Raw genomic sequence first — 142,801 nt, 5'->3', positions numbered from 1 at the left:
CAACTGCTAATTATGCGCTGACAACAGTGCTCCATAAATCAGCAGCCCGCTAATTAATTCCCACCAACTGTGTGTGTGTGTGTCTGTTTATGTGTGTGTGTGAGAGTGAGGTGGCAGAAATGGAGAAAGACTTTTTGGGTGTTTCCATTTATTACCAGCACACCATCAGCGGCTGCAAGCAAGAAAGCAGAATAAAGTCCATGAACTAGAGATCATTGCGCTTTGAAAGAAGTATTAATGTTTGGTGTTCAACGGCGTTGTTAAACAAGATTGAACATCTCGATTTATATTTAGTCGAAGTGAAACTCTCCTGAATTAACTGTAAAACGATCAGTAAAACCATGACTGGTTTCAAGGTAATATGAATATCCAATATAATCATAATTATATCATAATGCCCTTTTCTACGGCCCCAAGTTGTTCTCGGGGAGAAGGGATTAGCATTAAGCCGGAATGGGAGAAATAAGGAGTCAAGTGATGCAGTTCAACCTTTTCTCGCCAGAGTCATCGGGGAGAGCCGTGACCGAAATAACAAACAAGTAAAAAAGGAAATGTCAAAACCCACCAAACTGCCCCCCGAAACTAATCGCTGGCCTCCCTCGTTATCGCCACAGGAAAAGCAAAAAGTGAAGCGACGGAAAACAAAAATGGGCACCTGGCAGGAAGGTGGATGAATCCGGTGACCGACCGGCGCGATGGGCGGTACGTCACAAAAAGGCTATTTTCAATACCCCCCCCCCCCCCCCCCCCCCCCCCCCGGGACGGTTCGGAAACGCTCGCTTCCGGGTCGCGCGTCGCCGCCACCAGTGAACGCGCCGCGACCCCGTGACATTTCTTCAAATGTCGTCGACCCAATGTGCCCCCCCCCCCCCCCCTCCCCCCCCCTCCCTCCCGATCGACTTGCGTCTTTGTCTTTCTGGATATCACTTCCAATGTGTGTGCTGGTCTATCCTGCTTTCCTTCCTCCTTCATTCACCATCGCCCCCTCCCACTCTCTGACCAATAGTCTCTCTCTCTCTCTCTCTCTCTCTCGCCCTTCCTCTCCATCTCTTGAAATGAGGGGAGAGGCCCGCTGAGATAAAGCACAATGTCAGAGCACGCCTCAGCTCTCTCCGCCGAGTGGGAAAATTGACTGGGATTGTCTGTGGCAGCCCCCATTCGCAGCAGTCTGTGGCCCGTGATGCTTAAAGTGCTGCGCTAATTTTTTTTTTTCTTCTCATTCTCTCACACAGACACACACACACACACACACACACACACAATAGTCTCCCTCCCCCTTTGTGCTGCCGTAGCCGTATCCCATCTATTATGCAACATTCTTTTGGAGAGTGCGGATGCACCTTCTCGGGGGAGTTTTCTGTGTGGCTTTGCGTGTCACCCGTGTTTGCCTAAGCAGCAAGCGAAGGCAGCAGTGTGTGTGTGTGTGTGTGTGTGTGTGTGTATGTGGGGGGGGGCAGAGGCCAGCACAGCAGAACCACACAAGGAGATAGCATATGACAGGGCGCGGCGCTTGTTGGGGGGCGGTAAGCCGAAGAAAGTGTGAGCGTGCCATTGGTTGCCGCTTGGTGACCCAAATAGTGCGGCTTAATTGCACGGAAATGGTATTAAAAATGAGTGTCATTAGGAAGACAGAAAAGCTTTGTGATACGAGTTGTTTTTTGACGCATGCTAATATACACGTTCTATTCATTTACATCTTTAAAGTTGCATTGAGGCTTTCCCCACAACACAAATATATAATCATATTTATTTACCAGAGCCGGAGGCATAAAGGGTGGTGTTTTTTAACTGTTTATTCAGGGGACAGGTTTAGTCCTCAGCATTAACAAAAGGCCCCGAAGGCATCGATTTAAAGCTGACAAACACACTTCAATGTAGTCCTTAAGCAGCAGAATCAGGGCTCCATGCCAGCTCTCTGGTAAACAGATTGCTCCGTCATTGTGCTTTCATTGTGAGCCATTAGTTAGTCAGCAGCATTGTTCGCAAAGGAGGAGACGCCGCGCGAAGCGGCGGCCGCAGTCTGAGCGGGCCGCCGCACACACGCTGCGCTCTGCCAACCGTGTTAGCAACGACGCTACTGGCTACGGGGGCTGTTGGAGGATTCACAAGTGTTAATGAATGTGCGGCATCTGTTACGGATTTTCGTGAATGCGGTTCGCCGTTTCGCCGGACCGCCGGCACATCGATCAGGAGGAATCGGTGAAAGACTGGAGCAAAGTCAAATAATTATGGCTCATTTTAAAGTGACAGTTTTACTGTATTGTCGAGAGGAGAAGATTGAAAATATTTTCAAAGACGGTTAACTTTGCTTTTAATAAACATTGTCTAAAAGGTAATAAAGTTGTTAAATGTTACCGTTACATTAATCTTACGCTAAGCTAGCAAGCTTCATTAACAGAAGAATGAGAGCGGCATGCACCTGCAAATCAATAGAACACTAAAATGTCCTCCCGGGTTGTGTTTTTTGCAAAAATGTCCCGATAAGAGACGCAACTGAATTAGTTATGCGGGCACAACGCTAGTAACAAATAGCACTGCATGAATGTGTAAGAAGCTAACGTTTAGTTCCTTGGTCCACAGTCACTTCTGTCTGACTTTTTTTCTTTCCCGTTTCCAAGCTTTTCTTCAATCATCTGACACAATCCGTTTTTTAAAATCTCCCCGCTTGTCCTTCCAAGAGTCAACTGTGTGGGAGCCGCTCAACTAAGAGGAAATCAATTGATAATGAAATATCATATCATATCATCATATCCGCTCAACGCAGATATTCTGTCTCCTGCCGACGCTTTTGACGCTGTGACGTTAAACGTCAAGCGGCCCTCTCGTTAGCGACAAAGCGGATATTATCAGCGTGGAAGTGGGTTTTTTTCCCCCGCTGTGTGGCTTCAAGTCACCGATCACCGAGGCTGATGTGATCGCAAGAGGGAATAGTAACGAGAAACGAATGAAAATGACCTCAAAACACGCGAACCGCATCATTTAAAAGCACAACAACGGCAACTCGACCCAAGTAGATTCGGGTTCCATCACACTTGGTGGTCCTACACATTAAAATGCAAATGTGTGCTTAGGATCAATATAGGAATAATGCCTGTAAGCCCATCACGGCGCTGTAATGTACTCCAAGTTGACACTGCTGCTGCTCTCGGAGGGACGGCGGTGAAGGAGCTGCTCAGACAACATAGCAACACGTCTGAACGCTTGACGAATCCTTTCACTCACTCCGGCAGCTGACAAAAACATTGATCATTAGTGTCTGTTTGCATTGGCGTCATCTGATTTCGATGGATTTGTGTTTGTGTAAATGCCACTCTGACTGTAACCAGTGGGAAGGAGCTTCAGTTGGGTAGAAACACATGAGCACTGTTCACATCTCTGAGCAACATTGTCCTGTCGGTGCTTTTACGGCGTAGCTGCTAGCTTAGATTTTTTTTTTAAAGCTTCTTTGCGGAGCAAGTTCTGCACAAAATGTGAGGAAATAGGACATTTTCCATTCAGTCGTTGTCATTGACGAAGATTTGGCAATGAAGTAAAACGGATTCTTGGGATTGAAATGCTGCTTCGACTCAATAGGCTAATCACATTTCTGACTTAGCATTCTTAGCATCCCTTCAGAAGGACCCGTCGAGGCAACGGCTGCTGCTTCAAGGCTTTGGTGGAAGGTGTGATTTCACCTTTAGGTGGTTGGAAATACGTCAGAGGCTCCTCACGTTAGCACGTTAGCAGTTAGCTCGTCCTGTACAACTTTCATTCGCGGCGGTAATCTCACCTTGTGAGCACTTTGTTCAATTAACGAAATAGGCAATACGGCAATTTCTCACCAGTAACCCCCCTCCCCCCCCAACCCCCTGAACATCCTCAGAAAGCGTACTACTGTACTCACACACAAACCTCCAAAGAGCAAGCTGACACGTTCTCCCTCACACTCACCCCCTCTCTTCTGCTTTTCTGTCTTTTGCTGCGCACACACTTGCCTCTGCGTCAAAGCACTCGGCGTGTGCAGGCAGATTGCTGAGAGCTAATGAATTGTGCTGTCAGGGAAGTAACAGATTTATTTACATCTAGAAGTGGACATCTCCCCCCCCAGCCAGTCACGGGGATCTGAGCCGGTGGGGCTTTACACCACGGGTCTGCTAATGGATCAGGAGAAAAACAAAACAAAACATGGGTAAATATCCAGGAAACAGCATTGTTGGGTGGGGGGGGGCGGCTGGTTCTGCAACACTGGAAACTAATAAGCCAGTGGGAGGGGGAATTAAGTTGGACTGTATTGGTGTTAAAACCCACTTTAATAAGAGGGATCGCGCCTTAAAAATACACACGTTCATGCACACGCAGAACCCTCCTGAGGCTCAGGGACAGAACACATCGGTTGGTTGTGAAAGGGGAAAAATAACATAGAAACGCGCGCTGCCCGTGTGCTGTAACGAGGTAATTAACTGGGCCTATTTGTAGAAGGGGAAATCTTAATATAAGAGCAAAAACGTACTATATTTAATCCACCCAAAGAGAGAAATATTAGGCAATACGGCGTGCATGTTGAATATTCTTCATCAGGGATGATGCAGAGACCTGTCACAAGGGTTTATGTCATGCAAACTAATGCTGGTACCCCCCCAGAAAAACAGCCAGCCATGCAGACTTGGAGAGCGAAGAGGTAAAAATGAAATGCCAGTCAGAGAGATAATCAGTTTTTTATCTGTCAATCCTTCTTATTTTTTTCTACATCCCTGTCTCATCCTCTTAGGAGGTATCTGTGTAGTGCTGTGTGTGTGTGTGTGCTGTTGTATTTGTTATTTGATGAAAATGGAGAATTACTGCACACTGTGGGCACAATGCAGGAACACAATTCCCACATTTTCCTTTTTGTTTTGTTTTAAATCCGAGGAAGGTACAAGCTCACCGCTAACCAGGGTGCGATCTAGCATGGTGTAAAATTAAACCCAGTGAGAACAATGTTGGAGAGGGCAGGAAAGGACAAGCCCCCGGCGGTGTTTGTGTGTGTGTGTGTGTGTGTGTGTGCACGTTCTCAGATGTTATCAGTCATGTCGGCTGCTGGCCACAGATGAGGTCATCAGGCCCTTTAGCAAGGCAGATTTTCCCCCTCCTGTCGGCCTCTGTTAATAAATCTCCTCAGATGCTCGCATGTTGCGGCCAGTTGTGCGTTCATTTTGTGTGCTGTTTGTGTGTGTGTGTGTGAGCAAGCGACTCTCTGTGTGCTGTTTGTGTGTGTCTGGGGAATCCCTCCCTTGGCTTGTGTAGATGTGTGCGCACTGTCTGACTCCGTGGGACTTTGTCTGGTCGCATTTCGGGTGAAGCGGCCTCGGGATTCGGTGCAGCCCAATCTGTCTCGCCGCGGTGATTTGTATGCGCGCGCGTGTGGGCGCACTTGTGTAAACCAGCACGGAGCCTCGCATTGTTTGCAAATGGCATAAAACACTCAGTAGGCATCCGCGCCGCAAACGGATTAACATGAGGTTCTTTATTGCTAGCTGCTCTGTAAAAACAAGGAATTATGAACGCAGACAAAGAGGAGCGGGATTTATTTGAAACCCAGACTGTGAGCGTGTTCCCAACGCAGCATTTCTGTGTCTTATATTGTGTACATTCATAATAATATACAGAATGAATAAGAGTTTGCTTGCTTTAGGTGGTTTCTCGAATGGATTATGTCTTTCATGACATTTCAATGGAATAAACATTTAAGTCTCAGTGTGTAAAACTTGAGCCCAACTTGAGTCCCAGTCATAAGATCAATCATTGTTTCTTCTTTTTGCATATTATTATTATATTCCCGTGATGCATGCATACTTGTCATCTCAAGACGACATGAAACAATCAAAAATGGCCCAATTGAAACTTGGCAGATGAGCCAAAAGCAACAACTTTTCTGCCACATTTCAAAAGTTTGCCTAAAATTTGCTCGACATTTGAATGCAGACAAATGATTCTGACCCCCACAGTGTCAAACCTTTCTGTTAATCAAGCATTGTCCCACCCAAACAGTTGAAAGACAACGCGGCCAATCACACGATCCGTGTGCAGCCACGCAGTGAAAAGCCTTTAATCAAAGTGAAAAGAAAACGGAGAACCACGTGTACCGAGAGATTGCACCATTCAGGAGGCTTGCAGGGTTTGGGAGCATTAAACATGGAAAACCTCCTCAATAAGGACTAAGTGCTGTGTCTACCCAAAAGCTGTCAGGCAAAATGAATGAACTGCAAAGACGAGGCAGCAGAAAGGGAGAGGAAAGGGAGGGAGGGAAAGGCGCTGATAAGAGGGGGGGAATGAAAGAATGAGATGAAGAATGAGAGAGAGCACATGGAGGCACTCAGCCTCTTTCACTCCTTGTTAATATGGCACCTCGCCTCCACCCCCCCCCTCTCACGTTTTTTTGGGGGGGGCTTTCATCCTTCCTTCGCTCGCTTCCCTCGCTTTGCTCTTTTTTTGTCTCCGCTACTTGTCTTTAGAAAAGCGGTGGTCACGCGTCTGCGCTTATAAAAAATAACGTCTTCCAAGATGTGAGTTTTTGGACCGAAACGTTGCTTCGCTTTAAAACAGCGGCACAGATAGTCTGACATCAAAGAGGGAATAATAACTGTGGGTGAGAGAGAGAGAGACAGAGGCAATGACGGGGGGGTTAAAGGGAACTAGAGAGCGGGAAAGAGATTAGTGGATTCAGGTTGATGGGAAGGAAGGAAGCAAGGAAGGAAACCAGGCGTTTATGTTGACTGTGTGTGTGTCCTTCAACAGCAGATGGCTGCACTGCCAGAAAGAAAGAGAGAGAGAGAAATAGCTTAATTCACATTAGGAAATGTCCGATTGATGAATTCCTGAGGCTGCATCCTGGATGTTCGGAGCTCGTTATTGAAATGATGACGTTCTACGTTGTGCTCACTTGTACAAACGAGTCGTCAGAGAAGCTGCGTGACGCGCCGGCCAATCGGGAGCCGACGCTGAAGAGCAGCGCGAGTTCAGCACCAAGGCCAGCGACAGCTGAGGAGGGAGAAGTCTGTGTTATTCTGCTTCATCGGTTCCACTACTGTGCAATATGTGTCAGCTCATGTCAGATCCTACAAGTGATAGCGGCAGAAAAGCAGCCGACGCCAATATAAAAAAAACAACTCCAAGATCGACTGGCAGTGTTTTCACAGAAAAACAAGTCCATTTGAAAAGGATTCAATGACCATAGAGGGAATTCTGCAGGTGGTAATGCCCATTGTAGTAGGCAGCTCACAGATCAAGGAAATAGTTGACGTGGTTTATTTACCAATTTCCCTATTAAGGCATCTGTTGTTCTGGTTAATCAAAGCTGAACCCATCATTGTTTTTTGAACTGCATGTCAGTCGGAGGGGAAGGTTGTATTGACACGGACACAGAGAGAACTATCACTTCATGACATGCAGTTCCTCTCTGAACAGTTTTGGTTGTGTGGTCAGTTGTAGCTACTTGGATGGGTTTTAGGAAGAGATCATGGTTTGGGTTCCAAGTAGTGCAGTATGTGACGTACTAAGGTAGTTATGTGTACTTTGTCCCTCTTCACACTATGTCTCCTGACTTGAAAAACCTCCTTTTTGTCCAGTCTAACTATTAAGTAGAAATCGCTGTTTGACAACTAACGTTAAATGGGGTTACAAAGAGCTGCTTGCACTGACAACCGATAATTGGTGCAACCCTTGAGGTATCTATGGAATTAAGCACAACCTAAAGTCCACGTGTCACAAGGTCACAACGTTTCCCCCCATTTCCTCCAATCCCAGCTTTCTAACGCCGTTTTGATCCGTACTACAATTGCAAAACCATTTGAGTCAGCCCGGAAAAAAGCCAAACCTGTGTGTCCTCCCTCCATCACTTGTCCTCCGACATCGAGCATCCATCCATCTTTAATAGTAACGACGCTGTGTTCTCTTCCTTTCTTTGGCCACTAGCAACGAGCAGGAAGTCAGCGGCTTGATAATCACCTCTAACGGCCCACACCTTCGTTGTGCCATTTTGCACAGCTGCCACTGAGCTATTGTCTAGAGTAGAAGGACAGTCCAAGGTGAACATCTGTGAAGTCTGGGTTGTTCTCCCACACTTTGCAGAATTGTCCCTGCAGGACGCATGAATATCTCAAAATCTCTGACGCTATATACCTCCGAGGCACTCAAATCCTTTCTCATGTTTCTTAAAATTTGTTTGAACGGAGCCAATAAAACCGCACCGACCAGCGCCCAAGTCTGCCCTTGGGGAGCAGTTGGCCTGTAATCACAATGAGCTAAAGCATCGATTGTGATCTTCAGTTCTGAATAGATGGAAACAAAGATTAATGGCCTTTCTGCAGTTCATCCAGAGGCCAAACGATAAGCCAGCAAAAAAAGTTGATACAAATTGGAGATGCAAAACCTACACAGAGTCCCGATGTGGCGTCATTTCTCACGCTGTGTAAGCAGTTTCTCCCCTGGAACCTTGTCTGTCCGTCACACTCACGTTGATGGAGGTTTAATTATTCTGTGATAAGAATAAGCAGGTGTGATTAAATCAAATAATGACTAAAATACACTGTTGGGATTTGGTCCCAAATTCATATCATATCAATAATGTTCATAATATAGCTCTGACAACAATAGATGGTGCAAATAGGCTGATCATGATTCTTTAGAAAGAAATGTTTTGTTGCTAATGCTAATGAAGTACTTATGGACAAATGGTGCGTATTTCTAGCAGCAGGTAAAAATCTCATGAACAAGAGTGATAGAGAACTGCTTCTTATTATTTCCCTGCCTTATTCCTTTTTTTTTTAAATGCCCCTTCCACAGAAACTAAACTGCAAGGCAAACAAAACTAAAACCATATTTGATTTACAACATCCACTTAGCAAGATAAATGGGAGCAAACTAAATATATCGGGTGTATACAACGGGGGCAACATGATTTTCCCTTCAAATATATCCATACAGCAACTTCCTGAATCCCAGCACTCCGTTTGAAACATATATTTAAATGTCCCAGTGGTTCATAAAGACACTCATAAACAACACAAAGTGTAGACTCTGGAGTTTCTGGACAATGACACACTTCTTTATTGATTCCAATAGATTCCATAGAACAAAGCATAGATTTGTTCAACCAAACCAATTAGCGAGGTTTAGGAGCACAGATTCGGATCAAAGTGAAACCAAAAAGACAGTTTTAGCTCACTGTTTATTATGTTTGTCGCTGTCCATTGACTGCGGTTCTGGATTAATGTTCTCCACAATGCCGCTGTCCCCCGTGCCCAAAGTGGTTCCATCTATCAATAAATCCATCTATTTGCTTACTATTAAATAGAATTTCCTTAAAGATAAAACAAACGTGAAGTGGATGGACATGTTTGTCTTTGCTCACTCACGTGTACGTGCTTCCCTGGGAACCTCAACAACAATGAGGGCACTCGTAAGCGTGCGTTACTATGAGCTAGAAGCCTGCTGTTTTGGGGCCAATGGTCCATTGTGTCCCCTTCTACATGTTTCAGTACAGCGCAGCAGACCAATACAATTAGCCAGCAGGGTCTCCTCCAACTGAATGCCGTCAGAACCTTCCTAAAAGTGGAAGCAGCCACGTTTCTCAACTCGTAGGGCTGCACAAGTCTTCACACCTCTTTGACTGTGCCACTTGTGGGTTCCTTTGAAATCGCTTATTGCATGTGGCTGTGGCACGGACAAAAAAAACGCACCCTCTTGCATTGATGGCCCTTTTTTTGGGGGGGGGGGGGGGGGACCATTGGAGAGGCTCTTGTCAAGATTATTTCCAATCGTGGCGAAGCATTTATTATCAGAGACCCCTTATCTCTCCCTCGCTGTCAGATAATGCCAGTAGAGAAACAACGGGTGACCTTCATCTTAAGGGTCTGACAGCCTTTGTCTTATGCATTCGTGTCACGCTCGTGTCACTGCGATGGACGTTGTTTGTAACATTGGAGAAATCCCAGCGTTCATTCCAAACATTTCCCTTTCCGCGTCATTACTTTTCACTCCTTTTTGTCCCTCATCTTTTCATTTTTCTCTTTAGACGATTCTCAGTCAGGCTTTAGATTAACTGCTTGCATTCATTGACAAATCCAACATTTTATGCTGAGTGGATTCCCATTATTTTTCTGCCGAAGACTGAACTCTGCCATGCATTCATTTAATCCCCCCCATGTATGAAATAATATCCCGCCTAGCACAGCAGAGCCATTAAGGCCAGTTTTGCCGTGGCGCGATAAGTGGATGTATGAGGATTAAATGGTTTCGGCGGCCTTCCTCCCACTCCCTCATTCAGGGTTTCGCCTCCAACACAATCACACCAAAGACCTTTTTACTACAGCGTGTTAATTGAGATTGTCTATGGATTTAAGAAAACACATCTAAAGTATGAATAAAAGGACAGTGTGGTTTTATTTTTAACAAAGAGACACCACCATTCAGTTTGACAATAAACCTGTTTTTGTTCTGAAAATCCTTCCACTTATTTGCAGTTTATGGAAAATTGGTAGTCACCACATCCATTAAAACGTTTGCGGCACAATATAAATTTGGCTTTCAAGCAAATACATAAATATTGCTACTGTTTCAATTGCTTAATGATCACACTGGCTTGGTGAGTCAGTGTCTGCAAGAAATGGGATGTGATTGCTGAGAGAAGCTCCACTCGTCCCAGAGTCCCTCTTCTTGCTCGCGAATTTGTCATTAACCTTTTGCTCCAAACATTCAATCTTACGAGGCTCGAGGCAAAGTAAGGCGAACCCCGAGAAGGGGATCCGTCTCTCAGAGATGCTGATTCGCTCCGTAGATGCTTTTAACCATTGATTTCTAAAGGGTCGTTTACATTATCGCCTCAATTAGCAAATGAGGATCAAATCAGCTGCATTTTCCCCATCACATTCTTTCCTGACAGCGTTCCCCTGAGTTGGTTAATAATGTATAGGGCTAAGGCTAGTGCGTGTTTCTTTAAATTTTTTATATGTTTTTAATCGCTATTGATTTTTTTCTGCCTATTAGCTTGGGTTTGGATTCAGGGGATTTTCCCTGCATGAGATGCTAATACATCAGTGTCAGACCGGCAGACATTTTATCTCTGGCCTCTGAATGGAAAAAGTAAATAATGAGCCGTCTGCTGAGGCCTATCGGGAGAAAAGCACCCATCAATAGGTCTTTCTCCCCCCCTCCCAGCAGGCAACTCCCTGAGGAGAGTCTCAAGAAAAATGCCCTTCCAAATAAAACCCAAAGCTCTTTTCTCAAACTTTTACTCTTTCACACATCATGTTGTCAACTACAACTCTCAAATGTCGCTGACATTGACAAATGACAATTCAAACAAACCACAAAAGCTTTCACACTGCTCGTAAAGTCCAACAACCCAATGTGCAGACGTATATTTCAGTGGGTGTAAAGGAAGTTAGCTGCTTGCTGGTAAGCAGTAGTAGTCCACTTAGCGGGTAAAGATACAAATACCTCCCTTTGGAGTTGGTGGAGACCAAAAACTGAGTATGAAGGAAATGAATATTGACTAACCATCATCAGGGGTCCTGAAGCGTGACTTTAGAAGAATGCTAAAGAGTAGGATCACGACATGTAAACCTACACGTAAAAGATGATTCATATATTGTGTCGACAGTACTGTACTTCAGTTGCTGAACTGAGGAGCAACCCTCAAATTGTGGGGCCAGGATTTAAAAAAACACCCGTGTTTTGTGCTGCTATTTTTTTTCATAGAATTAAAACTTGATAAAGTTATTATATTGATTTTATCTATTGAAGTTATTGTTGGTCATCAAGCTGCAACACCTCTGTCTCACCTAATTATGTGTGGGAGGGACAGCTGTCCACCTGAATAACAGGCAGCAACATCATACCGATGCCAACAGAGGTGCGAGTTGACAGAAGGAGAGAATATACGAGAGAAGGGGGGGGGGAGGATGCCGTGGCACGATGGGGACATCAACGCGCCGTTGTTGACACACCAGGAAACAGGGGATCTTCCGGAATTCTCTACTCAACCAGGACGCCTCTCTTTTATTAGCTCTTGCAGTTTCACTTCCCCGAGCCAATTTGTGTTTAGTGGAGCAAACTTCCTTTTTTTTTTTCACTCTTTGCACAGAATGAGCAAATTTGAAATGGCTCCAGAACACATTTAGAACACAACAACAGCGAGGCAACACTCACAGGGGTTTGTTTCTGTGAAATATTCATGGCCCCCGGAGACTCCCGTGGCTGTGCGCGGCGCCTGACTGGTTGATAAATGTGTGGAGTTGAGGTACGGCGCGCTGAGGTTAGACGTCTCCGACTCGCCAGGACAACCCGCTCGCTAACGAGCAGCCGGGCGCGGCCGACTCCATCGTCTCCTCTGCCGCCTGACTGGATGTCCGCGCTATTTACAAGAATAGCCCGGCAATCGCGGAGGAATGTCTAGCTTTTTTTTTTTTTGTGCTGTAAAAGTCAACCGGGAAGAATTCAACGAGATATCGAAGGTCACCAAAATTGGACACCCAATTACAAAAAACACGTGTAACACATCTGTGAACTTTCCGCTTAGATATCTACTAGCATCCTTAGAAGTCAATGTTACACAATGGAGCCGTCTCTGGTTGCACACATTCAATTCTGTTTGCTTGTTGTGCTTCTCAACAGGGTTGATTGATTACGCTAATGCGATGATTCATAGCAGGTTTCGTGCCTCTTGGGTCTCTGTTGTGACAGTCCGTCTTTGGGGTGAATTTACCTGCGTGCTTCCAGTCTCCCTGACCCACTATTGATCTGTCCGTAATATATCTTCGCTGCTTTGGTGGAACATTTATTGCGGAGCATGATTTGCCATTTGTCATGTTTATTCACAAAGGAATAAACGAGGACTGAAGCAATAAGGAAATGAAAGGTTTTTGGCCGCGCCACGGCAGCCACGCGGCTTTGGGAATGCAAATGTACGTCTATTGGCTGGTCCCTCACTTTGGTAAAGGGTTACCATCGTTTTTTTGAAGGTGGCCATTGCTATGACATTCTCCTGAATGTTTTGACTAGTCCACTGTACGTTAGCGTGCCATAGTTTGAAGGAAGCAATGCACAATCCCGCCTGTGACTATCGCGACTATATCTTCACCGTGTGTTGATAAAAGTAAATACGGTCAAACGCATGAGAAACCAACTCTCTGAAAGGTGGACCCACTGCTACCAGAAGCCTGCTTAGCTTAGCTTGGCCTAGCCTAGCTTAGCAGATGGACTGGAAATGGGTAAACAGCTCCATCAAAAACCTGCCCAGGGGAAATCCTTCACGACAGACACACAAAAAGCAGTTGATGGATATTTGACCGTTGCACTGAGCTGCCGTTAACGTTACTCACACATGTCTGTACGCACCAGGAGCAAAGCCCACTGACATCAAGCAGGGATATCTCAGGGGAGAATATAAATAACCACCCTTATTTAATTTCATATTTTAATTTGAGATTTATTTGAGAAGTTGCTGAACATTTTTGACGAATTACAAAAGTGGGAGATTTGAATCTAAAAAGGAATTTGGGAGCAGTGAATTCCGAATATGAAGGGTGATTAAAAATGCATTTACCTTGATTGAACCGTCAGGCTGAGCTTCCTGATAATATAATATTGATAGGGTGACCATGAACCCATTTTGAGAAGTTCTTCTCTGCTCTGTTCATGTTTAGTCTTTGTTGTGTGAGTTTGTGTGAACGAGGGAGGACACGCCGCCCGTTTATATCAGGAAAATCCTTATTGTGTCTCAACAAGACTGATTCCATCTTCGTGACATTACATTTAAATGCAACATTTCAGCTCGCGCTCTCCATGCTCTCATGTTATGCTCACATGTCATTCTCACATTCGCACAGCACAAGTGTACTAAATTCAACAGCCATCTAGGTTGGATATTAAAATATCATAGAGGCATCAAGGGCTCCGCCGGCCTCATCTGGATACATTTGCAGGTAATCCCATCTCATACTTTCACCCTGATGCGTAGTTATGTTCCTATACTATGTTCCTGTACCGCTCGACCATCCGAAAAATCCAAAATGTTTCATTCAGTGAAGTCTAGAGGGAATTTAGAAAAAGTTCTTCACTCCCAGTTTGGACCCGAACGATGCACGCTCTCCTCTTACCGTTCACACACACACACACACACACACACACACACACACACACACACACACACACACACACACACACACACTTGACCTGTCCCCGTTCCACCGCCCGTCTGGGCTGCACCAGACGCTTAGGAGCGCTGCACCGCTGTGCTTGGCGTCGTCCTCCGCGGCCCGGCGTCCGCGGCCCGACGCCGCAGAGAGAGCCGGAGCGGAGATGGCAGGTGTTGACAGAGTTCCACCTGAAGGGGTTTCATCGCTGCCGCTCCCCAGCTGCTCGCCGCCGCTGCCACAGAGCAGAAGAGCAAAGAGAGAACGCACGTGCGCGCGCGCGTTACTTGATGAAAGACGACACGGCTTCCTTCCCAAAATAAACACAAATGTAATTAGCCATCGGTAGGCTCATTAGCCGGAACCGAGATTGTAAACAACACGTCTGGCAAATTCACAAGCCCGTACATCACATTAAAACCACAAGGCCATACGGCATAAGACGGGGAGTTATGTTAACTCCGGGAAAAACAAGGGAATTAGTGAAGGACTGCCGTCATGGCTGACCAACAGTCGTAACTACATGCTACAAGGCTAATTAGCCCAGCGGCAGCCACTTGCTGAGTTAATTGGCGGGGGGCTGAGCGGGAGGCATGGGTGTATTTTAAGGCGCTGCGATGCAAGAGCTGCGCTTCTTTTGACGCGTGAAAAGGCCGAGGGAAAGGGGGACTCGCCACTGCAGCGTTATTGACCGATGGATTGACCAAATGAGAACGCCACGGAAAGTGAGGCGGAGGCAGAAAGAGAGAGGAGCGATGGAGGAAGGAAGACAAAATGGCTTCAGATTTGTCTAATTTGAAATGTTTACTCTTTCCCCATCTTCAATATGTCACTTTTGTTGAAACACATTTGTCCAATGGTGCCCGGCCCGAGACGGTTTAGTAAGTACTTGTCCAAAAATGCACACAGTGCCATTACCAGGGAAAGCGGTACCAAATGACAAAGCAACCAGCTAGCTATTGTAGAAAGTGTACTATTTGACAGCAAAAGAGTTGGTGGAGAACAAAGCCTGAGCGAGAAGAGAAACACAACGCTAACAAAGCATCAGCTTTGTGAGATGATAATATGTCAAAGCCGCGTAGATACAAAGGAATTTGTCAATGGGAATACAGGTTGGTTACCGTGATGTCTTCAGCCATGTAACAGAGCTATTCCATATGCAGATATATATACGTAGCCTGCATGCACACCTACGAAAGCCTGTTACGCGGCGTTTTACACTTTAAAGGAGCCTTTAACGTGGGCACCACATTAGCGTGATGGGTTTATTTGGCGTACGGAGCGGTGGGGTTTTTCACCGCTAGGCACCTTTTTATCTTACTGCTTCTCTCCACCGTGGTTATTTATTTGTCCCCTGCTTCAGAGTCGCGTACACCCCCAATCGGTCACAGCGACTGTCGCCCGCCTGCAGAGCTTTCTCTAAAGAAGGGCCTTGTAAAGGTTGTAGTCTGTGTGTGTAAATGAGACAGAGGGATACAGTTTCATTACATGATGTGCGTGTGTGTGCGTGTGCGTGTGTGTGCGTGTGGACATGCTTGTTTGAACAGTCATACTCAGAGAGGAGCGTCACTGTGACTAGCTTTGTAATTGTAGCAGTTTTCCTCTCCTTCCCCGAGCGGGTGTAATGTGTTTATCTCAGAGCGCTGCTGCCAGAGGAGCTACATCCTGCAACCCAAATGCATGCTGGGACACTGTTTCCAAGTAGCCTGCATGACAGCTAATTCCCCCCCCACACACACACACACACTATGCGTTGCGTATTGCATTCATCTCTAAATTAGGCTTTAGCGTGTGTGTGTGTGTGTGTGTGTGTGTGTGTGTGTGTGTTTGCCTGCTTCTCCTGCCAGCAACTCTAAAGGACTGAGCAATGAAAAGGATGGCGAGGAATGTCCTGATTGACAAGCTGTCTAACTCGTTCTGTCGTTCATGTATGTGCACACAGCGTCACCGCGCCCGACGCGCATAGTGAATATCCAAAAGCTAATTGCTCTCTACAGACTACCGCTGGAATTCTGTTGTAATATCTTTAGAAAGCCTAATGACCGTGACCCTGTCGTGGCTGCGCTCCAGCCCTCTTTGTTCCTCTCGTTACGCTCAGAGAAGCATTCAGAATAAATTGATCGCATGTGAAGAGCAAGATGAACGAGAGACAAATAATCCGGGTGCAGCCGGAAGCCGAAAGGTGTTCCGCCGCGCAAGAGACGGAGAAAATAGGGCTAATTTAACCTGCAGTCGGGTTCTACTGTGTGCGGTCCGGGTTGGTTGGCCCCACGGCCGGCAGTAAAAGCAGAAGCAGGAGGAAGGTTGAGCGTGATGGAGCGAGGCGGAGAGAAACGCTTCTGAATTGGACTTGATCGCTGGGGATTCTTCTCGCTGAAATGTGACTTTCCACGTGCATACGCATCCTCACAGGGATCTAATTATATATATAAAGTACCCACACACATTTAATACGGGTAATCACACACATCCTCTCGGTATCCCCAAGTTGATCATCTCAGAGAGCCGTGCACAGCGAGCAGAGGCGGAGCATATGCACAGATCTCATTTGTCACAATATGTCAGACCAACTGGCATCCGATCAAATCGAGTTGTCTCTATGTGCTCTGTTTTGGGGATGAAACGGTTAAACGACACTCACTTCCAAGCTCACTTGAGGCTGTTTCCGTCGACGGGGACATTATGTCGAGTTGCCTCGCTTCGTTCAAAGGATTTTATGGTCAATTTGTAGCCAGTGAAAAGCCAGAGTTTGGACCAAGTCATTATTTTCCAAAACACAAGCGAGTCTCGAGTGTTTGCCCTGAAGTCCCAGGTCCTCACTTCTGAGTTCCATAATCTTTTGAAAGTCATAATGCTCCGAACACCTAAAGACGTCTCGTCTTTGACCTGCACTGTTTTTCCATTTTATACCATTTGTTTTTGCCCAAAAGTGAAATCCTCTGTAACATCATCAGCTCTAATGTTAGTAAAATGAGAGAAAATATGTCAAGAAAAATACTTTAGCAATTTCAATCTTTTTTATTTCCTGCTGGGAAATAGTCAAGTATTTCCAAGTCAAATGGCTCAAGGTCAAGTGAAGTTTTTCATTATTTGACGGTGGAGTTTTTAACATGGAACCCACCGGTTTGCAGTTCCAATGAGGGGAAGCCGAGACGACTTCGTGCTGTTACCGAGCAGGACGTGGTGTAAGACTCCCCCCCTCTGTCATCGTCCCTCACCCACTCCCTCTCCCTCTACATGTTTTCAACGGAGCATCACTTTTCCACTTTGAACACACGTCTCTAATGGCTCCCATCTGCCATCTCAACAATCATTATCAATTTATTTTTTTGTCGGAATCCCCCAGCTCAGCTGTCACGCGTGTGGTGATGAAAACATGATGAAAAACGGCATCGTGGGAAGGAATCAAAGGGATGAGAGTTTTACCAATAGAACATGACACCCATTGAGTAAGCGCAGCTAGTTATTTAATTTCTTTGACTGGTGGTAAAGGACGTCAGAACTAATTGTGATGACCGAAGCACTAAATCTGCTTGTGCTTATTTCATGTGTTATTACAAATTCATATTGTCAAATGTGCAATAACTAAATAAAAACAGTCGAGTGATGCATAGTAATATTATTCATTGCTGCTTCAACCGTTGAGGTGGCAGATGTGAAAAAGCTGTAGCCGTGGCCATCTTGCTTTTTTTCCCCGCAAAACGAACATCATGTTGCCTTGAAGCTTGAATGTTTACAATGAATCACTGAGCTAATATATTGGGTGGGAAGTCATGGCCACTTTCTTGGAGACTTCTATGCACCCGGAAATTATTTTGCAGAGGAATTTCCCTGCGGAGGTCATCAGAAATAATGCACCAGTGCCCCAGGATGCCTCCTGGTTTTCACTGCAATGTCCACACAGTACACATGAAAATCCCACGTGTATTCCCACAATATTGATAATTGCAACCCATTTGGGTTTCAACCATGTATAAAAAATGAACGGCAATATACATTATATATATATATATATATATATATATATATATATATATATATATATATATATATATATATATTTATATGTATATTGCCGTTCATTATATGTTTTTATATATACATTTTACATATATATATATATGTGTACATATCTGTCTTGGCCATGCCAGAGCTTTCAGTCCCTTGATAGGCTGCCACACCGGAGGCTGCTGCCTCTGGCATGTGCCAATCTCACTTGTTTACACCTGTTAATTGCTTAAGGGCACTTCCCTCCAGACGCGGTGCACCCTTCACGGCACCGGGGCGCCGCGATTAGCTGTTTCCATGTTTGTGCTGCTGGAGAAAACACACAGTTCAGAGGGGGAGAAAGTCACCGCAGCGCTCGCTAATCGTGCCCGTTTGTGAATTCATGGCCGTTTGCCCGCAAACCACAGGCGTGTGCGCGAAGAGCGGCACGCGCCGACTGCAGCGACGGCCATGCGTGCTCACGGGTCACGGGGGACTGCGCAGAAAGCGATGGCTGTGAAGGGTTCGTCGCTAATGTTAGAGCCTGGTTTAAAAACCGACGCTTTTGGGGGGAATCTATAACTTTCGTGCTCGCTGTTTGCCCGGAATCCTCTGGGGAAATACAGAGACCGAGAGCCTGGAAGCCTCTAGTCTGAGAGGGTCCCTGGGTTTAGTGAAACGCACATTAAGGTTTCCAAATGACGCCCCGGCGGTACAAAATCTCATTCTAACCACAGTAAGGTGATATATTTCCAATAATAAACAAAAAGCTTTTGGCTTTTTCTGTAATTACAACAGTATAAGTGTCTAGAGTGTATGCAGCATCATCATCTGAAAGGCAACCATTTACAATGCAGTCAGAAGGATTGCATTGGCTTATTATGAACCTGAATAATCATGTGAGGATGCCTGGCTGCAATATGCCGTCGTACTGACTGTTATTGAATGTCTGGTGAGCGCGCTTCATTTGGAAACGAATGGCCGCCCAGCAGTTGTGTTAATTACTTCTTGAACTGTTTTCCAGGCAACTTAATGCTCCCCAATCATGCCACACGCAGCACATTGTTGTGTCTAATAGCGCAACGCCTCACTGGCTGTTTGCTAATCGGCTCATACCAGAAAGCACTGAGTAGGTACTTTGTCCGATTGGAGGAATGAAGTCAGGGATTTTAAGAAAGAAAGTCTAACTGGACTTAAATTCCACAGTGATGAGTCGCGTCACAAGCTGCTCATGCTGGCGACTAAATGCTAAATCAGGGAGAGAATGTAAAACAAGTTATTGCTGAGTGTAAAAAAAAAAGGCAAGTGTGGAAAGTTCTCGACCAAAATGTGTGTTTGTCACTGAGTATATTTTCTGCAATCATCCAGAATTGAATGGGGGAAGTCCCATTGGCTTTTTTGCGGGGGAGGGACCCGTGGGGAGTAATTTCTCAGTCAGCCCAATCCGGCCTCGGCTCTACTTCCTTCACTAAAGCGAACGCATTGTCTTTGTCCGATTCCTTTATTTCCGAAAACCGGCTCCACTAATTGCTTTTAGAAGTTGAAACCCCAGTGACTTCCGTATTAAAACTTTTCCCACTGCTGACTTCTGTGGGCCCTTTAACATCAGCAGTCTTCATAAGCACCATCGGTTATTTATGTGGCAAAAAAAAATTACACTGATTCATTTTTACATTATTAAACAAAGCCCATAACTCCGAGAGGACACATTTAAAAAGCTATCTTTTCTGACAATCCTTTTCATTCAGTGCCATCAAAACAAGAAGACTAATTAATCTTAATTAATTAAACTCCACAGAAGAAATGACAGAAAACAGCGCACATTTCTTCATTTGAACAATTAGAACACAAAGGCAGAGCCTACATTCGCAGCAGTACAGCCTTCTCTCACGTGGGTCGGACCCCACGGGCAGAAAAATATATGCGTGTGCCTTGTCGTCATAAAATCCTAAATCATGTGCTAATCTGGGAGGTGGTGGTGGTGGTGGTGGTGGTGGGGGGGGGGCAGTATATTTGTGCCTCTCGTCCACATTAGGATGCAAAGCTGCGATGGAAGGCGCCTATGAGCCTCTCTAGGTGACGCGGGAGCTTTCCTGTTTGACACGGGATTAAAAACAACAATACAGAGATTTATGTGCTTCCGTACAGCCCGAGCTCTCTCCCGCTTCCCCCCCCCCCCACCCCCGTCTCCCACCGCGCTCCCTTTGGTGGCTTCGGCATTGGACTCATTCTTAAAGCGTGGCGGGAGCAGAATGCCACGTCAAACGCACGGAAATGAGCGTCCCTCCGGTGGCCAGCGTCCCCCCGTTCGCTCACACGGCAGCGCTTGCTCCCGTCGCAGCTCAAGAGCAGGCCGCCATGTTTTCTGCTTTGCCCGTGCACCACTTAATTGAATTTGATGGGGGAAAAAATAAAACAGATGAAAGCTGGTCTGAGGCATTTCCTTCACGTGTGTGCGTAGCTCTGCTTCTCTTTCATTCTGCGTGTGTGTGTGCGTGTTCGTTCGTGCGTCTGCATCAATTCATCCCGTCTCCGAGGCGACCGGCCTCTTCTTGAAGTGCAGCGCCGGCTCAATTAGCAAAGCAGCCGGCAAATTAGGCTGCCTTTTTCTCCCCTTCTCTTGCCGCGTCCATTTCTTCCTCCTAATACGCAGTTTGTCGGCCGCGGTGAAGGCAGGAAATGGGCTCGTAGGAGGGAAAGTCACACATGTGGATGCGCTCGAGCCTCCACACACACACACACTCATAAGAGGAGGAACGGACCCACAGGCACAGAGCGTACAGACTACCGACATCGCCTCCTGACCTCCGCCATCCACACCCCTGTACTCTGTGCTCGCACTCGACGGCCTGTGAAGGTGAAAGCCAGAGGAGCCAATTAAAGCGCACACAGAAAAGAGAATCCGAGGGCCAAACATCCACCGCCCGACACGGCACCTTCTCTCGCGAGTACGGGATCGCGACCTGCAGCCGGAGGAGTCGTGATTGGCTACGGTCCGGGGGCCAACGTTGGCCGACCTTTTTTGGGCCCGGTGACGTAGGGGGCTTCCGGTGGTGTCCGTAGGGGGGGTAATCGCTTCGGTGGAGACAATTAGTCTTGAGTGCCTGGTGGGGGAGCTGAGGCGGAAGCTGTGTGACGGCGCCCTGTTTGTCGAAAGCCACCAACTGGCTATTTGCAACCTTCTTTGTTCAGGTTGTTGGAGGTGATGCGGAAGTTTCTGCTTCTTTTGCTGCAGTTGTTTGGGGAGATTAGAAAAATTCAAAGCCATCGAAATGCCATTATTATCTTTTCGGGGGAATGTAATTAAGGATGGTGTTTGACATTATGGGTATCAAGTCGCATCTGTGAGAATAATAAAAGGTTTTCAATCCACACGTGCTCAAAAGGAACATCCAAGTCTTTGTGTTTTACAATGAGAATCTCAGCCTTGCATTTTTCATTGTTCTTCTTTGAAGTTGCAGTTGTTGCTCATTTGAAGGCGAGCAGCTCGTTGTTTCACTGCTCAGGGGATAAGCGGCTATTTAGCGACCACCGAGAAAGAACCTAGGAAAGCTTTTCTCGCTCCAACAAAATGAATTGCATTCACATTTATTAAAAGGGGATTGGCCAAAGAAAAGGAAACACTGCTGGGCGTAATCTTCTGCCTGTCACTCGCCCCGCGACCTCTCACGTCGCCTGGCGGCCCGAACCCGCCCGCAGCTGCAGGCCTCGTGTCGCCGCGGATTTTGGAGTTCACCTGTAGGTTTCATGTTTACTCAATGTGATTCCTTTTTTTGTTTGCCTTTTCTTCTTCTACCGATCGCAGCACCTCCCGGCCCCCCCCCCCCGATTGGTATCATGGCCGACCGGTGTGGGTCCCCGAAGGTAAACGCTGTAGCGTGGAGCCAAATAATGAAACGGGAGATTGGGGAGATTGTATTTCGGCGCAATCGTCGTTCATCGCAAGGGAGGTGGGGGCAACGATATGATGCTGAGGTTATTGCATACCCCCCTCCCTCACTAACCCCCCTCCCCCCAAAGAAGAGCAGCTGCCACAGAGAGAGACAGATATACGAGCTGATGGGAGAGATTGGAGGTACAGGAAAAAAATAATTGGGCAGGGTAATGGAAGCGGACGGGACAAAGATAGATCTGTGACAGGACAGGAGGGGAATACAGGAGCGGAGGGAGGGGGGGTAGATGGATGTTTGTGTCTTTTTGCTTTACCCCACCTCTGCAGAGTGTAGCTCCAACCACGCGGCTGTTCTTTGCTGGCGATGCAGCACTAAGGTAGCTGGAATAAACAAATTAGCGGGGACGGGGAGGGTGGTGGTAGTGGTGGTGGTGGAGGGGGTGGGGAGCGGGGTGGACTGTTTCTGCCTGGACACCCCCGGGGGGTCAGCGGCAGCATCAGAAGAGCAAGAGATAGGGATCAAACTGAACTCCATCTCAGCCAGCACCACCCACTCTCTCTCTCTCTCTCTCTAGTGGGCCTCAAAGCTCTGCAGCCACCGCCTGGTTCCTCCAAACAGCGAGTATGACATCACCATGACATCAACCACAGAAGAGCCAGATGTACGGAGGGTTCGAGAGGGTACGTCATGAAGGTAGGGCCCAGTGGGGTTCAACTACATCACTGAGAGGGGATGCACCCTCTCCATCCATTCACTAATCTGATTAAACAGTACGATAAGGATATATTATAATATTCTGATGTAAGTAACAAAGGAATTCACTACTCATTATACAGTATCATCATCCATTCGCTTTGAGAGGCCTTGGACGAGGGGCTTGTCATGTATTTGTAGCTCGTGACGGCGATATTTATGTGTTGTGATGTCGCAACAAGTTCTGCACAGATAGAAAATGACCAAAATATACGTCTTCCTTCCATTTGAGCCAAGATATTGGACTGCTAGCTTCTATCTGCATCTGTTTTACTGGATGGAGGATGTCGCTAATTGCCCCAGATCATATGTAGTGGGTACATACGCGGGACGTCGGGTTCAATACGGGTTATCACAGACGTTTTCATTGTTTGGCAGCCAGAGAGAAGACAGGAATCTGGATGCATGACTCCATTTTTATTAACAACGTCTACTTGGCACGTAGCCAAAGAAGCGATAACGGAACAATGAGAGAGATAACTATCTCCTTATCTCCCCGTTTACAGACTGCAAACAATGTCCAACTATGCAATATCAACTTCAACTACATTTGTTGGAAGAAATTCATTTGGCAAGATCCCCGTGAATCACATGGTGACCTTTCTACCACGTCTGAGTCATGACGTTGGGCGAAAGCTCGGAGGAAAAATGACATCATCATCATCATCATCATCGGAGAGGCCTAAAAGCCTCCCCCCCCCCCGCCGCCGGGGACATCACCGCATCCCCGAGTGATGTCACGCGAGCGAGGGCACGCGGCCGTCTTGTTCTACGCTTGGGAGAGTCCGCCGGCTCCCCCGTCCATCCCTCCCTTCCTCCCTCCTTTCCTTCCTTACTCACCGCCTTCTGTCATTCCCTCCCCTCCTCATTCGTCCCCTTCGCTGGACGTTACAGCACATTTTATCTCCCTCTCCCCCCTATTTGTCTTCCTCTCTTGCTTCTCCGCCCTCCCGTTCTACCATGTCTTTAAGTCTTTTAGCGAAGGGGGGAGGGAAGGGGGGTAAAGCGGGGAGCCCGGCCACATCTCAGGCTCTTTGCTAGATTAATTTGCGGGGGGGGGGGGGGGGGGGGGGGGGCCCGGCCTGCTCTGCACTGCTTACTGTACGCAGTGAAAGTCACTCGGGGATTAACGGCAAAGCGGGGAGGCGACGGCCCCCACCCACTTGCTGCCTCTGCAGAAAAGAAATCCCCCCCCCCCGCCTCCCCCGCCTCCCCCGCCCTCCTCCTCCTCCCACCCAAACCTTGCCTCCAACTCTCTCTCTCTTCTCTCATTCGAAAGCACTCTCTCTATCTCTCGTGTACCTCCCTTCTTTCCTCCCTCCCTCTTCCACCCCCCCCCCCTCTCTCTCCCTCCCCGGTTAATTACTGTAATGGGCTGGCCGTCCTTGGGGGGTAGTTGGAGGGCGCGGGGTGGGAGACGCTGCGTGGTTCAGCTCCGTCATGCTTTTCGCCTGCAGTAGGATCACGCACGCACACGTGCACGCTCTCTCGGAGGCCCAAATGCGGGGTCGTGTGAACTGTGGACTCATGAGCACACGCGGTTGAAGTCACGGCTCCACTGGCTGGACATTGGACACGTCGCAGACTTGCCACCAGAAACTTGAAATTGAAACAACCTTTTCCCCCCTTATTGGGCCCAGAATCAACGCTTTAGTCTAATAAACTTGTCAAATACAGACGTTTGGCACTGTGGCCCTAAGCTTCAAACTATGACGTTGCAACTCCCCTTTTCATTTTCTGTCTTTTTCAAAATAAAAGTCTGTTGAGTTACGGCCACAAAACCACAACCAAGAGCTGCGAACATTGACATATGGTCCCGTTAAGTTTAAATGTCAAAACAGTTTCTAATCTACACGTCCAACAACTGTTGTGTCTCTGGCACAAATCCAAACCTGACACTTAAGAGCAACGTTCCCTCTCTTCTAGCTCCATTTTGGGTCCTTATACAAACTCCTGAGGGAAATATCTGAATCTTTACATTCTAAATAATTAAAAATGATAACACTGGATTACAAGCATTCCTCCTTTCACGTGAATCTGTCTTGTGAGATAAGGCAATTTGCATTCAGCGCGAGGATGGCAGGCTTCTCAGTCGACAATGAAACCCCCGTGCTGCATAGAGAGGTAATTTGCTTTTGCGATAACTAGGGGGAAAAAAACGGTTTGATGTCAGCAAAATCTACATGAAAAATGTCATGTATTCGTAGCAGCCGAGAAGCAAAATACAAAGTGGGAGTAGATAGAGAGGTAGACAAGGTTGTAAGCAATAGAGTGGGGGAGGGAGCGGCTGGTTAGAGAGAGTAATGGATGGAGAGTGATGTGTCTGGCTGCAGCAATATACCCAAAGTGTCCACAGCGCAGGGAATGTGAGGTTCTGCGTGGGGACTTATTGGCCCAGTTTAAAGATCCGTCAGCTGAAACGCTTCGGCTGAAGCTGACAGCTGCCTGAGAGGCGCCAAGTGGTGCCGGCGTAATGCACGCACAGACACACGTACGCATAGTCAACAGGAAAACGCACAGAATAAGGACTCCCGGACGCAGTCTGTGTGATTACAAAAGCATTATTCGCAAGTACTGTTCAGTGCACATGAGCAAACAACCCCCCCCCATAAACTAGTGACACACTCGTGCAAACACGCATTGGATGGTAACCGCTGCGAGTCGCAGACGAGGGAGCATATGTCGGTGCTTATAGGAGACGCTGAGCAGACATGACTTTTTCTTGATCAAGCCAGTTAAATTTGATCATCCGTCTGGCTGACTTCAGGAGGAAATCCCCTTTAACTCTTTACTCGCTGTCTGGGTTATCCGCGGTTTTACGTCCGTGAGGCACAGATACACTGAATTCCCATCAGCTCTGTCTGGGCTTTGGTGTATTTTGCTTGTGCTTTGCTCAAGCACATAGGAGGGAAGTCATGGTAGACGTTTCTTGGAGGCGTTGGACAGTAAGAAGGTATTTAATTCATTCTGGTGTCAACCAGTCAGCCAAAAAAAGAACATTTCTGAAGGGTGGCTGGTTCATTTTCCTAGAAAAGGTCTGCAATTTTATGTGTTTGGAACTATTAGTGACTCGAGACTGTCAAGCTTGAGAAGTATTCTGTTCTTTTATTGATGATTCCACAGTTGTTGAAGCTAATATAGATAATATCGAAGGTAAAGAGTTGAAACAAATAGAGACAGTGAAAGTCAAACAAATGCAAAAGCCACATCTCACATGCATCAGCCACTATTTATAAAATAGAAAATGAAGCAAAAAACAAATTAAATACAAATTACATACAAAAAGAAACTCTTTTGTGGCCACAATTTCCTTGTACAGCAAGGTCCCAGCTCTGACAGTTAAACTTGATAATTTCAATAATGAATTATTCGACTGAGCGAGGAGACAGGAAACAACAGGACAAAGATACAAGGGAGCTAAATCTTTGCACTTTACGGTGACCGACTTCACCCGTCACCCTCACGTCACCTGACTGCATGTGGTGATTGAACTTCTCTGGTTCGCCGGTGAAGGTGCGGCAGTCCAATGATCTCAACAGTTTCTTTGGTGCGTTTCTATTGCTGCTGATAGAAACGGCCACAAAAAAAGATCAGCGCTGTAATTCCTCATCGTGGTCGGGCAGGATGTGTGCAGCAGTGTCTCTCTGTCTGTGGGTGTCCTCGCCTCGTTTTAAAGACCTGTGCAACTACTTTTAAGCTCTTAATAAGAGTAGAGAAATGACAGCTGTGGGAATTGGCAGGGAGGGAATGAGACACACACACACACACACGCGCACGGAAATGAAAACCCAAATTGCTCTGGTGCCACCGCTCATTAAGCTGATTATGATGTGAATATTTACTGTTCCTACTACTACGCTTGCTGTGCAGCAGCCCGCGGCTGTTAACATCTCAACTGTGGCATTTAGTCTCTCACACACGCGCACACTCACAAGGACACACAATGCTGCAACCCATAGACACTATGAGCACACGCAGCCTCACATAAATCCCTTTTCCCCTCCGAGCATGAGGACCATTACCATCACCGCAACAGCCAGGCATCATCTTCCAATCTTCATTTCAAAATAATTGAAGGAATAGTTTCCCTGAGCTTTAGCTAGATGCGTGGTACAGCTGTGGACGGGCTAGCTCCTCGCGCTAAACTATGCTAACAGGCGTTTTCCTCTAGCTTAAAATCTTCAAATTGTGATTTTACGACAGCAAGTTTTTGTATGTTATCTTTCTGTAGGGTAGGGAAGGTTTTTCTACCAGTTATTCCCCCTTTTGAAGCCCCAACTTATTGGTTTCATTGTAATAAACAGAATTTGGTCTGGCATGAATGCTAGTGGCCTTCAGTCACTCATCAGTTTTTCATGGTTTCGGTTCATTTCCAAATCCCTTCATTCAAGCCATACTGCAGCCGGCATCACTAGCTTGAGCTGTAGACGTGTCCGTCAGCCAGTTACTGTGGGCGTTTGCAGGCTTGTTTCATCCCCAACGGGGGTAAAGATCATTTCCCGGGGAGAGGTCGGCCAAGCAGACGGACTGTTGTTTTTCAGCCGAGAGACGAGCAAGATGCTCATGTAATGTAGATGAGCATATGAAACCAGAGTGAACCCGGGATGAACCCAGGATGGTGCTAAAATATTATAAGCCGCACTACATGCATCTCCACAGAGCCACCGATCAGGGAAAAAATAATTATGAAGAATTGAAAAATGTAATTGTTTCGGTAGCGGATGTTGGCTTGAATCTGACGGTTGAGTGACGGCAAACTGGACCGTTACTTTATGGACCTGAAGTCCCTGAGCTGAGGAAGAAGGCCGTCACGCAGGATTGGCTCTGGCGACGCGTTCGAAGCCTCTCAGTCGAGAAATGAGAGACGGACTTACTCGCAGAAACCAGAGAGACATCGAGGACACTGTCAAACTCATCACAAACCCCCTTTTCTTCCCACTGACATAGGCAATGCATCTGTGGTCAAACCAATGTTGATTTTTGTTTTCTATATAAAAATACCAGGAATCCACATTGTTGCCTCTGGTTGTTTGAGAGGGAAAGGGGGAAATAATGAAAAAATTGTCCGCCGGGACATGTTTGTCTCGCATCGGGAAGTGTTGGCATCCTTTGTTATTTTCTCTTTACCCTCCTGTCACAGTAGGATGTGCATCAGAGTGCATTCCAGCCAACAGCTACACAATAACAGTAGACATGCTCTCTGCCTACACAGCGCACTAAAACATCAGTGTGCGCATTTGTAAATCTAAACTGAAGGGGATAAATTTGAGATTGAGATCGCACATCCAAATTAAGATGGATCAATAAAATCCCAACGGGAAGACGCATGAAAAATCCTGTCTTTTTTGGACTCTTAACCAGAATGCTTTTTTCCACGCGGGCCACATGTCGGAAGAATTATTCTGCATTGCTGCCTCTAAAGAGGATGATTGGAATTAGTCAGGAGAGAAGGCAGCTGGTTGTTTAACACAAGAGAGACTTGTGAGAGCTCACACTGCAAAAAGAGATCTCCTCTCCTCTCCTCTCGCTGCGAGGCGTTCACATCTTGTGCTGTGACTTTCCTCCACCTCGGTGGTGGTTATCCAGAAGAATAAAGTATTGTTGCCAATAGTTTCTTACTATTAGAATTCCCCCAAAAATCCAATTATGGGACTAAAGACCTAGAGGTTGTTTTTTTTCTCAGCACATAGCCAGCTTTTGCTCATGAGACATAACCCAGACATTTCTAATGATGGAGACATTGAGAAAAGGCTGCATTTTCAGACAGAGCGGGAGTCACAACCAAACGTTGTCTTTGTCTTTCAGACGACCTTCTCGTTGGGCTAAAATCCCTCCGGCTACTTTCGTTCTCTCAAAAGAAGTAATGTGGAAATCCTTCCGCATTCCGTACATGTATAAACCAGAGGCATAAATAATTAGCAACGTACAGTGTGAACACAGTGTAGATGCTCCAAAAGCCGTTTCGGGGCACATCATTAATTTCCCTCTAACGCAGATGGCAGTGGAATCAACGACTTGTCGGAAATGTCGGCAGCGGAGCCATTTTTCCAACCAGAAATCACCAAAACAATCCTCGAGTCAATTTTACATGCGGCGAAAGTGAAAGATTTCGATAAATGTCACTTTTCCGAAACCGGCAGTCTAAAGGTTACATCAAATGAGGTATTGAGTTAAACCAGAGCGAGCGGCCTTCTGTCAGCCCGGACGCCGGAGCATTAGCGCGGCGGCGCTAAATGACATCTGCCCCTTTTGAGTGGAAAGAACATCCTGACAGGGCTGTTTTTTTCTAAACGGAGCAATTTGATGATTGACAACACAAAAAAAAAACAATTGGGCATATAAACCGCCGGCATTCTGCGGCTCAAGTGCTGTGTTTGTGCGGGTCGCCATACCTCTTTGTACGTGAAATACAGCCAGAAGTGTGTTTGGGTGAAAGAGAAATGGAGCCTGTATAAATACCCACGCAACCCCCCCTCTCCATCCCTTCCTCCCTCCCCCCCCCCCCCCCCCCCCCCCCTTCCCCCGCAGAATCCAGATGTCAGGCCGGTTTCTCAGTGGACGCACTGTTGCCACACCTCCCCCTCCCGTCCCTGTCGCATGCCCTTGTCCGCTCGCCGCCTTCTCTCATCCCCTCGCTCCTGTTTACTCGGCCTTCCATCACTCTTCTCACACCCGTTCACCCCCCGTCGCCGCCGCCGCTCTCTCTCTCTCTCTCGGTTTTTCTCTCTCCATCATCCCGACCTCTTTTCACCTCTTTTCTCTGCCTCCGTCTGACGACATCACACACAATCTTGGAGGATTTCCAGAGTAAACAAAACCAATTTAATCGGAAAATGGTCGGTGAGCATGCTGCTGGGATGGCATCGGTTTTTTAGATTTGTGTGGTTGTGCATGCACATGCATGTGCGTTTTAAAACCCTGGGCCAATGCAAAGAGGCAGCGTGCATGTGTGGGGGGGGGGGGGGGGGGGGCTTTTGATGTGTGAGTGAATATCGATGCGGCGTTGCCAGCAGCTCCTTTTCAGTCTGAAAACCCTCCTGCTCTGTCTGGCGCTGAGACGAAGGACAAATGAAGAGTTTGTCACGCCCCACCGAGCAATACACCTGAGAGGTCTCTCTCTCTCTCTGTCATCCCCCCCCCCCCTATCGGACAGGGGGCTGGAGTGAGGCCCAGCCGCGAGTTGGAGAATCACCGCCCGAGACTCCATCCATCCGTTTTTTTCTTCTTCTTTTTTTCCCCGCTGTGAATGGGCCGCCACACCGGAGCTGTCTCCATTAATCACTCACCGCGGGGTTCCTGGCCGCGCAGCGACCCGGATCGCCCGCCGGACCGGAGGCTGCTCCAACGCTGGTTCTTTTTAAGTGGACGTTTTGCAGATTTTTTTTTTTTCACTGCAAATGAGCTGTTGGTGCGGGTAGTTTTCGATGGGAAACCCTTTTTTTGAATATGCCCTTTACTCTCGCAATTTCCCCCAAAGCGTTGACCTTTTCCTCTCAGTCACTTTAGAAGAACAGGAGCTTCAGGAAATTCATGTGTGGACACACATTAAAATGCAATCAACAAACGTCGTAAACAGGCTTTTTTCTTGCATCTCAACAGTTCGTCTTTTCGAGAACTTCATTCGCTTCATTCTCGATTACTGTGTGTGATTACTCGAACGAGGAAACAAGAGCCCGGGTAATCAAAGCCGCCTTGAATCTAAAAGATAAGACTCTCAAAACTAAATTGGCCATCCACTTTCTCCCCTCTCACGCTAACAGACAATTAAACGGCACATCTCTGGTTGTCACGCGAAAGACAAAGACTCACGGCCCACTTTTTCGTGCGTCTCCATCTCCTCACGCCGCTTTGCCTCGCCGGCTCCGAGGTGTGTGGACGTGGGACAACGGCAAAAAAAAAAACGAGACGTCCAAAGCTTTCTGGTTGAAGACGACGAAGCTCAGTGAGGGTGAGCCAGGTTCTCCTCATGCCTGCGCTCCGTGGGGGGTTCTTCACCTCATCCGCCCTTCGTACCCCCACCCCCTTCCCCACACACCCCACACGGGCGCAAACTCCCAGAGTGCCTTGCCTTTTGGCCTTTTCAATAATGTAGAGAGGGGAGCGAAGGGAGACAGAAAGGAGGCGGAACTGTTGCCCAGCGCTGTGGGAGACCCCTCAGTGACATTTATTTTTGTGTGTGTGTGTGTGTGTACGCGTGTGCATGTGTGTGTTTGACGGCCTGGTGCCAGACTAATGATGCCCCCCCCCCCCCCCCCCCCCCCCCCGCTCAAGGCACAAGACTCCCCTGCCAGTGATGCCACACAGGAGGAGTAAGCAGGGCGGGGCGATGAGGGACTTTTGAAATATAAAGGTGAGGTCAAAGTGTGTCGCAGAGGAACAACGGAAGGGCGAGAAAGTAAAGTGAAGAAGTGGGGGGCGGGGGGGGGGCTTGAGCCCATCATCCTGTTTAATGCATCAGCTCCACCTGTTACCATCTCATACTCCATTAACCGCGCCCTCCCCCGCTTAAAAAGATTGAATAGTGAATACATCATTATTTCTCCCATGTGGTCTCCACGGGGAGTCCCCTACCCCCTACCTGGAACCATGGCATCTATCATTACACCCCCCCCCCCCCCCCCCCCCCGCTTCCGCTCAGGGGCTGCAGAATGTCACACAGCTGGAGCGTGAGGCTCTGAAGACCGATGAAAAGGGAAACCCTGGCGGATGTTCTAAAAATGTTTTTTTAGAGCCTTGAAAGGCTCGAAAGGTTTAAAGTGTATAGAAGTTGACACTTTTTTTTGTATCTTAGATTTTAAGACACAGCGACGTCCCCTTTAATTAATAATAATCAATAACAAGGTAACTACGCCCCAAAATATGTTATTTTATTATTTAAAGTTTGCACACATAAACACATACAGAGGATTTGTTTGCATATATATAAAATCATAGTTAAACTCAAAGGAAACACAAATCACGCCTATACCTTCATTTTCCATGTTTTTCCATCTTATATCAAAACCATGAATGCACTTTTGTGCTGATAAAAAAACGGTCAGCTACCATAAACCGACGCTGTCAAGTCTTAAAGACGACATGTCAGGGAGCTAAGAGGAGGTCAGAGGTCAGAGGTCAGAGCTCAGTGTCAGCGTTTGTTCACACAGAGAGCTGATGGCTGACTGGTCGTCTAAGTCCCAAACCTGTCTGTGGAGACAAAGTATAAACTAAAGTGAGGATGCTGTGAATGAATTGAGTGTAAACATAAAAACGAACCCGAGGAAACTTTTGAGTCGGACAGTTTAGGTATTTTAATACACATTAACATTAAAAATAAGACTATACTTTATTTAACACGCTTGTGTCTCTAGTCTAGACAGAGCTCTATTGCATTATAACACAGAACATGAGGTGAGGTGTCCATTACACGTGACTAAACTAAACATACTCTTTGTCTACAGATTTTTTTATATCTAATGTTTCACAAGAAACATCACAGAACCCTGCTGGTTCACAGCCTACTGTTCGGGGCCTTTCCAAGGGGTCAAAACAAAAATATAAGAGGTCATGAGACAGGAAAGAATATGCCCCATATTGATTTATTTCGACTTGGTAGACGTCGGCTGGAGGAGATCACTCAATCCAACAGTCCAATGCTGACCTCTTGTGGCTCAAACTAAGAACTGCAACCGCAGGCACATTTAAAAACCCAGTGTGCTCTTATGTCAGAGACGGCGGCCCGGTGTGAGCGGCCTGCCGCAGCAGCAGCTCTCTGGCCAGGTCCGGCCGGCCGCTCTTGGCTAGGCAGCGAGCGAGCTGAGAGGCCCTGGGGTGGTGGCCGGCGGCGGGCAGCCCCCTCCTCCACGTGGTCAGGACTTGGAAGGCCTGGGCCGGCAGGCTGTCCCCGGAACGCAGCTTCGCCAGCTGAGCGGCGCTCCGCCGGAGGCGCAGGGAGTGCACCAGCAGCGCCACCTCCTCCTCCGAAAGCTCCCCGGACAGCCAGAGGAGCAGAGAGTCCGACAGGGAGTCTGGGAGGGAAGATGGAGGAAGGGGTGCACCGGATATCAGCCTCGTACGAATCGTCACGTGCGCTGCAAGGTGACGTACGCGACCCACCTGTCTCCTCGCATGGCTTCACCCTAACTGCGATGGGCCGATGGACGGTCCTCTCTCTCTGAGATGAAACAGAACAACACGTCAGAGCGAGTCGTCCCAAACACGACCCGGGGGCGTCTCTTGAGCGTCAAAGCACCTTCGGCAAGGTCAGAGACAGCTTACACACGGGGTCCCCCAGAAGCTTCGGGTCCATCAGGACCGGCCCGTCTCCTCGCCACTCCAGCTGACCTCTGGTGACCTTGTAAAACACGGCCGTGCCCTTGTAATGGGGCGAGCTGTGGTTGCCGAAGGGGTCCACTTCGGTCAGACGCACCAACAGGTGACTCCTCTGCTGATAGTGGAAGGGGATCCGCTCCAGCGGGACGCCACGCCGGTCGCCTTGGATACCGGCTGTGAAAAAAACCCAAAACACCCACGTTAAAGATCTCATCACTTCCACCGACTGATCCATGATCTTCCGCTGTGTCTGTCTTTTCCAGCACCAGGACAAATGTGTTCAGACCCGGTGGTACCCCTAACCCCTAACCCTGAACCCTAACCCCTAACCCTGACCCGGTGGTAGCTATGTGTTATTTTTCCACAACTTTTCTTCCCGTAGCCAAAAGACTGGGAGGACTGGCGTTTCCAAAACCTCAGTGTTACGCTCATCTGTGTTTTCCTCACTCAAACTTTCCAATAGTTAAGATCCTGTCATCTTTAACCATCATTCCGACTTAAAGGAGCAGTGTGTAGGAATTAGTGGCATCCAGTGGTGACCCAACTGAATACATTCACTGTTCCCATCCATCATGTTCGCTTCCAGGTCTCTGAAGCGAGCTAAAAAGATGGTAGCCGACCCCTCTCACCCCGGACAAAACCTGTTTGTGCCCCTTCCATCTGGCAGGAGGCTGAGGTCCATCAGGACTAAGACCTCCCGCCACACCAACAGTTTCTTCCCGTCGGCAGTCGGGCTCATCAACAGAGCCGGTCCCCCACTGACTGACTATAACATCCCACCGGTCACTCTTTCATTTTACTTTATTTTATTACTTGTGCACTGCTGTCTTGTTGTCTATTGTTACACTGTCTACTGTCACGCACCAACCGCCAAGACAGATTTATTGTATGTTTTGGCATATTTTGGCAATAAATGTTTCCTGATTCCTGATTCCTGATCATCACCAATCACATGTATTAACAGCAATGGCCCGTAGGGGAAAAGTAGGATGCGTTTTTTGGACAACCATCCCCGGTCACCCTACCCTCGGAGGCGATGTTGCCGCCGAAACGGAGGAGAAGCTGGTCCCCCTCGCACATGGAGATCTCGGACGAGGCCTCCGATAGGCCTCCGTAGCCCCGGGCCCGCAGCCTGGACAGCTCCCAGCCGAGCTCCCTGCTGGGCAGCGCGGCCGCCAGGACGGCGCGGGGCTCGTCCCGCCGCCGCTGGAGCACGACGGTGACGGCGTGGCAGCGGGCCGACTCCTCCAGCTCCTCCGCCAGGGAGGCGAGGCGGCAGGGCCGCAGCGGGGAGAGGAGGCGCACCGCCAGCAGCCTGGGAGGTGCGCACAGGTGAGCACAGGGGAGAGATGGGTCCGTTATCAGGGGAGGGAGGGGGGGCACCGGATACAGACTTAATGCACTTAGTTTGAGATGAAGAATTCATGTTACATATATTACTCCCCGGGGAAGCCGCTTTAGATAAGAGAACTAAAGCACATGGGAGAAATAATAATGTATTCACTATTCAATCTTTTTACGCGGAGCTAAAAAACAGAAAGGCAATCTGGAAACCTTTTCTTTCCTATTATCTGTGACTTTTATACCCTTTGTACCACGTCCCCGGGTGCTGACACAGAAACGCTGAAGCTCGGAATTCAAAGCTTTACTCCCTTCATCCACTCGGCCTTTTTTGCTTTAAGTCCTTTTGTAAAGAAAAGCTCACTCTGAGTCTGGTTAATTGTAGCCTCTTATCGTGCCGAGTTTACGGGTGTTTTAAGTGAAAGGCATTCAATCCCAGAGAGGTGGAGGAGCGCTCCTCTCTTTGTTTGACTCCAGATCACACGAGACAACAAAACCACTTACTAAAAAGAGCTTTTCTTCCAAATCAGTAGAGTTAAGGGGATTATCAATAGTTATGTGAAAGGAAATACGTATCCACTCCAGTACTGCTTTACTTCTTGCTTTTTGGTTATTGTAAGGGAATATTAGGTAATATCTTTGTCATTTTGTGTGAGATCACTGTGAGGTCAATACTGCTACAACTGTGTAGTTCCAGGAGGAAACCACGAAAACATGCATGTGACTGCCCTCTCCTGCTGAAACACTGAAACACATTTTATTTAACGGAGCCAAAGACGGCACCGTTTTGAAGTCCTCTTGTTCCGGATAACTCATCATTTCCAGGTTGCAGGCTGCATCTCGGATAAAAGAAGGTGCACACGACCGGACGGAAACGGTCCCGCTTTCCTTTCGATGAAGGCTGAGAGTGTTTTCCCCGTCTTGTGCTCAGGCGCAGGATTTATTACGTCCCCGTCTGAGCCAAGGGCACCACTGCATCACCCTGCGCCCGTGTATTCCCACAGTACCGTTGAAGGTCGTCTTTTCGTGCAATATTTTGGGGGGTTTCTGTGTGTGCTTTTTCCGTTTTTTCCTGCGTTACATCGGCACAGGATGCGACACAGATGATGCTCCAGATGAGCGTCGGCCTGCCGCCCTGACCCTGACCCTGACCCTGACCCTGACCCTGACCCCGACCCCGACCCTGACCCTGGGCTCGTCTGCACTGTCTCTGGTGGACCGTCGGGCTTTCATGTCGGTACCGGCTCCAGAGGTCTGCAGCACGGCTTAACGAGATAAGAATTCCCTTTGCTCCGGCCTGCAGTTGCTCCCAATCTTGCGTTATAATATTACTACTGTAGTAAGATTATGCATCGTGTGTATGCCTTCCCTTCCAATGTGTATTTCTTTTCAGTCCTTTAAATCCCTTCGATCGAAGTATCTATATTCGATGTTTTTTATTTTCTGCAAACCTGTCAAAGTTCTCCGTCAGCTCGAAGGACACTAGTCCGTTTTGCTGGTTCCGGACCACCACTTCGTCCAGGACCCTCCACTGCTGGTCCCTCGAGCCCAGAACACTCAGCACCTCGTTGGACATCTCTTTCACAGAGGCCCCCGGGACTCTTAAGACACACGTCCAAAAACAAAAACAAAAAAACGCATCAGGCGGTTGCCGCGAGGCCAGATCGTTAAAGCCTGACTCCGCTCACCTCCTCCCGTGGTGCTCCCGCTCCTCCTCCTCCTCCTCCTGCACTCCCGCGGGCCTCTTCTTTTCCGGGTTCGGGGCGCAGGGCAGGGTGACCGTGAGGGGTCTTCTGAGGTGCTGGGAGGACGGGTGGGCGAGGTGGAGCAGCGGACTGGTGGACACCACCGGGTGGTAGGCGTCGCCGCGGCACTTGGCGGCCGCCAGGAAGCCGGCATCGAGCGGCTGGATCTGAGGCAGATGAGGCGACAGCTGTTTGGACAGAGATGCTGCGGCACGCTGCGTCGCCAGAGAGCGGGAGAACAGACCATCTCAGATCGAGCGCAGTGGAGTTAGTTTACGGCAGAGGTCGAACGGAACGTCGGCCCCGGATGTTCGCCCTTCCGCTCGCGTCTGTGAGAAGTCGAGTTACGAGCTCATCTGCTTCTCCCGCGGTTTTCGTCTCATTCTTTTGGAGCAATTTCCATTTTTTGCAACGTGGAATTGGATTTTAAAGGCATGGATTTTCATTTATTTACTCACAACACGTTATTAACCAGTGAAGTGAAAGTTTAAAGAGGCGGATGGACGGTGATGGAACCCTCGTCTCCGTACCACGGTCTGGGCCATCACCGGGGCGCTGAAGGATCCCGGGAGGTAGCTGAGGCAGACCCGGGGGTCCGCGGTCAGCTTGAGCGACAGACCCCTCGTGGGAACCGTGAAGTTTTCCTTTTTCAAACAGGAAACCACGGCGAAAAGGCCCAGGGAGTACACCTTCGCCTCGGCAAACGAGCCCTGACAACAGACACGCACGCAACATATTCCAAAATCATCCATTTTTGAAGAAGTGCGTGAGTTATTTATGACGAGAGGAAACACCGCTCCGGCCAGCTGGTACCGCCTCCGTCAGCCTTCAGCGTCAGTTGTACAAAAAACATCTTTACGGAGATGAAAGCGGAAAAGATGAACCAGTTTTGTTTGGACAATGTCTTTCAGACGGAACACCATGTGTCTCAGTGGATAACTGTAAATGTAACGTCTTAACGTCACAAAAGGTGCATCAAAAGGCTCTTTATTGGCACCATGTAAACCACATGGAAAGGTCGATCCACCAGAACCTTTTTACTTCAGATAACACTGTTATTTCTACCGAACGGTCTAAATAAAAGTATTACTTTTACTATATTATAGCATATTACTTCACAAACGGAAGGTATTATTTTATATATTAAAACAAAGAGTGAAATTGACAAAAACAAATAACTTTCTCAAGAAATCACATCCAATTTATATAAAATGCACTTACAAATATGCTTATAAATCAAAATGAATAAGTAACTTTTTCCGCAGTTAGACACTAATAATAATAAATAAATAGAAGCAAACTTTACCCTCTGGCCTCCATACGTCCCCTCTGTGGTCACAGGAGCGACGTAGCTGGTCCTCCTCTCCCCATCAACCACCTTCACCGCTACGTCCCTGTAGTTGCCGCGGTAACGCGCGCAGAAGGGCACCACGATCGTCACGGGGAAGCGGATGTTTGCGCCGTCGTGAACTTTGACCCGGATCACCCGGCTGACCAACTCCTCCGAGCCGGTCACCATCAGGCAGCTCAGCGCGTCGGCCACCTCGCACCTCAGGGCCTCGGCGACGCCCTCGGGTGCTCGGATGAAGCACGCGTCGGGTACGTCGCAGTGGGTCCCCTCCCGTTTACCGGTGAGCCTAGAAATCAAGTTCACACCAGACACTGGACCTGGAGCTCGGGATGGACAGATGATATTTTCATATTCATCCTGGAATTCATTAAGGGAAATATTATCATTCCCAAAAAAGTGAGAGTGACCACATTTCCAGATCGGCTTCTCCCAGACTCTTCGAATTTGCCCGATTATCCTTTGGCTTTTGGACCAATCTGGGCCTTGACCTGACATTTGACATGTGCACTTTGTGATGAGCCGCTTGCATGCATGCACACGCGTGTAAAAAGGTAATAAGTACAATGAAATGAGAATAATTCAAATATTTCTTACCCGACTTTGATCCATTCCTTGTTTTCCCTATTTGTGTCCTTTTCCCTCTCCTCCTCCGGTAAATCTGTCTCCCCCTGGAGAGAAACACAGTCCTCCTTTCCTTCCCCTTGACCTTTGACCGGTCCATCTCTCGCCGGCTCCTCCGCGTCGCCGCAGGCCGACCTCCCGCTGACAGCGACCTCTCGCGGCGCCGCATCCGCGCCCCCGCGTCCGCGTCCGCGCTCAGAGTCCGACGATCCGCCGTCGTCTTCGGGCTGCTCCGGTACGTTCGGAGCGCCGGCCTGGTGGAGCGCCGCCGCCGCCGCGTCCACAGTCGAGGCCTCCGCTGCACGTGACCTGAGGATTTCTTCGTCCAGCCGGGCTACGGTTGCGTTCATCGTGTCCACAATGTTGTCTACGTTCTTCTCGACGCTGAGGAAAGTGTCACCGAAGGAGCGTGAACGAGGTGCCACGGCGCCCTCGGCTAGAGGGGGGAAAACAAACAAAAGCAGTGTGGACTGCTGCAAAATAGAAAAATGCAAAATGGCGGTTTGTACATGTTTTCCCGCTTGAAATCCATTTCACACGCGACACTTAAAGTGACTTCTGCTGATTCAAATTCCCGTGCAACCTGAACTTCTTCCTTTTATTTCATCACGAACCCCCTCAATTTGAACTTTAAGACCCTTTAAAATGCTTCCGGTCCTTCCTTCACTTCTATGTCTTTCTCAGACAAGGCTCGGAAAGACCTTCATGGGTCCCGTACCTGTTGTGGGCGGACGTTGCTGATCACGCCCCCCCGCTGAGGACCTGTGGGCACCTTCTCTGAGGACTCCTCTCCACGCCGCCACTCGGTCTGCGTGCAAAACACTCAGCTCCCTCAACGCTCCCAGAACCCTCCGCTGGCACTCTCTTTCCTCAACGTCCTCCTCGCCTTCCGCGGGACTGAGCGTCCCTTCGTTGCCGCCCACCTGCCCCCGTCCTCCCACGCGTCCCCTCCCTCCCGCCGCCCCGTCGTGATGATGACCCCTGCGGCCCCTGACAGCTTGAAGCCGCCGAAGAGTTTCGGTCAAAGCGCCGAGGAGGCCGCTTTCCCTCGTCCCGCCGCGAGGAGACCGGGCTCCGTCCATCGGGGATTCGCGTCAATTTGCTGGGCTGGAAAAACACAACTGATTGAAGTCACACATAAAACCAATTAACTCGATGATGGTGAGTAGTCGATAGTCAAATTTTCAGCAAAGATCCACGGCGTTCCCTCGCGTAGCGCCTTCTACCTCCGAAGCTGAAGCCCCCTCGTTCGCTGCGTCCTCGGCATCGAGTGTTACCGAGGACAGCTTTCCCAGTTTACAAGAGCCAATGCCTTATTTATGTGGCTGCCAGTGGTAAAACATGTTGCCAGGACGACCCCTGGAGGCGTGACTGGGGGGGGGTGGGGGGGTGGGGGGCAAACCACAGAGCAAAAGGCTCAAAAGAAGACAGAGTGCTGTCCTCCAGACCTCTCATCCGTCTCTTCTGTTCGCCCGTCACTCCGTCCAGCCAGTGAAAGACACCAAGTTCCTTGAGTTCAGTCACACAAAGAAAAGGGGGATGACTTGGTCATATATCTTTCATTTTATGTAGCAGCAACCTAAGTTGTTTTGGGGGGGGAGAAGTATTCATGTATACCTCAATACAAAAGGGCTGTATTACCAGCAAAGTACATTTACCGTTTATTGTTTGCACTCAAAGTAACATCACTTTCAGAGTGCTGTTGACTAATTGAAATCCCCCAAGATAATGAAAAAGTAACGATTTTTCTAGTCTTAATATATACGGTTGCAAGTTGCAATTGCAGTGAGTTACTCGCGACACTGTTGACACGAACACCCTGCAATGTGTTTTATAAATTAAATAAAAATGTCAATTTTGAGGGAGAGAACAGAAGTATGAAAAGAGCGAGTTGCCTGCAAGCTGCTGCGGCGCTTTGTCACCATCAAGTGGCCGGAGCCGTACCCATTTCATCACTGTTGAAGCAGCGATGGTCTCCATCCAAGGGCACGGAGAGACAAACGATTCACATACAACGACACGTTTAACATGTTCAAGTTGAATTAAAAAAATGTGTATTCATCATAGTGCAGTTTAAACATGCTGTTTGTCTTAAAGTAACTAGGCCCCGCCGCCCAGAAATGGTACTGACCATTCAACTTGACCCTGAAATTCAGTTGTATTTGTCATGGATTGTACATCAAGTAGGCTTGTAGTCCCATAAAGTAATAACAGCCATTAAACTGCCAGTTATGTTTCACATATGCAATCTTTAAAAAAAGTGTCTGTTCATCATTTAAATGGTCTGTTCAGGAATGTCGTCCGCAGTCTTCGATATAACACATCCGCCACCCGAAGCGATTCTTCTTCTGTGTTGTCGTGTTCCTCTCGGAGTCGCTCCGTCAGGTGCGCCGGGCATCCTGCCGCATTCCTGCCCGTTATGAGTGCGTCGCCATGGGGGAAAAGAATGGCGGGGGGTCGGGGGGCGGGGGGCGGGGGGAGGCTTTGGGGCTTCAAGCCGGCACATGCAAATCTTCGCTTCTTCGCCCGCTTGCCGATGACGTTGCAGGAGCGTTTGAGGTACTTCTCTCCTGTCGGGACAGGCTCGCGCTTACTTAACAAATTGCAGGTAGGAGGCCAGGAAAGGCGCGGGAATGGGCGTGGCCAACCACGCGGAACGAAAAGACCGCAGCACGAAAAAAACAAAAGAAAGGAAGAAAGAAAGAAAGAAAGAAAGAAAAAAGAGAAAAGCGGACGCAGGGGAGCGCGCGAAGCAGCGTGCGGAGAGCGCGTGAGGTGCCCTCTCGCGTCTTAAGCCGCAGGTAAGCCTTTTTAAAAAACACACACACACACACACACACACACACACACACACACACCTGACACGCTACAACGTGTGACGTAAACACCCCGGATTTAGTGTCGCAGAACGGGAACTAATGTTAAGCTCGAGTTAAATAAGCGTCGTTTGGATTTTGTGTTGAGCGTTAATTTACCAGGTGGGGGGGAGTCAAACTGCGTCACTCACACTTAAGCTTGTATACTAGTGGCGTTTTTACCTTGTTTTATTAAACATTAACGGACGCACACCGCACGTGCTGTCAACACGGTTAACCTTTGACACTCCTAACAAACGTGCTTTATTATGTTTTCGTGAATAAACGTCATGCATATTGAAGGGGTTATTAATCAAGCAGGACAAGCGTGCCCAGGTGTTGCTTTGCGCCAAACTAGGAAAGGAAGACAAGCCATTGCACTTTGCCCCGAGCTGGTTGGCTGAGAGGGTGTGCGTGCGCGTGTGTGTGTGCGTGCAGAAATATGATGCGCTTGGTGTGTGCGTGTGTGTGTGTGTGCGCTAGTGCGCATGCGTGGGCGTGCATGCGATGACTCATTGTTGTACCATACCTGTAGTGTGCTTAGTGGGTGGAACATCCCCCCCATTCCCCCTTTAGCCGGCACCACGCTCTCTCACGTAGTTTCTTTTTGCACAGAATCTTATATTACATATAGGCCTTGCTGTTTTAGTCACAACATAAATGTGTGTGCTGCCTTCTTGCCTTCCGTTTGAATGTTTATGTCTGCACACACACACACACACACACACACACACACACCTTACATATGTCGCCATGTAGATGTGCAACTTTTTTTGAACTCTTTCAAAGTTCTCTTTTTGCTCCTGTTAATGATCTTAACCGCCTGTGTGTGTGTGTGTGTGTGTGTGTGTGTGTGTGTGTGTGTGGGGGGGGCATATAAGCGGCAGAAGGCAGAAGTGAGGAGCAGGTCAGGTCAAATGGTGACAGAAGCCGGCGTGATGGTCCACGGCGAGGACTGAAGCGAGGAAGAAACACGTTTCAGCTAACTAAGCGACGTGGCCACGTAATAATAAGACGGTTCTGCACAGCATCCAGGAACACAACGTAACATTCTGAGAACTTACTTATCAGTCCAGAAATAGCCCCCGTGCTAAAGGGGAAGAGCTTATTCATCCTCCATAGTTTGAGGTGCCTATGTGTATATATATATATATATATATATATATATATAAAAAGTGATCTCAAGGGGGGTTTCCGGTCCTGCGTGCTCAGTGAACGGCTTGTTCACACGTTAAGCCACACGATTGTGCCCACTTGAAAGCAGAAGTAACACTTTGTGTCCCTCGAGCGCCGTGGGCTTGCAACCCAAAAGAGAAGTGCACTTGGCAAGATGTTGAAGTGTCTAACTGTGAGTGTGTGTGTGTGAGAGCGAGAGAGAGAGAGAGCGCTGTTCTGTCACACAATTAATTAGTTCTCGACTTTGAAGCGACGGACTTCTGACGATAGCTTGAAATTCCAATGGTGGTCTGTAAGTAAAGCTCTGACCCTTTTTGTTGTTGAAACTCCGCTCGTGAAGGAGACGGCGTCCGTCTGCCTTTCCGCAGGAATCCGCCTCGTGTGTCATCAAGTATCGAACCTTAAGGTGAGTGTCTTGCGCTGTAACTGCGCTGTTTCTTCACCGCTCTTGCTGCTTCCTGCTGTTTCATCTTGTGCAGTGCTGCAAATCGAGATTTGTGTAAAGGGAAAGAAAGTGTGGAGCACGAAGGTGTGAATGGAAGACGGATCAGAAAATGATATCATGAGCGAATGATTTTCACAGTGTTGATGGTTTTCAAAAACATCCCCTACTACACTGTGCGTATATCCTTGAGCAGCGTGTGATTTAGTTTTCCAAACATCACGTCCAGTTCCCGGTATTTTGGAATGACATTCGGGGCTCGGGCTTATTTCTGCTTGCCGTGATCATTTTTGAAATACTTGAATGGGAGAATCGGTGCGTTCAGGGGCTCTTCCACGAGCACCTCGCTGAGTTTTATTTACTTCCTCTGCTCTTCCTCCGGGTAGTGGCCGCGGTTCGCCGTAAAGAAGGCTGCTTTTCTTTGACGAGGTGTCGTCAGAAATGGACAGGAAGTGAAAGTCAAACCTCAAGTACATGCAGACCTGCAGATCTATCCACAAAGAAAGCAATACATATCACTTTTGAGGAACCAGATAAATTTAGAATTTTCTGTTACAGAACCTATTTTGCCCTTTTTGTCAACAGTTTGACGCCGGGCGTCCGGATCCTCCTGAGCGAGCTCCCGATGTGGCGGCGGTGAGACCAGAGCATCATGTCGGAGCCCGCGGAGCCCAGCCAGGAGATCGCCGAGTGGCTCTCCGCCCTCCGCCTGTCCCAGTACGCCGCGTACTTCCAGCGAGGAGGCTACGGAGCTCTGAAGGACTGCAAGCACCTCACCGACAATCAGCTCCTGGGGCTGAAGGTGTTTCCCACGGGCCACCGCAGGCGCGTCCTCCGCAGTCTGGAAGCACTGGGGGTGAAGGAGGCGAGCGGCGGCGGCGAGGAGGAGGGGGAGGACGAAAGGGGAGAGGAGGCGAGCGGGACGGTTCGCGGGAGGCCCGTGCCGCACCCGAGGCACATCTTCCTGAAGGACAAGAGGAGGGGCACGTCGTGTCAGCATCAGCCAAAGGAGACGAGGGGCCGCGAGGCAGAGGGGAGTCGAACCCTGCCTCCGGGAGCCGGACTGGGAGCCCGGAGCGGGGACGCCCGGCCGCCGCAACCGGCCCCGCGCGACCCCCGGAACATCCAGCGAGCCCAGCCGGAGCGACCCGGTGTCCCTGCCGCCGCCGCGTCCTTCTCCACCAGCAGCACCAGCAGCTGCGAGTCGCTCGCCATCTCCGAGTCCGCCTCCGACAGGGAGATTTCCTCGGAGGGCCCCTCGCCGCGCAGCGCCCACTCCTTCCCCGAGGACCGGTTTCTGTTTCAGGGCGACATGGTGGACAACTCCATCTACGCGGCCACCCCCATGGCTCCCGCGGGCCCGCGGATCACCCACTCCTACCGGCTGAGGCACCGGCCCGTCCCGGAAATCCCGGACCTCCCCGCCCCGCCGCTTCCGGAGAGGTAATGGCTTCGATTTTAAAAGGAGGGGGGGCGGGTTCGGGCCTTTTGAGACTGCGGCGTGGCGGCGTGTCTGGCGCCACACGATGAAAGCGGTATCAATCGTCCCGCTTACCTCTCGCGATGAAAGCAATGAAGGGTGTTTTCCCCAGAAAGTTTGAACTTTTATTCCTTCGAGTGCAAAGTTTGACTTGATGAAACGTCTTGGCGGACTTTTCAAAGAAGTTAGAGGAGCGCGGCGAGAAGCACCTGGAGAAATGGGAATGCACGCCGAATGAATATCCGATTAGCGCAAACGGAGAAGCCCAGGTTTTCATTTTCAGTTCTGCATTACGTGTACATTGATGCACCTCATCCTGACCATGAACTTTCAAACTGGGAAACCAACTTTCCTCAGTTGCACATCTCCATTCTGAAGGGCATTTGTGTGTGTGTGTGTTTTTTTTCCCTCTTTCCTCCTTCTTCTTCTAAACGGTGTCGCCGTCATCGTTTCCCACGCTCCGCTCTGCCGGTTTCTAACTCACCTCGTCTGTCGTCCTCCTCAGGAGCAGGCGAACATCCGGCCCCGAACACCTGGCCGCCGCCGCCGAAGGTCCCACCGGTGGCGACGGCACACGGGAAGGTACGCCATCTTTTTTTTTTAAATCTGAGATGCTCCGTCGTGTCTGCCATGAATATTTCATCCGGCGGTGCTGTTGTTTTCCCGGATGAAACGAGGGAGACGGAGGGAGTGGGGGTGGGGGTATCTTCACCCCCCCCCCCCCCCCCCCTCTCCCCCACATGCACTCACCCACACACTCCTCGCATTGCGTCTCCTCAGCGAGAGCCTGCTGGGTATTCCTGTCAGCCAGTTTCTTTTCTTCTCTTTTTATTTTTTTTATTAGAAGTTGTTTAACTTTGCTAACAACACACAGGCTTGTACTACAACCGGGACAAATCCGCTTTGAGCCCACCAACCTCCCCCCGTTCCCTCGCTGCCTGCGTTGGGATTGCTCGACCCCTCGGGTCTTGTCTGTGTGGAGGTAGACACGGGTTGTCTCCCGGGGTCTCTGAGAATGCTTCCACTTGTCTTCTCGCGGGTCGCCATCACTTCCTTCACTCACTCCCTCCCTTCACGTTTCTCTTTCGGCTCCTTGTTCCGTGTGCCGCAGCAGTCTCTTGGTACACGTGTGTGTGTGTGTGTGTGTTTTTCCCTGCAACTTTTTCTCCAGGAGGAACAAGACGGGGAGCGAGACTTGAGAGGAGCGGGAGCTGTGTGGGTTTGGGAGGGAGGACGAGGAGGTGGATGCAAAGCAGGCCCCTGAGCGGGGACGTGGGGAGCTCGACTGGAGCGGTTTGACATGTCATTTCAACCCCAGCACAGAGTTTACTCCCGAGATGAGATCCGGAAGCCTCCCGCTGTTCAAGCACACAAGCTCGCCGCTGAATGCTAATCGACACCTCGGCAGATCCAAGAAGCTCACGAAGAACACGGTTCCATTGGCGACTAATACCAAACGTTGCCCTTGTTAGGCTACTTTGTAAGACACACTCTAGTTCAACCCGTTCCCCAGCAGCGTTTAAGGACGTGTTGACCCTCACTGTGACCCCTGCATGCGCACTTCTTCAGGGGATGTTTTTCAGTATGGTCCAGCATATTATTCCAGGAGGAACAGCCACCATGGAAACATGCAAAACAAGCCCTCGTTGTCATCGCCATCCACAAGACGATAAAGAAAGTGGGTAAAACACGTCCCCGACAGCATAGCAGGGAAAGAGAGAGAGGGTCCGGTTAAAGAAGCAGCAGAACCGGCGAGGGAGGAAGCGAGGCGATCCGACAGGAACGGAGCACAGCGGCGTTGTGGCCCTCGGGCCCATCGGAGAGAACCCGCGAGCAGCGGCCCCAAGGTCGGGCCGATAGATGATGGCCGCCGCCGGCCAGTAAACCCGCCCCTCCCCCCTCCCTCCTCAGAGCCATTGCCCTTTTGTCCCCGCCCCCCCCTCCTTTCTCTAATGGCGTGGAAGCCTTCAGAAGTAGAACATCCACTCTGCACTTACTCCACTGTCCATCCTTTTTACGTCTGCGTTTTGTCCCGTGGGCGTCTTCACGTGTCCGAGGGTGCTTTTGATCGCGTGCTTTTCTGCTTCTCTATCTGTGTGAGTGTGTGTGTGTTGCCCCTCAGCGGCGTCTTTCGGCCCTCCCAGTCCCCAGGAGAGGGTGGTGTCATTTTTCACAGTGACAGGCTGCGGCCCACGCACGGCGGCCCCGGGTCTCCAGACTAATAGTGTCTGGACGGAGTCTCTCCGCTCTCCATCCTTTTTGTTGTGCCCGCCGCCCCCTCCGTACCCCACGCAGCAGCCGCGACTGAGAGAAATGGCCCTGGCACGCGGCGTGGCGGGGACACGCCGAAGGGGAACAGACTCCCCGCTTGCGGCGAGGGAAAGGGCCGCGGCAGAGCGAGACAGGCGCGCTGAAACCGAAATGTAATTAGTTTACGGCTCCCAGGGATCAAGTGTGTTCACGTTTATTCAGATCAATGAGTCGGTTTAATCAAATGGCGCTTTAACACCTGAGTGGTTTTCTTTTTTTTGGGGGGGGGGGGCCCGTCACTCTCATGCACCACGCTTAGGCCTCCACGCCGCGTCCCGCGAGTCTTCATTCAAGGCCAAGTAACCCCCGCCCCCACCAAAACCTGCCTGTGTCTGTTTTCAGCTCCACTGCAGAGAGCGCCGACGGTCATCGCTCCCTACGGAGAGCTGTTCCTGTACAACAACCCCGAAAGCACTCAGGTAAGAAGGCGGCGCACAAGCGGCCGCGTCGCCAAAGAGGAACCAACGCTTCTCAGATCTCCGACCACAGGCCACACGCTCACCCCGGAGCTTCCCCTTGAGTCGACGCGTTGTCACAGCAGAGTGACCAGAGTGAAACGGCGGCGGGCCACGGCCACGTGAACCCGCGCTAACCTCCCGTGTGCTCCGCAGGGCCGCGGCGCCACAGACCAGCGGCAGAGGGGCTTCAAGGACAAGATGAAACAGAGGAAACTGAGGTGTGGTGCAAACCGATGCGTGAGCTTATTCCATAAAAAATGAAGGGTCGGCACAAAGTACACGGCATTGTAAATGGCATGAACACATTTTGGGCTGTCGGTATACATTTCACACGACTGTTTCATCATATCATTCGGCCATTTACTTTCATGTCGTTTCACGAGATGAAGATGTGATCGTAACCACCGTGTCTAGTTATACTAGAGTCGAAGGGAATTAGCTTAGCTTAGCATGAATACTGGAAGCCATGTTGAAATGGTTAACATGTCTCAAACAATAATAACCACTTCTAGATTTAATCAATTCATTGATTTTACCATGTTGTACAAGTTGTTTATTGGCTGTGTGAGTTGTTGTTGTTGTTGTTGTTGTTCAGTAAGTAGTTAGAGCACATAATAAAAAAACAACTAAACTTCTGTTCTGTTTAAAAAGAAAAAGAAATGTATACATCACGTTGTCAGGCCAGTCGTTTGTCATCTCTGCTCCTCCAGAAAGAAGATGCCTGAGCGGAAACAATCCAAGGAAAAATTTCTCCCCCCCGCCCCCAAACCGGCGGACTCGGACACCGACGAATACTCAACCGTGAAGCCGGCGTGTGAAACCGGCGCCGCCGGCCAAGGCCCCGAGGGTCCCGCCGTGGGGCCGGCTGCCCCCGACGCCGGCTCCTTGGTGATGGTGGAGTGCGACCTCTACTCGGAGGCCGCGGACGCCCCCGGCGGCGGGACGGGCGCCGCCCTGCCCGACATCTCGCCCTACGCCTGCTTCTACGGGGCCCCCAAACACCAGGTGCTCAAAGTGGGCTGGCTGGACAAGCTCTCCCCCCAAGGGTAGGTCGGAGGAGGAGGAGGAGGAGGAGGAGGAGGAGGAGGAGGAGGAGGAGGAGGAGGAGGAGGAGGAGGAGGAGGAGGAGGAGGAGGAGGAGGAGGAGGAGGAGGAGGAGGAGGAGGAGGAGGAGGAGGAGGAGGAGGAGGAGGAGGAGGAGGAGGAGGAGGAGGAGGAGGAGGAGGAGGAGGCCCCTCCCTCGTTCCTCCTCCTCCCCCGTGTGCCTTCTAACGTTGGAGGGTGATGGATGGTGTTGGATACAGATGCCTGCAGTACATCCATCCATAACGCGCAGTTGCAACCGAAGGAGAGGAGATAACCTCCTGGTATTGAGATGCTAAATATGTTGGCCCTCCACTTAGTTTGGCTTCTCCTGGCGGCACAACATCTATTTCTCTCTCTCAGCAACTTGCTCCACCAAACCCGAAGCCATCCATCATTGGCTTCCTTCCTCCCTTTTATTTATTATTTTTCCCGTTTCTCCCCTCGCTCCTCCATTTGCATAGATTTGGCAAACCGCCCGTGGCTGTTGAATATTCAAATTAAAAGTGCCCATTTGTTTTCATTATGCTAATTGACAGCTGCTGATACAACTCTTGACATTAATAAATCAATGGTACTTGATGAAATATGAGTACCTGTTCAGCGCAGCTTTAGCATCCTGTGCCTCCCGCTGTGACGGCTCCTTTCGCGCCCAAGTAGTTTTTCGCACAAAAAAAAAACCCTCCCGAGATGTACGGATTGAATGTGCTCCTTCTCTCTGCAGGAACTGTGTTTTTCAAAGGAGGTGGGTGAGATTGGACGGCGACAGTCTGGCCTACTACAACAACGACAAGGTACAGTAAGGGCGGGGGACACAGCCTCCCTTCTCTCCTTCCTCTTCCTCCTCTTCGTCATCGGCATCAGCCGTATAGGAGAAGCACGTTGGCACCTGACCAGTTCCCCCGAGGTAGAAGGGGGGGGGGGGTCGGAGGGGGGAGACTTCTCTCTCTGTCTCTCTCTCTCTCTGTCTTTGCCCGCGCTCAGCATTTCTCTCCCCCGGTGCCTCCCTCGTCATTCTCCTCCTGTCTGACAGCTCGGCGTTGCGTGGCTCATTCAGAGGGAGGGAAAGGTTTTGTGGGGGTGTGTGCATGGGGGGGCAGAAAAGCAGTGTGGCAGTTTCACCTCCACCTGTTTGGTTTGCAACCATTTGGTATCGCTGCCGTGGCATCTGTGCTGGGATTGTGGAGAGCAGAAGACAGAACTTCATTTAGATGAGGGTCCGTGTCTGATTTGAGGAGTACGCTCCCTGATTCTGGACGCTCTTGAATATTTAATCTCCCCCCCCCCCCCGGATGTGTTTTCAGTCATCACCCCCCCCCCTAAAAAAAGCTTCCATCCTGCAGAGCTTGCAACTCAATCTGCCCTCGCGGCACATCATGACGCAACGGCGCTGCAACCGCTGACTGTGGATGTTACCGTGAAACCAGAGATTCCCCAACACAAACAACAACACATGTAACAGCCGGGTGAGACCTTCGTCGTCCCCGGGTGTCATCCGTTCCAGAAAGGCCTCTAACGCCCGGGTGACACTGCTGTTCCTAACCCGACATGTGCTTTGCCTTCACGTTCCTGCTAATGAGCGTCTGATGCATCCACAACAACCACGTTCCTCTCCGTGCGCGCGTGACCTTGGCGGCCCTTTCCCACGGCCGACTCGTTTCCTGTTGCACAACGCCGCGATCGATGATGTGGCACATGTCTGCAGACCCGCTCATTAATCACTTACTAATTATAGCCCTCTGTGCCCCCCCCCCTCCCTCCCCCGTTGACAAGGGAGGTTGTCGGCAGGGAGGCCGCCGAGTCAGCACTTTACGCTCGCCTAGTCTGAGTCGGCAGGGCCGAAGGGTCGGGCGCGATCTCTCCATCTCACCCCTCCACCGCGATGGCAGCTGGGTGCATCGTGGCACGTGTCAGAAATAGTCGGCGGCTGGCGGTGCAGGTTGGTAAGGCTCCGTTGCACCGGCAGAAGACGGAGCGAGTCAGGGGCTTCAACTACTGGCAGTTTGGGCAATAATTAACGTAAAGTAGTACCTCAACGGTGGCTCAATGTCGCCGCATAGCGTCAAGCTTGAATTTGCAAGGCGGGTTGAAATGGGTTTGGACTTTGTATTATTTACCCGAATCGACGGTGTCATCACCGCACAGCACTGCCATCATTCCCGATGACGCCATCAACGGCGACGTGGCTAGATAATACAAAGTTGAAACCCATGGGAATGAAGTGCAACCCGCGGCTTTGAACACAGTGGCTGAGCCACTCGGAGCCAGCTGCGGAATCCGTTTGCCTCAAATCTGTAAGTCGGTTGAATGTTCGCACACGTCTGGCAGAACTGGCGCAGCCTGCCCTGGACCTCCAGATCGGACCATTAAACGAAATAAAAGTTTGATCTCGACATGGTTTTGTCTTTCGTGCTTTGATCACACTGTGCAGCCTTCATCCCTCCCCCCCAAATGCCTCGACACAAAACCATTCCCATGCTCGGTCCCTTTCTCCCTCTTTCAACACCCCGAAAGAAACCGCTTTTTGTAGTTGAAAATCCCCTGGAATCTGCCAGCCTCAGACGGAACTAATCGCACTTAATCGCAGTCGCAGCTTGAAGGTCTCCAGCCGCGGTGATGTCATCACCGGGGTAGCGGAGGTGGCGTGGGAGAGTAGCGAGATCCTCGGTCTCACTTCTCCCTCTCTGCCGCGTCAATCTCCCCCTTTTCGGCGGATTTCGTCAACACACGGGATTGACTCGGGAGGACGCTGAGATGTTGTCTTCAGGGTCCCGGTGTGTGTGTGAGTTTAGGAAAACATTCCTAAGCCTGGCTTCAGGGAAGTGTGGAGGATGGCTTGAGGGAAGGGTGGGGGGGGTGTAAGAGATGAGAGGATGGGAGGGAAACGTGGAGGCTGAATAGGAGGCCAAAAGGGGAGATGAGGTTTTTAGGACCGGGGATCAGTCTTTGGGTGCATCTGTCTGTCGGTCTGACGCTGCAAAGCTCTCTTTTTCCAAAGCCCGAAAGCTCCCCTGCTAACCCCCCTCCTGTGAATCCCCCCCCCCCCCCAAATGCCCTCGCAGACGCTTACTGTAACACCTCAAGTGCTTCTTTTTTTCCCCCATCAAATTCCACGACAAAAAAAAGCATGAAACGTCTTTGGCAGCAATCTGTAAGCCTCATTCTGGGTTTGATTCCCTGTGCGCTTTGTGGCCTGATCATCTTTTAATATCCAAAAATTCCTATACTTGCACAGTGGGAATGTGAGGAATTTGAATTCACCTTCGTCCTCAGAGAAAGGGGGGGGGGCATTTACCACCTTGGATTGAAAGGGGCTCTCCAGAAGATTGGTGGGGTTGGTGTGTTGGAGGCGGGCCGTCTGTGATTAGGTTGAGCCACTGTTAACATCCTGCTTTAATATGAGAAGAACCCCCCCCCCCCCCCTTCATTTGGACTCCTCCTCTCCCCCCCCACACCTTGCTTCTTCCTCTGTTGATCTGTTTCCTCCCTTGTATCTCACCCACGCTCTTGTTCTCTTCATAGCATTAGCTGTGAAAGCCGTACTCGTCGATACGTAGAATTGAAAGGGAAATGTGTGGCTCGCTGCCGCCCTTCTCAGCAGTTCCCTTTTGTCTACATTCAAGACAATGGTTGTTTTGTTTGTCTCTAAACCTCAGCAGTGAAACGCTCAAACCATCCAGGTTATCACAGATAAATGAAGCCCAATGCGACACAATGGAGCTTGTCACCTGCTGAGCCGCCGGATGTTTGCCCCGGGGAGCTGACCGAGGCTCGGAAGCAGCGTGAATAGAGAGCCGTAACCCCCCCCGATTGTACAGGAGGTTGTGTTGACAGCAACGGGTTCAAGCGGGGCGGGCGAGGCCCAATCTGCTCACGACGGGACGCTCTCAAACTCGGAGGGCAAGCGAGCGCGAGGGGTTAGCGGCCGTCGCCCTGCGGCGCTCGCCGACACTTTGAGCTCTTTTATGCTCACTTTCTGTAAGTCTGCCTTCCTGCAGACGTTGCCTCGGGGAGTTACCCACAATTCCAAGCGCTGTGACATTAAACAGCGGCTTACCGGGGGAAGCCCGCGGGGCTTTTGGGGAAAGAGCAACGTAAACAAAAGCGGAAAAAGGCACACGCGCGTGTTCCGCCCGGCACGCGGAAACGGCCTCATAAGGGACCCGAGGAGAAGAAGACGTGACGATGGCGAGATACAGCCGTCTCCTCCGTCAAACAAAAACGAGTTTATTGATTCCTCGACGGCTGCAAACAGATTGAACAGATTGATTGAACAAAAAAAAACAAAAAACGTGAAACCGCCGGCGCTGTGAGAACATAAACGGCGCCGAGCGTTGCGTCGATGTGCAGCCTCAGTATTGAATTAGCATGTGTTAGAAAACCCTTGTGACAAAGGTTTGACAAGGCTCCGTCTCCTTTTGGGAGTCACAAAACCGCTCCATGCTAGAAGGCCGCATCCCCCCCGCCCCCAAACCCAGCCTCCCCGTCCTCCCCGTCCTCCTGCCCGCTTGGGGGGAAACGCGCCACAGTAAAGAGGCACTTTCTCAAGAGGAGAACAGTTCTCAGTTCCCACCAGCTGGTGTCCTCGTGCCTCCATTGAAAGTGGCGTCCTTTTGGAGGCGCCGGAACAGTAACTGCGTGCTGGTGGTAACCCCCCCAATCATCCCCCCCTAAACCTCCTCCCTGCTTTATCCCCACGCTGCCTCCATTATTGTAGGCTTTAGCTCAATTGCTCTGCCTTTAATTGTTTCCGGAAGTTTAGCAAGTTGTTTTTGAAACCAGCCAGCGCAGCTCCACCAAATGGAGGAAGAAGAAGAAGAAGAAGTAGTTAGGCGATGATGTGACACCACCCTGCGAAGTGATAATTGATGGGTGGAGCGAGAGGTGGCGACGCAGGAATGGCTGGAATGAGCGGAATGTGGGAGTTTGGGAGTGGGCGGGAGGTCAGAGTGATTGTGGGAGGGGAGGGGAGGGGGGAGAGATCTTTGGCAGAGCGAGGCCAGTCAGGTGAGTCTGTTATTGGAGAAAGAGAGATAGTGAGGCCTCATTGCTTCCTCGGCAGTACGTCCTCCCAAGATTAGCCCATAAACATTATGTGTGTGTGTGTGTGTGTTAGCGCTTTTCCAGCGCCCCCCCACAACTCCGCTCGTCGAGTTTATTTACAGATGCACAATTCGCAATTAAACAACTGTCTCCTTCATGACCCCAAAAGTAGAATTAAAACAATTAATTACCGCTAACCCGTTCCGGAGTGTAATTAGCTGCGCGCGGCTACCAAGCTAATCCATTCACACACACACGCACACACTCCTTCCCTCACCTTCCTATAACTTCTATCTAAATATAGAGCGAGAGAAGAGTAGCGAGGGAGGGAGGGAGGTGGGGGGGGGGGGGGGGGGGGATTGGTGTGAAACTCCTTGGGAGAGCAACGCAGGAGGCGGTCCGTCGGTAATTAGGTTGAGCCACTTCTTGCCACTGTTAACATCCTGCTTTAATATGAGAAGAACTCCCCCCCCCCCTCTCCCTGACCCTCTTGGGCATCTTCATTTGGACTCCTCCCTCCCTCCCTCCTCCCCCCCCTCCCCCGTGGTCGTGGACTCCGCTCCTTCCTCTGTTGTTTCCTCCATTGTATCTCAGCAGCGCTCTGACTTCTTCCTGTCCACGCTCCTTCTCTCGGGCCTCCTCGGCCTCTTATGAGCCTAATTTCTGTGCCAGCTGCTGCATTTTGGGCCGTGTGCTCTCCAAGAATAGGCTGCCGCGGGCGGGGCGAGGTCACCCCCTTTAATTAAGGATGGCGAGAGGGAGACGCGAGGTTCGCCTCCTCCGTCTCTCCCCTCGCCTCCTCGCTCGGTGCCTTTTTGGTTGCGGGACGTGGCGGGACAGAGACGCGGCGCTTTGAGCGCGGCAATCGCCCCCCAAGTTACTGCCCCCCCCCCCACGCGCGGGACGGCAGAGGAGGGAAATTCAGGTCAAGTCCGAAGAGAGAGACAGTCTGTTGCTCTTTTTCTTTCTTTTTTTTTTTCATTCGTTGCAATGATAATGACATTATCGACATGAATAATGCAACGTCTGCAGCGACCCCCTTTTCTTTTTCTTTCTTTTTAGAGCCCAGTGATTGCCCCCCCGTCCCCCCCGTCCCCCTCACTGTATTGGAAGATCATTACAGTCTGACTGGTTCTTCCCACTGCTTTAAGGGCATTTCTCTGCTGTACTCACATTGTGAATACTGATGCGACGGCGCCGCCGCTCCGTCCTAGAAGTACGACAATAATTTGGATAATATTGACTCTGGATTTCCAGTTTCTTTTTCTCTCTCTTTCTCTTCCTTCCGTCTCCTTTTCATATCGACGATGACCCAGTACTTTAATTGCCGTTGTCAAGGGAGGTTGTAAAGAGGGTCATGAAGCCTCCAGTGCAACATCCCTCCTTATTTAGATACCTCCGCTAGAGCTGCCGGGGGGGGAAAACATGGGGGGGATGAAACAATACACACACCCACCCACTCAAAAAGCCCCGTTCCCACTTCACCCAAATCCCCCCCCAGCATGCTTGTCTCTTTTTTATATACTTGGGAAGTTTGTTTTCCCGCTGGAGTATTTGTCTCTATTGACACTGTTCTGTGTCTATTCTTTAGCATGCGCGCGTGTGTCCTCTCGAGTTGATGATAACCGCGTGTGTCTCCCGTCTCCCCGCAGGAGATGTACTCTAAAGGCATGGTCCTGGCCAGTGCCGTGAGACAGGTGCGGGGACTCGGCGACAACAAGTTTGAGGTGGTCACCGCCCTCCGGACCTTCACGTTCCGAGCCGAGAGAGAAGGTAGGTCCCGCTGTCCTTTTTAGAGGTCAAAGGTCAATGTCGTGTCTCCAGGGGGAAACGACGACGAGAAGGTCTCCTGCGATTTTCCACTTTGGGCTCGGGGTCGAACTGATTTTGAATTTGGGGGTCAAAGGGGTCTCTGCGACCTCGCGCGTCCGTGGCCATGACTCAAGAATTCACGCGGCGTATTTAAAGCAAAGCACCTGTCAGCCTCTTCCTGTTGTCCCTCTGGTCCCCCGCCCCCGCCTTAAAGGACATTTTCAGTGCGATTTGGAGGTTTGACGTCACTCTAAAGCTATTTACAAGGTGTCCACACGTACAGAAATACATTTTACCAAGACGGCAGAAGATCGACATCATGTCTCATCTCTCCCAACAACGGGATGTCAGCTGAAGTGCGCTGCCTCGAACCAGATGAAAAGAAATTAAGAAAAGATGTTGTATTTTGAAAAGTTGCGGTGGAGTGACACGCTAAAGTATTAGCAAAACACAGGAGAGCGAAATGTTGGCTTGTTGCTTCACGCGGGATCCAGTCGTCATGCTAAGCTACGCTAAACAGGCCCGTCCTCCTCCTCCTCCTCCTCACAAACACCGATGTGCGATGTGAGAAGTGCAGAAGTATACGGAATGTCTTAAACGCTCCCAGAATACTTTGCTATTTAAGCGATGCTGCGCGACATCTCTGTGGCGGTAATGACTTTGTGTCCCCGTCTGGACCGACGCTATTAAGGGGAATCTAAAGGGACGTGGCGAGTAAAAAAAATAAAGAAATTGGACAGATTGTTAAATCTCACAGGGAGCGTCCTGTACCTGCTTCCTCCAAGGAGACGGTGCTCTTCACCTCTCGCTTCAGAGCATCGGGAACTTATTGACATGGCGACGTCAGACCGATCGATACTCTGCGTGTTGCTCGTCGGTATCGAGCGTCTCCTGCTGCTGCACCTGATATTTAGGATTCCTGGTAAATTATTTTATCAGTCAAGTTTTTTTTTTTTTTTTTTTACAGTGTATTTCCGAGGCGATCTTTTTTAGTCTGCACCTAAAGCTGCATGAATAGCCAGATATTTGTTTTTGACTGTTTGCACCGTCTTCCAGTAAGAGGCGGCTGGGTTGACCTTTGGGGGGGGGGGGCTGTGGCCGTGTTGACACAGTGGTATGAAATGCATACAGGATGTAGGTTATCGTCCACGTTCTCTTGATGCTCCTTTAGACCGAGTGCATTCCGCATTTCAAACATTCCCGTTGGCTCTTCTTTACATCCCACTTCATAAAAAGAAAAGGGAAAAAAAAGAACGACTCGGCCTTTAAACTTAGTTTTATTCATCTATTTTCGCCACAGCGCTTCTCACCCCGTCGATTCGCCCCAGCGTCAAATCGATATCCGCCGGCCCTTTTTTTTTTTTTTTTTTTTGTCCGCCTTTATGAGCTGCGGCTCTCCGGCGCCGTCATTTATCACGCTGTCAGCGAGCTGATCGCCATACGTAACACTCAGCCGTCCCGACAAGCGCTCGGAGGGGGAGAACGGCTGTCTTATTTGGAGGTGGCCTCTGACCGCCCGCGAGATCACCGGGAAGCCTCTCGCACAGGCGGCTGGTGCCCGTCAGAAGAGACGGTCGGGAGGAGGGGGAGAGGATAAAACTTGGCCTCATGCATCTTTAAACAGGCCCATTCGCCTCGTGGCAGGGAGTCATCAATCTTTGGGGAAACGCATGGGACAGAGGGAGAGGCGAGGAGACGGAGGGAGAGCGAAGGAGTGCCTTAGTGAGGCGGAGGTATGGAGCTGCTGGGCCGATGCAGTAGGGGAGAAAATGGAGTGAATGTGTAACGGCATCCAGGAGGGAAAGTAGAAGATGAGGACGTCGGGTGTGGGGAGGGAGGGTGGGAGGCAAGCGGGGGGAGGCGGGGGGGGCGATTAAATGAGGGAATAACAGGAATGGACAGAGCGAGGGAGAGCAGACACGCCATCTCTGTGTGAAGAAGCAACAGAGAGGCAAAGGGGAGAGACGGCAGGGGGAGATGAAAAGGGCAGAGTGAAGATGGAGAGAGGGGGGAGAGGAAGGAGGGGGGAGGGAGGGGGGGGCAGTGAATAATTGAAGGCCACCGGAGAGAGTGTGCACACAGCTGTCGGCTGATTCTCCACTCGGTCCGCAGGTGGCCTCTTCCCTCAGGTACTGGCAGCTCAAGATACAGGAGGGACGGGGGGGGAGGCAGAGGGAGAGAAGAAATGAGCGGGGAGGGAGGGAGAGTTTGGCAGGAAGAGATGCGGACGCGAGTGATGGGAAGCTGTCGGGACAAGAAGAGGGGCGTTGGGAGTCAGACGGACAAATGCGCTACAAGGGAGAAGACGGGACTCATTGTGTAAAGAAATGTCGATGATTTGTATTCTGATGCTTCGGCAATCGCCTCTCGGCGCGCGGCCCCCGCTCCTCCCCGCAGCGCGTGGAGTTTTGTTTGAGATGGCGGGAACAAGAGGGGCCTACGAGGGAACGAGAGGAGATAAGGACAGAACCGGCCCGGAGGGAGAGCGAGTCAGAGGAACATAAACTCGACGGGACACGGCGGTGGTGTAAAGTTGTGTTAGCGTTTAGCATTAGCTTCGTAGCAGCCGTGACCTCATCGAGACGCGGTTTATGCACCTCAACCAAGCCAAGAGAAAGGAAGCTTTGGCGTTCTTTATTTCTTCCCTTTGATGCAGACTGCGTGGGGGGGGGGGAGGGGGGAGTAAGTGGACCTGGCTCTCATCTCCTCATACTGAAGGCACATCGGGGCAGGTGTGCGCGTGCTGAAATTGCTCGGTTTCACTCGAGTTTCTCACTCGACCCTCCCACCGCCCGGCCTCGCCTCGCCGGCTCTGCCTCCACTCAGATTGACAGCCTGGAAGAGGACGAGAGAGAGAGAGGGAGGGGGGGAGAGAGAGAGAGAGACCCTGAATAAATGAACGGGCAAATAAGTGAGCGCAGGACAGGTAATGGAACTCAGAAAGCAAAGGGTGGGAATGGAACACCAAAGCCTCGTGATGTAAAGCACGGTCAATGATGGAGGAGGCCATTCATTATTGATACCGGCTCTTTGTAAATTCATAAGAACCTGGGGTGGGGGGGTGTTTGGGGGGGACGTGAGGGGGGAAGCAGACCAGAGGTGAGTTCGGGAACCAGGGAGCGGATTGGCCACATGGGCGCTCGGGAGGTTGGTTTGTGTGTGTGTGTGAGACGGCGGGGGTCAGAAGGTCACCGGGGTTGGAGATGTTAATTAAGGTCAATTTAGGGCAATCCGAGGTCGACGGTGGCCGCGGAATGATTGACACGTTCCCGAGAACGACCCCCCCCCTACCCCTCCCTCCCCCCTCCTCCCTCCTCCACTTCCTCTGTCACTCAGCGGGAGGAGAGCGCTTCAAGGACGCAGCAGCAGGTCGCTCTGAGGGTAACGCAGGCTCACAGTTGGTGCTGTCAAACTCAGAAGGAAGGGAAAAAATAAACACAGAGCTTTCCTAAAAACGCTGCGTGTTACACAGGTGAACAATGTTAACGAGGAACTATAACGTTTCATGTTATAACGTGCTTCTATATGCTACGTATATGTAGCTTCAGCGTCTCTGTGTGAAGCATCTAGGTGAAGGATGCCTCCCGTTATTCTATGTAAAGGAAATGATTTTAAATCAATAAAGGTGATAAAACGCAATTATTCGCTTTATTCTTCAACTGTCTCGGTTTATGTTAATGTGTTAACTTCCACGTGCTTCCTTAACCGACACAGCCGATAGATTTCAGCGACAGGCTGATAACAAAAAGTACCCGCAGCGTTTTGAAGTAATACAAAGGGACCATTGGGAAATAAAGTCCTCCGTTTGGGAAACAATAGTGGCGTCCTCCAACCGGTTGTTTGCTCGTAATTTATGAGCATCCCAAAATACATTTCCTGAAACCGAGGGGGGGGTTTGGGGGGTTTGTGACGCCTCACTGTGACCGAATGCTCGGCGTAGTTCTCAGTTTGTCACTTTTTCTGGAAGTGTCACTCTCTTTCCAGGGATGATGAACTTTTTTTCTTTTTTTAAACTTCTCAAATTGGCTGCTGTCTCCCAATTGCTTAGTTTCAGTATCAGTTAACAGTCAGTTTTTTTTTTTTTTTTTTTTAAGATCTCTTCTCCTCGTCCTTTTTTTGTCTTAACAGTTCCCACAGTGGGCGCCGCTTTGGAAGTCTGAATGTGTGTGTGTGTGCGTGTGTGTTTACAATCCTTTGGTATCGCTCTTGTCTTTCCACTTTGCCGGCTTTGATAGCGCGACGTCTCGGGGACGGGCCCTCGTCTCGTCTTTCATGTCCATTTGAAAAAGTTGCGGAGGGAGAAATCTGAGAGGCCCTTTGAGCGCACGCCGCTTGAATGCAAACCCTCGGCGATACGCGGCGCCTTCTACTTGAGCCGCTCCGCTGTGAGGTAATCCAGGGTCATTCAAAATAAGTCTGACACTCGCCGTCGTGTTCAAGGACAAATGGAATTTGAAGATACCAAGTGAGTGTGTGTGTGTGGGAACCTTCTCAAGTCATATCTTAGCAACCGTAACCAGGCACTGCAGGCCTGTCGAGCTTTCCATGTCTGCATATGCATCGCCCTCCGCTTGAAACGCTTTGGTTCATGGTGCCTTCATCTTTTATTTACTTGTTTGCCATTTCAAAACCAAGCGCATAGAGCAGAGAGTTGAAATGTGTTCCTTTTTATATTGAGGTCGGTACCAGAATTTAAGTCTGTCCTCCCATGTGTGCGTGATATCACTTGGTTTGGTTATAGGTCGACTGGAAATCTAAAAAAGCGTTTTCCAACGAGGTTACACCCACTTTTATCACATCAAAGTGAAATAAACTGCTCCTTCCAGTCCACGTGCATCTCGGTGACGTCGCTTCGTTGCTTTGCAGACTGAGACATCTGAGTGGATTCTCAGAACTGTGTCTCATTAGAAGCGATACATATATTTTAATTATATATTGTAATTAGACGGTGTCCTTGGCTCAAATTACCCTGGACACGTCTTGCTTGAGGGCTGCAAATCTCAGAGTATAACCACCATCTTTATCTCTAAAGCGCCAGAATTTGCACTTTTCCCAGCGCCTTTTCCAGGGGCCCAAAGTTCCATTTGGTCTTTTTCTGCTCCGCTGTGATGGAGGTGGAGGTTGAGTCGCCAGAAAGAAGAAGAACTCATGGATCAAAAAATTAAAACCCTGTGATTCTACGACTTAAAGATGTTCCCTCATTGTCTCCTTCTCGTGTGTCCACAGGGGAGCGCCAGGAGTGGGTGGAAGCTCTTCAGAAGGCCGCGCGCCCGCCCGCCTGCCGCTCCCAGAAGCGCGCCGACAGCCTCACCCGCCCCGCCCCCACCAGCAAGCGCGGCCCGCTGGAGCTGCGCGGCCACAAAGGCAGAGTGCTGGTGTCCCTGGAGGGCAGCAGAGTCAGGCTCTGCAAAACAGAACAGGTACTTCCCGGCGCCGCCCCGGGGACCGCTCGCTCTGCGCGACGACTGCTTCCTGTTTTTCCGAGCTAATAACCGCGGCCCGTTTGAAGCGAACGAGGGTAGAGACGGGGGAGGTTTGTGAAAAGTGAATACATATATACATATATACGTGTGTGCGTGTGTGAAAATGCTCAAGGGTCCTGGGATGTACTGCCGCTCTGTTTTATTTTTGGCGGGTACAAACCCACGCTGGCGCAGAGGAATGAGTGGGCGGGGCCGACTTACGAACAAGTGCGACTGCGACACGGAGATGCTGAAATTAGGAACAAATCGGCTCCTATTGGCCGGGTTTGGGCTGTGGACCCGGGAGAGGGAGAGAAATACATCGACGGCTCCCCAGCTCCCGGCAAGGATGCGTTTATGGATGCAGAACGGTATCTTTACTTTAGAGAAGTGCTAATTTAATCACCATTTTCAGTTTCTTTATTTGTGGAATTGTCCACCAGACATTTCCCCGAGCGCATTATATCCCCCCTGCTCTGGTGTGACCTGAAGAGGGAACGTGAACTCTATTAGAGCCTCGCAAATATCTCGTCTCCCGCCAATGGAAGAAATTGCGAAGGCGGAGGTTGAAATATTCTGACTTTTAGTTCAAAGCACGAGTCGGATCTCCAAAAACGATGAATCTCATAACAGAAATCATTCCGCGCCGTCATTTGGTTTTGTTGTTTGCCGTTCATTCTTTGCCTCATTAGCGTGAACAAACATCTTTGGGAGAAATCTCTTTTTTTTGGGGGGGCATGGCTCCGTGTCAGCACTTTCCCACTCGCTTGAGATGAGACGGCAGGAGGATTCGGGGGGGCAAATTAACCGTATTATTTCAGCTTGCACGCTAAATCCCCCGGCAAAGAATAAATAATAAAAATAAAAGTATACCCGAGAGAGAGAAAGGAAGGCGAAAGAAGACTGGTGTCGGAAGATGAAGTGGAGAAGGGCGGAGGTGCAGAGGTCACACGAGTGAGGAACGAGCGTCGGCGGTCGAGCGAGTGATGGAGAGCGAGAGGGAGTCAGACCGCGCCCCCCCCACGCCCCAACCCCCCCCGTTCAAGTTCAGCGGAGTGGAGTGTTTAATCCAACATGATGAACGAGCTATTGGAAACATCATCCTCGCCCGGCTCCTCCTTCACCGCCCCCCCCCCGAACCCATCTCTCGTGGGCCCCCTACGCCCGGTGATGAAGCTGCGGTTAAGGTCACTTTAACGCCAAAGGCGAAGGAGGTCGGGTGGTGCGAAAAGTGTGCTCAAACAAACGCGCCCCCACGTGATTGCTCGGGGGGAATTTATCTCAGGTGAGCACAGGCAGATCCGTGTGTGTGTGTGTGTGTGTGTGTGTGTGTGTGTGTGCGTGTGTGTGCGCGCATGGACGGGCCTCCTCCGCTGGGGAAATGTGCTCCGAGTGTACAACAACAGAAGGACTGAGGATTTAATTAATCTCCGCGTTAATTAAATCTCTCTCTCTGTCTCATTTGCTCCTCTCATGGTCGCCTTTGTAACAATTGACATTATCCGCAGACCGTCGACTTTTTGTCTCATTTCATCCACCGTCTTCCTCTTGACACGAGCTCGGTGTCTTTCTCGGCCGTCCTCCTGTTTGCTGTTTGAAATACTCCAGTCTTTTGTGATCTCATGAGATCTCATGTAGTGCAGCGTGACACGTGCATAAACCGTGCACGCAACGCTCCCCTTGGCCCATAGGCGCCGTTATTGCCACCCACCTCTTGGCTGCTGTAATTGGGCGAGCTATTTTTTACCGCCGCCGCCGCCTCCCCTTCCTCCTGCGCTCCGTCCCTCGTTCCCTCCGTCCTCGGTGAATTAATTGGAGGGGGTCAGGAGGCCGCGGCACATATCGGGCGGGTAACGAGTGGCGAGGGCCGGCCCGGCCCGCCAACACCCTGCGCTCTAATTGGCTGCCTGAGAGGGATGAGGGTCATTAGGCAGATGTGACCGCTTTGCCCATTCGGTACGCAGCGCGGCGGACGCGTTGCTCCTCCACCGCGTCCTTCCGGCGTGAAAGGGAAGCGTTTGTACGGCGACACGCGGGGGGGAAAAAAACCCCTCTTTATTCTTCAAATCAAAACTTTTAGCTCAATTAGGACGCTCACTTTGCCTCATTGGTCCTCTCTTTCGTCGTCTCTCGCCCGTCCGTCTCGTCTCTGACCGTTTTTCTCGCCGCCTTGTTAATTACTCCGCGACCCTCGTGGGATGCGGCCACTAGCCCGCCGCCGCGGTTCCATTCCCGAGCCGCTCTGCGTCGACGTCACCGTGCAGGAGTGGTGGGGGCAAAGGGAGAATAATTGCTCGCGTTGTTCAACCACGGTCCTCCAAATTGATTTGAAGGAGTCGTAATTGGGGCTAATGAGGGTTTTGACGACATTAGCCCCCCCCCCCCCATTTGAGAGCGAACCGCACAGCGCCGAAAGGTCAGGTCAGGGAATCCCGCGAATATGTCTCGTCGACCTCCTCCTCGCGCTGCAATCTGCACAATGTGACGACACTTTGTCGAAAGTTTGTCGCTAATTAATTGAAGAATTCCGCAAGAGATCGCGGCCCCCCACCCCTTTGCCCCCCCCCCAACACACACACACACGTCTTTCCTCTGCGACGCCACGCGATTCCCGAAAAAGCGCCTAATCAACAAAGACTGTGTTGTTAACGTTCCTCTCTCTTGTTTGGTGTAATTAGTGTAAACCGTTTTGAACGGTTAGCGCAGAAGGCACACGCGCTTTCATTGCTGGCACAGCGTTGACTTCCCCCCAAGCCCCCCCAAGCCCCCCAGCCCACGCTGCGACGGTTCGTTTAAATTTGCCGCTGAGGCGCCGCTCCCGTCTGTCCGCTCGCTTTCGCTCCGCTTGACCCCTCGACCCTCCCACTCCCCCGCGAGAATAACCAGGACCCGCTTTCCCTTCCACGTTGTCCCTCTCGCCTTGTATTTTGACTCTTTTTTTTTTTTTTTTTTTTTTTTTTGGGGTGGGGGGGATTTGTCTGTTACTATACATGTTAGTCATAAATGTTTCGTCTTTTTGCTCATTCGATGCTGTGGCTGTACGTGCGTGGGCGTAGGTGCGCTCCCCCTCCCCCCGTCTTCCCGCCTGTTCTCATCTGTCTCAGCTCGCGGCTCTGGGCTGTGGAAAATGGTCCAAACCGCTGTGAGTGCTGAGGGTGAAGCGGAGGAGGGCGGGGTGTGATGCAGAGTTACATCGGAGCTTATAAAAACCGTGCCTCCTGCGTCTAACCCCTATTTTCTAAAATGGGCCTCGGAAAAACATTGAGACTGAATGCTTGGGTAGCTTTGGATTCCCCAGAGGCACCTGTTCCCTTTCGCAGAGCTCTGCTGTTTCTCTCACACACACACACACACACACACACACACACACACACACACACACACACACACACACTGCTTCTTTCTGTCTCTCTGGTACGTACGGCTCCTGCGTCATTGGCGAGGAGGAGGAAAACGAGCAGCATGGACGGCGGATGTCACTGCGGAGCTTTTAATTAGACCTAATCGAAAGTTAAGAGTCTAATGAGGGCATCTGTTGATCCCAGCTTTTATGAGTCGGGGGGGGGGGGGGGGGTCTCCATCATTGGAAAGCAAAGCGCAGTGATAGTGGAGGAAAAGTGGAAAAGACGATCCCCGCCCGCGGCGTCTTTCCGCGCCGAGGTGGGAGCTAGGCTAACTCGGCTAAGACCAGAGGCTACTCCGCTCCTACCCGGCCTACTGGGGGCCCCCGTCAGGTCCCAGTGACAAAATGACAAAAATGAAATAAGGACTTCAGGGTTGACCAAGCCTCTCCACTGAGATTCGGCGCCATCGTGGCATCCGAGATTAAACTAGTGGACTGGCGGACCTCCAACAGCAAGCGGACTCCGTTTACATCAGAGATGTTTGGTGCTCCGAGACACTCAGAATTGAATGAGAATGTTTCCCTGGTTTTCGCTGTAGGCCTATTCTCTGCCCCCAAAATTGTTTTGTTGCTCCTATGTGTGTCCTTCCTGATGAAAAGTGCACAGGAGGAACGCATTGCTGTCATCCGACGTTTTCCTCCTGTTTAAAATGAACTGCATTTCACTGTGCAAATCCTTTTGCAAAATGATTGATCATAGATTATCATTTGAATCAAAGAAAAGCGCCCAGTTAAGATAGAAGGAAAGCATTATTTGCCTCCTGGGCCCTTTCATGGCACCTTTTCAAAGGAATAGTCGGACCTACTGGGGAAAAGAGCTAATTGGCTTACCAAAGCGGTGAAAACATAGATAGGCTAGTAGCTAGCAGCCAGTTAGCCTAGCATAAAGTGTGATAACTGAGGGGAAAAGACTACCCTGACTATCCATCTGTCCGTCACCAACAGCCTCTAATGCTCCACACACTCAGTATATTATGAAAACACCAAAATATAACCCCCCCCTCATAAAAAAGGCTAGGCTAGGCTAAGCTAAATGGTTGTCGGTACAAACATGGCAGCATGAGTATTGATCGTCTCGTCTAAGCAAGCAAGCGTGTATTGCAAGGTAGTGTTTAAGTACTTTTGGTAACAGGACTCTGGTAACGGTAACATATTGATTAATATTAATCCTGTGTGTGTGTGTGTGTGTGTGTGTGTGTGTGTGTGCGTGCGCTTTGCAGGACTATAAAGCGGGCCTGGGTATCGCCGAGTTGGAACTGGCGGCCGCCAACATCCGAGACGGGGACCGCAGGGGCTTTGAAATCAACACGCCCTTCAAGAACTTCTGGTACGTATGGGTTTTGCCTCCCCGCCCCCCTCACCCCCCTCCCCCCTCCTTCCCTCCTCAACAAAAGAGAGTAATCAAAGCCAAAATGTGTGTGATACATGATGGCTCCTTTCATTGGGTGAGAGCGGGAGAAAAGTGTGACCTTTCTGCTTGATCCCTACGCCGTTTTCATCATGTAAATGATGAACAAGGTGGGAAAGGAATCTCCCCCCCCTCTCCCCCTCACGTCGTAGTACACCTCCACAGTGGTCAGTAGGAAGCGGCGGGCCGATTTATCTTCCTTTCTTTTTAAACACATCTCCCTGCATTATCATCTCATTGGCACCGCTCTTAGTCAAGGAAGCGGCCTTCGCGCCCACTAAGCCTCGTGCTGTACTGTGTTTTAATCTCAGTCATCATATCTCATCCAGCATCAATATTCACAACTCAAAGACGAGGGCAAACATTTCAGTTAATCCGCTCTTATACATGTAAGGTATTAAAAGTCTCATAATGTGATAAGAATTCAGGGTACTGCGGAATATTCACATACGGTTGGCTTTTTTTTTTTTTTTTAAGGAACCGGGGCTTTGTCTTCTTACCTGGAGAGACGGAGGATTAATTCAAACCAGATTGTTTTCAAGGCTTTAAAACACCGTGACTTTAAAGCGTATCTGCCGTACTTTCTTCCCGCTGTTCGGTGAAATGTGCAAATATGAAACTATAACATATTTCATAGTTGAAATCCGCTACACTGCTGTTGGGAATAAAAAATTGTTGAGGTGCAACAAAAGAGGAAATCCTTAGAAGAAAAACAAAAGTTCTTATTAATTTGAACGGAATTGTAACAAAGTACTGACGAGATTTGAAGGTCAGAGAGTCCCGTGTCGCGTTTATGAGCCAAGAGGCGGAAGAACGAAGTTACACAGACTGAAAATGAAATTCATACCTGGTGTTATGATGACAGATGGCACCGTGCGCTCGTGACATTTCAGTGACCTTTTAGGTAGAAACCGCCGGAGCGCACGAAGTGCGCCGCAAGAACAACAGCCCTGTTTAACACCTCTCCGGCTTCGGTCGGGCAAATGTTTGTCGTCGGAACCAGATCAACAGATCAATTTAATTGTGGTTTTATGGCGCCATCAATTCTGCGGCGGATTCTTTTTTTTTCAGTTTGAGACCGTGCGATGGCGGTCCGGACATCTCACTATCTGTGGCCCACTGGGACTCGTTCAACGTATCAATCGTTTCATCTGTGGATGAGTTGGCAAATTTGTTTTTTCGCTTTTAATTCAGTGTCTTTTCACACAGATCCGCCGTAAAACCAGGATCAGGAATCAGGAAACATTTATTGCCAAAATATGTCAAACATACAAGGAATTTGTCTTGGCGGTTGGTGCGTGACAGTAGACAGTGTAACAATAGACAACAAGACAGCAGTGCACAAGTAAAAAAATAAAATGAAATGCTAATGCAATGGGTTGGTATAAAATAAGAATAAAGTTAAAGTCAAAAATATTTAAAGAGTTAAAAAATATTAAAAAATAAAGTGCACCATCGAAAGTGACAAACAAAAAAAAAGGCAACTTCCTTCTCGAATCTTCAGCAAGATTCACTCCCACTAAAAACCAATATTTTGTGTTCAGTAAATGGTCAGAGTAAGGAACGGTCGGCTCTAACGAGGCCGAGAGGCTCTCCTCGTTATCCCGCATCGACTGCACTTCAGCGCCACTCTTCTGCTCGCCTGGCGACGCGCTTCCGGTCACACGCCGGCCCGAGGTCAGGGGTCCGGTAATTGTTGATCGCGCCCCCCCCCCCCCCGCCTCCCTGTCTCCCTCCCATGGTGCTGCAAGCAAGTTGCTGCGCCTCCGCAGGGGGAGCGAAGCCCTTTTTAGGTGAATCCAGTCCCAGAGGGTTGTGCGATCGATGAGCGTGCTGCTTGTTGGTGCCGTAATGGCCCCTTTAGAACACAACCGTCACAGCTGCCTGGACAAAGCACGGCTTGTTTGTTTGTGTACGACGGGCCGCTATTTTCCCGTTACCCCCTTTTGCGTTATTTTATTTTTTATTTTTCCTCGTTCCACTACCTGTCCGTTGCATGTCCGATCGATTGTGTTTGTCTCGGGCTCCCTTAATGGTCCCATCGTTTGGCAGCTTCGTTAATACGTTGGACGTAATTGCCATTTTGTGTGGAGCCCGAAAAAAAAGCAGGCGGAATTAAAATGAGCTCGGGTCTCCTGAATTGTTTTGATGAGGCGATTGCTGGAAGGCTTTTATTGTGTGTGTGTGTGTGTGTGTGTGTGTGTGGATGAAATCGATTGGTGGCCCTGGGAGCGTTCTCCTACCTGCTCAAGGTGGGGATTAGCGAGAAACTCGTCTAATCACTTTAAGCTGTGGAGACTCACTTTGGCTTTGCGATTGTTTGTTTGTTTTTTCGCCACCGTCAAATGGACGGAGCGCAACGAAAGACAACGAAAACCACCGTCCCTCTGCCGAAGTGAAGCTGCGTACAATCGCCGAACTCAAGGGCGTTTTCGTGGAAAATCCACCCTTGCTTTGTTTTTGTTTTGTGTTCATCTTTACTTTTTTTTCAGAATTGGATGAATTTACCCCACGAGGACATTTCTAATTCTATTTTAATCCATCCTCAAAGGCCCGTATGTACTCGGAGGAATAGCCGTCCTGGATCCTTAACATTGGATTGGTTTCAGCTCGTATTGACAGGATTAGTCAATTGACTCATATCTCACGCTCAGGAGGAGATGATCTCCAAAGCCCTCAGCAGACTATTTAAAGGTTGGATCCAGAGGCCAGCGACCAATAACTCTTATTATTATTTGAACATGCTTGAGTGTTGTGAACCTATAAATCTTCACTCTGAATTGGAAATGTAGTTTATCAAATTTGCCACTTCATGTTTGAGTCTCTCATTCTGCGTCTGCTTATTCAGCATCAATGCGATATGGAAATGAATTGCATCTCCTCACTTACAATGTAAGGCAGAGCATAACTGCCCTAAGCAGCAGAAGGGATAAAGGGCCTCTGTGCAAATCACAAATGTGAATGCTCGCTGTGGATTCATGAAGATTCATCATTCATAAACAAATTCAATCCGTGAGTGAAGGTGGAACCCTGAAGCTGTGTGTAATATGCACTGCTTCCAACACCACAACATGAAGGTCACATAAGATATGCTTTCTCTCCAAAACCTCGAGGGAAATCTCCTCGTTTCCTTTCTTACACATTGTTCAATGAGAGCATGTCTTTAGGTTCAATAGGAAAGTTAGCTCGCTGTTGGCCTTGAATGCTGCTCAGTCCAAAGGTAACGGAATCCACCTGCAAAAATCCCAAAAGCGCAACTATTAAAAATACAGTTTTCTGTTATTTCTGTGCAAGAAAGAAAGAAGAAACCAAGCTTCTTCTTACTTTTGATGACGTAGCCGAAGTGACGCGCCTCCACTCATCTGGGAAGGCCCTTCGATAACTTCGCTGCAGGGAACATATAAAACGACGAAGGTCCATTTTTCAGATGATTTAAAATGCTAGTCTGTAAAATGTAAAATTCATCTCAGAGTTTGTCTCCTTTATACTGAATGTACATTGAAGCTGTTGAGCTGGACTCTGACTCACCGTTTCTCCACTTTGCCAAGTCTAATAGAGAAATAATATCCTGACAGAAAAACCTGCATTAGCAGTTCATAGATTTTTCTGGTGGAAGGTGCAAGGTGAGACGGATTGATTTACCTGCCCATTGCCCCATCAATTTCACCAAATCTATCTCAGACACACACACACACTCAGCAACTCCCCAAAACTACTCCAAATACTGCCACCCCCCCCCCCCCCCCCCCCCCAACCCAGCCAAGCGATACTATGCTGTTTAATTGCTCTCTCAATCAAATCAATAACTGTGAGGCTTGTGTTGGGATGGCGGGGGTCGGGGGTTTGCGGGGTGTCAAAAAATCAATTGTTGCAGCTTCACCGCCGAGTCAGAACGGGAGAAGGAGGAGTGGATTGAAGCGGTCCAGGAATCGATCGCCGAGACGCTCTCCGACTACGAAGTGGCGGAGAAGATCTGGTTCAACGAGGCCAACAGGAGCTGCGCCGACTGCCGCGCCCCCCAGCCGGAGTGGGCGTCCGTCAACCTGGGCGTGGTCGTCTGTAAGAAGTGTGCAGGTGAGGGCTTTTACAGTGTCGCACTCTGAAGGTAATTAACGGGGAGTTCTAATTTGCCCGATACTCATTTTCACAGAACAGAGCCTGAACGCATCGTAAAGTACCGTGTTTTCCGCACTACAAGGCGCGCCGGATTATACGGCGAGGAGACGGTGCTTTCAGCGTCCGATCGATGCTGCAAGGTGCCTCCGCTCCCGCCGCCCCCCTCGCCATCCACGCCTTAAATCTTCGGCTGCTCTCCAGCCACGCCGCCTGTCAAGGGCCCCTTTTAGAATAACTTAGTTTCCCCGTTAAGATGGTTCAGCTACTGTAAAGAAAAGGGCGCCGTCTCTCGCTCTTTAATCTCACAAAGTGCTCGGCGACAACGACAGCTTTGTTTCTCCGACGCGCCCTGAAAGCAGCTCCATATCTCACGCGCTTGAGCGCCGCTCAGCATCTCGCCGTTGTAGACCGAGCTTTGGCGTGTTTGGCAGAGCGCCTTGAGCGCCGTGTACAACCAGTATGGATCAACCAATTAACCAATGGATCCATATATATAAGGCGCTCCGGGTTATAAGGCGCTGTCGTTTTTTGAGAAAATTAAAGGCTTTTAAGTGCGCCTTATAGTGCGGAAATTACTGTAGCTCGCCGTCATTTTCATCATGGATTTGTTGTTCTTACTGAATCAGGGATCGGCGACTAGAAAGCATTGATTCCTTTTTATTGGTAGGATATTTATTCAAATGAATTACTCCGATAATGATCATTGATTTTGAAGCGGTTATCCAAACCCACCACGTCGATACACGGCATCGTAACACACAATAGTCTCACAAGACCCCCGAGTGGTCGCCAGACGACCAACAAGATGCCGTTTCATTTTAATTGGTCAATGATTTTGTGATTATTTCTCTGGAACTTTCCTGGAAAACTTTGCCTCTAATTATAGACAGAAAACCGAGACAAAAGGAATCGCGTGTGGGTTCATTATTTATCGCTCTAAACTTTTGTTTGTTCAGTCGACCTGTGGTGCTCTTTGAACCGCGTGACTTCACTCTCAATTAACACACAGGTTTTTTGTTTTGTTTTTTTTTTACTCCAGAAAACTGTCCGTGAAATGATTTTAGAAACAATTAAGACCCGTCGCTGTGTTGTTGTGGTCCCGGCCTCTCGCCCGCAGCCTCGCTCGAAAATCAGTTCCCCCGGCGGTAAGCCACTCGTCGGGCGAGTGGGGGGCAGGGGGGGGGGTTTACGGCCTCTGGCCCTTTTGGACTCTCTAATCTATTTGGCAATACTGGACGGCTTAGATGAAACGACAACAAATATTAAGCCACGGTGCCGAGAACTTAAGTGACCCACCCCCCGCCCCAAAACCCGCCGCTTGACCCCCCCCCCCCCCATGGCGTGATTAGAGAGGAGCGCAGCAGCCGTGAGTTGGCGGTCTCTCCCATAGGCCTGCGATTCCTCCCAGAGTCGCGCGCTTTAATGCGATTCTCCACCTCACCTCGGCGAGGCCCGTGTAATTGCTACGCATCAGATATCCAACATCCCCTCTCGAAACACCCTCTAAATGATTTCGTTCGCGGCGCTCTTTAATATTACATTTTGTCGACGCGCCGGGGCGATATCTGCCGCGCGGCCCGCCGTCCCCCGCGCTGTGCTCGGCTCAAATTAGACGGCGGCCCTTTTGGAATACCAACGAACTGGCCGCGCTTTTAATTAGCGCTCCCGTGTCACGGACAATAAAGAGAAATGCTGAACAAGGGAAAGAGGAGAGAAGTAATGAGAAGACTAATGGCAGGAATGATCGCAGATTGGCTCTCCTCTTTTTATGTCAAGGCGGGAGGAATTTTAATAGTCTTTGGCTTCACTCTCTGGTGTGCAGCGGCTTCACACTGCAACAGTGCGTCGCTGTTTATCCAGATAATTGTTTTCATTTTTATGAAAAAACATGAATATTAACATACAGATGGATCTGATCAAAGACAATCATGTTAAATTCTAGGTGAACGCAGGGCTTATTATTATTTATTTATTTTCCGATTACTTTAAGAAACACATTGGTATTCTGCTCATTTGCATTTGTTCCCCTCTTTTCTAATAGAAAGTGAGAACACAAATGGAAAGATTTCATTACTGGAAATATATTGAAATATTTATTGTTTGTTGGAACCACAGTGTCTCCTTGCAGACTAGCTTGTAATCCGCTACTTTTAAAAATAACCTCCGTAAAACACAATAAATAGTGACGTTTAAAAGCTGCATTATTGTTTTGGACCGGCCACTCGGGGGCAGCGGGTCATTATTTTAACACAACATTGACATATCACCTCAATAAGTTGCCTAGTCACACATATAGCAACATTAGCGCTTTTGCACGCACAATCAATGTCAATCCAAACACACGCAAACTATATATTCTGTCCACTTTCACGTCACACGCAGCCATTTGGATGCATAGTTAACGTGAAACGAGTTCATTGTATTGTGTTGCTCTCGTCTTGTCGATGCCTCCGAGGACAAAAGCCCGAATCTCGTCAAACCCTCATTTCCTCGGCGACTCGATCTGTCCCTCCGCATTGTTCTTTTTGTTTTCCCCCCTCCGCCTCCCACGACGCGACGCGACCGACCCAGCGGGGACTTGCCTCGCACACGTCGGGAGGCCTCAAAACGAGGACGCAGCTCGCAGGCCCGTCTGCTGGCAACAGTTGCCATGGCGACGCACAAACGCAGAACCCCATCGTTTCCTTTGAGTGAGTGGAAAAGTCTTGGAATGGGAGGTCGGTGGGTGAGGGGGGGTGAACACCTCAAGTGTTTTTGTCCCTTGGAAGCCGCTGTGATGCGCGTGTGTGTGTGTGTGTGTGTGTGTGTGTTGTTGTGGTTCCATCAGGAAGATGAAGACATTTACAACGGAGCTATTTATATGTGAGGATCTCACCGTGTTACCGGTGGTGCATGCACACACTTTTTTTCCCCCCTCTTTTTTTTCAGCTTCATTACCCTTACACAAGCGAAAATGGTCCCGCGGTGCCGTGAGGCTCGCAGGATGGAGCCGTAGAAGTTCAGCCGGCGTCCACAGTGAAACATTTTCGCTCCCTCACAGCCGGGCGGGACAGAACCTCGCTCTCTCTCTCGGGGGGCTTTGAGGCCGCCGAAGCTCAGCTCAACACAATTTCTTTTGGAGTGGACAAATCAGACTCCAGCCCGAACGAAAACACACACACCAACGTGTGCACGTTGGCTCATTCCCAGAACTAATAAGCGATCCATTCACGCGATCCAGTCTCTTGATTAGGGGAGTGACTAAATTGTAATAAAGATGAAGTGTTCAATTAGCGCTTTGTGCACAGTAAATATAAATATAATATTTCCTAGTTACATTTTTGTTTTTTGATAAAAATATAGATGCTTCAGTGCTTCCCTGCATCTGTGTCGAGGCGACTTTTTTTCACACCTCGAGGCCCGACATTTTCATTCACAGCAGCTCCACTCGAGCATAGCGACGCCGCGGCGAGCTGATGCCAAATCTAAAATCCAAAATGATCCGCCTTCCCACGCAGGACAATAACTCGCATTCAAACATACAGCGTTTTTTTTTTTTTTTTTTTTCCTTCCCAATGTATTATGCATGTGGGCTGTGTCTCTGTCCATAAGCAACCCCGGCAGCCTCTCGTTCACCCAAATAAACAGGCCGACCCACTAACAATGAATTACTCATGAATCATTAGCAATTAATGGCCCTCGTTCCGTGCTTTCATTTCCAATTAGGGCCGCTGAGGGGACTAAATATGCCTGTTGTGAGGGAGAGAAGGCGCTTCCAGTCACGCTTCGTTTCCCCGTCTTGTAACCGCCTGTTTGGTTGTTTATTCCGCTGACGTTGCTCAGTTTTTTTCAGTTTTTCCCTGCGTCAACTTACCGGGAAGCTGAAAAGGCCGCGTGGGCCCGGCGTGACCTGCGCGCACGTGCCTCTGTGAGCTCACGTGTGTCTTCTCCATGTTCCAGGGCAACATCGCTCCCTCGGCCCGAGCATTTCCAAAGTGCGCAGCTTGAAGTTGGACAGCAGCATCTGGAGCAATGAGCTGGTGGAGGTACACACAGATTCCTTTTTTACATTTTTTTTAATTACGAGCAAATTAAGACCAAATCAACCAGATCTCGAATTCTCAGCCGTATTTGTCGTCCTCTCCCGTTTACCTCAGCTCTTCTTGGAGGCAGGCAACAAGAATACCAACAGCTTCTGGGCCGCCAATCTTCCCCCGGAGGAGGAAATCCACAGCGGCGCTTCGGAGGAGCAGCGCGCCACCTTCGTCCGCAGGAAGTACAGGGAGAGGAAGTACCGGAAGGTGCTGGAGGGCTTTCGCCGCCTGGAGCAGCTCAACCAGGTGCCCTCTTAGTGGAGACGCTCGCCAGTCTCCTCTAACTGTCCACTGTCCACCCCCCCCTCTCACTGCCATGGCAACTTATCCTCAAATTGACAAGATATCCTCAACGTTAAATGTGCGCCCCATTGTCGTGGCAATATGGACAAAGCCCACGGATGAGTATCAGGTGTGCGTCTGCGTTTCTGTTTTCATTTCTTTTAATTCCAGCCAGCCGGCCGGCCGCTGCACGCATTTGGCATCTCGGTCAAACGGATATTGTTCACTTGTGTACGTACACGGCGCGGCGGCGAGCCGGATCCGATCAGGCGCCTTCTAATTCCAGATGTGAAACGATGTGCTCGGAGCCTTCCCCTTGCGGTCGGATCAGCGAAAACGCACGGTCACGCCAGGTGTAAACACGGCCTAAGCCGCGCAGCTTTTCCACCGCCGCGCTCTCCCACCTGGCAGGTGTAGCTGCCTTTTCCTACCCAAACAACGGTGGATCCATCCGATGTGTGCGTAGAATTCAGCGTTTACCTGACTGGAAATGCCAGAATAGGATGCAGGACAATTTTATTCAGTTTCTTTTAGGTTTTTATCCGTTGTTTCTATACGTGTAGTCAACTGTAGATTGAAAAATGTCTCTGCTTGAGACATTTAATGTGTTTTTTTTGGTCACGGGTTGAAGCTGAGTGCAGCGGGAGTTCTGAGTGAAAAGTGTGTACTTCTAAGAAACGCGGCGCGCAGCTAGCTCCATTAGCCAAATCCAACAGCAATCCGACCTTTCGACCGCCGGTAAAGCGGCGCCATAGAATCTGTGCGAGCAGTTCAGCCCAGTTCCCGCTCTCCTCCTCCAGTCTGTCGTTTCCAGGGTTTATCGCCGCAGCGAGAATAAGCAAGAAGGCAGAAAATGCTGTTTCTTTTGTGGCTTCGCGTGTAGGAGACGCTCGTAAGTTTCCACCTGCGTCAACATTTACGCAGATCAGCCTCCGTGTATTGTTTTCTGGTGCGGAAAGGGGGGCTGGAGGGAGGGAGGGAGGGAGGGAGAGAAAGAGGGAGGGAGGGAGGTAAGGAAGAGATATACCGGCAAGCTAAGTGGAAAAGTGGATTAGGACCCACGACAGAAACGCCTGGGTTGGTTTTATTGCGGCTTCGCTGGCAGCAACGCGTGCACGTGTACTCGGGAGTGTGTAAGGTGTGTACACGCGTGTGGACACGTGTGCTGCACCACTAAGGATGTGTGAATTTGCCGTTCTAGTGTGACTTTTTTGCAGGAGATGAAGTGTGACAGCCACAGAGAGTGAGGCTGCCTAAAAGGGTTTGGGCAATGGAGACTTTGTGTGTGTGTGTGTGTGTGTGTGTGTGCGTGTGTGCGTGTGTGCGTGTGTGCGTGCGTGCGTGCGTGCATGCGTGCGTGCGTGCGTGCGGGGAAATAGAGGGAAAAGGTGGAGGTCACGTGTGCTTTCTCTCCGACTAGCGAGCCTTTTTGAACGGGATTTGATCGAGATACACAAACACACACACACACACATGGTGGCTCAACGTGTCTGTGTGCGCGCGCGCTAATAATAACACACAAGTTAGTTTGTCTTAGCTAAAAGTAATGAATCCTGTGCAACCTATAAAAGAGAAAAAAACGCAACAAAAAAAGTGTTTTCAACCTAAACAAGGACACTGAGTCTAATCTCATTGGACACGTTGTTCCAGTTTTGTGTCACGCGTACTTTCCATCGCACAAGTACGAATACGGAAAAGCGAATAAGCGAATAATATATAAAACCTATTCCTTCGGGAGTCGTCTCTGGAACAAAGACAATAATGCGAGCAATTTCCCTCACTGACATTCATGCCTTTGCGAAATCATGTGTCACGTCTGGACCCTGGAAGGAGACTCGGACTCAGGATCAGAGCTTCCAATCTTTCTTTATTCTTTAAAGGACAGATAGTAACTATGTTCCGGGACAAATCTAAGTGGGAATTCCGAAGACAGGCAGTAGGTCGGCAACGCGGGAGGCAACAGATGGTTCTGGTCCAGGGGAATAGGCAGGTTCGTGGTCAGAGGCAGGCGGAAGGTCGAGTCACAGGTTCTAAGGGGTTTAGGGGTAGATAATCAAAAAGCGGTTCAGCAGAGAAGTGTACATTCAATACCTCACAACCTGCCCGCTGCGTCGGGCTGCTTTTATAGGTATTTCTCTCTCGCAGGTGTTTAGAATTCCGGTGATTGACTCCGGAGGACGCGTTCTTTGGCTCCCCCTAGTGGCCTCCTGCCGTCACGCTGGGGTTGAGACCTCACAGAGCCCCCTCCTCCACGGCCGGCTCCTGACGGTCGAGCCACTGTAGACGGCGGGCGACCCCGCGGGCGAGGTGCAGGGCGATCCGGGCGCATCCGATGAAACTCCTCTATTAGTTCTTGGGAGAGGACATCCCGGGCCGGGATCCATGATCGTTTTTCAGGGCCGTATCCTTCCCAGTCCACCAGGTAATGGAGGCCGTCCCGCAGACGTTTGGAATCCAGCACCGCCGTGATAGCGTATGCCGGACCCCCATCTATCTCCAGTGGGGCAGGTGGCGTTGGTGTCGGTAGAGATGGATGGAGAGGGCTAGCATGGACAGGCTTCAGAAGAGACACGTGAAATGCTGACGAGATTCGATAATGTTTAGGTAGAAGCAGTCGGTAGGTTACCGGGTTTATGCGATGGGTGATTTTGAATGGTCCGATGTATCGTGGCCACAGCTTCCGGCAGGGCAGACGCAGCTTCAAGTTTCTCGTGGATAGCCACACCCTCTGACCCGTTTGGTAGCTGGGAGCGGGCCGGCGTCGTCGGTCTGCGAACTTCTTTTGCGTGCTGGCGGCTTGGCGGAGGTGACGATGGGCGGTCTCCCAGACTTCGCCACTGCGTTGGAACCAGTCCTCTACGGCCGGTACGGGACCGGGCCTAGTGTCCCAGGGAAACAATGGGGGCTGGTATCCCAGCACACACTGAAACGGGGTTAATCGTAATGACGAGTGGAATGTAGAGTTCTGTGCGTATTCTGCCCAGGCCACGTACCGGGACCAATCATGTGGATGTTGTAAGCAATAACCACGAAGGTACTTCCCCAGTTCCTGGTTGAGTCTTTCGGTTTGGCCGTTGGTCTCTGGATGGTATCCGGACGTCAGCTTCACCTTTATTCCCAGCCGGTTGCAGAACGCCCTCCAGACCTGAGACGTGAACTGAGGACCTCTGTCTGAGATGATTTCTTCTGGAAGGCCGAACGGGCGAAACACCTGGAGGAACAGACACTCTGCCATCTCTATGGCTGAAGGAAGGTTACACAGGGGTATAAAGCGACACATTTTAGAGAACCTGTCGACTAATACTAAAATAGTAGTAAACCCCTCTGACGCCGGTAGGTCGGTGAGGAAGTCCACTGCCACATGGGACCACGGTCTCTGGGGAGTGGGCAGCGGTACTAACTCCCCGGCGGGGAGTTGACGGGGGGTTTTAGTTTGTGCACAGACCGGACAGGATAGCACGTAGTCCCGCACGTCGGAGGCCAACGAATTCCACCAGTATTTCTGGGACAAGAGCTGAGTGGTTCGGGTAATGCCTGGATGTCCTGATCCCAACGAGGTGTGACTCCACTGGACGAGTTGAGGTCGCACTGATGCGGGGACATAGACCCGGTTGGCAGGGGTGTCAGGTGGTGCTGGGTCTGTGCGGAGCGCGTCCTGGATGACGGACTCGAGCTCCCAGTGGATGGGGCCGACGAAATATGAGTCCGGTAGGATGGGTTCGGGATCGCCCATAGACGCCGGAGACCCGTATAGTCGTGAGAGTGCGTCCGCCTTTGCGTTCTTCTCTCCGGGCTGGTACGACACGGTAAACTGGAAGCGCGTGAAGAACAAGGCCCACCGGGCCTGACGCGGGTTTAGCCGTCTTGCCCCTTTCAGATACTCCAGGTTGCGGTGATCAGTCAGGACCATGAAGGGGTGCCGAGCTCCCTCTAGCCAATGCCTCCATTCTTCCAGGGCGAGTTTGATGGCTAGCAGTTCCCGGTTGCCCACGTCGTAGTTTCTTTCCGCCGGGGACAGTTTCTTTGAAAAGAACGCACATGGGTGCACCTTGGGGGGACTCCCCGTGCGTTGGGATAGAACACCCCCGACCCCTTCTTCGGAGGCGTCCACCTCGACAATAAACTGGCGGTCGGGGTCCGGTTGGTTCAGCACGGGAGCTGAGGTGAACGCCAGCTTAAGGGTGTCGAACGCCTTCTGGGCTGCGTCAGACCATGGGAGTTTGCCTTTCTTCTGGCTCGTAAGGGCGGTAAGTGGAGCAGCCATTGCCCCGAAGTTCCGGATGAATCTCCGATAGTAATTGGAGAACCCCAGGAACCGCTGGAGCTCCTTTACGGTGTTTGGTGTAGGCCAGTTGTGCACCGCGTCTACCTTGCCTTGGTCCATGGCAACCCCTCCTGGCGAAAGCACGTATCCAAGGAAGGTGAGCGTTGAGACGTGGAACAGGCTTTTCTCCGCATTCACGTAGAGTTGGTTGGCCTGCAGACGCTGTAGCACTAAACGCACCTGCTGGACGTGCTCCTCCATACTGTGGGAGTAAATGAGCAGATCGTCAATGTACACAATAAGAAACCGATTTATCATGTCATGGAAGAGTTCGTTCATAAAGGCTTGGAATACTGCGGGGGCGTTTGTGAGCCCGTAAGGCATCACCAGGTACTCGTAATGCCCTCTTGCCGTCAGGAAAGCCGTTTTCCATTCATCGCCCTCCCGGATGCGCACCAAGTTGTAAGCGCTACGGAGATCAAGCTTAGTGTATATGCTTGCCCCTCCTACCTGTTCCAAGGCCGCGGGGATGAGGGGCAGAGGGAACCGGTTCTTCACTGTGATCGCATTCAATGCCCGGTAATCGATACACGGACGGAGCCCTCCATCTTTCTTTCCCACGAAGAAGAAACTTGAAGCGGCCGGGGACGTGGAGGGGCGGATGATGCCCTGCTGCAGGGATTCCTCGACGTACCGGTTCATGGCCTCCTCCTCTGGTAGGGACAGCGCGTATATCCGACCCCTCGGCAGCGGTCCCTCTGGCAGCAGCTCGATAGCACAATCGCATGGTCGATGGGGAGCCAGCTCTGCGGCTTTTTGTTTGCTGAATACCTCCTGGAGTGTCTCGTAGCAGGGGGGTACTGCCTGGGTCTTTGTAGCCGTGGCTGCCTCCACCGAGGTGGCTCGGCAGGTGACGTTCAGACATCTGGACATACATTCAGGAGACCAGGTCAGTAACTCACCTTGTCTCCACGAAATCACAGGGTCATGGAGCACAAGCCACGGGTGTCCTAGGATCAGAGGCTCCCGGGGAGAGGACACTATGAAGAACCTTATGTCCTCCTCGTGCAGCGCTCCGACCCGCAGAGTGATGTTAGCCGTCTGGTGCATAATCATTCCGGTGCCCAGGGGCTGCCCATCCAAGGCGTTGATTCGGAGTGGAGGACGCACCGGGATGAGGGGCACAGATAAACGGTGAGCCAAGTGTTGGTCCATAAAATTCCCTGCCGCCCCCGAGTCCACCAACCCACGTACCTCCTGCTTCATTTTCCCCAACGATAAAACAGTAGGTAGGGTTAGTTGTTGACGTGACATGTTTAACACTGGAGACAGTCCTACCTTGGCGGAGGTGTAGGTCCAGCCATCCTTCTGACGGGGGGGTCGGAGTCGGCAGTTCCGAAGGAGATGTCCCGCCTCGCCACAATACAAGCACAACTGCTCCCTGATCCTCCTTATTCTCTCCGCTGGAGACAGGGGCAGGCGACCTAACTGCATCGGCTCCGGTCCCTCGTCGGCCAGAGGAGGTGTTACCGGAAAGGTGGGCTCTGATGGAAAACCGGCTCGCGGGGGTCGTCGGGACTCGAGGAGGTGTCCCACGCTAATGGATACTCGGATGTAATCGCCAAGCTGGGTGACATCCCCTCGGCACGCCAGTTCGGCCTGGAGTTCAGGACGGAGACCGCGACGGTAGATGGTCAGGAGTGCGGTCTCGCTCCACCCGCTGCCAGCGGCGAGGGTCCGGAACCTCAGGGCGTAATCTGACACCGTTTGCGAGCCCTGCCGGATTTCGCACAGCAAATCTCCCGTTGTTTTCCCGGTAATGGGGTGGTCAAACACCTCTTTAAACTGTGCTTGAAAATGTTGCTCAGACAGAAGTTCTGGGGCTCCCGCTGACCAGAGGGCCGTTGCCCAATCGAGGGCTCTTCCTGTTAACAGGGAGATGACGAAGTCGACTCTGTCCTTCTCCGTTTGGTAGTTTGCAGAGTGGTGGGCGATATACATCCCGCACTGCATGAGGAATCCCAGGCATTTGCCAGGAGAGCCATCATACTTTCCCGGCATAGCCATCGGGGCGGGTCCGGTGGATGCCGCAGGAATGGCGGGTTGAACCGCCGGTGTGGCGGACTGGCGTAGGAGCTGGCATAGCTCCTCAACTCGTTCCTCCTGCTGGGCGAGCCGAAGTTGGAGCTCCGATGGTTCCATTTGAATACGGGTGAGGTATTCTGTCACGTCTGGACCCTGGAAGGAGACTCGGACTCAGGATCAGAGCTTCCAATCTTTCTTTATTCTTTAAAGGACAGATAGTAACTATGTTCCGGGACAAATCTAAGTGGGAATTCCGAAGACAGGCAGTAGGTCGGCAACGCGGGAGGCAACAGATGGTTCTGGTCCAGGGGAATAGGCAGGTTCGTGGTCAGAGGCAGGCGGAAGGTCGAGTCACAGGTTCTAAGGGGTTTAGGGGTAGATAATCAAAAAGCGGTTCAGCAGAGAAGTGTACATTCAATACCTCACAACCTGCCCGCTGCGTCGGGCTGCTTTTATAGGTATTTCTCTCTCGCAGGTGTTTAGAATTCCGGTGATTGACTCCGGAGGACGCGTTCTTTGGCTCCCCCTAGTGGCCTCCTGCCGTCACGCTGGGGTTGAGACCTCACATCATGTGACGGTATTTTAACATGTTTCTACGGGCGCAGGGGCCACAAAGCTCAGTCCGCGCGGCGCTTTGAAGTGTCGATTCGAGTAATGGAATGGAATTAAAAGTGATGCATGCCTGGCTGCACCAATGTGTGTGTGTCTCTCTCTCATCGTCTCTGTTATGCATGCTTATCCTGTTGGGATATTTTGTCCCCCCTCCCCACCTCCTCTCTCCACCCGCTCTCCTTCCTCTTCACAGCCTCGTCTTCACGCTGCTCTCTCTCTCGCTCCCATGTTCCCCATTAGAAGCTCATATGCCGGTGACCTCCACGTGGTCTCTGCAGGCCCCGTGACCTAGAGGGAGGTGTCAAAGGACCCGCTTATATCATTACACACACACACACACACACACACAAAACCCCTCTCGTGGTCGCAGTAATTGCTGTGACACGGAAGGTCACTTCCGGAGATGATACAGAATAAGGTCGAGTTGCTTTGGGACTATTTTGCCATAATCTGACCCCCCCGGTCTTTAGTGCGCAAGTGCGGATGGATAAATGTTTTTTTTTCATTTTTTATTGATAAGGGCATTTTCTGTTCTTAAAGATGAGTCATGGGCGCAGAAATCACGCACATGGATAGTGATACATAAATCGGTGCGCTTGGAACGTCCTCGCGGGTCCTTGGGGTGTGAGGGCGGGTTATATTGACAGCTGCTTGGAGTGTGTGTGTGTGTGTGTGTGTGTGTGTGTGCGCGATGCGCCTCCTCTTTCAGACGGATCTCGCCCCGTTCTGGGCGGATCGATGCGGCTCACCGACTCGCTCCGGGTGCCGAGAAAAGAGAGGTCGGCCGTAGAAAAATCTCGGCGTTTGCCGCTCGGCTCGCCTCTCGATCCACTTCGGCGCGGGTCACGCGATGTCGCATCGAGAGACGGACCGTGGGGGGGAGAGGGGGGGCACTGCAAAGATGTCTGAACCGGTCCGTTCGTCCAATGACATGGCCACAAATGGAAAACACAAGAAGAGGAGAAGAATATGAAGATATAAATGTCTTTGTGTAGATGTTGAGGGAAGGTTGGGACTGAAACGCTGTTCTCCCTCGTCGCTGTGCGTCATTAAAAGTGTAAGACAAGTTATTTGTGAGTGCTGACTCGGTTTGTTGGCCCAATTTGTTATTTTTGGGTCGGCTTCCCATCATACTCGACTGCGCAAACCGCCTCTCTTCGCGTAGCTGGAGTCGAGCAGAAGCGATGCGGAGCTTTACGCTTTCTTTATGTACGAGTGTTTCTAAGACATTGTGTGATTAGGGCCACGTTTCTCGACACCCCTCATTTCTTAAAGCCGCATTATCGTTCATGTGTTTTCCATTGCATTGCCCTGTCATATTGTACATATGTTGCACACTCGGAGCATCCGCTCCCTGAATTCCCCTTTGCCTCAGTTTGCTCTGCTGTTGTTATTTGCTCAACTCATTCCCTTTTATGCCTCTATTCACACACTTCTCCTCTTCCAAATTTGAATCTGTTGGTTTCATTATACTTAATATGACCCATTTATCTTGTCCTTATTTGCTATATCCCTTTTTATTTTCGCGGGGATTAGAGATGTAATGATTCCCGCAGGGAGTATTAAAGCTTGATCTTATTTTAACTTCTCTTTGGAGATCAGCGGGCGGAACTCAATTCCAAACTTTACACGGTTTCCTGATGCCGCTTTATAGACTCTTTGTCCTCCATCAACCTGCGGCAGCGAGCCGCTTCCCCCCCGTGTGAGGACATTTCTAAAAGCAACTTAGAAATAAGCAACAAGCGGCGACGGCGCTCAGTCTGTAAGCCGCTCTGACGAGCTCGAACTACGTCCAAATTGGAAAAAGGCCGCCAAATCCAACATCGGAGCAAAGTGCAAACAGCGGCGGCGGCGGCGGCGACCTCACGGCTGTCTCCTGTGTGTCCAGGCCCTGTGCGCGGCCGTGGTGACGCCCGACCTGCTGCTGAGCATGGCGCTGGTGTTCAGCGGGGCGGACGTCATGTGCGCCACCGGGGACCCGGCCTCCTCCACCCCGTACCTCCTGGCCCAACGCGCGGGACAGAAGCTACAGATGGAGTTCCTGCACCAGAACAAGCTCTCTGGTAAGCAGCGCTGGCATTTTATTGATTACATGGCTTCAGCATCGTGGCCTCATCCCCGTGTGTACACTAAACGATGTATTATAACGTATGAACAGAGTCCCCCGCTTCTTCATAATCATCCACCGTAGCTAGCTGATAGCATGCTAACTCCTGGAATTGTCTCCGAACTCTCACTTCTGCTCACTTGAAATTCTGCTAAAGTATCCCAACTATGCTCTTGCCGCTCACATAAATAAAATAAATGAGTGGTGCTGAAGCTGCGTGTCCAAGGCCAAAAGTCTGCACCTTCGGCTTTAACAGTTAATGAGTTATGCCTTTTAACATTTAGTGTAAAATACTCCAACTTGATTCGGCATTTGAATGCATGCTAACGAAATGCTAGTTGGCTTCAATAGAAATGCTTGCTGACTGCTGTCGCTAAGTTGGTTAGCCGATGATTCGTGACTCGGTATCGAAGTAAATGGACTGTGCACGTGCTTTCATTAAGTGAGGAAAAGTGAAACCAGAGTTGCAGGTCGAACACGGAAAACTTTTCCATGGCCACTGACGGCAGAAAGTAGCTTTGAAACGGAAAAACTCATAAATTCTCCTGGACCGACCCGGGAAAAGGAGCCGCCGCGTCCACATAAAGTCTGTGAAAGGCCCTTTAAACTCTGCGTGTGAGCTGGACTTTTACAGGCGCCGCGTATATATATTCAGCCCATTGTCTCTACTGCTTTTAACAAGCCAATCATGTTTAGAACTCTCAGGCGCCGCCACGTTTGTGAGAGCACAGTGGGAGGTTTTTCTTCCTTCTCACCACCGCGAATCTGAAATGAAGGCAGAAAAGCCCCACGAATTCTAAGCCGGCGAGTTCGAAGGAGAAAAGAAGAAATCTCTCTCCCATCGCTATTTCTCCCCCTAAACTCCCCTTCCTATCACCCACAGCCCGTGTCCGCGCCATCGGAGACGGGGCACAAAGCAGCGAGAGAGGTCATTGGCTGGGGGGGCGACTTTTCTCAGGGACTATATTTTACATAATGCATACGCCGCGTCTGTGAACGCTCGCCTTCGCCGAGCCCGTTAGGGACTCCTAATTGCTGGCGTGGGTCACCTGGTTGCCTTGGTGACGGCCATTAGACGGACGGCCACACAAACTGCCGCTCGGGGGGGAACGCGCGGCACGCCGGCCGCCTCCATGCGCTCGTTACTGGTGGTCGGGCTTCATCGTTGGAACAAGAACAAAAAAACATGAAGCCGACCAAACGCCTCCTATAGAAATGGACCAAATCCTGATGTGAAAATGCACGGTGACGTTTACAAAGCCACGAGTCCTCCACGCCGTCCTTTGAGAACGGGGGCGGTTCATGAACTTTTATCTTATTAAATACAAGCAAATGCCAATTGTTATCTTTTTTATGCGTCTGAATTATTCTTCTGTTCCCTGAATAAGCTGAAACATTCTATCAATACACATGGACACAAAGTCCTTTTGGGACAGTGCATCACGAGGCCCGGGCTAGTATCGACCGACCCATACGGGGGAATTTGTGCGCTGCCATCTTTTTCGAGCGAGGAGAGCCGCTTGTAAAATAAATACAATTTGTGGAATTACAGTGGACCATTATGGCGTGCTGAAAAGAGTAAAGCTCCACACAAAAAACCCCTGTCTGAATTCCCTATTTGACATTTTCCAGCTACCGGACGCATTGTCGCGTAAAGCTGTGCAAAGTGGCGCTTCCATTGTTTTTGTGCATGCACCCCTCCCCCTTCCCTCCCCCCAGAGTTTGCAGAGAATTTAGATTAAACAAAAAAAAAAAGTAACTTTTTCAGCGGTTGTGTCTGCCAGAGATTGGGAACAATTCAAATACCCACATGAGCCCGTCCCGACTGCGCGGCTCGGGCGTTGGAACGTAGCTGCATCGCAGCAGCCGATATCTAGAACAAAGCAGAGCGCGGGGGGCTTCCGGGGAGGGGGGGGGGGGCTTCAGCGGTCGGGTCGGTCGGTCCAGCGCGCGCTCGAGGTGGCCTGAGGACAGCGTATAAAGTCTCTGCACCAACGCCGTTATCTCTTATCTCTCCCTTCACTCGTTTGTAGCTGGTTTGTAAGCACGTCGGCGGCCCTCGTAGCCCCGCCCACACCTCCCTCGCCCCGCGGCACCCTGGGATACTGCAGGAGCTCGTTCATTTGCATGTCCCCATCCCAAGAGTTCATCAAAATAGCACCGCCGGCAGCCCCGGGAGGGGGGTGATGGGTCCATCTCTTCCAGGCGAACGCTTCCACTGGGGTGGTTTGTTGCACGTCTTTAGCTTCCTTCCTCATTTTTCACATTCCACGGTGTCTCCATCCGCTCCGGCCGAGGGAGCCTCATTAGTCTAACTATTTTAACGTGAGGTTTAAGCAGCGTGGTGGTTAAATGCTGAAATGAACACACCGTCGAACCCGTTTCGCGGTGAGCTTTTCTGGCACCGTCCCTGCTGTCACTTTCCAGTTTGATCACAGCGACGGATACGACAGCAGACACCCACAAAACGGCGGCGGCCGTGCTTTGATCTGGGTTTGGTGACACTTTTCGACAGGCTAGTTCATAGTCAGTTCCCCGCTGTGAAGTCATTCTCGACGAACGCTGATGGACTCAAACTTTTAATTTCAAATTCTCTCCACGACAAACTGGATTTTTATGTATTTGACTAACTGTTCAGAACGACTGCATCTTTTAAGGCAAGTCAGTACTTTGTTGTCACCAAACAAAAACGCATTCCCCTTAAAAACTATTTCTGAAATGCTTGCCGCATGAACAAACTAAAGTAGCAGCTTTGAGGTTGCGATCGGAAATCCTCAGCAAACGACTAGTGTGCCTCGCAACGAGACAAGCGGGGCCCCCGGCCGGCCGTTACCCCGTAAATCTCTGGATAAGAGCGTCCTCTAATGTCTCGACTGCAAACAGAGCCACGCAGACATGTAAATCGCGGCTGACGGGGAGCCTCCTGGCTCCGCCCCGAGAGGACGGTGCACTGCGGGAAAAAAACCCGAGGCTGAGCGTGCAACGCTGCCGCCGCCGCCACCGCCGCCTGCCGGCTGGCATCGCTCCACGTCGCTCTTTAAATGACACGCTGCGGATTCAGGAGCGTGCAGGAGTTTTTATTTGCGGCCTGGCCCGGCGTTCCCTGGCGCCAGGCGATCTCTGAATGTCGCATTAAAAATGCATTCGCCTGGTCTTTCCGTGTGGATAATAAAAAGATGAACATCAACGCACAGACAGCAACACTAAATAAGAGGCCCCTGTTTCATCGCTGGTCTCCAGTCCACGCTGATGTTGGGAACATCGGAAAAGGGGCTCTGCTCTTGTTGTGTCAACGTTCACGTTTTTTTAATTTTTTTTTTACGTCTGCACAAACTGTGCGGCCCGACCGACGGAGGGTCAGGAGGTCACGAGCAGCTGGTTAGTGTTGTTTCTTCCTGGCCTTTATAGTTTCCCCCGCTGGAGTGTCTCTGTGTGGATGCTTTTCATTTTGGAGTAAAGTGCTTTTTGGCAACAACAGAAAGAAAAGAACACGGTTTGTGTTCACGTGTGGCCTGAAGCTGATGCGTCTTTTTTTACTGTAATTGCGTGAATGACAATGTAAGCTTCTGCTCTCATCTTTGGCTGACTTGTACGTTTTATCTTTGTTAGCCGTTTGTGTTATCATTTACAATGTGCGGCTTCACTGTTTGTACGTGTGCGTGTGCGTGTGTGTGTGTTGCCGACTGTCCGCGCAACGGCAACGGCCACTGATTACCGCGCCGCACACTTCTTGTCGGGGACCACTTTGCGACCGTTGCCGTAGGCGACCAGATGGCTAATTGAGCACTCTGTCATGTCACATCCCTTCGCTGGGGACTGAGCCAATCAGCGCAGGCCAGACTCCTCAAACCGCCGCCCCCACAGACATCACAGTCCCATCTTAACTGAGTCCAGCTTTAGGGGCCCGCGGGGACTGTTTAGAAGGCTCACACAGAGAGAGAGAGAGAGAGAGAGCCTTGTTACAACTGATACAGCATCAAGCCACTGGCTTATTTACATTCTCTCAACCTGAGTGCTTGGAAAATGTTGTGTGTGTGTGTGTGTTGGATTCACTTCCCTGCAGTTTGCTGATTAAATTCTGTCAGATTCCATGTATTTACGATGCCGCCATTGGCGCACACATTGTCCGTGTTAGATTCAAAGCCATATTACAGATGTTGCTAGCTAATGTCGCCCAGGCTTTATGTCACGCTGCCACTGATTGGCTCCAGATCCTTGGCTGCAGTGAATAAAAATGCCTCCATCATGCCCGATGGGGCTGGTGTTGATTTGATTTTTTACTAGCATGGGTGATAGCTTATTTCCTGGGTGCTACTTTTTTTTAGCCTTTACAGTCTTCATTTCTTCTTAACTTGTGTGGAGGGAAAAAAGTATGTTTTTTTTTTTTCAAATAAAATCCCTCTTTTCTTTTAGATGTGAAAAATAATAATATAACTCTTGACTCTATTTGACTCTATGACTCTGGTTACACACATCTATGCAATCAAAGTTAATATGGGCTGACTAGCCAACCCTGCCAAAGAACAGAGAGCGCTTCTGATATAAAAATACTCAACTCAAATAACTTTGAAGATGTATTTCATTACACTGTGAATAGCAGAAACATAGCAAACAATGGCCTCATATATATATATATATATATATATATATATATATATATATATATATTCACATTTTTAATCATATTTTTAATTATTCCTGATATTTAGTGTAATTCAAAGAGCATTCATGTGCTCGTGGACACAGTTAATTTAACGCAGTTAAAATTAATTTGACTTATACTCTGAGTAAGCTGTCTTGTTGAATTATCCAATTGTTTTTTCTCTGCTGAATGGTGCGCGGCCCTGAGATGAGGTGGTGTCAGGAAAGGGTGGAAATGTCGCTTCAATTAAAAGTTGTTCCAATTATAGTTTTTCTTTTTTTTTTTACCTTGCTTGATGAGAGAGCTGGAGGTAGCGAAGATAAAAATCTGTAAGATATTGCAGAGGCTCTGGCAGAAAATTGAACCACAGAATTGAAGCTAATTGAATTTGAGAACGATAAGGTTGAATGTGTGGAGCTCCAAAGCTAGCGGGAAGGGACCAGATGAGGGAGTTTAGCAGAAAAGTGAACAGGCAAGGCTCCTAATTTAACTGGACAGAGATGAAGACGGACTGTAACTAATGTTTTTAACAGATACAGTACACGTAGGTGTGCGTCTGAATGATCATGTGACAAATACAGCACGGAAAGATGATCGTGTTTCATGCACTTTATTTATTTGGGGAAGAAATACGCACAATGACTGCACACTCAATTTAACAATTTACCACCATCCAAGACCGAAAACAAATTAATGTAGTATATTAAATGAAGGTAATACACAGCAGTGCAATATAGTTTGTTGCATTAGACATCAAAATTATATGAATATATATTTTTTTTTTTGGTGTTGTAAATTATCAATTCTGTGGTATATATTCGTCAATAATTAGCAAAATTTTAAACTGGAACATTCCCGCTGCGGGTGGAGGTGTGACTGAAGCATCGCTATGCCGATCTGCCACCGTCCCACTAATTGGGGGAGAAAAAAAAAAACACATTTCCCTGCTCATCTCCTTCACCTCTCTCCTCCTCTCCTCGCAGATTTCCCCAGACTCGAGCAGTGGTCAGAGAGCCCTTCCCCGTCCGACGCCTCCCTCTTCATGGATGGCTTCCTCTACATCTCCGCGGCGCCGGCCAAGACCTCGCTGGACCGCCGCGGAAGAGACGGTGAGCAATGCGGGGCCGAATTCATCCGTCAATCCATCTGTAAGCAATTCACACTCGCGTGTTTTGTCAGAGATCCGCTCCAGTTAAGCGCTGAGCGATCAATCAGTGTCACTCTTGTCAGCTGCCAAGCTGCCAATCGTTTAATCCGTACACCAAACGGCGCGGTGGAAACGATCAATGGAACCGTCTTGCGGCGGCCCCCCGGGAGTGCTCGTCATACGGACGTCCCGGGCCCTGATTGCGCTCTACGGGAGGAGGAGCCGCGGGGGTTGAACGGAGGCCCGGGGTCTCAAATTTAAGACGAGAATAAATTAACGAATTTTCGTTCAAGCCCTCTCGAATTTTTCCTGAGAGATGCTAGGTCCCCTCCCCCCGTCACCCCCCTCTACCTCCCCCCCCCCGCACCCCTTCCCCCCTTCCAAAGGAGTTTAAAACTTTTAATCAGGCTCCGTTTCACTCTCAAACTCCTCGGCTGCTGCTGCCGCCGCACCTCTTGCTCCGCAGCGGTCCCACTTCCCCGAGCAGCTGCAGCGGTTCTCGGGGCCCCCGCGGGTAATTAGGAGAAGGAGCCTGGCTCGGGATGCCGCCCCTCGGGAAGGGGGTTATTGGGAAAGGTGGAGGAAAAATATGGGGGGAGGAAAGGGGTTACCGAGTGGACGTTGACAGCTTGCAGCTACGCCGGCGCTTGGATGGGCGGAATCTACCAGACATCCATCTCCATTGCCTTTAACCCGCCCTCGCCGGTGGTTGCGCACGCCGGCTAATGGACGGGACCGAGGTCTGGGGAAAATTGCCCCTTAGAGGAGACGGGAGGGTGGTGGTGGTGGTGGTGGGGGAGGGGGTTCTCACCAGTGTCTATTGAATTTCTCATTAAATGTAGAGGTGGAATTCATTTCCATTTGATTTGTCAAAGGAGAATTCACATGTATTGCAATTTGGCTCCTAATTCCATAATGGCCGGCCATCATTTATGTTGGTTATGAAGTATATTGCCCTCGCAGAGGAAATAGCTGAGACGGGAGAAACGCAGAAACGCTGCTCAATCCGATTGGTCGGAGGATGGGATTGGTTTCAAATGGGCCTGTTTTGAATGAGATTGCCAGATAATCAAGAGCACTTAAACATTTTTGATCGTATTAGCTGTGTGGCTACATCCTGACGGTAGTACATAAGGCGGGTAATCTGTGGAAAAAAGAAAAAGGAAAAAACCTTCGCTTTGCTTCTAAATCCACTGGGCCGAAAAACAAAAAACAACCAATCGCAGACTTTTCCGAGGCGGCGGCCGGTTACCGCCTGTGAATTCCGATCAAACTGTCAAACTAAGCAGCGCTGATCAAATCCGATCCGAGATCGTGCTTCTGTATTGCCTATTTCTCGCCGCCAATGTTTTCAGAAACCTAATCCTCTTTGGCGTTTAGCTGCGAACTAGAGAGCGAGAGAGGGGGGGAGGAAGAGAGAGAGGGAGAGCGAGAGCTCCAGATGGACCCGGGCCTCACGTGCACCACTTGCAGAGGTCCATTTGTCGTGCATTTTGCACCACTCACAAGCTTGGACCCCTTTTGATAAGTGCCCCTAATATTTCGGACGATAAACACCCTGTTATGTCATCTATTATGAAGAGCCGTACCAGTTTGCTACTTTTGTGCCATAATGGCGCTTCGACTCCAGCTGCAGCTCCTGAAACATTCAGAGGGGTCGGGTTTAAAACGCCGTGCCTTCTTTCAGCTCCTTCAACCGCGAGGGAGCGCCGTCAGGACTACGTGACTTTTGGCGGGACGAGGTATTTTTGGGATGCCTTTCGTCCCGCGGCTAATGGGGAGATGGTCTATAGATACACACGTGTGCTTAATAATTCATGGTTCGTAGTCGGGGCCTAACAGAAGCACTCCGCCACGGCGGATCTTCAACTTTTTGTCTGGAGACGACTTCAAAAGAGGCTTTTTCGTTCTTCCGCCGAGAGTGCCGCGTGGATTCATTTGGGGAGCCGTTTTTCGGTAATGGCCTTGACCGAGGGTAGATTGGGATTATAAAAATACTCCTTCTTGTTCCATTTGTGCCGAGGCCTTGGTGGAACTGGTTTATCCTCCAGAGTGGCGCCACTCTATTAGCTGTTCACTTGAGCGCCGCTCCATTCCCGGGTCCCGCAGTTGATTCCAGCCTAAATGAAGCCACGCCACTTTCACAGAGTGTGTACTCTGCTGTGTGTGAATCGGTGTGTGTGTGTGTGTCTTTGGAGGCGAGAGAGGCGCTCGGCAGTTGCCATCTGAAATGGTGAGTGGCAGTATGGAAGTGCCACCTCTAATTTTTGATTAGTTTTGTCTTCTGCTCATCAGCTGTGTCCTTTTTTTTTTTTTTTTTTTTTTGGCGTGCGTCTAACAGTAAGTCACGACTGCCAGAGAGGGAAGAGGATTCGGAGTAGATGCGCGGAGAGTAGAGGGAAGAGTGGACGTATGTCAGCGGGTTTTATTGAGCACGCGGATCTGAGCGCATATTAACGTTCAATCACCTGATGTGGGGTCCAGGCTTTGACAGTAAACCAAACATGATGAAGGGTTTCTGCTAAAGAATTAGCTGTCAGGGGTGTTTTAATGTTCGCAACTCAAAGGCCGTCCCGTTGATTGGATCCTATTTTCACATTTTTACGAGGAATGCGCGAAACAATTAGCCGTAATGTAATCGGCTCCTGGGGAGCTCGTGTTGCCGGGCCTCGGCTTGCTCAGATGAGTCAGTGGTGCAGCTTTTTTTTTTTTTGCCCAAAAATACACTGCAGATAGTGTTTTTTTCCCCCCCGTTCTTCTTTATCTTATGCCATATCTGTCCATTCCTCCCTGTAATGAAGTGGGCTGTAATTCTGGCACAGACAGATCGTTCAGATCCCTTCAGTTTCTCGATTTCCATTTCTAGCTCCCCTGACAAGCTGTCCAGCAGATGTCTTCATCACAGATATTTTAGTCTGATGGCGAGATAGGCAGAAGATTGGCGGAGAGCGGAGGGGAGCGGGGGGGGGGGGGGGGGGGGGTAGAGCGAACGAGGGAGGGAGGGAGAGATAGATGAGGGTGATTCACCGGACGTGGGCGCAGCCTGCTTTTTCGATGCGTACTGAAAGTGGGCGTCTGTGCAATGTCGATTTAAAAAAAAAAAAAGTTCAGGGGGACGTCGGGCAAATCTGGGGGGCCGCGCAGTTCGGAGAGACACACAATCAGAGCCTTAACTTTTGAGCCAACGTGTGATCCTCTCGTTAGATTGCCGCATCGACTGGCTGGATGGGTTTAATCAACCCCGGTCATCTCGCACACTCGGAGCAACTCGGGCGAATTTGACAAATTACCGAGGGGAGGTGAGGGCGCTCAGCTCGGGGGGAGAAAGGGGGTTCCACAACAAAGCCATGCAGGGAGCACTCAAGGCGTACAAGCTAATGGGCCCGATTTAGCCGGTGGAGGCGTCTCCGCGGGGCGGGGCGGTTTCGTGGACCCCCGCGGAGAGCGGCTACGTCCGCGGTTTCCGGGAACAGCTGGCAAACGGGCGCAGCTGCTTGATTGTAAATCAAGCGCCATTGTGTCACCTTCCCCTCCCTCCCGATTGCACGGCCGCACGCGTGGAAGCTCGCCGGGCGTCCCGCCCGCCGGAGGAAGCCCTGCACCACAAACAAAGACGGAGCCCGTTTCCTGGTGGAATGCGTTGAAGGGGATCCAAAAGGCATTCATCGCCGTGTGTTCGAAAAGAAACGAGTCCCGAAATAGCCGGATAATAGTTAGCGTTCCATTTGGGTTGCACTGACTGCAGCTCTTTCCCATTCACACCGAAGTCATTATTGTACCGGAATGACATCCACGCCGCCACATGTTTCCCATCTTTTGAGGCGGCCATTGGTGAAAATGTATTTTTCTTTTCCTGTCATCACAGCCCCCCCCCCACCCACCTATTCCCAAACCACCTCAATCACTCTACCAAATCCTTCATATCCATTCACAATTCAAGTCCAACAGAGATAAGCGTATCTGAAATTACATTTGTGCAACATTTGTAGTCTCACTGCACCTGTCGGCCCCCCTTTAATCGCTCCCCTTCTGTCTCCTCGGTCTATTTGGGCTTCTGTTCTTTTGGGTGCGTTGGCCAATATTAGGACAGCAAGTGGCTGGTGGAGTGGCGAGCCCGGGGACCTGGGCTACTGTAGCAATTTACTTCCAGCATGCACGATGGGATTTTTAATGTCTTTTCTTGGAGTTTAAAGGAAATTAAAGATGTCTTCTTTTATTCTTCCTTTAGTGCAGCGTAGAGTCCGACATTTCAAGGAGATTCCACGTGTGCCAAGACGAAAATGAAATCTATTCATAATTCTGATGGTTTAGGGCAATCAGGACGTGTGCGACCCCTCGTCAGCACATTATGCAACATTCAAATCCTTGGTTTATTTAAATATTCATGTCGAGTTAAATGTGAAGCTATCCAGAAATTTAGAAATGAAAAAAAACATCATTTTCATTTAATAATTTTCCTGCTTTCCTATGATATTATTTATCTTGGCGCCCCTTTTGTTTTTATATTATAAAACAACATAATAACACATTAAGCCAATGTGAGCCGTGTATAAGAAAAAGTCAGGGGGTTCCAAGTCATCAGGATTCCTCCTCTGGGGAAAATGATGTCCATGTGCATCAATCACTTTAGAATGTTCCGTAATATCAGTCTGATTGAAGTAGTACAACCAAATGAATTCCAACACATTTTTGCCCTACTTTTCCTAAACTTGTACATTACATTACATTACAGGTCATTTAGCAGACGCTTTTATCCAAAGCGACTTACATTACACTTTAAACCCGTGGCTTTTTTCACATTTTTGCCCGGGGAGCAATTAGGGGTTGGGAATTGTAGTCCCGGTTTAGGAACCATTACCCTAGACAATAACTATTTGCCCCTATTTATGTGAAAATACAAAAAGTAACAGTAATCCCCAGTGTTGAGGTTGTTTTATTTATTTGTTGTTCAAATGTAGCAGGATGTAGCAAAAAGCTGTTTTCTAGCAACTTAAAACAGCTGTTGACCTAATTTTGACCTTCGGACGATACAAATGAAACCACTCAGTTCGTTAAGGAAGGCGCAATTTCATAAAAATGTTTCACGAAATAAAAAATACCTCTCCGAGGAAATGATGGACATGACATTTTCTGGGAAACCCATTTAGAGCGGAAGTGAAGTTACGATATCTTCCATCACCGAGACAACAGTGCGTTCTCTCAGATTGGTTTGGTAATGACTTTAAATACCAGTCTCTCTCTCTCTCTCTCTCTCTCTCTCTTTCTCTTTTCTTGTTGTCATCACACACTCACTCGGATGCAAAACTGCCACCTGCACGTCGGGTTTAAGATGAAAGATTGAGATTCTTCAGCCGCCGGAATTGTCTTTCGTCTTTCCCCGGCAAAGTGGGGTCAGAAGAAAAACACATTTTTTAAATGCCACAGTGAGCAACAGCATATCAGTCATTTCGTCAGATGTTTGTGTCCAGATTGTTTTTTTAAATTTATTTTTCCAGAGACTGAAAAGAGCAAAGAGAGAAAAAAAAAAAGTGAGAGAAAGGGTGAAGAGAGCGAAACTGACATCCTGGTTTTCCAAAGCTCATCCCGTCCTCTTCCTCTTTCAACAGACAGTTGTAGACACTTCCTTTTTTTATTTGACTATATCTGTTCCTTTAGAAACATCACACACAGTTGGCAAAGGAATGTGCAATTAGCATATTCATGAGATGAATACAGTGGAAAACTTTAGAGTCACAAGCGACAGGGGGCCGTGTGTGTGTGTGTGTGTGTGTGTGTGTGTGTGTGTGTTTGCTGAACGCAAAAGCAGATGGCACGGCGACTTTGGAAAAAAAAATAAAAAAATCCAAAATTCGGTGTGTTCTCGTGAACTTCACGCTCATTGGCTGCGTGAATGGGCTGTGATTCGCTCCGCGAGTCATGGAAGACGGCGCTCGTTCTCCAGCTTTATCGCTCTGGGATCGAGCTCGCTGCTTCATTGTAAAGACAAAGCACAAAACTAAATCTTCTGTTCCTCAACAGCGAGATGTTTGCACTCCTCTCTCCCTGCCAATACCTCTTAGGTTTCACTGCTGATGTTTTATTTTTTTTCCCCTTCTTTTTCTTCTCTTGGATGCGGGTTCTGCCGGGACGTTTGGCTCAAAACACCGGGCCTTCCGGTGGCTGGTTAAATTTTATCAGCATGCAATGCAGTAGTAATCCAATGTTGTAGAATTCTGTGTAAATGTCCCAGTTAGGTACGCAAAAAATAAAATTATTAGTGTTGTCAAACGATTAAAATATTTAATCATGATTAATCGCATTCATGTCATAGTTAACTCTAAACAAATCACAATTAATTGCAGTTTTTTATCTTTCTAAATGTCCCTTCATTTATTCTTTTCCCATAATTTTCTTTTTCATTTTAATGCTCTTATCAACATGGATAAGTGGGGTGCTGGATTTGTTTTCTTTTCTGCATGTTTTGTGAGTGACGTTTGTAGGACTGTCCCTCAAACAGCATCAAGTAGCTGGGTCACACAACATGTAAAGCAAAAAAATGAATAAATAAATTGACGCAGTTAAAATGGGTTTGCGTTAACGTCGTTAATAACTTGTTTAATTGACAGCACTGATAATCATCCCTTTTCCTTTTATTTACAAAACATGTGAAGAATGTTCGGTGTGTCTCTTGTGTGTCTTCCTGTGTTGCTGTGCTAACGAGATTGTTCCCTGTCGGAACATTTCAGACATGGCGCGTCGTTGGTGCACGCTGGAGGGCGGCTTCCTGAGCTACTACGAGAGCGAGCACAGCGCGGCGGCCACTGGCAGGGTGGACGTCTCAGAGGTGGTCAGCTTGGCCGTCAGCCACACGGAGACAATGACTGGTGCCGGGTATGAGCGCGCGCGCGCACACACACACACACACACACACACACACACACACACACACACACACACACACACACACACACACACACACACACACACACACACACACACACACACACACACACACACACACACACACACACACACACACACACACACACACACACACACACACACACGCGCGTCAAAGAGTAATCAGCCCACCCAGCGAGAAAACCAAATCCGCTGCCTACTTTTTAGGCGGGATCAGTGAAGCTTAATTCTATACGATTAATCGCATTTATGTCATAGTTAACTCAAAATATTTTACAATTAATGGCAAATTTTTATCTATTCTAAATGTCCTTTCATCACAACAACATTGCCAAACAGGGCGGTACAAAATAAAATTATAAAGTGCACATTTCTGGTAAAGGGTTTGGGTTTTGTATGTACCTGGAAATGATTTGCCTAAAAAAAACTTGCGAGTAAAAAATTGACGCTGTTAAAATGGGTTTGCGTTAACGCTGTTAATAACAGCACTAGTTAATACATATCATTGGTCCGGCGAGCTATGGGGCTTTTCTTCTTCTTCTTTTTTGTACTCACACATACACCAAAACATACTCTACAGTCAAACCCTTTCTTAAACGCCATTAGATTCATATTTTACTGCTATACACACGGCAAACATGAGTGTTTAACTAAAAGGACATTAGTCATTACTAAAAGGACTTTTAACTGGATATGCCACTACTGCCCCCCCCCCCCCCCGTGCGTTAACGCTCCCTTTACCGCATCTCAGATTATAATTCAGTTTAAAAGTTTCTTTGACACTCTTTTCTTCATGTCTTGTGAAAATGTGACAGAGAAGGAACAGATGTTTCGATCCTTTTCCTGCTCACCCTCTCTGTGCTCCCATTGGGTTACAGTGTGTGTGTGTGTGTGTGTGTGTGTGTGTGTGTGTGCCTACGCCTGCCTCGGTTCTGATAATGGCTCATGAGTGAAGCATACGCCAGGTCCTTGATGACACAGGCGGATGTTGTGAAAAGGATTTATTTGTGCATTTTTAAAAATATTTATACATCCGTTAGAAATGCAGCTGCCCGGCTAAAGCTGAGACCTTTCTAAGATGCCGGACACACACACACTCATGACAGGTTGCCTGATACTGTGTGCACAGACGCTACAAAGCAACAGCGGCATGTGCCGTTTTTTAGCTCGCCGCATACATCCCAGTTACAGGTCACGGCGCCGCCCCCAGGAAGGCTATTATTTTCCCCGGTAATGGCCGTACGTTTCACTAGATTAAACTCCGCCGCACTCCCCCTCACTTTCTGCAGCTCCCCAGCGTTCCCAGCATGCTCGGCGGTGGGGAGGCCTAACCTCTCGACTGTCTGCCGCTTATGAATATTAACGTATGCAGATGATGCACTCCCACCGGCGGGCCCATCGCCGCGCCACGGCGAGCCGCCTCCATTAAGCGCGGCATTCGGGCAGAGGACGCCGAGAATAACGCCTCCCCCCTTTCAGCCCCCCCCAACCGACACGTGAATATTACAAACCGACAGACTTTTCTGTTTTGACAAGATTATTTTGGGAAAAGTTCATTCTGACCTTCAGATTCGAATGGAAATCTCTGAAGCAAAACTCTCCTTTTTCTATCTTTTTTTTGTCCCTTTCCACTCTTCCTCCTCTCACAGAATAACAAGAATAAAGGACTTGGGTGCTAACTGGGTTAGATGCATGCAGGTTTAGGGAATTGAGACTTTCTCAGAGCGGGAAAGCCTTAAGGTGATAATAAAATGCTCCCGAAATACATATACATACATCTACGCTTGTTTAAACTTGTGCAGCAAGTTCCTCCACAAGGGACAGTACATGTCGCTCTGTGAAACTTCACTGAAACCAGAGAAATTACTTATTTTTTTCTTCCCAAAGCGCACTCAAACCGGCTTTGCCCCAAAGGCCCTTTGCCACCACCAGTTGAGTAGCGTTTGGGCAACAAAAGCAATACTGCTCTTATCCACCATCATTTATCTAAAAGTCTGACTACGACAGGAAATAAGACGAAATTCAACGTCCCCCCCCCCCACCCTCCCTTTTTGTTCCTGGCCCTGCTTTTTGGAACAATTACCTTTGTGGCACATTCCCTGGCTGGCTGACACACGAGTGGGAATAAGTGTTATAACAGCGTGTATATAAGCACTTTATACTGTCATACTTATAAAAAAAAGGTCATCTCGCTTCAAAAAACTATAGCCGAAACCTATGTAGAAAAATCCGATGTGTTCACCGTTTTTTTTGTGTTCGCGAAGAGAAACCCCCGCGCTAACGGCGCGCCGCGTGTCCCCGGCAGGGCCGTGTTCACCGTGGAGCTGTACCTGCGCACGGAGCGCGTCCTGGTGGTCGGGGCGGAGACGCAGGAGACGCAGCGCGACTGGATCCAGGCGCTAACGAAGGTGACTCACTTGTGCGCACAACACACACAAACGTCTTTCAGTAAGACAAAAGAGGACTGACTACCCCCGCCCCCCCCCTCCCTACATGGCGCCAAGATCCTTTAATAATAGCCTTCGTAAATATGTCGCCTGTTGGCGGCCTGTTTTCTCTCCTTAGTCCCAGGCGGCCCGGTCACACATAGTGGGCGGCTGAGCCGGTTCGTCCATATGTCCCCCACCTCCGTATTTCACTTTGAGTCCGCCGACGGCGGCCAGACGGAGAAAAGTTTCTCATGTGAACCAGAGAGCCCGATAGCAAGTTCTGTTTTCCCTGTTAGTTTTGTTTTCTTAGGTTCACCCTCCAGTTCTCAGGCATTTAAAAAAAAAAAGAAGAAAAAGTGATGCTTGTTAATACTTCCGGGGTGACCCCGTGACCCCGCAGTGCTTCGTCCCGTCCAAAGCGGAGGGGCTGCTGCGGAGAGACGTGGAGCTGATCGGCAGGCTGCACTACAAGGAGGGCCACGACCTGTACCACTGGCGGGGGGGCTGGTTCACGCTGGAGGGCTCCGCCCTGCACTTCAGCTCCGGGGACGAGGCGGCGCAGGAGGAGGTCCTTCAACTCAAGCAGCTGCAGGAGCTCAGTAAGCGAAGCTTCTCCACGCATGTGTGCGCATACGTTGTCCCAGTTTGCCACCGTTTGTGTAACATTGATTTCAGCGCAAATAATATATGATCTCCACTATGATGGAAGCTTTCTTTTTTCAGTGCCCGGTAGGCGCTAAGTTCTCGGACACTTTGGTGGATTGATCGATTGCCCCGGTGTGTCACGGTCCAGCAGCAGCAGAAGGAGGGGGGTGCACGGATCCTTTTAATCCGTTCACAGTCCGCCGTGGAATCAAACCCGCGCCATCTTCCCACCTTGGGCGAGATGAAGAAGTGCAGCGGTGCTCGTTTTTAGTCCCGGCTTTCTCAAACCATATCTGTCATAACAGGCGAGGAGCCGGCGGCGGCGTGGGGGGGGGGGTGGGGGGGGGGCTGGCTATGTTTTGTCAGAGGATGGTAGGTTCTGGAGCTCTGAAAGGATCCCTTTAGGAATCACAGGCTGTGACACGGGATTAACTGTTATTTTCTCTGCAGTGAGTCCCCGAATGAAAGGTGCCCCTGTGAAGCAGCGAGGCATTTAATACAACAAAAAAAAACACATTTTTCAATTAAAACCACAATATGTTTCTTACGTGCAGCTCTCCAAACTGCATCAAGACGATTTTGCAAGTGCGATGCAGCCTGTTCGTGTTATTTTGGCTGGCAGAGTTACTCTCTGAATCCTCTCGCACAACGTACCAAAGCGGTTTCTCACACTGGGGGTAAAGTAAGAGCTCTAATCTTTGGCTTTCGTTCATTTTTTCTATCCTTACTGAACTTTACCAATAAACTGGGACCATTGTCGCTGTCGTTAGCGCCTGGTTCCCATCGCTTCATTGACATTCACCAATTGTCGTCAAGCACTTTGTAACGTTGTGTTTTCAAAAGCTCGAATACACGCAGCCACGATGTAAATAAACAGACGTTTATCCCCGAAGAGCGCGGGAGCGCCGCCTCTCAAAGCGGCCTCCAGGGGGCCCAGCTGTGTTCCTCAGAGTGGATTGATCTCTTTGTGATGTCTCGTGTCAAGATGTCTGCTGCACAAATACCTAGAACCAAAGTAGAAAAACAAGTATTGTGTGTGTGTGTGTTATGACACATACAGTTGGATAATCATTCATCCGTCACAGTGCGCCGATCTGTTTTCACACCCGGCAGCTCCTGAAATGAACGCCTTTCAAACGAGATAAGGACGTGGACTTTGAGCTCATCCGGTGATTCCGTTTCCTCTGCGGGTTGATCTTAAGGCAGCGGCCGGATAGAGAGACGAGTTAATTCTCTAAATCTACAAATTAAGATCGGCAATCAGCATAAGACCGCAGCCCAGCGTATTTAGCACTCAGATGTCAGCGTGTCCCAAATCAAGTTCATTTCAGGGTAGAATCAGATTTTAAAGATGCCCGGCGATGTTCGGCGCTGCGAGTCATGATTCTGGTTGATTCTGGAGACAACGTGAATGAGAGTGATGGCTGGTAGCCGATTCTGATCGGACTAAAGTCTTTCTTCTTCTTGTTGATAACACACACTAATAATAACCTCAAAACTCAACAGGACGCTGAAGTGTTTCTATAAAGGTCAGGAAACATCCGGCAATTCTGTAATTTCAAAGACCTCCTTTTTGGGAACTGCTTCACATCCGAGAACGTGGTCCGCTGCCTGTTATATTCTGAGGTTATCACATCAGAGCGGCTGAAATATAAACCAGAAAATGCTCTCACGCCGGCCCTTTAAAATGATTTGTAGACAAACTCTCTGGTACAAATTATGGAGAGAAGAAGGCTGCAGACTTAGTTGCTTATCACACAAACATATTCAGTAATGAAAAATTCCCACTGAGCTGTACGACGGATGAAAGAGGATCGCTGCGTTTGTTCACAAAGCGATGACAAGTGTTTTTTGCGTTTACCTGATAACGCTGTTAATAAACCGCTCCTGAGCCAATATAGGCCTGTGAAGTTCTGGGCTTTCTTCTCTCCTTGTTTGGATCCAAATGAAATACTGTGCCCTTGAAAAATTGCCAAAGGAAACACAAAAGCAAAATTATTTATCAAGAGAGACTTTGGGGATTAATTGTTTTTTTTTGGAAGATGAAGGACTTTTCAGCCCAAATAAACCTCGTTATATGTAACGTTTTTTTAGCAATCTTTTGTTTGTTGTTATTTAATTGTTTCCTCTGCGTGCCGGTGATGGATTGTGCGATCACCAAGCATTCGCACGGATCACATAGAACAACGTTGTTTCCAGAAAGACCGTATTAGTGTTGCTTTTCCACTATTTAACGGCTTATCCGGTTCACCAGAATCAGGCGATTCGCCGATGAAAAGATTTTTTTCAAAGATTCGGTTCGGCGACAGGTCTCGCGTCCGATTGGTTAATATAACGGTCTTCTGAGAGGGAATTTGCATAGTCCCAAAAATGTACCAAATAAGGATTGGCGGCGAGTCCTTTTTCTTTTCCCTTTGCCTAATACTTCCCCTGTCTCATTTGGCTGCATTTCCACCAAAACTCGAGGAACCATCTTGCGTTCAAGCTTCGCTTCCCTCTCTTGTCGAATCCACCTTCAGTGGGTCTGTGACACAAACACCCCCCTCAAGGTCCAACGGGACGCTTCCGGGCCCTCCGACCGCTGTGCCGCTCTACTCCCGCTTCCCTTCGCCCTGCCCACTCGTCGGGTACGTCCGGACACATTGTGCAGGGTTATACTCCGCGTGGATCAACTCAAAAGAGTAAATGAATACCGGGACCTTTCAGTGACGGGAAATGAATGCTTTTTTCCTGGGTTTCGACGGCGAAAGCTTCTCAGCGGCTGAGAACTGAACAACCGCAAATGTCAGATTTAAACACATTACTTTGCATTACAGCTTTTCTCTCCAGCTACCAGTTTTCACACACAACTTGTTTTCCCACCCGCAGCGGTCTCCGTGCATACAGAAGGGGAGGACAAGATCCAAGTGCTGCTGATGGTGGAGGGAGGAAGGTAAGTCGGCATTTAAATCCAACCCCCCCCCCAAAAAAAGGGTGTGTTAATTGGCCACGCGTCTGCCATGCGACGCGGTGCGCTTTGATTTCGCCTCCGTCAAAAGGCAAAGACACGTTGGGACGGGGATCCAGTCCGTTAATTGCTCTTGGCTTTCGGGCGTTTGTGATGGAGCCTCGAGGGAGGCGGTCGGTGTTTCTAACCTTTTGTTCCGCAGAAGCACTTTAGGATTCCTTTTGTCTGTGTATTTATTGGCTCAGCGAGGCCTTTTTCTCAATATGTGAACAATCTTTGAGAGATGAAACACCATATTGTTCATATTTATGTTACTTCATGAATAATAACAGTTGTGTTTCTAACGCGTGTATAATAGGACAGTTTACATCCACGGCTTCAACAAGATGGACTTTGCGCTGTGGCACTCGGCCATCACGCTGGCCGCCGGCACGGACGGCAAAGCGCTCAGCGACCAACAGCTGACCAAGAACGGCGTCCCGATCGCCGTGGACAGCTGCATCGCCTTCGTCACCCAATACGGTGAGTCACCTTCATGCTCCGTATACACTGGCGTTAAAATCGTGCTGCTCGTCGGCTGACGCCGCGATCGTCCACCCTTTTGGCGACGCCACCAGGTCTGCGCCAGGAGGGGCTCTACGAGAGGCCGGGGGACGCCGGCCGGGTGGCGCTGCTCCTGCAGGAGTTCAGGCGGGACGCCCGCAACGTCAAGCTGAGGAGGAAGGAGCACCAGCTGGAGGATGTGACGGACACCCTGAAGAGCTTCTTGTCCCAGGCGGAGGACGCGCTGCTCACCAAGGAGCTTTACCCGTACTGGGTGTCTGCTCTGGGTACGGCGAGGCGTCGACTGCGCAACGGCCTTCGTCTCCTGCACGTTTGTCATTGTCGGGTTGGTTTCTTTTTGCTTTTTCCAGATGAGGAGGACGAGAGGCAGAGAGTGAAGAAGTACTCCACCTACATAGAGAGTTTGCCAAAGATAAACAGGTTGACCCTCGATGCCGTCCTCCAACATCTCTACAGGTAGACGCACAAAACACACACACAAATAGAGGCTAGTTGTTGCTCTGGTCTGCGTCATGGATGTGATCGGAGCGCTGGCTGATGGAGCGGGCGTAGCTCCACGTTCATGTCTGGGAGCCGCTCAAGGCCCGAAAGGGACATTTATTTGATAGTATAGAGTTTTTTTCTCCTTCGGCGGTTCGTGCCGTTTGTTTGTGTAATTTGTCATTCGACAGATTGAGTTGCTCGTAATTAAAAACTCGGGCGTTGGCGAACACATGGCAGAACCACTGCTATTTTCTGCAACAGGAAGCTTTTTTTTCCCTCCGCGAGGGGGAAAACGTATTTGTTCAAGTTTTAAGTCGGGGGAAAGTCGTTTGCTTGCGATTTAAACTTTTGATGGAGTTTAAATGCTTTTCACTTTTTCGGACATTGCGAACAGTCAGCATTTAAACGTGCGCGCGTGTGTGTGTAGAACCTTCCGGTAATACGTTTTCAGAATGCAGTTGTGTGCGATCTCGCGTCAGCATTAAACACCCCCCCCCCCGAGGTGCACAGAGCCCAACAGGCGAACGCCGGCGCCGCCTCCTGGATCCTGTCCCGCAAACACACACACACACACAGTTTGGACTGAGGCCCAAAGTCTCACCGACCTCCGTGTGTGTTTCTGTGTCTCGGAGGCGTGAGGGATCAAGAGTGATGCCGCGTGACTGATAGGAGCCGTTTGACCGTGTGCTCAGATTCCTCTTTTTTGTTGTTGTTGTGATTCCAGGATCCAGCAGTGCTCCAACCTCAATCACATGCCCAGCGAAAAACTGGCCTCCGTCTTCTCCGCCCGCTTGTTCCAGACTCGGGGACAAACCCCGCAGGAAATCAGAGTCGTCCACGACCTCATCAGCAACTACGTGACACTCTTCAGCGTGAGTCAAAGAGGTTTCCTTTATTCATCTACTGGACATGATTGGGAGGAAATACTTTATTTTTATTAACCTGTAAAGTAGAAAATAGAAGACAACCCCAGACGTTGCTGCTCATGAAGACTCCTGAGGAATGAGCCGTACAATTTCTTTTTTTTTTTAATGCCGTCGCCAGATCCTCACAAATTGGCTCGACCTGGCTCGACCTGGGGGCGGGTCCGTGCGGGAGCAACGTAAACGGCTGCTAATTCCCCACAGAACGCCGGGATCCCCCTTGTCTCCTTGTCCCAAAGGAGGAGAGTTCACTCCAAAATCGCCTCGGCACGCCGCCGCCGCTCGCGTGACAAACGGCGTTAAGCTCGACCAATCACGAGCCGAGACGCCCCGGTTAATTGGGGCGGATGCCGTTGACGGCGGCCCGTTATGAGGCCTCAACACGCCGCCATGAGTCAGATCGATGAAGTTGGAATAAGATCTGGATTCAAAGGGTTACAGTTAACGGCGCTCTGGAAAACGGCGCGTCCGCCCGAACGGTCCGATGTTTCCCCTCCGCCGGGGTTTCTGAACCGACGTTGTCGCCGTGTGTCCAACAGGTCAATGAAAGCCGCGTGCAGCAGATGGAGATCGAGAACAGTTTCATCACCCGCTGGAACGAGAAGAAGGACGCCACGGTAAGTCGAGCCCAAATGGAAATCACTGTGTGTGTGTGTGTGTGTGTGTGTGTGTGTGTGTGTGTGTGTGTGTGTGTGTGTGTGTGTGTGTGTGTGTGTGTGTGTGTGTGTGTGTGTGTGTGTGTGTGTGTGTGTGTGTGTGTGTGTATATTGATCTGCCTGCACGCATCGCGGTCTCTCAAATAAGGGATTCATTTGAAGTTTCATGTTTCTCGGGCAAAAATAAAAGGATTTCAGGGAGGGGGAGGGGGGGGTTTTGGGGGCGCTTTGTTCCTGTTAACCTTTACGGCAGGTGCTTTCTGCCTGGATGCCTCAGCACAACATTTGTTGTTTAGCCCCCCCCCCCCCCACATTCCCTCCCTTTCTCCACCTTGTCCGCGTGCTTCTAGAACACGCCAGCTGCTGGGGGTCGGTCGGGCTACTCAGTGGAAAACAAGCGGCATTACAAAGCTGTCAGAGATGAAAATTGGGTGCAAAATAGAAAAATCCGACGGTTTCTAATTAAGAACAACGTGTTGGTGTAATTGCACGGAGGAAGAGTCTCGGTTGAGATAATGGACGAGCTTATTTTAGGGACGACTTCACGTGTTTGCAAAGTGAAAGATTGCTTCAATCGCTGAAATGTCACATTCATCACCTCCTCCTGGTTACGGCTGACTTTATCTCGCTTTTATTTTTTACAGCTTGGGCAGTTCTGGCATCTTTCTCGTTACGCTCTAGCTGAAGAATTATTAAGTAAGAATGCACCAGTGCTCATGTATGCATGTGGTTTGTTTAGAGTGGTTAATGTACGCTATCATGTAAAAACTCCCTCTTTGGATGCAACGTCCCATTTTCTTTTCGACACTCATCCTATTTTCATTAACAGCCAATCAACATTCACACGGCAGAGTCTCTCGGAGATTAATTACTAATCTAAGCTGTTTCTTGTGAAAACGGAGCCAATTTCATCAACGGGCGAAATCAGACAACTGACGCCTGGTTTGGCGTTTTTGTAACGAGGTAAATAAGTTTAAATAAGTAAATAAGCGCTTTGGTTTCAGTGTGGCTGAAACGTGCACCCGCTGCTTCAGCCGTCTCCGGTCCGCTCGCACAAATGTCCTCTTTATTTCGCCAGGTGTTTTTTTTGTATTTCTATCAAAGCTGCGGGGATTTAGTTTGCCTCCAGCGCCCGGAAAAACGACCTTTGCCTTTTCCCCCTCAAAGTCCACGAGCCGTGTCCCTGACTTCGCTCCGTTTTACATTCATGCCGCATCGCAGTGTGAATTTAGAAGGAGAGCCAATTAATCCTGCCGCATTGTTTTTGTAATTCAACTGATCCCTCTGTCTCACTCTGTTTTCTCTCCCCGTCCCCCAGTTCTCTCCAGCCGGGGACCTGATCTTTGAGGTCTACCTGGAAAAGAAAAAGCCGGAGAACTGCTGTTTAATCAAGGTACACCAGTACAGTGTGTGTGTGTGTGTGTGTGTGTGTACTTTCAGCTGACATGCAGCTTTATGTGTATGTCCCGCCGGTCCCCACGGGTCCCCTTAAGACGGCCTGGGGGACATGGAGGCACGTGCCCAAGGGTGGGGCCGAACTGGAGGGGGGGGGGGGGATTGTGTCGACACATCGGTGGTTTAACCTGATGGGATTAAACGTCCCAGAAATAAATCAAAAAACGAACTAATCATACAAATGTCCGATTAAATTGTTTGAATAATTGCATTTCGGCTATTGGGGCCGAACAGGGACCAGAGGGGGGAGGGGGTCGTCGAGGGGTGGGGGGGATAAGGAGGGTCAGTCCTGTTCGGCTGTAAGTAGAGAGGGGCAGCCGAAGGCCCAAATGCCCCCCCCCACCCCTACCTCTCCTCCTCCCTGCACGTCGTTCCGTGGTCCCCCCCCCCCCCGCCTCCCCCCCCGGTGCGCGTTGACCTGCCTGTTGTGTTTTTCCCGTAGGTGTCTCCCGGCATGCGATCCGCGGAGCTCGCCGAGGCGGCGCTGACGGGGAGGAACGCCGGCTTCGCCGCCAGCGAGTCCTGGACAACGTTTGAAGTCATCGAGAACGGAGAGTTGGGTAGGATGGATTTCCATGTCAGATAGCGCCCCCCCCCCCCCCCCCCCCCCCCCCCCGCCCCCCTCACACAATAGTTTGTGATTATCTGCAACATTCAAAGTCTGGGTGAGAATGGAAATAATAACATGATGGCAACGACAGAAATAAAGAGCATTTGGGGACATTTCAACAAAAATGATTTTCCTTTTCTCTCCTTTTCCATTATTGAAATATTCATTCAATTTAATTGCAGCTCAAACATTAATAAGTTTTGCCTTTAGAAAGATTAATAATCACACAGAAGGCTTTGAGATTGCACAGGTGCCTCCTTGATCATTTTACCAAGAATCCAGATGCATTGTCAGCATAATAACTAGTTACATGTTCTGAAGTTGCTTATTTTCGGTTAATTGTAACTGTCAAAGTTGTGAAACTTTTCCCCCTACTGCTTTCTCTCTAACACACAACAACACACGTATTTAATAGGCAACTAATACTGAAACATCACAGCACTTTTTATCCTAATTAGTGAAAGCGGGTCATCCGGCGTGAGACCCGTTTCACAGCGATGCGTCCGCTTCCCGTCTCCGGTGGCGTCGACGTGATTGGAGTAGCGGTGCTCTTACCCACCCATCTTACCCCCCTTTCTTTTCGTCTTCGCGTCCAAGGACCTCGCGATCAGAGGCTTCACAGGGGTCTTTGAACTCGAAAAGAATCTTCATCTTTTCCCTTTTTTGCCGGGCACAGACAAACAGAGTTATCAGACACAATGGGCTGAAAGGGGGGAGGAGGGGGGCGGAGCTAATATTTGATGGGAGATGAGGAACTAATTCCATGGCCTGAGTCTGCAGAGAAGATAAGCCCACCGTTATGAAGAAGTTATGCCGCCGTGGCTCTTTTTACCTCCTTCGGTTATGAAAAGTGAGGGTGTGGAGATCAGAGCAAGGGTGCTGTTGCACAAATCTGCTTCTATTTTATTTCCGGGCCGATAGCATGCACCCTGTTCACCAATTAGGAAGAGATAATAGGTCTATTTTGCACATGAACATGTTTCCTAATCAGCTCCCGATACGCTGGAGATAATAAACAACATAATTCGCTTTAATGATATGAGACCTTGGATTTTCTTTTCATGCATTTGTAATTTATTAATTCAGAAATATTCTTTTATTTTGGCCGCTATCATTCCCCACCTGCTCTTACCCTTAGTGTCCCCCCCTCTTCTCACCTGGGGCGTCTTTCTTTTTGTTTTCAACAGAGCGGCCGTTGCACCCAAATGAGAGAATCCTCGAGCAGGTCCTGGAGTGGAGCACGCTGGATTTCCCTCAGTCTGCTTTTCTTGTCATAAAGAAGTTTAGTTGGTTCAAGGCAGTGTGCGATGACAAAGGTAAAGAACATCAACGCAGTCTCTTTTTTTAGATTAGTACAAGTATGGCTTTGTAGCATAAAGGTTACTTAAAGTACAAGGTCATCATTTGTTATCCAATCAAGTGGGGTAGAAACGGTTGAGGAGCCGGAGAGTCGTCTTGTTTTCTTCTCTTCGTTAACCTGAGTTGGCTTCTCGCCGCAGACCAAGGACGCTTGATGAAAGGAGACTATCTGAAGTTCAGCGACGGATCCTCCAAGCTGCTGTCGGGCCACAAGTTTCAGGATAAATACGTTGTACTGCGGCCCGACAAGCTGCTGCTCTACAGAGACATCAAAGTAAGCGGCGCTTTTACTTCCGCTTTGCGTCACCGGAGGGGGCGGGGCTTATTGGAAAAGGGTCATCGAACTGCCTTCGGAGAACTCCAATGGGTCAGAACCCCCCGAGCTCCACCTCTTTCCCCGAGCGCAGCGGGAGAATCGGACGCGCTGATGGCGGCGGACCCCGCCCCCCCCCCCCCCCCCCGCCCCCATTTCTCTCTCCTCACAGAGCCCCTGCAGGCCTTTGGATTCTTAAGAGTGTGATGAAGTGGAAATAATTGGTGGAGGTGCAGTGATTCAGGGAAAATGGCGAGAGTGTGTGTGTGTGTGTGTGTGTGTGTGTGTGTGTGTGTGTGTGTGTGTGTGTGTGTGTGTGTGTGTGTGTGAGGGGGGGGGGGGTACTTTCAGTGAAATCTCTTCCAAATATCCAGTTGCACAAGGATGTGGCTAATTGCTGTGTAAACGCTGAGGAAATTAGAGGTGTTTCTTTAAATGAATTGATATTCTTTGCCCCCTGCAATTATTGCCGGCTCAGTATTTAGCGCACATTATGTTGGACTGGGGGAGGGGGGGGGGGGGGGGGGTGTAGGTGTCAAAGGCAAAACTTTTGATTCTGTTGGCTTTGTTCTCACCCTCCTTTGTTCTTCGTTGCCGGGGAGAAGAGACCCGCCGGTAATGATTCACATCGATTGTCGCGTTTCGATGCTGCGCCGATTGTTTGCTGGCATTTATTCTACTTTGGTGTGCGAAGCAACTAAAACGTGGTAAACCGGAGGCGCTTAAGGTCCCAGCGCGCACACACACACACACCACGATACGCATTTCGACTCTTTTTTATGGACAAATTACATTTAAAATCATGAAAGAGCTAAGCACCTTTCGGCGTTTAGCTCCCACATGTTTGGTTTCGATGGGCACGCTCGCCACCACGGCAACAACTAAACAATAACAGCCAGTAGCAACCGGAGATAAATGGAATAGAAGATACGGAACATGACGTTACGCAACCGAGCAGCATAAGGCCCCGTGAGTGTTACCAGATGGTGTCGAGGACGTAACACACTCGCGATACGGTACCAGGAAACTTATCGGCCTAGATTCATATCGATGAAGAATTACCCTCGTTTTCAAAGGAAGGGATATATTGAGTCTGCATGGCCAAGAGAAACGTAGCTTATGCTGAAAATGAATTTGTGTTAAAAGCGACGAAAAAGAAAAGTGAATACTTGGAGATCCGGCTCCAAGTAGTTTCATACCAAACGTCTGACAACCAATATGCTTAATAGTGGACGTTCTGAGGGGGGACGAAGCGCAATCAGGGTTTCTTTCCGTGTCGCATTAAGATGATTGATGTTTTAAGAAAACTCTTGTTTTCTAATTGTCTTCTCACCTGTGTGTGTGTGTGTGTGTGTGTGTGTGTGTGTGTGTGTGTGTGTGTGTGTGTGTGGAGTCTGTAACTTAACATGTGCTGGAGTTTTGACCAGTTTTCCCTGCCTGTGGTTCACCAGCACAGCCAAGCTGTGCCTGAGGAGCCTCTTCAGTTGTGTTAGTTTATCGTGTTAATTCTTCTCGCTCGTTAATTTCTTCTCCTCTTTGCAGGGTACTAAAGCGGAGAAAGTCATCCAACTGAGCTCTGTGAAATGTTATTTTGGCCTTAGGAAAAAGCTCAAACCTCCAACCAGGTAAACTGCACTTACATGCATAATACATCTCTACTGTTTGTTGCTAAATCCACCCGTGATCGGGTAACGTAACGCAAGAAACAGGTGAACGTTGCAGTTGTCGACTTAATTTAAAACGTCTCCTCCAGTGCTATAAAGAAAAAACCTAATGATTGTCTATGGAAGGAGTATGTTCACTAGAATTTGCTGAAAGCTTTAGAAAACGCTGATAAGTGGACAGTTCTTTTATTTTTATTTTTTATATATCAACCTATCGTTTCCAAGGTCAGCATTCAAATGGATTATTGTAATATTATGCAAAGGAGTCGCCAAAGTGTTTGTTTGTGCTTTGACAAGATCCCTCCTGTAAATAGCTTAAAAAAAATAACCCACGCATCTGAAATGCAAAAGGCTACAAGATTGACAGCTCAGGTAAGGCACAGGTGAACATGCAGTCACACAGCTTGCTTTTTAAACTCTTTATTTAAAGTGCAGTTCACGAGCCCTCGTTCATTCGTTGCGATTTAATTTTCTTGTCACTGTCATACAGATACTGTGGAGATGTGGTTCCCCCCCCCCCGGTTGTGTGTCTGTGTGACGATCAAACGTGACCTACTAGATCCAAAAAGCAACACCTGCTGCACGTTCGGACTCGTGTTATTAAGACGAACGGGTGATTTTTTAGTGCCACGTCTGCGTGTAAACAACTTCTCCCCAAAGATGCATTGCCCTTTTCTCTTCCCTCAAAGGTCAGCGTCGCCAGGAGATCCCCCCCCCCATCCTATTTTTCACCGTAATGAAATTGATTAAATGTAATTGCATTTTAACAAATACAAATCTTCCCGCGAGCAGGAAACATCCCCGCTGCTGTTTCATTTTAATGATCTTCCATTATTATAATTTACGACACAGCAAAAGCCTCGGCACTTTTCTCGTTGGCCAAACGCGGAGGAAAGTTTGGAGGAGGCGACTCCTTATATTTCACGTTAACCAACTCTAATTCCTCATAATTTTCCAGCCCGCGTCGCAATTTTCGGAGTCCAGGGAAGCGTGAAAAATGAGTCCGGCAAGCGATTGTCTGCATTACACCGTCCTTCAGGGTAGGGGAAGTGGATAAGGGAGCGAGAGTGGGAGATGAAGAGAGGGAGAGGATGATACGAGGCCTGCAGCCCCCCCTCCTCTCCCTCCTCCCCTCTCTCTCTCTCTTCGCTTTGCTCCTTCTCCTCCTCCTTATTCGGAGGGGGGGGGGGGGTCAAGTCGACATGCATGCAGACGTAAGGCTTGTGTGCGTTTCCTGTATTTGGTTTCCGGCGCCGGGCCGCGAATTCACACATGAGCATCAAATGTGCAGACTTTGGAGATTTGTTATCTTGTGCACATCTGATGCCTGAGACGTCGTAGTTTAAGGCTCACAGTGTGCGGCACACTTTGCATAAACATGTGGGCTGGAGCTCCGCTGACTGATTTAATTAATTCCGTTGTGCAGCATCCTGCATTTGAAGTAAACTCTTTGCATTTTAATTAAGAGGTTCTGAACTGAGCCTCCCAACAGTTTCCCGACAACTTTTCACCAGATTGCTTTTCACGGAAAAAAACATGTTTTTAAACCTCCGCCTCGGAGACGGAGCGCCGTTTCTCCTCCGGTCTGCAGACGCACAATGTGACCCGTGTCCTTTCTGTTCAACAGCTGGGGCTTCACAGTCCACACCGACAAACAACAATGGTGAGTTGCGTGCAGAAGGACTCTTAATTCAATAATTGATGAGTTTGACTTTCACCCTTTGCATCCACTTAGAAAGGCTCAAGAAGTTTCCTTTAAAGCACTATACTTGGTGGATTAAGCATCGGTGCTGTTGGACATAACGATGATCACATGACACACAAAGGCGGTTTCTACCTTGCAAACTGTTAATGGATGCCTTGTGAATGCCCCCCTCCCCACACCGAGCGACTGGTAACTGAGCTTTTCCCTCCTCAGGCACTTCTGCTGCGAGACGAGGGAGGCGCAGGTCGCCTGGGTGAGCGACGTGGTCAGGATGACGGTAAGCTGACGCTCACCGCAGCAGCTGTGTTTTTCTTTCTCCGGTAGTCAGACGGGACAGATGCGCGGCGGCGTTCTCCGGGGTCACTCAGCACCAACACGGACCATTTCATGCGGAAAAGCTGTGGGAATAAGGTCAAGGCGGCTGCAACAGCACCATTGTGCTGCTTCAGCGCCGAGATCCGGCTGAGCGTTGAAATAACACAACGCTCATATCTTTGCATTCCTTTTCACACTCTCGCCTCTTCCTTTCCCAGCTGCGGCGTGAAAACAAGCATCTTGTTTGCTCATTATACAAAATATTTATATATATATATTATATCTCCTCAACATCGGGCTGATCCTTCACAGAATGCCCGCCGCGTTGAATCGGTATCGGCTTCCCTTGTGGGAAACGTGTCTGCGGCACGGTGTTGTCTATCACGGGCGCTTACAGGGAAAAGCCTTTTAGTGCCTGTTTGGGTCGGCGAAGTAAAAAGGGCAACGTCGCCGTCGGCGAGGGAGGGATTGATCCGGGGAGGAGGCCGACTTTCGTCTGTTGTTTCTAAGTGTTTCGGCGGTGTTTATTTCAGCCGGCTCAGTGACTTTTCTCTGCTCTCTGCAGAAGCTCTTAGCTTTGCCGCGACCAAATCCATAGCAGACTGGAGCCGGCTGAAAATATTAGGATTCGCCTCCCAAATCCGCTAAACAGCGGGATTGACAGCTCCCATCACAAGGGCTGGTGGGAAGGACGCACGACTTGTGGGAAGGGCAGAGAGGGAGAAAGTAGAATGAGAGCACTTCTCTCCTTCTGGATTTCCTTTTCTCTTACCTGCTAGCGAGCATTGTGCTCCAGACAGTTTCCATAGCAACTGGCGAATGAAGGACCTCGTTTGGACGGAAGGGGGGATTCGGCCTGTGGCGGTGAGGTTGTTGAGGTCCAAGGACAGGTGCTGAAATACATGAGCGAGACGGTTCTAAAGGTTTTAGGGCTGACCAGCGATGTGAGAGGAGAAGTCAGTAAAAGAGGAAGTTTAGCCCACCCGTCCTGCCGCGGTGCCGCCCGGCGCCGCAAAGGGGAAATAAATGACTCACCGCGAGCTGTCTTCGGTGGGCACAGCGGATTACGGTTCACACGTTCTGTGTCTTCCAGCACGGCTCCAACCTCAGCCCAAAGGCCCCGCGTCCCAAATCCTTCAGGGGGGGAGCGCCGGCCGGAGGCCAGACGATCCCCCGCGTCCCCGGAACCAGCAAACAGGTGCGAGATCCGTGACAATATCCGCAGCACGAACACGTGACAAAATGCTCGACTCACTTTAAATCTGTCCCCTCCCCCCCCTGCAGCCGACAGACGAGAGAATCTCTCCCGCCGACGGCTGGCCGACGCCGACCAGGGACGCCGTCGTGCCCCGCGGGGCAAACCCCCCGGTCGGCTTGCTCAAGGCCCCGCAGGTGCCGCAGCGAAGAAGCTCGGTGGACTCCGGCGGGCCTCAACAGCCCGCGCCCCCGTCCAGACTCACCAAGCCCCCGGCTTTGGCCCTCCCCGCTCAGAGTGGCTGCAGGACCCTCGGCAGGAGACCTCTCCAGGGCGGGGAGGTCTTGATGCCTCCTAATCTGATGAACGAACTCAGCTCGGTGCTGAGCAAGACCAGTCGCGGCGCCAAGAGCAACGATTGACAGGAGGCCGGCAAAGGGAAGAGGACGGGCGCCGAGGACGGGCGGACGGACGGGAGGGTACGGAGACCAAAGTGAATGCACGAGGACCCGGCTGCCCTCTGAACTTGTGTGTGAGGGACGTCGATGCACGAAGGGGATGATGAAACTTTGGAGGTCATGCAGACGGCCGGACACGCTGACCCAAGCACTACAAAGCGTGATTTAAAAACCCGAGGAAGGCTACCGAGAGTTCGTTCCACTGTGAAAATCGCAGGAAATTCTGGAAATACTCCGGTATTGTATTTTTAAGGAGACTACATCTGGAATAAACAGCCTTCATCTGGATGTAAGCAGTGTTTTGCCGTGCAAAAGCTATAAATAGCATTCAGTATTCAAAAATGAAAAGTGACGTGGTCCTCCATTTCCACAATTTACAATACTTGATGTTTTATTCCCAAATATGCATATCGAGTTTCAATAAAGATGTGTAGGTTTCGGGCCACTTTGCCGTTAACGGAGGCTAATATGCGTTTCAGATTCGCTATTAGTGGTGGGCAATCTAGCAAGTATTATTTATTTGTGATAATGTATTTTGGGGTTTGTTTTTTTAAACTGTTAACTACCTTTCTTTCTCTGTAACAATTAGTTGTATTGCTGCTTACAATTGTTTTTAAGCACCAATAAAAAAAAAAAGTAATGCAAATGAATGTAGGCTTATTATAATCACTAGAAAGAAACTTGGCCCACCATGTTTTTTTCTACCAGACAATCTCATACTATAAATACATACACATATAAATACATACAGGGACCTACACAGAAGGTGACCTCAGCTTTTGGAGCGGCTCAGTGTCTCGCCGTTAGTAGGAATTGAACCACCGACCTTGTTGATGAAGGATGATCCTGCTGATTGTCTGAGGAAAATTACTGTGCTCAGTATTTCTTTCTTCCATTGCCAACAGCTACGGCTAATAAAAAAGCTTCTTTTTTCCCCGCAGTTTCTGCAGAAATTCAGATGGCGGGGACAATGGAGATGGGCGAGGTGTCCGTGTGCGATTGTGTATCAGAAAGAGTGATACACACAGGAAATTGGTTTCAGAAAAATTGCCCCTTTCGGTATTTTTGCACAGCAATGAAACTGGAAATAAAGCTGAATCCATCAGATAATTACCGTTGGGTACAGACCAAATACCCAATGAAGTGAAGCGATCAAGGTAGAATAAGAATGAAGGCATAAGTGTTAAATGATGATTACCCTCATTGCTTTCAGGCTTATTGTTCATCTTGATTGGAACTTTTTTTTTCCTCACTTACAAAGAGTTTATATTCTAATTTTGCATTCTGGTCTCTGAGTTTTGTATAGTACGTTCATTTGGCCGTTTTTTAACGGGTAAATCTGTTTTATAGTCTATTTGATTTCATTTGTTGTGTTCCGTGTCTGCAAGATTTAATAGAAGTAATAGTCCTGGAAGCATGTCGAGTAAATGTAGCCCAGTTGTGGATTTAAACACAAAAGAAACCCCTTTTCCAATTTTGACTTATCTATACATAATTCTACCATTTTATTCATAGATTTCATTAAATCCCACATTTTCTCGAGTGAAATGTGAGAATAAACTCCCCATTTGAAGGCACACGCCTTTGCTGAATAATGTATAGCGGCCGTGAAATGCACACGTAGGCAATTGTCACACAGGTTCCTCCATGAAAAATTCATATTAACATTTTATTTTCATTATGCCTCACACACCAGCTGCTTGTCCTTTGTTTCACGTCCTTATATTCCAATCATGGAGCTGCCACATTTATGCATTCATGGTCGGACCATTTCTTATTAGGGGTTTGTTTGCTGTGTGCAAATATGTGTTTTCTCCCCCTTCGCCCATATTAGCTCTAAGTTCATTGCACTAGTGAAAATGAATATACGCTCCTACTTAATTGGCCTTTTGAGAATCAATTTCACTCCACGCCGCCTCGCTTCCACCCGCAGCAGACACACGCCGTACGCTGTGAACTCTCGCTGTGCTAATATGTTTGTGCCTCAAAAAGAAATCTCATAACTCACTTGAATGGTCAAGGTAATAATTGCTTTGAAATTCCCTCCTGTATTTACATCCACTGGCGTCGACGTCCGCTGCGGGTTTTTTTCCCCCCCCCCGGACCTGCCATCTGTGGGTGCGTCTGCCTTTCTCGTCCTTCTGCGTCCGTCCAACCCAGCGCTTTCGGCCGTCCCTCTGAGACCCCGAGTGTGCCAAGGTCACCGCATGGTGCACTAGAGGTCAGCGCGGAGCTCTGCAACGCCGTCGACCACCTCGACGCTCGGAACTAAAGCGTCACAACAAACAAATTCCCCTCAAAAACCTCATTTTTGAGCGGAATTTTGTTTCTTTGCAACTTATTTAGTTATTTAGTTATTCAATACAACAATGACTACATGTCTCATGCACAAGCAGGTAGAGGTCTGAAGTGTGTTATTAATGGTTGGTTTTGTGAAGCACGAGACTTGGATAATACTGCTCACGGTGTGCGGGACAGAGTTTAACATACTTAAGCAGTTGTTAAACTTTGCCTCTGGTTACCTGAATTCTCCGAGGATTCACAGCGTCTCCGTCCGAGGTGGAGGGATTCCAGGGGAGCGTCCAGACCTCAACTACCTTTGGTAAGTAGCCCTGATTGATACGCAGATTTTCATTTTTAAAAAGAGCATTTTACTTGGAATGGAATATTTGCTATATTGAGATATGTTAGATCTTGAAATTAGAAATAAAGATTTTAACAGGTGCACCTATGTTATCTGGCCACTAGGGTTCGTCATGTAAAATATGCATTTCTCAAGATTTAACCAACCAATAGTTTATAAAGTAGCAGCTGTTACATTAAAATTCAGAGGCCTAATTAATCAATCCTATTGAAAATGGTATAATAATAATTATAGTCCTGATTATTCTTAATACATCACATACACTTGACATCACAAAAAACACATTTCTTTTATTATTCATGCATTACCTTCTTCACCTTCATTAAAAAACGGCTTGTGCAGAATATATATTGTCTCGTTGTCAATGGCTTAATACGAAAGCCACTTCATATGCAGGTCGACCTCTCTCGCTACTTTCAGTCTGTTGCAATTGTGTGACTGATGTGTAGGCCGTAAAATAAAAATGGCAAACCATAAAAAAAAGTCACATTGTAATCATGAGCTAATAATCCCTGCAGACTTTTCCCATCAATCTGCATTGAAACTGCAGTGCCAGTTTATACGGCTGCAATAACGTATCATCCACCAAATTTACTGTGATGCACTAAATCATTCAAACTTTGAAAGAGGCAGCTAATTGATTAACTCCTGCCAGAGGTAGTAAAAAAGTTTAAAACTTTGCGCATACACACATCATTTTTAATTTATTTTTTCCATAGCATGTACATTCACTTAATTTGAATATAGTTGCAAATTTGGCAACGCTACTTCAACCCACAGAGAGTCAACGTTCTCGAGGTCTCCGCTGCGTCATGCGGCTCCTGCATGCAGATGTGCGCAGCATCAGCAGCAGAGTGGGTGAGCCGGATGCAGTGCTCGCGCAGACGGAGTGGGCGGGTGGGGGGGGAGTAGGGTGAGACGGCTGACATGCTCGGGAAAGGGAGAGAAAATGACGAGTTATTTCAAAAGAGCAGACACGAGCCCTCTGATTCTACGTGAGATGCCTCTCAATTAAACCCAGAGCCTGTGAGTTTTTCATGTTGGGCATCCGTTGGAAACATGCGGAGGTTATAGATCAGCCTTCGGCCTGGTGGAAGTGTCCATTGCGATCTGATCCCCCCCCCCCCTCCCACCTCTACAGAAACATCAAGGGTGGGAATGAAAGGAGCAGATCAACGACGGGCTTTAACGCGTCGTCCAGAAGCAGAGAGAAGAAGCTCCTAAGATAACACGTTGGCTTCAATGAAGCCATGTTGCACCTTTGCTTCATCCCGGGGACCGCGTGCAAATCAGAGGGGCCGTACCGTTAACTCTGACATGCCGCGGCTGTGTAACGCGGCCGTGGTGATTTACATTTCCAGAAAAGGGTAAGCCTTATATTAATGGAGCCGTCCATTTCCCAAGCTATAAATAGCTCGCCGCATGAAGCTGCCCAACGGCTGGCTGCCTCTTTTTTTTTTTTTTTTACGCTGATCCACGCACTCTGGCCCGTAATCTCGATTCTATTAATGTCTCAGGTGATATTTACGACACATGGACCCTTTTAGCCTGACGCGGCGGTAGAGTGTATATTCAAACCAGCCAAACTTTTATCTATTTAAAAGCCTCTGCAATTGCAATTAATCTGGGATTGACTCTTTAAAACCTCAATCACCCCCCCCCCCCCCCCAATCCCCCACCACCACCACCTCTCCCGGTCGAGGGAGGGTGGCCTATTAAAGAAGGGAAATGTGCATTGTGGAAGAATAAGGCCGTCTTCGTATGTTGAGATTGTTATTATGTGAGTGCAGCCAGATGGAGGCGATGACACTTGTTTGGGTGGTGACCTGTGCATCACAGGCATATATCCACAAATAGTTGTGACTTTGATTGTTTGATGGCTTCCATTGATCCAGTCGGCCTGAGCTAAGGACACGCAGAGAAACAGGAAGTGATTGGAAGGAACCACGTTCCCCCGACTCACCGTGGAGAGTTTAAGGTGGAAGAAATATTTTATTATCCGTTTTGAAGGTTGTTAACAAAAGGGGGGGGGGGGGGGGTCCCGTCCCGTCCCATTGCTCACGTTCTCATCGATAGCGCAGGTTTGCGGGGTAAGCTAGTGGTAAGCTAGTAGCGGCTAATTTAGCCTTGAGCCGCTAGCCTCAGGGTACAACACTTGAGGAGAAATATCAGACATCCCGCACACTTGATTTGTAAATTCCTTTTTAATATTTCTTCTGTATTAATGTCAACTTTTTAAACAGGGCAATCTTTCTATAAACCGCTAAAGTCCCGCACAATTAGCCATGTCATTTCATTACAGCTACCCTGACCGCAAGGAACGTCGGAATTGTAGACACTGTTACGTTGCATCATGGGGCGGATCCAACACTTGAAGCTCCGGTCTATATAGTGACTAAAAGCTACTTTGCTTTTAGTCATTTCCAAATAAATCTCTTCTCCCAACTTGGGTGTAGTAAACCTTTTTAAGATACTGTGCTCTGCAGTGGAGGAGAGTGATTCTAATGTTGATACAACCGCAGCGCGTGGATTCAAACAACCGGAGGCTGGCGAGCTGCGTATCGGGGGTCTCTGGGACTTGCCGAGAGTTCGGCCCCTTCAGAAAGAAAGATGGTTTGAAACCACCAGAGAGACCAGGAGAGCGAGTCGTGCGCTGATTAGGGGGGGGGACCCGTGAACCCCGCGGCCATTTCCATTTAGTAATCCACTCCAGAGGTGGAATGAGAAGCCGGGCCGAGGCGACCTCTGCGCGCCCGCCGTACAATGGGCTCCTTTATTTCACCGGCCAGGCGGCGGGCGGGCGCGCGAATGGGCCGGCGTAAGCAGAGGAGGAACAAGGTGGATGGAGACGAGTAAAGGTGGGGGGGGGGGGGAAATGTGACGAATGGACAAGATTGCGTACCTGAGCATTTAACATAAATGAAAGAGGAGGGCATTAGCGAGAGGAGGACAATGGCCGACAGTCTCCTGACCCCTGTATCCGGAGTCCCTGTATTGGCTTTGCGCGTTGGACCTTGACCACCTTATTAAAAGCAGGTTGCCAGCTCCCTGGTGTGACCAGCCGCACGCCGCAGAAGAGAGTCAGCAGTTTGCTGCCCCCCCCCCCCACCCTCCCCGACACCCCCTCCCCACACCCACAGCTCTTCAAACCACACCATCCCAAGGACACAGATATAGATTGGACACCATTGATTTGAATGGAGAAGAGAAGCATAAATTGTTTGTCTCATTCGGAGTCCATTATTTATTTATCCCCATCTAATCTACGATGCCGGTCCATCCACAGTAACCTTCATCTGAGATTTGTTTTGGTCTAAATGAAGTCATCAACACTGCAGTGGGTAGAGGAGCGGCTAACTGGAAGGAATTCAAAGAGCTGCTTGTTAAAGATGCATAGCGTTTCTATATAGAGGGGTAGCGTGTTCGTCCCCCCCGAAGTTAAAGTGTCCTTGGCGGCTGTTTGCTATACTTAATGCTTCGACTTGCACGCTCAAAGCCACCAAACAAAGCGCTCAGATATCTCATAATTATTGCATAAAACTAAATTGGTGGTATTATCCAGGCAATATGAACACCTCCCCTTTATTTGGTGTATTCAGGTCGCTGGTGATACAAAAAAGGGTTTTTTTTCTTCGTAAGTTTCCCAATTTTCTTTTTTAATGATATAGAATAATTCTGCCACTGGTCACATGGTTTCTTGGTTGCTGACTTAAAGTCAGCAATCGACCACGCTCATAATTAAACACGCTTTGGGGTTTTGTTTCAACGTCCATCAGTGGTCTGGTTATGACCAGCAGCTTAGTGTAGCCAATATCGGTATCAAACTGTAATAATATCACCAAAGACTGGTTTTTACAAGCAATACACTATGCGAGTCCTCGGGAGTTAAAACATAATACCTAACACACTTCAATTTAAACTTTGTCTGGTATGGTTATGGCTAACGTTTTCCGTGATGTTGCTGTGTAACATAAGTGTTAAATATTGCTACACAAAGGCATAATCTTATTTAGAGTTGTTGGTGTAACTCTAGCTTACATCCTCCTTCTTACAAAGCCGCTTTAAACCCATTTTCTTTGCATGTATTTACACAGAAAGCATGCGCTTTCTTTTTCTCGATACGTGTTTTCATTTTTGCAACTGTGATCATCTTTGTTCAACCCTTTGAACTTTTAACGCTCCTCCGCCTCGCACCGTCGCTCGCCTCAAAGCGCTTTGCGAATTATGTGTCCACGAGTCTGAAGGCGCAATTAGCCAGAGGAAGAAGCAATCACCGGATTTCATCTCATAATTGGTATTAAACCCTTGTATATGAAAATGATTGAAAGAGATCCAATCTCGCCATTTTATTGGATAAAACTGTGAGCACGTCTCACATAACACACACGCACATCTCTCTGCATCTTCCCTGAGCTAGGCTGGTGGGTTTTTTTCCTTCTGATGGTGAGATAATGACCCTCACCGCTGTGTGAGATTTCTGATTAACAGAAGAACAACAATGACTGCTAATTACCATCTGAAAGACTAAGCCGGGCCCATGGAAGCTCCTTTCAGGCCCGTGGTGCTGCAAAATAACGTCTGAGTGTGTGTGTGTGTGTGTGTGAGTGTGATGCTTTGTTTACTTGCATGTGGTTGATTTCCCACTAGAGGATATAAAAGAGAGCGAGACGGACCAAGGGTGAGAGGCAAGTGCTCTAGCGAGACATAGTTAGAGACAGAAGGAGACAGAAGGGACGCATGAAAAGAGGGGCTGTGATGATAGAGCTGTTTTTTTCTCGTAGACGTCAACCCCCCCCCCCCACCGTCCCCCCCACGATCCACCGCGGACTCATTCGCTCTGACCAGCGGACGTCTGCGTCACACGTCTTGGGGGGGGGGCTGTCAAAATCAGAGCGCTCCTCACTTCACAGGAGCAGCGTAACCAGAAAAAAACCACACCACCCACTTTTTTTTTTTTTTCTGTTGCTAGGAGATGCAGACGGGAATGTGTCTCTCAGACAAAAAGATAATTAAAGTAGGAAAAAAAACACGAGAAAGAACCATGAGAATTACTGTAATTTCCACTGCAGAGGAGCACGATTAGAAGCACCTACCAAAGCGCCCCCCCCCTGATAAACTGCTACACCTCGACTGCCCGTCGGTCTGGTTCAATGTGGCGCGCGTACACAATCCCAACGTCCGACAGCTCGCCCAGTAGCGGCCTGCAGATCGACCCTTACCTCACAACGGACTGCTGCTGCTGCTGAACCCTTTTCCAGATTGATCTCCCGTTATTCCCTAACCGGGTCGGAAGCAAGTATCTGACGGAGACGCCTCGGAGGGGAACCGTATCTAACAGTGGGAGCCACCCGACACTTTTATAACGCTATCGGACTCGTAAATGGATCCCTCCTCGCTGTTGGCCGCGCGCTTTAGTGCGATGCTTTCCGACCCCGAATGACACGGCGTGCTGCGGCTTCGACAGGCAAACGGGAGGGATGCTCTTCGAAGCCTCTGACTCGAGAGAACCGTCGGGGATGAAGACTCCATCAACGGGCCGTTAGCGGCCCTTCACCAAAGGACTAATGGCCGATTCCCCGGCAGTTCAACCAACCACACAAATGCTTCAGCTTGAATTGATCACGAACCAGTATTTCACCGTACATGACTATGTATACAATTTAGTTTTGAAGAAGAAGTTTGGGAACCTCTGCTTTATTGTGCACAAGCTCTCTGTAGCCTAAATCCTGCCCTTTGTTGCTCCACAACTCGCCCTGTCTTTTGAACCAAGTTCGCCGACCCGGTTCCTTCTCACTCCCAACTCCGAGTGCACGTTTCCCTCTTTCCGTCCTCGGGTTGATCCAGTGTCTCTCTGCCTTCTCTAACGAGCCTCTATTCTGCTTAATTAACATTAGTCGGGGCTTGTTTGTGCAGGCGTGCTATTCAGGTCATGAATAATCTAGGGACTGGAACTGGTTTCTTTTTCATTCTGAGAACTCTTTGGTTTCCCCATATTCATCCTGGCTTATCGGGCGCATTGTCTGCATGTGTGTGTGTGTGTGTGTGTGCAGATGTGTGTATGTGTGTGGTTACCTAATGAATAGAGCAATGCTAATGGTGGTAAAACAGTGATTTCTCCTGCTGATTGGGTGTAATGGATGGCACTCAGGGCTCCTTCATAATTGATGAGGATGTCTCGTGAATGTCCCGCTGCTGTTGTGCATTGGCGGCGGCATGCGTGCCCGTTTGCGCGCGCCTCTGGATGTGCAGTGTTTTTTGTTTTTGTTTTTTCTTCTTCGGGGTGGGGCCCCGAGACCCTCCAGAAGTCTGTTCTTGTTATTTCCTGTCAATTCTTATTAACAGAGGCACGCTCCGCCGTCTCCATAATGTATGACTGCGGTTTGCGGGAACGAACTGGAGTCAGATTCTCTCAGCGAATTGAAAGAAAGCGACGAGAGAGAGAGAGTCTAATTGTTTGCAAGGGGGAGAATGCGATGATTAAATCTTGTTTTTCATCTCATTTCCCCTTTGGAGCCAAAGGAAAGAAAGCAGTCTATGTAGAAATGTCAAGTCTATTCCGTCTGAGAGGTGTGCAACTACATACAGACACAGACAGACAGTTCGCACAGTTGCACATTGATGAAAAAGTGCCTGGAAACTGACAAACCATGGACGTCCGCCTGCCGCGCAGGTTCCATCCAAAGGACGGATGGTATTTCCAGTTCTCCGCCCACAACGTTGCTCCAGAGATGTTTGAATATTCATTTTGCCAACACAGCTGTAGTTGTTTTTTATCCACGCAGGTTAAAGAGTTGGCCTGCAGGGTTGCGGCCTGCATTGAAGCCTCGATGCCCACCTGTTTGTCCTCTGCGTCATCGGAGGTTGCGCGTGTAAAACAACCATCTGTGACATCTCCGCCGCGGTGCAACCCGCGAGACCCTGCAGAGGCAACGCCGAAAAGCCGCAGATTACCTCGCGGGGCCCCGCGGGGGTCCCACGCCGTCACTCCCGCGCCAGCTCCCGCAGTTTAAACACGTCTTTCGCGCTCGCTCGCTCGCTCTCACTCTCTCTTTCTTCTCCCCGCCTTCCGTCCTGTTTGCCGCGCTTTCATTTTTACCGTCGTCAAGACTCCCCCGGCGCCTTTCTCGTTTGTCCTCTCTTCTGTCTCCAGCTCTTCGGGGCTTCTCTCCGTTTCCGAGACGCCGTGCCAACCTGAGATGCTTCCCTCCAGCTCCCGGCGTCCGTGACTCTCAGAAGGTCCCAATGAGGGAACGTGGAAAGGCGGGTTAAACAACACATTTAGAAGGACTGAAAAATGCAGCTGCAGAGCCGCGGGTCCAGTAAAAAGCCAACGTTTTAGTCTAAATTGAGTTCACATTGAGTTGATGTTGAGACTACTTATAGAATATATGCGATGTCAAACACTAACATAGTTCCTTATATCGATTCAGGTAAAGTGGACACAAAGACATGTGTTGTTACTGCATGTCATATTATTATTATCATGGTGTTTTAAGAGAAACATGGACTTAATTTTGAGGTGTATGCAGAACTGTTCATTATGTGTGAAAGAGAAATACATCTCGGAGCCAATATGAATGGAGTAAAAGAACAAAGGCACTGCGGAGCATTCGTTTCTTTTCATTCTAAGGTGCGATATGTAATTATACCCTTAAAGTTGTCAAATAAAAATAACGCCGACCAGGCAGTTAAAACAATCCGTTGGTCAAAAGGTACATTTTTAGCCATCACTCTGGTGCTTTTCCTTTTGAGCAAAAGCTGCAAGGCCAGCGATTCTATCGGCAGTTTTTATAAGTGGTGGAAAAAAAGTGAAGATGTAAAATTGTGGGGGAAAAATAAACAATTAAAGTAAGAAAAAACAAATATATGAGCAAACTTGCACATTCTCACTGCTGCATAGCTGCATAAGTGGAAAGTCAATAGCGTCTTTGCAGCACCCTGTTTATGCATGGTCAGCAATTATCATCAGCCTGCAAGCCGGCCGATTTAACGACACAATTTTATTATTAATGAGCGAGCGATAAAACGAACACCTGTCAATGTTATTCAGTTTTATCCCTGCAGTGAAAAAAGAAGTGAATCATCGACAGGGTGGGGCTGCAGAAGCCTTTTGGGATGACGAAAGTTGATCTTATAAAAGGAGAAAATGAAATGAGATAAGAGTTTGCCCTTTTCCGTAGTCTCCTTCACAATAAATCTACCACACTGTGTAATTGGCCTCGGCCTCATCAGATGAAATTTAAACACATCCGTGAGGATTTCCTGGGAGGTGGCGAAAGGGGTGCTGGAGCAAAAAAAAAAAAAAAGTCAGAAAAAGTGATACGATCAAGAAAAAGTTTGAGCGAGGATGTGAAATTGGAGTTGAAATGGCAAATAAAGCAACATTTTTACTTTCCTGACAACACTACCGTTCCGGGTCCTGACTTCCAGACGGATATCAAATTTGTTCCCGAATGGTGAAACGCTTTCATGATCCACTACCTCTCCTCAAATTGAATCTGGTCTGCTCCTTCCTCTGCTGATAATAAGTGTGTTGGGGGGCGAGAGTGGAAAGAAATTCTCAGGTTTTAAATTACACAGATATAAATGTACACATTTACATCCGTGTCGCCCGTTGGGAATTGCAGCCGGAACGCATGTTTCATAAGAAACTTGATCATATCTGCGGAGGATAACTTCTCCCACGGCTCCCGTGTAATCAGCCCCGAAAAACGGAGTGTGAACCGGCGCCTCCTTTTAGCGTTCGGCATCACAGAGTTTTCTCTTACGCCGTAATGAGTGTCACGGGGATTCATTCACGAGAAGAGTTCCGACGCATAATTAGGCTTATTACACCACATCGAATCCAAGTCTATAAAAGCCTGGGATGTGTCCTCATGACTCAATTTAGTCCATGAACGTACGTTGTAACGTTGCTGGAAAAAAAAAAAATGTTGCGTCTGTTCTTATGGACAAAACAAATGGGAATGGCAAAACAAAATGGTCACGAGGTCCAGTTTGGCACCGCGTGACATCTGTGAGGCGGATCTGAGCCGGGCGCTCGGCGTGACCCCGTCCCACTCCGTCCCTGTGTCCTCGCCTGGACGCAAGTGCTGCTGTATCTCGTCTCCTGTACGGTACTGCTGAGGGCGATCGCCTGGAACCCGGACTGCAGCGGCGTCCACGTTGTGTGTGTGTGTGTGTGTGTGTGTGCGCGCTGTCATCTCAGATGTGCACAGAACATTGAGGAGTCACAGATCACCACCCCTCAGGGGGATGGAGCCTGGGTGGTGTTTGTGGGTGTGAGAGACACACAGAGAGAGAGAGAGAGATGGGCTGGTTGTTGTTTTACTGCTCACGTAATTCTCCCCAACCTCCTTCTGTCAACAGCTTGGACTCGAGCCGACGGGGCCACACGTGACCGGCCAGGCGCATGAAGGCGAATTCCCGTCCCACACAAGCGGCGGATGAGTGGAGGCCGCCTGTCGACGGAGCGATGCGCCATCGGGGCTCATGGCTTCCATTATTGTGACTCACGCAGGTGATTCACAAGCTTCACCTATAAACGATCTGCAAGTAAACACCACATATGAAAAGGTCATATTAAATATGTGACTTTTCGCTCTGCAGTTAACAACGGAGTTTAGGATCCTTCAGCTCATGCTTTTAGTTCTGGAACCCAAGAGCTGCAGATAAAACTCGCACCTGCGACCTGCACCAAACAGCACATACGCAAAGCCATTTGTTTTCTATGCTAATGGTGGAGACAAAAACAGAGCCTAATACTGCACCAGTTTTTTTTTACTTGGTTGCTTATGTTAATTAATGTCCGTTTTTTTTTTTTTTTTTTTTCAAATATCAAACTGCAAAATCTTCGCGTTAAAGAACAAACACATGTTACGGTGGCCCTGAAGTGCAGAACACAACAGGAAATAGGAAAGCAGGAAGTGTATGTGTGGCGGGAGTGCGTGACACAGGGAGCCCTGTATGATTTCCTGTTAAAAGACAGACAGTCCAACTGTCCAATGAGAGGGGTCCGTCCTCTGCTTCCTGCTATAAGGCTCTTCCCTTTCCGTAAGAAGTTAATGTTGTTGTGCTTTGCACTTCAGGGCCACCGCAACATGTTCCAAACAAATAGCACGCACGATTTGCATTTACCCGAGCCACGTGTTAATGCTACTGGTGGTCATCGCCGTGACGATCCACAGTAGCGTGCTAACACGCGGTACTCGCCGCGCCCGAGCGGGAATAAAGGACACGTTGCGCCGCCGCGTCTATCTCATTACATCCGACGTCTGAACCTGACGTGTGTTTTCCGGTCGACGATAGAGACCAGTCGGCGATGTTTTTTTTTACATGGCTCCGAACGGGAGATGCGACCAATCGCAATTATCCGCGAGTGGGCCGTTCCGGGCCGAGCGAGCCTATCGCTGCGTAATCAGAGGGCAGAGCGAGAGAGAAACTTCCTGTCGCCGGGTGTTCGGGTGGAACCTGATATTTGCATAACTGCGTGTCAGATAAGCGGGTTGTATAGCCATGACCAGGGGGCCGTACAGACAGCAAGGCATTATGGGGGCTCATTGGGGACGGTGTGTGTGTGTGGGGGAGGCGGGGGGTGGGATTCCATTACAGATGGAGAGGAGATGCGGAGGATCGAGAAGTTGCAGCGGAAAGTGTGTCGGACTTTTTTCATGCAGGAACGTTGAGTGTGTTTCTACTGTATCTGGCTCCACACACAGTGAATAATGAGCCGTTTATGACGTCGGTTCTGCCTCTCATTTTGGAAAAGGCCCAAAGAAGACACAGTGGGGTATGCATACAGTTGATAGGGTTGTATTGAATACTTTGCAAGCCTTATAATCATAATCCCCTTAACTCATTGCGGTTATGTTTGTCAAGTGTTTTATGCTGAAAAGCTGATCTTCACTTTTAAATCCCTGAACCGCTTCAAATTTATTTTTTATTTTTTTGTTGAAAGTTCTGCCGCAACTAACTTTCGGGTCTCTGTCACAGCGAATGAGTGTCGCCGGGGATTATCAGCACAGGCAGCTTTCGGCGTGTCACCTCCTCTCTCAGTATGCAGGCACATGACTCCGTCTAGACAATGGCGGACAGGCAGCTGCCTCCGAGCGCACAAACACACACACACACACACTCAAAAGCATTCTGTCGAGCAGTGACTTCGAAGGACCTAAACTAATAGGACGAATAGCGCTCGGCTTATCAATCACGGCCGGAGGGAAGCAGGAAGTCGATGAGCGCGGAGGAGTCGGTACACGTGCGTACGTCCGCGGCCCGCAAAACGACGTCCGGGGAAAACGGCCGCGCGTCGACCCAAATTTCGGGCCGACAAGCGTTCACAGCTGCCAACTTACGCACTCGACCTGATACCCAGCAGGTTGCACCCTGAGTAGCTCCTCGCCCCCCCCCCCCCCCCCTCCTCCACCCCTCTGTCTCTCCTTATATCCTTCTCTAGCTACACCTCGACACCTTCACCTTCCCCTCACGTTTTTTAAAACTTTCTTTCTTCGACACAAAAGAGGAGATATTTTTTCTGCTGTTTTTCCCAACAACAAAGCGGACGGAGGGAAACATCTGGAAACCCTGATGAGGGCCTTTTAAGTGGGACAGGAGATAAAAAAAAAAAAATCATCTGCCTCGCGGGCATATTAACAAATAACAAAAAAAAATCATCTCAGGCAAAGCAATTCTTTATTGAGGAGGAGGAGGGGGCGGCGAAGGTTTACCCCACCAAACAGTCAAAGAGAATTTCTAAGCAGAGCTTCGGTACGAGCCTATATTTAGAGAAGGGCACGAATCGACGGGTGCAGGCAGTAATCGGATAATTAGGAAAGCAAATTAAAATAGACCGTGCAGTCTGCTTGCTGGAGGCCATGTTTGAATTCCGCCTTTTCCCACTTGTCTTCCGCAATTGTGTTATTCTTGTTACTCTCTTCTGCTGCTTATGCTCGGTTTGGCGTCCCGAGTCGCCCCACGCCAGTTTGTTCCGTTTGCGATGGAACAATTTCTCTCGTTTTCTTATTTTTTTCTTTCGTGTTTTGTTAAGAAAACAGCCAGATGTTGCGAGTATCTTTCTCCTCCTGTTCCCCGATTGCTGATGCTACTTTCTCTCTGTCTCCCTCTTTGTTCCTTTGTTCAGAACCCCGGCACTTTGTGTTAATATATTCATCTCGTTTTTTGACTACGCCTACAAACTTTTTTTTTAGGTGCTAGCAGGGTCAAAAACTAGCAGATAAATCTGACATTTGTAGAAGACTCGAGCTCTTGGATGAATAAATATGCAGCCAGACACAAATAGCGATCCTGGATTTCCCTGAAAAAGCGCATCCTTATTTCATTTGGAGATTTTATAACACTCAAAACCCAATATTTATTCTAGGATGTTGTAGGCTTGAAAAAAAAGCTTTTATCTTTAAATATCTAATGCGCAAGAAAAACCAGACCCCAAAAAAAGCAAATTAATTCTGTATCTGTTGTTTTTTCTTTACCGTTTCTTCTCATTCGCTGCCTGTAGCCTGTTATAAACTATACAAATAGACTAACTAACTATAAAAATAACTATATAAACAGATAATGCTGCCTGTATTAAACCAGTGACCTTTTTTGTCCACACCAACGGGTTGTTAAACATGAGCCTCTGCACAGGGATCCTAACTGAGAATAAAAAAATAAATAATGAATAAAAGAAGTTGAATTCAATTCGACATGCTTGTGCTGCAGAGCGACATCTGATGCTTGTGTGTATTTGTGTGTCAAACCCCAAAAGCACTGAAGACTAGTATGCCTGCTTGGGGAAAAGAAAGAAGATAAATGAAAGGAACATGTCAATAGTGCCCCTCGTCGCTCCTTTAATTCGCATGCTTCAGACTCAGCGCGTGCATCATAAAAATGGACTCTATTTACCGCTCCTATGTTGACATTTGAAAGTTGACCTTTGAAATCAAACGGTCGCGTAGGCGGGGACTGGGGACGGCATTAATAAGGGAATTTGGCGCACAGTGTCGATTTAAAAGTCCATTAACTTCACAGAGCTCTGTGCATACCAACTCCGCTCTGTGTCCCCCTCCCCCCACCCCCCCCCCCCAGTCTACCGCAGCTAATTGCCATTCTGGGTAGGAACGGCTATAAAAGTTCCCGTTTAGCCATGCACAGAGGCTCCTAGGTGGACCTTGTGGTGTATGAGACATTATAACCCTTTCTCCAAATAAAGATAAAGTGGGGAAACGGGTCTTCGGGGGGCAACTGATTCTGCATGCTGAGCAAAATAGTTAGCGGCAGATGTTATCGAGAAAGTAAATTCCCGATCCCCTCGGTGCAATTTCCATGTTTTGTCTTGAAATCGCGACAAATTATCCGCGGAGGGGGGTGAAGAAATAATTTCACAAACAAAAATGAGGATTGAAGGATAAAGAACTTTTTCTGAGGGTAAAATAGATAAAAGTGAGAGGAAGCACTGCAGACATGTGGAGTCCTTTCTTCATATTGAAGATGCAACCCTTACTCAACAAATACCAGTTATTTTTTAGTTTTCTTTGCATTAAACAAAGGACTAAAATGCAGATTATTAAGACATTATAAAATACCCACAAGAACATCATCATTATGTCAGTTAAAGTTTTGTATGTTTTGGGTCATGGGATCAGTTTCCATTTTACTTCGTTTACTTTGGAGAAGTTTAGTAACAATATGTCAAGCTCGTTAGCCTGGTAACTAATTATCAGAGGTGTGTTGAGTAGCCAGAAGGCATCCCAGGTTAAATATATTTCTGCCTTATGAAAACAAGTAGATGTAGTCATGGAATTAATTACAAGGGAAAAAGTTGGAAAACATGAGTTTATGTGTAAATGAGTGAAAGTCCGGCGTTTTCTTCCTTTTTGGGAGGCTCACCCCAAACGTTACCACGCCGGTTCATTCTTAGATGTAATCTTCACAAAACAGAACACCATGTTTCATGATTCACAATGCACCGAAAACTCAAATACTATTAATATTTTGTTCACCGTCTTGATTGCCTTAAAAAACGCACGCCCATCCAGACTTAATTGATCGATCCAAAAGTCGATAATGTGCATTGAGAGATGCTGTCCGTGGTGCTGAAAAGGCACTCGAGATGTTCTGCATCGAGTGTCTCGGTGTGCGTGCAACCATTTCCTCAGGTGCTTGTTGTTTACCTTTTTGTGTCTTTCTGTGTGTGTCTGTGTGTTTATGCTCATCCAAGGCTCTCTCGGATCCTCCCGCCTTTGTGTTTGCCCCGAGGGCTCCCCTTCATTCCGCCCTCACCGAGGGGAAGCCGCCTGCAAAGACGCCGCTCGCCCCGCTCCCACAACAAGACGCGCGGCACAAAGAGCTTCCACTTCACTCGGCGCTACTGCACGCCGAACCGCGCCGCATTCACGCAAAAACAAATATACGTACAGTACATCTCTATTCATAGATTTGCATAACTAGTTGATTTTATTCGTACTTGAGTAGAGTGCAATTAAAACAAAATAGGGTTAGAATGAAGCCATTTTCCCGGAAGCCAGGGGTCGTAACTGGCGGTGGTAAATGGCTCACACCAGGCCATTTCTTCCCCCATATTCCATCATTCAGCTTTTAGGTATCTTTTCGATCGGCAGCAGATGTTTGTGAATCCACACGGATCTCTGAATGGTGTACCCTGCTCGCATTATCTGCCACAAAAGACAAGGAAATTGTGTCACACATTTGCGAACACGATCGCAATACCCCCGCGTGTGTTTTTGGAACTGATAGGATTTGCAAGGGATAATGGAGACCTACAGGGGACTTTTGTGGCGGAGGGGATGTGGGACATAAAGAAAAGAAGCACACAAAAGGAGGACCGGGCTGATCCACACGGGCCCACCATGACGACTGAGGATGTCTCATAGTTCGCCAAGTCTGTGGCAGCAAAACGGCTGTATTTGGGTCTTTCTTCAGGCCCCCGAATGGAGTTTGGTTTCACCACGTTAAAGCCTCTTCCTCCAGTTTCTCTCAGTGCAAAACACTATGGGTTAGCAGAAAGTGAGACGTAATTAGGCTGTGGAGGGGAGTTTTTTGATAGCGGTGCTTCTTCCTTCCCATCTGCTGCTGCGAACACGCCTTTCTTTCAGATAAATGAGCCTTTCCGAGCCAAAGTGAGTAGTTTATACACCTCTTTGACAAAGTCCTTCTTTTAAATGTGTTGGACTGGCTTTTGCACATGAAATCCAGATGGAGTATAATGCTGCTGCACCTGATGGGATGTGTCTATTCAGCTGCAGTGGAAGCCACGGTCGCCCTGTTGCATTGATTCCCAACAGCGGATATTTGAACCCATAGGGGGTAATGGCAAAATTTGTAAAGCATTTTCTGTGATTGGAATGAAAAAAGTTGGAAGAAAATGGTAAAATGACACTACTTTAAACAAATAAGTGGGTTAAAAGTATTTGGCTGCAATATAATTCATGAATAAATATTTCATAAAACATGCTGTGTACCAATGAAAGGTGAAAACTACCCCGATTGACGAGGTGGTAAGTCAGATCAAATAGTTTGGGAACCACTGGCCTGCCAATTGGTTATCAAATAACGAAAATGCTCAGTTAGTCCATGTATATAGTTGATGTAGTGTGCACGACTTTCATTGGCTTCCATCCCATTTATTTTTAATTCGGACATCATGCTGGAGCATCGGTTTAAAGGGGTGAAGATTGATGTGCGGGGGATGGGTTCGGACAGAAATGGTTAGAGGTTGAGGAATAAATTGCGGCTACAGGTAGAGGTAGAAAAAAAGTAAGGAAGAGGGGAGGAATGGAGAGCAAGAGAGTAATGGGGGGAGGGGGGAACCTGCCGATAACGGATAAAAAAACACGGTGAGGCTCCGCTGTCATCGAGAGCCAATTTTAAACCCCACGCATCCATTAATCCCATTGCTGTGATAACCCAACCATAGCCCCCTCCCTCCTTCACCCCCCCCCCCATGTCTTTCCCAATGACGGATGGCCCGCAGCACGCGGTGAGCCAAGAGGGCCCCCGATAACGAGGCTTTCATATCAAGTTGCTCCATTATTGAGATGCAGAGGGGCTTCGAGATCGCCGGCTTTCTTGTCAGAGTTTGTCGCCGTCTCAGATTCACGGCGCGACGCCGAGAGGGAGGGCAACGCGAGGGTGGCAGGGGAGGGAGGGGGACACTTAAGAGAAAACAAAGCAATCCAAGTGGTGCTGAGACAACATTTCGGGGCTCAAGAGATGATCCTGGGGGCCTGTGAGAGAGAAGAAGGAGGAGAAGAAATGTTGAGGGCTTTTAGAAAGTCTTGTTGCGCCTTCAGCGAGGTGGCGGGCGGCGAGATCGGGTTAGGGGTAAACATCACATTCGGTCTTAAAAATGAAAAATCTGCGGCTTGAATTATTTATTTGTGCATTTCAGAGCGGAGCAGTGCCAGCGTACATAAGAGGGAGTGAGAGGACTGAAGGGAAGGGGAGAATCTCTTGACAATAACACAAGAAACTGACTCCATTTGTCAACGGCGCCGATGGAAACGATTGTACTCGCGCCAAACGCCGCTGACCTTTTGGTTTACACGTCCCCGCGGTCGCTGTCGGAACATTCATCAATGTGAACCGGGACGCTAAAACCCGTCTCCTGTGGAGACGCAAACCTTCCCCGCGAGCATTTCCGAGTCAGGAGGAGAGACGGCGCGTTTCCCGGGGTTACCTGGGCCGGTTGCCGCGGAGATCCCAACCTCCTTTCGGAACTTATTCCGCCCACCTCGCTTGCTTAGATGATCGCCAGATAAAGTGCAGATCATCCAGAAAACGCACCGGCGGAGGTAACGGCGGGCTTTGTTTCCTTGAGAAGGCCCATTTAAAGGGGATTAGTCGAGTGCAGACAGGATCCCCCCCCCCCCCCCCCCCCCCCCCCCCCCTCCTACCAGCCTTTGATGCCTAATGATGGGCGGGCGCTCGCATTGATCTGGCACTGTGTGGGCCAGATGAAAGAGGAGTTTTAGACAGGGATCCGCCGCTTTCCTTCCCGAGGTCTCCGCGCTCCCCTGCACCCGTCCGTCCGCGTCCCCGGTGTGGATCTACCTCTCACTCTTGATGTAGAAGTGGCGTGCGGGTATTTATCCGCTCTCAGCGCCCTGTCTCCATTGCTTATCGGTTCACGGGGGCGATCCCTCTTGAGCTGCTGGATTTGCTTTCTACTCACTAACGGCGCTATTAACTTTAATATCGTCGCTGCTTGTCGGCGCGGCCTCTTGTTTGTTGCTCTTTTCGACCTTAATCTTTTCTGTGTCTCACTTCCCCTCCTGCTCTTCTTCAAATGTTCCCCCGACCTGATTTAAATAAAACATCCCGCGAATTCCCCCATTCAATTAACCGTTCAGGTCATGTTCGAGCTCCGGCTCCCTCTGCTTACTCTCCCCTCCGTTGTCTTGATCATCCCCTCTCTGTGGGGAGTTATACGCTTCTAATCCGTCAATTAAGGATATCAGTGCATCGCTTCTCTGCCCCATTAGGGGCTGTGTCATCCTATGACGAAAGCACATAACCCCTCCACTTGAGCTCCAATATCACATCCCATCTCCCTCTCTCGCTCGCCGTCTTCGGCCTCGCCACGTGAGGATGTCCGCGTGTCAAAGTTTGCGTCCCAATTTGTAAGTCTGGGTGTGTTGAGGTACAGCGAGGGAGACGTCAGAACAAGTTTCTGCTAAAACATTCCTGAGATCTTTGCCAAGTTATAATGAACCTCCGACTTCCCCTTTGAGCATTCAAACGCTAAACCCTTGACTCTATCGCAAAATCAAACCCTCAGACATGAATTGCGTCGCCCCGAAACACAACCCCAAACTATCAACGAGCTTTAAAGTTTTGTAAAAAACGATGCAGCGTTTGTTGAACACGTGAGCTTTTGCAATTACCGACGCACACACGTCTGTTTAACATCCCGGATGAATGCAGTCAGAAATAATGAGGTCTTGTTTACCGGCAGTTGCAGCCAAAAATGCTTTGATTCCTGCAAAGGTTGCCCTGCAAAGTTGCGTCGCCGCCGCGAAGGACGCGCCGCTGCCGGGTTCAGCATCGAGGAGTATTGGCTGAGACACTCGAATGGATTTAACGGCATCCCGCCACCGGTGGCTCGCCGCGCCCGCTAGGATCACACAAGCAAATCACCCACTCGGGTGTCTGCCGTCAGGACGGATCTCAAACACATAAACTTACCCGGGGGGGGGGGAAAGGAAGCGGCAAAGAGCGCCCCCCCCCCCCCCCCCCCCGCTCGCTCCCTCCAGAAAAAGGGGGCATCAATATTTCACGGCCTCGCCCCCCCTGTCGGCGCCCGACTGTGTGCTAATTGGAGAGGAAAGGGCTACGCTGATTGTGCGCGGCCCTTCCTTTGAAGTTGGCCCTCCTTCTTTTTTAAATGTGCCCGCCGCCAACGAAGAACCCCCCCCACACCCCACCACGGCGTTCAAACCGAAATGTATTGGGAGAACTTTGGGGGCATCGAGTAAACGAAACCACGTGTATTCAGTCCCGCGGTCGAATTGGAACAAAACATTTACATTGTTGGAGCGTACCATCGTACTGGCACGGATGATTTCATTTGGACGTGGGCGAAGGGTGATTGCGGGATTGGGGGTCGGGTGCGCTCGCAGACCCCCCCCCCTGCCTACCTCCCTCCCTCTGGGTAAGAATTAGCACATCACACACAATAGCAATCGGAAGGGAAGAAAGACAAAAGGATTCGTGGCGGAGAACAATTTGGATCAAATCATACACGGCACGTCAGAGATAAGGGAGTTAATGCCTCCCACATACGAATGGCAAATTATTACGGAAAAACTCAAGTGGGAGGTTTTGATTTAAACTATTTCATTCAGGTCATGGTTCCATTTTACATTTTTGTTATTATAAGTATTCATGTGTGACTTGAGAGAAGAAAAGAAATGACTGGAACATCAGCTCTCTAAATTGGACGTCGAATGTTGTTTTATTGCACTGCAACAAACTGTGATGTCTGTTGGTCATGTGATGAACGACGTGGCCTCAAACCGCCCTGTCCGGACACTCTGTCGGCTGTTTGTCCATGAACAGACCCGTAATAATTATTATTTAGCGCGGCCTACGAAATGCTTGAGTAACCGGACCCAAAAGTCGAGGGTGTAAAAAAAGCGGAATCAAACCTTGAGTTGCATTGACGGATAAGCGTTCGGTGGAAATGCCGACTTCAGCGCGTTTCGTACGGGAGCGAGCAAATATCTGCTGTGTAAAAACACGGTGATTAATGTCTGCCTGAGAAGAAACGGACTGAGCACGTTGAGCTGAGGACTCTTCTTTCTCTTTTCCCCTCCAACTACTTCTCTCCTCCAGTCGCCATCTGCTCCATCCCTGTGCTTTACCTTCTCCTGCTTTTAAGTTTTAAGTCTCCCCCGCCTCGCAGACGAGTGTGTTGATGAGGGAGCTTTTGTTTGGAAGCCGAGGAACATTTAGTGCTGATAAAGAAGAAGCGAGGTGAGTGAAGTATCTGGGAAGGGGAGAAACCGGCGGGTGAGTTGGGAGGAGTGAGCTTATTTCTTCTTCTTCTTCTACTTCTTCTTGGTAGCGGGCTGAGTTGCCAGAACCGGAGAGAGTGTAGTCTTTAGAGGCTCTTTTTGAAGTTGAGCCCGCGGATTACCACGCTCGCTTCCTCAGCAGTGGCAAACCTGTGTCTGATTCCTGAGACGGGGAGAGGCGGGGACGAAGGGAGGCCGGGTTGCCGCCGCGAGGAGACGAGACGAGTAAAGCAAAAAGCCCCCGGGAAAATGGCGAAGACGGGCGGCTGAGAGCAGCCGGTGTGGAGAAAAGCAGGGTTAAGGGTACGGAATAAAGTAGGGTGGAGGTTGGCATGTTCCGTACCCTGCACACACGTTCTCACCGAAATTGAATGAGCACGCAGTCTGTCCGGACGGCGAATGCTCGGGGAGGTTCCTTCGGAGCGTCTCAACACCAGGCCTTTTCCCGCCATCAGTTTCGTGGCACAGATTTGAGAAACGGTCCCTTTGCTCACAGGTGAGGCTTAATGCAGCAGGAGGAGCCGGAGCGTCACATTCACACCCCCGTACCCCCTAATATCCGTCCCGGGACCCTCAGCGTTGTGAAAGGGCCGAGGGGAGACAGCGAGAGACAACAGAAAATGTGAGAGAGAGCTGACACGACGAGGTGGAGGAGAGGGGGGCGAGGGAGGGGGGGGGGGGCTCATGAGATGGATTGAAGTCATCCAGCACGCCGCTCGCCCCCGGCGTCCACGGGCGTGACACAAAACAAAGCGTAATGGGCTGGCGGAGGCCATGTGTGACGTGGGGGTAGAGGAACCGTGGAGGGGGGGGCGGTGGATGGAGAGGAGAGCTAGAACTCCAGGGTGGGGGGGGGGGGAATAGATGAAGAAGGGCATCTGGGGGGAAAAAGGGTTGCTTAATATTGCAGCGCGCCCGATAACATCGGCCGACGTTATTGGTAGACGACTGCTGATATCGGTTCCGCCGCCCTAATTTACATTCCTAACCGCGTCGGAAACATGGCAGCCGTGCTAATGAATTCAGCTGAGAGAGAGAGAGAGAGAGAGAGAGAAAGGGAGGGGGGGGGAGGAGAGGGAGGGAGAGACTTGGAAATGAGTCACAGCACTGCTCGACTAATAAAATCTGCAGCAAGTGTTATACTGTTTCTCCTTGTTTAACACTACGGCAGAATGTGTTGGGTCATAACAATGAGGTGGTAAAGATGTTTTAAAGACACTCCCCTCGCCGAGCGCGCCGGGTTTTACGTTGCCGGCGCGCGCCAGCAGAGGGGGGTAACGACACACTGAAGAGGCCCCGGCTGCTTCTCCGGCTGCCTGAAGGGCCTCGGAGGAAAAGCATCTTTTGGAATCAGGTGCAGAACCAACACGGCGGCCTTTTGTGCTCTCCGAGCTTCTGCGCTTTGTGACGTCTGCGCTTCGCATTCCGCGGGTTTTGTTGGACTGTTGTTTGCTTTGCTTGCTCTTCGCAGCTCTTTTGACTTTGAGCAGCAACCAGAGGGGTTTATTAGTCATTAAGCCAGCAAGATATCAAGGGGAAGGAGGAGCGTTTTCCCCAACTTAAAGCTTTTTAGAGGCGAGGGTTGGAGCCGGGATAATCCAGTGAAAACACGCCTCACACTGGGGCCGCGGCGAGCCCTCACGCTGGCTTTCCCCTGCGGTGCAGCGCGCGCGTCTGTGTGAAAAGGTGCTTGCGTGTGCGCTTTCAGGGGGGCTGCTTAGCGTGACCGAAATGCACGACACAGACGACGTAGGAGGCGGCTTGCAGCGGGATTACGTGCAGCTCGAGCTGCGTAAACAAACCGACGCAGGAAGCCGGGGGACTCGTTCGCTGCGGCGACTTCCACCGGTTCAAAATGGGCTTCGAGTGTGTGAAATGTGTGGCCGTTGGAGGTGTTGATGCCTACGCCCAAACGAGGTGTTGCCACATCTTTTCGCGTCAAGGACGAATTTGCGCTACTTCATTTTGTGTGTTTTGCCCCTTTTAATTTAAAAAGCACTGTTCCGACCACATTTTATCACGATGCAAGAAGGGTGGTTTCCATAACAACCAGGGCCCACGTCAGTGCACAACGTACTTATCCGCACCACTCAGACACTCGCACACATTGCCACGGTGTCTCCACGCTGACTCTTAATGATCACAGCAACATTTCCAACAGTTCATTCCCTTGTTTCCTTACGGTTCGTTTTAGGCTGCCTATGTAAGCCTTGCATTGTACTGTATTATTGTATTGCTTCCACCCTTTCCACTTCCATTACCCCGTTGGAGGCGCTCACACAGGCCCCTTTTTTCCTATCTGAGATGTAAATATTTCGGCTGGGACGTTCCCTGAAGCAGCTGACTGTACCAGTATCACCCTATACAGTAAACATGCCCTTCGTATTAATGACACTGGAGATGAACTACAATGTTCATGGTAATGATGTATAATGCTACGCTACGAGGTTGGATTACAGCATTGTTTTATCGTAATACCTGTGAATAGTCTTCATGTAATATTCTACCACCACTTATAAAACACTAACTAACGAGCCCCTTTGTGAACCTCCACATCCTTAAGGAACCACTCAGCCCGCCGAGTCTGCTGCCAATAATACAAATGCAAGCTAAACAAGGGGAAAAAAAACATGCAATCCATTCACGCTGACAGCGATACACGGGACATGAAAGGGACAATCACTCGAAACGCACTCGTGAGCAAATGTGTGCTCCATGTGGACAAAACCGTCTGCATTCTGCCCGAGACGGCGACGTCAAACATGTGCGTAAGTGGCACTATTCAATACAAGAGGCAGCCAGTCATAACATCTTTAGTTTGGAAAATGCACCAGGAATGAATTATGCACCCCACAAAATGGGTACGTTTAACTTTTATTGTACAATACGAGCAAAACAAAACATGTCTATTCGTTTCCGGTGTTCGCTAATGTCGAATTGCTCCAGGAATTTTCTTTCCTTCTTTCTTTACAGCGGTTAATGTGCAAAGCGGCCTTTATTAGCAGTAGTAGTAGTAGGGTCATTTTTGAAAATGACAATTATACATGCAAATCATCATTAATTATTCCACATTATTATTGTGCTAAGCTGGCCTCACAAGTCACCTGGAGAAAAAAAACACTCACGCAAGAAATACTGAAATGTGTAGCTATTTTTAAACCTGCAGGACTCACAACGCTGACAACCTTCGCCTGCACACACACGCACACACACACACACACACGCACACCTTCCTGTAGAAAAAGATAAAGAAGCCAGCATCTCACGGAACTACATCCCTGCTTTCTGAAATCCTCTCCTCGGTGAGATGAACGCGCCCGTGATGCACGTTGCGCAGGTGAAACGTACACAGCTGATGGCTCTGTGATTAACCGAACAGGTGCGTGTTCTATGATGAAGATAATAGCGCTGAGTTAATTAGCAGCAGCATATAGTACAGCTTGCTCATGTAGCAGTGTTGTTGTTGTTTTTATTCCTCCTGTATGGGGGGGGGCAGGCTGATGTGTAGCCGTAGGATATGAGGTAATTAACTTATCTAACAGAGACGCGTTCTCGAGGCTCCTCTTCCACGGAAAATTGCCTTAGACGCTTATTCCCTTTAACTCCCCACATAGGCAACTGGAGCCATAATGCCTCCGTAATGGGGACAAAATAAGTGTGCATCACTAAAGTAGATATTCATTAGCTGGCTGGTGTTTCCGCCCGGATGTATATGCAGTGGGAGGGAAAACGGCAGCGGCAGCAGAAGGCGTTTTAAGTTAAAAGGGCCGCTGTGCAGCAATGGCTGCAGCTCTGCATCAGATTGCTGCCAGCGGACTCCACAGCTACTGTGGGAGGCTGTAAACCGCGCACCCGGTCCGTCGGGGGAGTGGTGGTGGGGGGGGAGGTGGGTGTGCAGTGGAGTATGATGAATGTATTGGCACAGCCGACTCTGTGTTTTGCTCTTGTTCTCTCCGCTCACTCGGAACATCAAGCGCCCGCCGCGTGTTTCCCCGTGACTTTGCTCCGGCGGATGTAGCCGCGCGCCGCCGGCGCGTATTTCGGCCTCCCTTCGGGATTCCCGACGGAGGGTCCACCGCCGTGGCGCAGGGTCCCCTCGGGGTTTTGCCCCCTCCCTCTCTCTCTCTCTCTTGGCTTTTGATGCCTCTAAATGAAAAGTGGCACATCGCCATTTATCAAGCCACCATGCCGTGTTCCAGTTACACTGGTTTGGGCAACGGGAGTTTGCTTCCTCTCGGCGTCCTTAAACTAAAATAAAAGGGAACCTGCAACATGTGTTGGAACAGTAGTACTACTTTGTAGTACTGTTCTTTCAGTCAGTTCAGCATTTCCACCTAATGCTCCTCACCTGACTGCGAAGGAACATTTTGTTTTGTTGGATTACATTCGTTACTGGGTTAGCGTAGCTTAGCCGAAAACAGGAAAAATCCGCGCCTGGCTCCGTCAAAAAGTGACAAAATCCACCAAACAGCATCTCTAAATCTCACTGATTATCATGTTGCAAAGGAAGGAACTTTGTGAGCCCTTATGCCCCCCCCCCTTCCCTCTTCTCCAGCCGTCGTGCTAAGCTAAACTAACCTCCTGCTTGCTGCACCGAGCTATGGATACCAGCACCGAGGTAAACGTGGCTCTTCCGCCGCTGCAAACAGATTTCAGAAGGCCGGCGAGCCGCATTCAACAGCGAACGCGGTCACACAGGCGGCGATCACAGAGAGCTCAGGCAAAGCCGCAGTGCCGAGGGCATCCGAGCCGCCTTTTGTCCGGTGTTTCGTTGTTCCCTCATTAATGCCTCTTTTCCCAGTGATGGAGACACAGGCCTAAAGAAAAGACTGGCGTAGAAAATTTAGGGAACTCGTTTTACCCTTGATTGTAATCAACTATCCGTGTTGTTGGGTTTTTTTCTCTCCCTCGCGCTGCAGTTAAATATTAAGAGCTCAAAAAGCTCCCTAATCCTTCACGCGTCCTGGCAGGTGTAGCTGTGCACCTGAATAAAAACCCGGGCCTTTTTTATCCCGATATTTCTGACCAGATAAAAGGAAAAAAAATGCGGTGGAGGGCCACAGCTGTGCGGCGGAGTACATGCTCACCTGTACCCAGCTGTCATCCATAATCAGGCTCCGCTGTGTTGTTATAATGGGCCTGGCATGCCGGTGCTCTTGGCAGCTCGTCTCGCGTTACAGACAGGCAGCGCAGGAGGCGGATGGACACCCATGCTGCTTTGCAATCTGAGCAGGATTTCCATCTGACCGCGCGAGTTAACCCGGGATTATTCGACATCTTCCCGGTCATGTTTCAGAGTTTCAAGACCTTGCCACACGCCCCCCCCCGAGCCACCGTTTGCTTTCCTTTTGAAGAGAAGCGAGGCAGAATAATCCACGTAGGGAGGCGCAAACTGGGAAACAGATCTGGTTTAATTCTTGTATATAAGTACAGGCGTCTTAGCTTGGTTCATATTTGCTGTGCACTCTGCGATGGGCACATCAGTGCACATGGAGACACTTTGTTACTTTGAAATGCGGCAATGACATCAGGCTGTTTGATCTCATTTGCCTCCCTGAAGCTGAAGCAGTTACAGTTGGGTGTAATCTTGTTCTCTGGTAAATTTAATAACACACATATCTGCCAATTCCCGGTTCATTTGGAATAACCTAAAACATGGGTTCAGAAAATGAGCTGCCCGTTATGTAACATAATCTTAGATATATATATTTTTTTACCAAAATAAAAAGCTTATCATTTATTTGTAACATGTATATATTTACCACCCACTGCTTTAAACTCATGTCCGACCATCTAAGGCTCGCTATGTATCACAGAATGGATTTTATTCTTCGATCTAGACTTATTCATTAAGTTATCATTAAGAAGCAGTATTTTGATTCCCAGAATGCCAATAAGCTAGTATCTCGGATTGATACATTGGTCTTCTACATGGATTACCTTTGTTTGTAGAATCGGTGCCATCAGAATAATTCACATTAAAATGACATAAAGATGGTGGTTTTCCACTGTCCTACTAATGTGGACGTTAGCAGTTGGAAGCGGTGAGGGGGATGCCCAATGCTCACCGTTCAGACCTTGTCAGCAAAAAGGAATAACTACCCATCCAGTGCTTTTGCCTGCTGTCCAAATATTTATTCTGGCATCTACTTCCGTCCAAAATCATTAATGTGGAGTCTTTTTGCCCCTCCCTGTGGCTCGTCCCGCAGGCTCTCATCATAAACCGTCGCAGCCAAATTAGATTCCCCCTCAATTGGAACAAAGCATCCGTTTTTCTGGCAGTTTTTTTTCTTGGATGAAAAATAAAAACATAGCAAAAACCTCCACCCAACACTGAGTTGCTTAGTAAACTGAGGAGTTGCAGAGGCAAAAGGCGTGTTGTCTTTTTAAACTGTTTTCTTTGCATCCCCAGAGGTAGTCTGAGAGTTCCAACGCGAAGGAGCTTTCTTATCACCCGATGAATTTGGGTGTGTGGTTTCGTCTTTCATTAGCTGCTTCTCGCCCCCGGCCCCATCCTTCACACCCTGCAAACTAACATCAGAACGAAGCATCCGCTGAACATTTTTTCACATTTCGTATGTAGAAACCTGAAAGTCTAACGTGAGAAAACCAGAAATACCAAAAGCACGCCGGGGTGAGCTGTGCTGCTGGCAATATCTCCCACTTTGAAGCTCTTTATTCGCTGTCTTCCCCGCCCCCCCCCGGCTCAGTGTCGTCCTTTATAAACACAGACAGGAACCGGCGCGTCCCCCTCAGCCCTCGCGTCTTCACACTTGGTCCTTCCACCCACTTCGACCACAGCAGCGAGGCTTTCGGGGTTAAAGAAGGAAGGCTTTGTGGATGCTGGAGTTAATCCCGTCAAAATTGTCCGGGGCTACTCGCACTTGAGGCAGTCAGGCCGTCCCCGATCGCCCCCCGAGCCTGCGCGGCTCACTCCAGTTGTGAGTCCAACTTTGTTAAAATTCTTTTTCTTATTTCAGCCCCTCTTTGGCCTCCTTGGGGTCAGATAAAGGTCAGCCGCGGGGGTCTACACACGCCTGCTTCTGCTGATCTCTCTTCAAAGGTCTCTCGGACCGGTTCGAATGGGTCAACGTGCATCGGAATGCCCTCGTTCCCACAACACTGCTGAAGCGGCTCGACTTTGATTCGCGACACTCGTATTAGACGTCATGGGATGAATTATTTGAAGATGTAACCAAAAGAGTAAGGAGGATTTGAAATGGTCTTTCGGGGACGGTGAGGGCTGGAAAGTTCTTTTGGGTCTCATATGACGGCGATCTTGTTGTACGTGTTGTGCTTCTCGGGGCTCTAAATTTTCAAACAGGTTCTGCTTGTCTTTGTAGGAAATCAAAAGAAAGAAAACCACTCGAGTGTGGAACATGGACGAGCGTTTCATTTTCAAAAGGGAGAAAAATTAACTATAAAGTATGAGTAACTTTTAGGAAATCAACACAAGCAACTGGCAGTTATTACCTGATGCAGTTGGTAATTTGGGTTTGTCTGAGAGGAGGATATGAAACGCCTGGGAAATTACAGGGAGCAGTTCATTCATTGACTTGATCTCAGTCAATTCTAACAAGAACATTTTA

The 142,801-nt window shown here is 49.3% G+C and overlaps 2 protein-coding genes across 9 annotated transcripts; one reads left to right on the top strand and one right to left on the bottom strand.

Annotated features, from left to right (window-relative positions):
• Positions 1-31,629: 31,629 nt before the first annotated feature.
• Positions 31,630-39,352, bottom strand: dthd1 (death domain containing 1). Of its 3 annotated transcripts, none has more exons than XR_013468427.1 (10): positions 38,871-39,352; positions 38,126-38,588; positions 37,487-37,817; positions 36,711-36,890; positions 36,124-36,347; positions 35,887-36,036; positions 34,120-34,409; positions 33,041-33,268; positions 32,879-32,936; positions 31,630-32,790 (listed from the first exon to the last, which is right to left on the bottom strand). XR_013468427.1 is itself a non-coding variant. In XM_078107135.1 (10 exons), the coding sequence occupies exons 1-10, from the start codon at positions 39,232-39,234 to the stop codon at positions 32,483-32,485; spliced, it is 2,622 nt and encodes an 873-aa protein (XP_077963261.1). In that variant the 5' UTR covers positions 39,235-39,352; the 3' UTR covers positions 31,630-32,482. The 3 variants fall into 3 exon arrangements, 2 of the variants coding, with proteins under 2 accessions (XP_077963261.1, XP_040037408.2); XM_078107135.1 differs by having other exon boundaries at positions 33,015-33,268; XM_040181474.2 differs by having other exon boundaries at positions 31,630-32,936; positions 33,015-33,268.
• Positions 39,353-40,656: 1,304 nt separating this feature from the next.
• arap2 (ArfGAP with RhoGAP domain, ankyrin repeat and PH domain 2) lies at positions 40,657-113,679 on the top strand. 6 transcript variants are annotated; one of them, XM_078107132.1, is made up of 35 exons: positions 40,814-40,953; positions 42,524-42,589; positions 43,012-43,095; positions 43,211-44,068; positions 44,611-44,687; positions 46,758-46,834; positions 47,027-47,091; positions 47,584-47,919; positions 48,681-48,750; positions 54,652-54,772; positions 60,038-60,231; positions 64,897-65,003; positions 68,959-69,158; positions 73,140-73,225; positions 73,337-73,519; positions 82,405-82,579; positions 88,249-88,374; positions 95,138-95,282; positions 97,618-97,720; positions 98,142-98,340; positions 101,255-101,318; positions 101,692-101,855; positions 101,951-102,163; positions 102,248-102,353; positions 103,105-103,252; positions 103,843-103,920; positions 105,278-105,352; positions 105,857-105,974; positions 107,212-107,340; positions 107,524-107,657; positions 109,239-109,321; positions 110,988-111,023; positions 111,279-111,342; positions 112,474-112,578; positions 112,665-113,679. In XM_078107132.1, exons 4-35 carry the CDS (start codon positions 43,278-43,280, stop codon positions 112,995-112,997), a joined length of 4,905 nt encoding a protein of 1,634 aa, XP_077963258.1. In that variant the 5' UTR covers positions 40,814-40,953; positions 42,524-42,589; positions 43,012-43,095; positions 43,211-43,277; the 3' UTR covers positions 112,998-113,679. The 6 variants fall into 6 exon arrangements, with proteins under 6 accessions (XP_077963257.1, XP_077963258.1, XP_040037407.2 ...); XM_078107134.1 differs by lacking the exon at positions 40,814-40,953 and adding an exon at positions 41,873-42,135; XM_040181473.2 differs by lacking the exon at positions 43,012-43,095.
• Positions 113,680-142,801: the final 29,122 nt, after the last annotated feature.

The sequence above is a fragment of the Gasterosteus aculeatus genome, chromosome 7, assembly GCF_964276395.1.
Source record: "Gasterosteus aculeatus chromosome 7, fGasAcu3.hap1.1, whole genome shotgun sequence".
Lineage (NCBI taxonomy): Eukaryota > Metazoa > Chordata > Actinopteri > Perciformes > Gasterosteidae > Gasterosteus > Gasterosteus aculeatus.
Note: the sequence above shows the minus strand (reverse complement) of the source record. Positions and strands in the feature narration are given on the sequence as shown.

What these genes read in the sequence shown, in the direction of transcription:
- dthd1 (XM_040181474.2), bottom strand. Translation starts at nt 39,234, where the DNA reads ATGGACGGAGCCCGGTCTCCTCGCGGCGGGACGAGGGAAAGCGGCCTC. An exon ending in CGGGAGCACCACGGGAGGAG is followed by an intron (nt 36,037 to 36,123) that starts GTGAGCGGAGTC and finishes GTGTGTCTTAAG; the next exon opens with AGTCCCGGGGGCCTCTGTGA. An exon ending in CGGCAACATCGCCTCCGAGG is followed by an intron (nt 33,269 to 34,119) that starts GTAGGGTGACCG and finishes TTTTTTTCACAG; the next exon opens with CCGGTATCCAAGGCGACCGG.
- arap2 (XM_078107131.1), top strand. Translation starts at nt 43,278, where the DNA reads ATGTCGGAGCCCGCGGAGCCCAGCCAGGAGATCGCCGAGTGGCTCTCC. An exon ending in CAAGCAGCTGCAGGAGCTCA is followed by an intron (nt 98,341 to 101,254) that starts GTAAGCGAAGCT and finishes TCCCACCCGCAG; the next exon opens with CGGTCTCCGTGCATACAGAA. An exon ending in AAGCTCAAACCTCCAACCAG is followed by an intron (nt 109,322 to 110,987) that starts GTAAACTGCACT and finishes TCTGTTCAACAG; the next exon opens with CTGGGGCTTCACAGTCCACA.